Source organism: Coloeus monedula, assembly GCF_965178545.1.
Source record: "Coloeus monedula genome assembly, chromosome: 6".
In the NCBI taxonomy this organism is placed as follows: domain Eukaryota; kingdom Metazoa; phylum Chordata; class Aves; order Passeriformes; family Corvidae; genus Coloeus; species Coloeus monedula.
In genome coordinates, this window is record NC_138786.1 from 50,130,980 (window position 1) to 50,252,875 (window position 121,896).

Below are 121,896 nucleotides of genomic sequence, written 5' to 3' on the forward strand. Positions count from 1 at the left end.
AGCATACCATGCCTTAGCAGGGGTCGCTTGCAAAGTCAGCTGCCAAACCTGTCCTATTGAAGGCTGTTGGAGAATGCAAATTACCCCAATTATTTACTGAGAGCAGCCCATCTCTGGCCTCAGAAGTTCAATTAACCTGATAGACAGTTAATTAAAAGTTAAAATCAACTATTGTCTCAGGTAATCCTCAGATGCCCTTCACCAAGTCCTGTGACTCTGTTACCACATTTTAGCCTTTTCTCTTCCCCTATGCTCAGGGAACCCACAATGCCAGCCCTGAAGACAGTGCTGGAGGAATGTCCTGTCCAGGAGCTGTGTCACAGACCAGTTACAGAATCCATCAGTAGCTACGATTACTATTTGCTCCATTTCTGACATCCTCAAGAATTCACAGTATTCGTTCATTCATTCATTTTCCCACTTTCTTGTTTTACTTTGTGTATTATTCTATAGGCCAGATGCCATTTTAAAGAGTTAGGACCAAAATGACACAAAATTTGTTTTTATTTGAGAGTATGGATGAAACTTTTTAAAAAAGGAAGTAAGCTAGTGATGCTATTCACAGCAGCTCATGGACCCTTCTGCACCTATGGATTTTAAACTCAGAACATTAATTTGATTACACTTTTGTTAATCACATTGCAGCACTGGCTGGCTCACTGTTGCTTATTTTAAGGAGATTTTTTCTGATCAGAGAAAGTCAGAAAACGATTTATTCAGCAAACTTTTTATTTATCGTCTTTGTCTGAGGCAGCAGTCTAGCAAGGTTAGAATGACTGAAAATTAAAGTCAATGGAGAAACTGAAAGGTTTCACATGCATACCAGAAAGGAAAGTCATTTTCAGAATGAGATCTGGACAGTTATCTCACTCTGAACGTGACTTCGTTAATTTGGCAGCTTCCAGCCTTCAGCAGACTTTGAACTCTTTGGTGGATCGGTGGCCTAAACTTTGACTTTCTTCTCTGTGTAAGAGTGAGGGGGAACCCTCAATAATTTTGCAGGATTTTGCAAGAAACTGTCTAGTCACTCATTCATCAGACTTACAAAGAGACTAAAACTGTTGTTGTTTTTATCCAGTTAAGGTCTGTTCTCTGCCTAGTTTGTTTCTGATTCTTTTTCTCTTTGGGTTTTGTGGGTTTTTTTGTCTTTTTTGCTGTGAGTTGAGTGAGGAATTGCTCAGGATCCCCGTGAACACAAAGAGAATGACACTTTTACTCCAGAGACACACTCTTGCCATATTTCACTGCAGCTGAAATCCCCAGGGCCAACACTTTTAGTTGAATGATGTCCATTTGAAGCATCATTCCTGTCCCTGGCTTTAGAAGTGACAGATATGCTCTGGTTACAGCAGGGATGTGGGCCTCCACAGTTACTGCACACATTGTTCCCCCAGTGATGCTGGGCTTTTCTGCTGGTCCAAAGCTTTCAGACTTAATGAGAAGCAAGTGTGGGACACCCTGGCACAGCTTCAGACACACCTCACTTTTCCCATATAAAATCTGGCAAAGAGAAAAGCCTCGTGATGCTATCTTTCCACGTTTACACCACATAAGCAGCAGCTTAGAAAAACTGGTATTTTTCCATATGACAAATGGCAGCTTTCCAGACAATACCCTAAAATTTTGGTTGGTATTTCCTCTCACAGGCATGCCAGTTGGGAAAAAAAGGAAAGCTTCTTGTAGCTATTGTGTGATGTTATGGCAGTGGGATACCACTGTCCCTCCTGTGTGCCCCACAGCCAGCTCTACTATACCACATTGGTCACTCACACCTCTGCAGGTTTGCAGGGCGTTGTGGATAGAGGTCCTTACACCCCCAGCCACTAAGGGCCATCATTTTAACCAAGGGAGCAGGAGATTTGAGGGGAAGATGCTTCCACTGTAAACTGGATGTTCAAGAGTGTCTTGGGAAAGAGCCTGACATCAAATTACAGGCAGGGCCAGGGCAAGGGGGAGTTGAACACGGCCTGTTTTCCTCTGGAAGAGTTTGAGGACAGAAACAAAGGACTAAATGGGAGTCTGTCAGGGTGGAGAAAGCTCTTATTTTTATTTCCCATTATAGCTTTCATCTGAGAAAGAGGTTTGGCCAAACTCATTACTTTCTGAGCAGCAGCAGTCATAGTTAGGGAAAAAATACTGTGAAAACTGCAAAAATTGAAAAATATATTCTTTCATAATAAAGTCTGAACTAAGGACTTGCTTGGGTCTCAATAAAATTGACAGAAATTTGTAATAGACATGAAAAACAGTAAGAATGGGAGTTTGTTTTGATCAAGAAATCTTCTGACATTTGTATTTCTAAGTTACCCTAGACAGTTACAGCAGGTTTTGAAAGCCATTAAAGAAAGGCTCCTTTCACAAAAAGGGTTTGGATTGACATTTCATTCAAATAGCTTCCTTTCTCAACCAAATGAAATTTTAAAGAGTGCTTTTAATTATGACAGTTAGTGTTGTTATGGAGGCTGGATGTGTTTCATGTTAAAAATTGCAGGAAAGTATTTTATAGGTTTCAGTTTGGACTCCGTGAGTGTATCTGCAGAGTATCTTAAAAGTGGGTCAGAGCTGGCTAAGCCCAGTGACTGCCTGGAGCCAAGGCTGATGTGGGCCTGGTAGCAAAGGGATGTCCTGACACAACCCGTGCCTCGAGCTCCATGCTTGGCTCAGTGATATCCCACCTCTGGCCCCAGGCTGACCACAAAGCCCAGGGCCCTTTCTGCAAGGGCTCAAACAGCACCTGCTCCCAGAAATATCCATTTTGTAGACAACATGAGTTAAAGATGACTACCTTCATCGTTGTCCAGTCCTGGTTTTCCCTTGGGAAGGAAAGCAGTAGCTTTCACATCAATTTTGGGACTCTGACTAATAGTGTCTAACCCACATACTAGCTCCATTGAAGTGAACTGAAATTATTCACTTGTGCAGAGATTAAATCTCTTGAGAAGCTGTAGAAAAAACAGAGTCATGCTCTTAATAAATACTAGCAACATCCAGATGCCTTAAGCACAGCCATTTTTAGTAATTAATTCACTATAGATGTAGCTAGCTGATTTAAAGAGTCTGATTTATTCTGATTAAAGCATTTACTTCTATGTCAGCAGAAGGAAAATTTACTGCCTCAGGAAAACATAAATGTCAAATGTGTGCTTGAATATACAGAGTACCGTAGATAGAAAGAAGACGATGTTTTCACAGGTCATGTGCTTAAAGGTCAGTAGGGTTAAAGAGTACTTTTTTTGTTGTTTTAAAGCTGCCATACATGAAGAAGGAGCTGTGCAGCTGAAGGGAAAATGGCAAGATGGAATGTGTTCTAATGTCCATGGGAAGAGCACCAGGCACTCAAAAGGAGTACATGCATACAAACAATAGCTGAATTTGCCCCGAGACCCATAAAGAAGACTTTTGTATATTGTTCTGGTGCCAGAACTACTACTTTCCTGTTCTGATGCACATTGGCAGTTTTACTTTTTTAGACATCAGTAACCAAGGGTACTCTTCTATTCACAGGCTTTCAATGTCTAATGTTATTATACTTGCGTGAAAAATTGCTACGTCCAAACCAATTCTTACCAAGGGAGAATTCCAGTCTCCAGAAGACTAAGCCAGGAATATTTCACCTGCACAAATGCAGTGGGGACATTGGAGAGAAAATATTGAAATAAATTGAAACCAACCTCTTACAGCCAGAAATTCGTGTTGGAACTAAGGGAGCAGTACTGGTGCCTAGCTGTAAGCACTGAATGTCACCTGGGACCACTGAGGGTGCCTAGGACATTAGCATAAGACCAGCAGCAATGACAGAGGACTCCTGCAAGAGACCCCTGCCCTTATGGAGTGGTATCTGGAAGCCACCTATATTTAGGGACCTGAATGTCTCCCTACATAATTCTAAGAACAGGCATTTTCAAAGCAGAAATTAATACAGAGCCTATGAAATTCAGGCAGCTATAGACAGAAACACAAATGGGACAAGGACTTCCTGAATTTTGTGTGTTCTGGAGACCAGATTTCGTGTTCCCACCTCAAGTGCTGGCAGGGACTGAAATCCTGCTCTGAATATTCTCTGTAACTTCAGGTCTTATCCTGAAACAGTCTGGGCTGCTGCTGCTGGCTGTGATCCGTTTTGAGGCTGCTCACTCAGCACCTCACAAGAGGTGCTGCAGGATGAGGCCATTAGCCTGTATTTACATTGCCTGGTAATGCCATCAAACTTTCTACTTCTGGTCATTAGCAATCCATCCGTCCTGCCTCTCCTCTCCCTGAGGAAGTGCTCACAGAACCTGTCTCAAGGATTTCTGTTTTTTCATTATTGTTGTAGTCTCCCCAGTTTATCTTTCTCCTTCATTAAACAACAAACCACAGATACAGTTTCAACCTAACAGGCTGCTTGCAAGAAACTAACCATCCAGGAGCAGGAGCGCATCCTTCCCACATTCCTCAAAAATGCACTTAACGTGATTCATTGCTTTATTCTTTGCTTGAAGCATGTTTCACTTACATTAATAATATTTTACCTTTCACTTATAAATTCAAACACGAAAGTGGTGCCATTCTCCAAATGATCATATACATAAAATATTACTAGCCTATCACTTTCCAAAGGTCAAATTCTCTTTTTTCCCTTAATTAGGATTCAAGATTTCCAACAATAAGCTGTTGCAGCAGAAGTATAGCTCTTTTATGCTTACTAATTTGCATCTCTGCTTTCTCACTTTGCAAGAGGAAAAAGGAAATGGTTTTAAGTGGGATAAGTACACTTCTTTCTAAACAAAATGAGAAGAGGAAGTTCCAAATATGGAGGAAACAAGCAATTGGTGATCTGATTCAATAAGAATTTACACACAGAGTCCTTAGTTTTTGAAAAGTTTATCAAGTCAGTCCTTCACACTGAAGTGGTACAACCTCTGATGGGCTGTGTCTCATGTGCTTGAAAATGCAAGTTGGAGTTCCTTATTAATAAAGTTCCAGTCATGAAATGGATCTTCTCACACCTAAAATGGCAATATCAATATCTTAAGTCATTTTTTCATGTTCTTGCAGGAGCAGACTTCATTTTGAGTCTGATTAAAATAAAGGGTAATATTTCATTATGAAACAATACCCTGATTTTTTAGGTAATACCTGAAAGGAAGTAAGTTTTGTATAGAGTGAAAAAGGTGTGTTAAATCAACCACCCTGAGAGCACAAAGATAAACATAGTGAGCAGTGTGATTTCCTGTAACATGATTTTGCTACATCTAAATATAAAAATCTCACGTAATAGGAACCATGCCGTTTGTGTCCCACAAGAACCTTCCCAAGGGGCCAGAGAGAAAGTTTATAAATGTGTTCTTGCAAAAAAATGCCTGTTTTAAAAAAATAAAATTCAATAACGGGGAAAAGAACAAGCAGTACCCACACAATGGGTATACCCACACCATTAAGAAATTTTATTGATGAAATTCCTTTTTTTCTGATTTCATGTGTATATATGTCTCTGGAATTTCCTCTAACCTGGCTGTGCTACAAGTAAAGGGAGCTTTTTGGCTTTGGTTATATGCCTGGACTTCAGGATCTGGGCTGATGCCCGCCCTCTGTTGGAAATCATCTGTGTGTCCATGAGCAATGAGTCCACTCCTCCCATGTCTTAGTCAGTCATTTGCAGGATACTTGGATTTTCCTGCTACAGCTCCTGGTGTAACACCACTGCCACATCTGAGGAAAAAGTGTCTATAAAATGGGACTTGGACCTTGTCAGCAGTTCAAGGCACAGTAGCCCTTCAGGTTCCAACCTTGCAGATGCTGGTACCCTCAGAAAGCAAAGTTCTTGCTGATGAGGGGGTGGGTGCAGTTTCCCAACACAGATGCCAGCGCTTTGCTTGGGAGTTGCTGAGGGCCTTGTCATGGTGCAGGAGCCTTCCCTGGCATTCCAGCTCCCCGCTGGCACTTCCAGCCCCAGATTTTGAGGTTTCCAGTCCCGCTGAAGAGATGACTCAGCTGCCTGTAAAGCTGTACCAAAACCACGTCATTTTAGAGCCCAATGTAAACCAGCCCTGTCTTCAATTTACCTTCATATGCCAGCCAAAAATGGTGCCAGTTTTGATGCAAGTCAGAGTTCTGAGTCACTGCCTCATTAATTTCTAGATACAGGTTTCAGGTGCTTTAAAATTTTCCTCAAAATCCAATTCCGCCAGATTCCCAGTCACTTTAACATGTCTTCTTTGAAGTCCTTCCAGTTTTTCTAGATATTTTTGGTAATAGGGTGCCCAGCACTGAATGTAATTTTGCTTCCCTATATATTTTCTAAATCCTAGCTCTTAAAGCATTAGGGGTTTATGCGTGTGTGTATAGTCTATTATGTATTATAGTGTATCATATAATATATAATGTGAAGAATTTGCCTTCATATCAGTGATACCAATTTTATTGGGAGAGAAATATTAGCAGGATTTGATTTTGAGTCACCAGCTGTTTTTTCTTTAAGGTTATTTCTTTTTTACTGGTGTCCCAGTGAATGACTAAAATGTAAACTAAGTTAAGACTTAACACCAGGATGATTAATATAAGCATAAAATTATATTGGCCCAAATTTTTCTGAACTCACTCCAGAATGCTTTGAGTTTACTGGACAGATTTCAGGTTGCCATCACAAAAGTGCCAAACCAGACTGAAAATTCTCAGATATCAAAGCTGCCAGTGCCATTTCTCCAATAAGAGAAATGCCAAGCTTGGACAGAGGATGAACAACAGCAATGGTCACGGTACAACCTCCATTTTCAAATCTGAGCAAACCTTTACTCCAGGTCAGTGATATTAATAATGGACTTTCTACTGATTTCAGTGGGAATTAGCCCTTTTGTAGACATACAGGAAGTGTTTATATCAGCAGATATCTCCTTAACTGTGATAGCTAACATGCATTGACTCAGCAGATGTGAGTGGCTCTGTAAGAAAGCTGTGCCAACATGCATAATGTAGGTGGTGGAAAGTCTTGAGAAGAGCTATTTCAGAGAGTTAAAGAAATACAGAAAAGTTTTACATGAGGTATGAACCTCAACTTCAATTCTGAATACCACAGACTCCTGGATGATACTGGGCAACCTGCTTAGTCTGTCCCTGGATTCTCCATCCAAATGGAAGTCTTCCTCACATTTTCCTAAGAGGAGAGCCATAAGACCCAGCCTTTTCTCACTGTGACTTTCTTGATTGTTGTAAAAACAGAAACTGATTTCAGTGTCTTTGTTTCTGGAATAGCTTGTCAGCATTTTTTTTTCTTTTTTGGACACAAAACTTTCCAGGAAGTGGACTGCTTTTTTACCAAGTGAGATGACAGCAAATCCCCCTTGCTTGTAGCTCACTTCCAGCTGGAAGGAAGGGGAGCCACAACTCCTAAGGTGTGAAAAAGTAAGGAGAAAATGGCAGTGAAAGCATTTTTGGTGTGGAAAGGTGGCTGGAACGCAGACACCGCCTGTGAGTTCCATTCACAGACAGAACAGCCCTCATGTCCTCACACTCAAGTGAGCATGCTGCTGGTAGCCTGGAGCTGGTATCAGCTGTGCTTTGGGTGTACCATGCAGTGAACAGTGAATTGAAACCATTCACCACTGCACGGATCTGTAGAAGTTTTCCTGTGCTGCCCGACACACCCAAAATAAGAACAGGTTGCTATAAACTTGTTATATGAACCTGGAAAAGGGCTTAACAAACTTAACAATGTGTTTTAAGATAGTAGTATTTCATTTTCCAATTAGCTGAAAAACAATTCTTTTCTGTCCCACACCTTGTGAAATAGCCTACCTTAAAGGCCAATGCTAATTTTGCACTGGTGTAAATAACAGCCAGGAGTAATTAAAAAAAAAATAAAATCACTCTGTACCAGGCTAAAAACAGATAAAACTCCATCCTTCCATTAAACAGGCATGACTATTAGAGTGGATTCAAATAACTTCCCCAGCCCAATAAAGTGCTGCATGGAACAAGTACTGTTGTTTAGGCTGAAAGTCTGTCTCTACTGGAGATAACAGATGGTGCTGATAACATCCAGGAGATAAATTGCTGCTGAGTTAGCTATGTTTTTTGAATGCAGAATTTGAAGGATTTAAGCAATTACATCTTAAAAAATCCCACTTTCCTTTGTATGCTACACAGTTACATACTACTGCAACCCACTCTGAAACTATTAAGCCAAAGGCAAGAAATAGGAAAACACGAGGACTCTTGAATAGTGAGAATTTGCACAGGGAATCAAAGAGGTTTCAAGTTCACTTAGTGCAGATGTTTCTATAATTGAGACACACTAGAAAAATGCATTAATGCACAAATCAGTCTTGCCTACAGTTATCTGAACCATAAAAAAAGTCCATAGTCAGGATATAATTCCCTATTAAATCCTATAGGATACTTAAAAAAAAAAACATAGGTTCTTTTTTTCCTATTAAACTCTTCAGGACTTTTTCAGTAGGGGAGTCCACAGGGAGCACAAACAAACCTAAAAATCTGTTGACCAATTCACCCCATAACCCCTTTTCATACACTTGCCCATAGATACTAAGGACCTGAATTTTAATGAGGCCAGCTAAGTGCAGCTGCTGACCTGAAAGATTTATTACTCCCATTTAAACCAGTAAGACTTCCTTTGGAACTGGCTCAAGCTCCCTTTACTGTATGTGCTCAGCCATCCATCCAACCCAAGCACAGACTCATGCATGCAAAGGCAGGAACTTGCACCTACACTTTCACTCATGATGCAAAACACGCAACCTCACAGGTGGAGGAAGAACATGGAGTCTCACAGGCTTTTGACTTCTTAAAACTGTAATGCTTGAAGCATTCAAAGGAAAGAAAATGTCTAGGACAGCTCCAAAGCAACCTGAAAAGAATATTTTTTCTGATCTTTCTAAGCATGACATAATTGTCTACTTTTAGTGTCCAACACTTATAAACAGAGCTGGCCTGTTCTCCTCAGCAATAAACTGTAGCTCCCTATCCAAAATCGACAGGGACCATCTGCACCCTGCTGTACTATCCTTCAGGAAAGTTGTCTTTGATGGAAGTCTAAGCTCCCAGGAGTGACTCCTACCTGCAGGTTGCACATCTGTTTGCTCCTTGAGAACCCCTCGGGCACACAGCCTCCTGCTGTTATGCTAAATTTTAACAGGGATCTCCCAACCTCAAATCCAGAGGTCAATTAAGATTGTCAGGTGCTGGTTTCCAAACATACCTGTTTGCCCTGCAATGCTCCCCTAAAAGAACTGCAAACACTACCTTTTTTTTTTTCTTTCCATCCAGACTTGCCTTGATTGCCCTGATGGACTAAAATAATGATACAAACAAGAAGGAAACTGTGTATCTCTTTATCTCAGCCCAGCAGGACGCAGATGGAAAAGTATGAATAACAAATTACTTTGCAGTGGATTCCTCTAATCAGCCTCAGGGCTGGGCTGGTTTAGCGTGAAACAATTCTTAGCCTTTTTTGACAGTGCTGGTTCAGGCGTTGGGCGGAGGACCCTACCCCCTAATTAAGAACCTGAAACGAATTGAAAACAGCTGTGAATAATTAGACAATTTAAGTGCTGTTAAGAAGGAATAATTTTTGTAGCCATCGTAATAAATCTTATGCTGTCCGAACCCATACGTTTTACTTGAACTTTTTTCTGCTGGTGGGTTAGTGCATTACTCATAAAAGAAACAGTATCCCTTTTGTTTTGATTGGGCCTGCTTAATAACAAAGGAGCATATCACTATAAATGGAAGTGTGATGACAAAGAGAATAGCCTTTACTTTCCTTAATTTTCAATCGTTGTGGTTCAGATCCTATGTCAGATTCCTGGCATATGAGTTTGGTGAAAAAAAAAAGAATTCTTGATTTGCACTGTAAATAATACCTGAACCCAAGCTACTTAACATTTTTTAGATTTCTCTGGAAAAACACATGTCAGGAAAATATGTAAAAATTCAGCAACCGGCCTACTGGCTTTATATAGCAGATAAGTTCTTGAAGTATTAACTAAGACCTAGGGAAATCTATTTTTCTCTGAAATTTTCCACCTTTTTTTTTAATCTCCTGACTTGTCTGGAATTCGGTTAAAGTGTTTCACAGTAAGTAATTTACAGATGGGGAGCTTTCACCAGGCACTGCCAAACTATTCAGGGCCTGATTCAGCAACACGTAACAGGCTTTATTATATAATAGTTCTGTGAACACCTAAATTTATATTTAATATTATGTTGTGTATAGCTTTCCTGAAGGCAACGTATCTACTCACTCACTTAATGGTAAGGCCATTCATAAGTCTGTGGGATCCAGCCTTTGCTTGAATTATGGCATTGCTTGTAAACAGGATATGGACAGAACTTCATTATTTAGAAGCATGCTTTGGCTTTATTGCTATCTTAGAATAGCATACATTCCTCTGTCATTTTGATGGACTTATATCACATAATTCCAATCTGGACACAGGTTCTGAACACCCAGTTTTCTGAGGTGCTGTTTTGTTTTCCTTACGTTTCCAGAGAAAAGAAAACAGAGCTCACTGTGCCAGCCATATGTTCACAGTATTGCAAACCAGCCAGCAGAAATGATGCTGTGAGGAAATACCTGATGCAAAATACTTGGTTCTGCACTCCGATGGCCTAGATTTAAGTACAAAGAAAGGAAACAAAGCATTGTGCAAAGCCTCAGAAAATGAACCTTATGAAGGTGGTGGGAGTGAGGGTTGAGATCCATCTTCTTCCTAGCTCATAAGGTGGTAGGCAGCGCAACCCTTCTTGCTGCACACCTTCCTGCATTAGGTCCTTGGACACCTCTCGCTGTTCTGCATCTGCCTGCACATGAGATCTGTGGCAGTGGCTCCTGTATTTGAAGCTCTCCTCATCCTTGACACTATTTTGCCAAGGGCCTGGGGGGCATTTCCTCAACTCTGAATTACCCTTTTAATGGTTTATGCCCAAAGCAGTATGACTTCATCAGGATGCTGTTATAGGATGACTCCTTACCAAGATTTCCATGACCCTATTTCTGTTCTTACATTGGCATTTGGATATTGTGCATATGGAAACAGTGGCCCTGCTGGGTATGAGGAGCTGAGATTTAAATTTCAGAAGTTATATCACCTGACTACATGTAAGAATTATGAATCTGCTTTGTACTAAAATGCATTTCTGGAGGTTGTTTTGAAAAATCCAGGAAGCCACAAAAGCAGGGCAACTGTGCTGAACCAGGGCAAATATTTCCATCACTGAAGGTACTTACAATATTCAAATTCCTTTAGGAAAAAAAGAGAAATAATGATTTATGTCCTAAAGATACTTTAGAAATAGTAGCACTATAAATATACTATTCCTAATTTTCCACCCTTCACTTTTCATTCATCTACTTGCAAGCGCATGTATGAATTTCATTTTTCAAGAACGAAGACTGAATGTCTTCCCCAGAAAAGAGATGCAGCGCTGACGAGGAGGGAATTAATAGATTGCCTCTGCATCCAGTGGGAGCAGAGGAAATATCAGCAGAGACATACCTATCTATTCATAGGTGCTTCTCCTCTTTCCTCCCTGACTGCTGCTCTCTTTGGTGACTAATGAAGATCCCCAGAGGTTTCCTAATTTTGGCCTAGGGTGCAGCAGGAGTTCACAGTGGCCAAAAGAACAATTTGATGTTTCAACAATACAACCTTTGGCAACACTGAGTTCAAGAAGCATTTGAACAATGCCCTCAGGCTCATGGTGGGACTCTTGGGGAGTCCTGTGCAGGGCCAGGGGTTGGACTTGATGATCCTGATGTGTCCTCTCCAAGTCGGCATATTCTATGACTCTATGATAATCAGTTTAGGCAGGAGTCATCGGTCACAGCCATGCTTGGGGCTTGCTGTTAACCCCATGGGGGACTTCTGGATGGGTCAGTGCAAGTCTTTGGGGGAGAACAGTCACATATACAGGGAAGCAGATGCAAATTAAAACCAGCTCCTTTGGTTCCTGTTGGCCTTGATGGAGTCGCAGTAGGGAAGGAGCGGTTTTGGTCGCCAAAGGAAACTCGTGTGTGTCTCCCAGCAGCAGCACCTCCGTCCCACAGCTTCTCGTTCCATAAAATGGGGCCAATAGCTCCTTACCCTGTACATGGCTGCAAGGCTTAATCGGCTGAGGTTTATAAGGTGCTTTAGGAGCCTTGACTGCAAGTTGCTGCAGACTTGCTAACTACATTATTTCAAAATAAAATAAACACATTTTATACAATCAAAAGGAAAAAGGAAAAAAATTCACCACTCCTTTCTCCCCTCCAAGTCAGCTTCTCAGAACTCCTTCGGCACAAGTTACACTGCACTCCTCGCTCAAGGTTTCACAAATAGACATAGCTGGTTGGCCAAGAGATTTTTTTACCCTGGTGTTTATAATTCCAATTGGTGTAAAATTTCCTGATGGTTAACACATCCCGTTACAGACACTTTTGAATGAATGACTCATTCCCAAATAATTGACTAGCTTTGTAATTTGGGAAGTAAAAATCACATTTATGAGTCCCTGGGGGGAAGGCCTATAATGTTGTGCATAAAAAGTAGATAAATCATAAAACCTGATTTTTTTTTCATTTGTAAAAGCTTCCATTAGCCTTTGTGTGCACATTAAAGCATTGCCCTCTAAATGTGTGCAGCTGCTTTAAATCACTGGTGCACTTTAAAATCAAGTCTTTTTATATTGTGATGTTAAAATTACATGTTGGTTACTGTAATTCTGTCTTGTTTTTTGTGGGACATCCTTGGATCAGATCTGCTTCTGGGAAAACCTCTCCCTTTGCACTAAGTTTTCTAATCCCTGTAAGCAGAAGCCTAAGCATTTTGCAGCCAGTGGAAATGGTGTTTATCAGGTAAACAAGGGAGACTAACTGAAAGGACCAGCCACTGCCAGTGCAAATAGGGCCCCATCCTCACTTAGCAGATGCATGAATTTTAGACTAGGGTTTCAAATAAATGTGCAGTGTGATTCTAATGGGATTTGACAAGGGTATTTGATGGCTGCAAGGCAAATCTATTATTATCTACAGAATATCTAGTTACAAATGTAACCCCCCAAAGGTGGTACTGAGACTACGTGATATTTAAACTCCTGAATGAAATGGCCATGCCACTTGTCTTGCCTTTGCAGTCTAAAAGTCCCATAGTCCTTTATGCTAGCAAGGCCTTTTCCCATATTTTCAGAGTACTGTAAATTAGTTTAGTATGCTTGAAAGAACCTGTAATTGTAACTGCTCTTGTTGACACATCAGCTTGATGCCACACAGAGCATGACTGGGACCATATCCTTTGGTTTTGCAGCTACAGTGCATTTCAAGTACTTGACAGGTCCAGTGCTAAGATGTTCTGAATTAGATTTGAATTACAACCGCTAAATGCCCTTGTCAAAGCTTGTTATGCCTGAAACTAGCCATATACATTTAACTGACTATTCCTATGGAAGATATACTGCTTAAACAAAGACATACTCCAAAGTTTCATACAGAATTGTCAAAATATAATTGAGTTAAAAAAACAACTAAAGCATAAGAAGAGCAATCTTTACTGCCTTCTCCCCCCCACCCCCCTCTTTTCCTTCTTTGAAATAAATCCAAAGGACAATTTAGTGGAATCGCAGTACAAAATAAAAAGAGTATATGCAGTTCCCGTGGAGACATTGAAATTTATACAAACACCAGATTCATCCATACATTGATCCTAGTGTCGGGAAAGGCCATAACAGAACTTTAGGATCTCATCCTGTGAAAAACATTTCCCATCACGTTGCTGGCATCAGAGAGCATCTGGTGCTTCAGGAAGAAAATTAACTAAAGCTAGCACATTGATGAGAATCAGGATCAAGCCTTGAATTCTAGAGGACTCCAAATTCACGCTTCTTCAAATAAGGAAAGCACACATATAGACGTGTGGAAGCACACAATGCCCATATGCAGTATGAAATGCACGTATGCAGTGTTTATACAATTTAATAGAAACATAATAGAAACTTGTTTCTAACTTGCAGATGCATTCATGATCACATACTGGTTGTACCAGGCCATAATCATGGCCTTCTTAGGCTAGGAAATAGCAAGCAAAGAACACAAAGCTGATTTTGACAGTGTTTGAAACTCAGTCTGTGCCATGGAGATGTCAGTAGCTCGCAGGGCCTGCATTGTGCTGCTGCTTGTTAACCCCTGGGCTGCTGACACCAGCTGTGTGACTGCTGGAGTGGTCTGCTTAGGCTGACCTGGCTGGAAAAAAAGAGTGCTGGTTGTAAGCACCGCAGTGGGCAAAGGAGGTGGTCTAAACCTTAAGGCTGAGAGAAAAGAGTGAGGACCTCCTGCAGCCTAGCTAACTGTCTCAAACCCTTTCTGAGCACAAGAAGCGGGACAGATTTGCTTAACCTAAACCCACAAAAGCTCAGGCAGCACAGAAGAAGAGGAGCTGGCTATTGCATCTGTCGAAGACAAGACCACCGCAGGCCTGCTTGTGTATGTGAGTTAACATCATCAGCTTCTCTTCCAAATTCTCCTGCATGAATGAAACAAAACATCTTGGGAGAATATCTGTTGCTTCATCACAGATTTCCTGGTTGAATTTGAAAGTCACATAATTCTGGAAGTTTTCTAGGCTGGAGGGCAGGTCTCCACTATGATGTGCTCCCAGGTTTGCATTTGCTGACCTGGCTGCAGACACAGCCCGTAGTGCCCTCACTTACAGCTTCTCCCTTTCTTCAATGGGGTCTGTGAGCACAGAACATTTCAGACAGGGTTTGCTGGCATTCTGCAGCAGGGAGCCAGCACATGGCAGAGGCATATGTTCTGAAAGACCCCATGCTGGTCCAGGCACAGTAGATGTAGATGTAGACTCAGCATCAGTTCTTTGTTTCCAAAATAAGGATAAAGGTCCTTCCTCAGTGTGCCTTGGCCTGTAGATTGTAGCTTCTCTGGGAAAGAGACTCTCCATCCCTGGGAAGTGCAGGAAGCATCCAGCACAACGGCGTGCCATTTCACCCGGGGCCTCTAGAAGGTACTGTAAGACAAACAGAGAATAATCCTGCTTTACAATGGATAAGGGCTAGACAAAGACCAGGGCACTGCTGCAGGGCTGTGTTCCCATCTCTGGTGGAGCCGTGGTGCAAACAGATTGGGAACACACAACCAAGATTTCTCCCATCTGAAGCTGCCCTAGGCATTACCTCAAAAGTTGAATTCTCCAGCAGCATCAACTACAAAAAGATTTCTAACCCCATTCCAAGAGCAAAATGTGGCTTGAACTGGTCAAAACCTGCTGACAGCCTTAAGCAGCATGAGAAACCTGTTTCATGATGGCAGTTGGTTATTTTAAAACTGAGATGAAAGATTAATGGTGAGATTTTCAAAAAATGTAGGCTCTCAATGACAGGAACTGACAATTTGCTCATGCAATTTCCCATCGCTGTGTGTGCAGCAGGGAGAAACGGGTGGGCAAAATGACACATGGCCGTTCTGTGCCTATGCTTTTTCTGGAAACCCTAGCCCTGAAAAGGCAATAAGCAAAGCGTTTATATGAGAGGCAGAAGGACTTAAGCTGAGAGATACATTGATATTCTTTGTTAATTTTTTTATTCAATTAAAAGGCACATGCTGATTATTTTTAGCAGTGTCCCCCTGATACAATTCAGATGTAAATCACATTTCTGTAGTCAGCTGCTGCTGTTTAAGCAGAAATATTTTGACACTATAATTACAGGGTTAAAACTATGCTTTACATTAGTGTATAAAACACTCATTAAATTAAAATTCTTCCATGAAATCATGAAAATAAACAGTCTGTCTGAACTAGCATCAACAAATTCACAGGATGCTTCTGCGTTTTCTCAGGGCTGGCCTTCAAGTGACTGTGTTACAAGGCCCTTATTTAACCATGAAGTGTTAAAGGTTCACATTCTTTTGAAGGTCCCATTCTGCTTATTTTTAAAATTATTGCTTTAATTGTTTTTACAACTTGTAAGATTTTAAAGCTATTAAGCCTCAAAGTTGTGGGAAAAATTAGAATGGTGATTATTATAACTTGCATAAGTCTGTGAGATGACTGTGGCACTGCATTTTTTTTCAAGGTGGATTAAATAAAAGGTGTCCGTGGCACCATATGTGACATGTCACATTGGTCTATTATGGCTGAGAAGCAGGATACACAATGTATACACAGCACCTTGGGGGATGGAAAAGAAACCAAAAACTCAGGGTGGTGATGTGTTAGGGGATCCTTCTTGTCCTCTCCTTTGCTCCCCACCATCTCCTTGCCTTTCATTTCCCTCCCGTCCATCATGAAGCTGATAGTCCTGCAGACAGCAGGTTCTACTGTCCATGCCTTGAAGCAGGCAGAAGTTTCTGGCAGGAGATACCAGAACAAGAGCATCCCAGTGAGGTCCACCCACAATGCAGGAGTGGGAGTGAGGGAAAGAGTGCCTTAGCCCTGCCCTACTAACACAGGAATTCATTTATTAGGTCTGTTTCCACTTGCTTTGCTCCCCAAGGATAAGAAGTCACAAAGAGGGGTCGCTGACCATGGGAAGAGGCAGTGTCCCCTGGCCTGATGATCTTACTAGAGGGACCCACTGATGGGCACTTGCATCAGTCCAGGCTCCTCCACCACCCACCGTGGGCAAAGCTTCCTGGGTGGGACCACGGTCAAGACCCCTGAGCCTCACAGGCATTCCCCAGGAATGTTGGAAAATCTGCATATGTTGGCACACTAATCCCTATAAGCCCTGACTGGGTTTTGTTTGTTTCCTCTTCATCTGTACAGTATCACTGGTCTTTACAGTGCACCGAGCAAGCTGTGGCTGTGCTGGGTTTGGGAGTGAATGGCACGGGATTGTCAGGATGCAGATGATGTAATCACAGTGGTCTGAAACATTTTTGCTACATCCATATTCCACTGAAATCCACAATTATGGTTGACTTTTCTTTGATTGAAGATATTCCAGAAAGATGGACTGCAATGGTAATTGCACGATTTTATCTTAAGATACGAATCTGAGACTGATCCCTCTGGTCTAACGAAATTACAGTCAACATGTTATTTTCTCCATTTGTGCATGAAACGTATATGAAACAGTGGTTGCTGCAATGTATATTTAGCCTTAACTTGTCAGAGCCATCAGTTAGAAAATATTCAAACCCTTCAACCATTTTATTAATCGGGATTATGCACAAGAAAGTCTGTTTCAGAGTGTAAGTTTTAGTACACACTGTAATTCAATAGTAAAGATTTTTTTTTTTTTAATGCTACAGTTGTTTTCTTTCAGCAGCCACATGGATGGTTGTTTTTTCTGTCCAGTATTACTAGCATTATGGTTAGCCTTTCTCTACTACAGGATGACATTTTCCATGCCAGATAGGAATAACCGTCTTTTCTGAGCCTAGATACTATATCCAAGTGAATTAAATTAAAGAAAGTAAAACATTTTATCACTGGAAAACATTAATATTTTATTCTGACTCCACATTATCATGATACCTGTGGAGTATCTTCAGTAGGATTTTGAGAAGTCCTACTAATAACAGTTGAAGTTACCCTTTCATTTTTGTTCCAGATCATTCCACAAAATACATTGTTCTTAAGTTAGATAACTAACAAATGTAATTTTTTTACTTAATATGTTTATTCAGATGAATTATTGTAACGGTTGGTCACTGAATTTTCAGGTTCTAAACAGAATCTCATGAGGATTCCTTCAGATTTTTAAACACCTTATGCAGTTTAGTTGTTGAATGAGGAAAGAAAGCCCAGAATGAAAGCCCAAAGAACCATTTCTTGGTTAATACAGGCTTCTTCAAAGGAGAAAAAATTTTTAAAAATCTAAATTTTTTTCTCAAAAAACCAAAAAACAGGTCAAAAAGTATTTCTAGTAAGCTATTAAAAATATCCAACATTAAATTTCTTGAACACATTCTTTTTACTGCCTCTGTTTGGATTACCACAGGATAGGTGTTAATGAACTCTTCTACACAGTTATAGTTTGCTTTCTGTTGATATTTTCTAGGGTCTGCTCACCCCTCTTTTTTCCTAAAAGCATCACTGTTAGCAAAGTTCCTCTCTACAATAGTCACAGAAGACAAACACAGCTGAACTCAAAACTTGTTTTAAGAAAAATATTTTTCTAGAAATTCTTTGCTGGGGCTATCTCTTATTAAAGACATTACACACACAAAATTTAGTGAGAAGGAAACGATGACACATCGGTGTAAGGGTGAGTGTAAACTCTGAGGGCAGAGTGACTTAAAACGGTACCAAGTGATGGCAGCATAAAACAGACATTAGTAAACACTTGCCATGACCAATGCCCAAATAAATCAGATTACTCTGCAGTATAGATGTTTATAGAAATAGCCATTTTGGTGAATTTAAGGCACTTCAGATATTAACCTTACATTTCAGAGCTGTGTGACTGCCCACTGATGTCAGAGAACTTAAGTGCCTGGTCCTACCTCTTCTGGCACAACTTTTGGAATAACTCCATGAACACAACTCCATAGTCTTCATTTTCCAACAGCTATTCTACCTTCCCATTTCCCCTCTGTGACTGGAGCAGTTCTAGGGATACTCAGGAAACACAGAGCTACTTGTGGTTGAAGAAGACCTGTCACTGACCACCAGAACTAAATAAATATATAACTAAATAAATATCCAGCCCTACATGTTTCAAGAAAGGCAGTTTGACACCATTTTGCATTTGGTTTCATCTACTTCTTGTAGCTTCCTCTCCCTCAGGAGCAGCTCCACTTCTCCTACACTATGGTAGGGTGGTCCATTTGTGGCCCCTTACTTAACTGGTGATGATGGAGACATCTGAATCCCTCTGTGTCCAAGATAACAGCTGACACAAACATCACTACAGACTTAATCTTCTTGCCCATACCTACCCCACCTATGGAAGTCCAGGAGCTTGTGGCTTCCTCAGCTTCCCCATGGCCAGAAAACAGCAATATAATCCAAACCACTGGGAAATATTAGCTCTTCCCCTACCTTCTACACACCCGTCCACATTTTCTTACATTCTCCAGGAAGAAGTTGTCTCTCCTCTACCTTCTCACATGCAAGAGTTGAAAGAGTAAAGTAGGGACTAGATCCCTGTCTTTCTTAACTTCCCAAATGATGACCCCTGCTCTAGGGTGGCTAGACAGTCACTCCTGGGCATGAAGGATAAAACCTCCTGGGCAGCACCCACTAAAGGGCATCTGACTGCCATTCTGCCAGCAGGCTGTTGGCAACTGGGTGTTAATGGCCATCATCACCTCAGCTGACTGTGCAATGATGAGGTTAGGGCATTAACACTGACACAGAAAAAATCAGATGGAAACATTACTTGGCCTTGCAGGCAGCTAGAACTCCTCTCCACCACTTCCACCTCCCTCACCCTCTCACTCACATCCCCAGGCACACTTGCAGCCTCTGATTGCTTTATTGGTTCCAGGGGAAGAACATTGCTTGTTCTTTGCACAGATCTCTCTTCCTTCCCCTACCTCTTTTTTTCTTCCCATCCCCAGTTCCCAAATATGTTACTGGTGCTAAATAAGCAGCACATCAAATGGTTTTGAAGCTTCCTCTGGCAAAACCATAAAATCTGCACTGGTAAATACATATATATTTCTGCCTCAGATTCCCAATCTGTTTCCTTTAAATCCAATAAAATTTATATCATAGGGCTTAAGGGCAGAGAGCTTCATACAATTGAAACTGATTCAGTAAATGCAAAACATAAAAACAAAGTATTGGTGTTTGGTATTCCTATGTTTCAATATTGCTTTGATATTTCACTATGAAACTTAAACTGGGTTGGGGTTTTATGCATTCTTTTTCCCCCTCTTTTGTTCCCCTACTTTTTCCTTTGAATTTCATCTCTTTAATCACTGGACCATGGACCAGAAATTCTTGCAACTTGTTTGTGGATGGGCAGAGACTAAAGCAACAGCTTGTTTAGGAGTTGTTTCACCATCTGTTCTTGCTTTTTCCATTAGATGGCTGGTTTTACACAGAGATTCATTTTATCGTTCTCTCTGTAGTGCATCATCTTGTTTCATTCACATACTCACACAATTGCTCACTTATCTTCCTGTTTGTTCACAGTACCTATTTGTACAGGGAGTGCACATTCCTCAACAGGCAATATCCTCCACTGACTTCCACCAGGACCACATGTAACTCCTGGAGCCAGGGCTGGGATTTCCTTAAATTGTATAATAGATCCAAAGTTCTGGTGGCTGAAAGGGGCTGTTATGATTATCTAGTCTGACTTTCGATATAACAAAGGCCGTAAAACAACAAAGACCAAGAAGCAATTCCTGAACTGAACAAAACCCCTTTGGCTGAGCTGGAAAATGTTAACAGAGACCTCCAGTTTGGGTAATCCCCTACAGCTTTGGAGAAGTTGTTCCAGCAGTCAGAGGTAGCTGGCCTCTTTTTGTGAAGAAAACGTGGCTGCCTTCTAAAGTTTCCCTTTGCAGACACTGATTTGTATTCCCTTTGCACTGAAAAAAATCAAGACCTATCTGATAGCCAAAATCTTCTCCCCCTAATGGATTCTGAGTATGCAGCTGGCCCCCAGAGGAGAGGGCAGGCACCCGGGCTATTCTTCTGAGCAGCAGTGTGCTGTTGCTCCTCTTTCATCTGCAACCATGCCCAGTTTCTGTCTGACAAAATAAATAGGTTACACTGCTTTCCATTTTTGCTATAAAGCAGGTTTTGAAGACCTTATCAGCTCATACAATTTTGAATATTTCTCAGTCATAGTCCAGTAAAAGACCTGCAAGAAATGGAGTTGCAAAGTACTCTCAGTGCTGGGCTGAGGAAGCTTTTTCAGCATCAAGGTGAATCACTTGATTCCTGCCTGTATCACAGCAACACGTGAGATCTGCTGTCTGAAAGCGAGGACAGATGACCACGTGCATAGGTCACACACTTCTGATCACTTCAAACCCTTCACCTAGATAGGAAGATGCAGATTAGACTCCACACAACACAAGAAGTTGCTCCCACCTCAGCAGAAAAAGTTGGAATAACTAACTTTTTGAATTTGTTCCCAGCCCTGTTTCCCATGAGTCTAAAATACATTAATTCACAAGGCTGTGTAATTAATGTTTATTTTCCTGCCATCACCTGCATTCAGTGAGTTAAACATCTCCCTATGGCTTCCCCAGGCAATTTCAAATGGCCATTTTAATTACATATATAAATATACTAGAAAAATCTTTTCTTTCCTCCAAAACCTGGGATTCTATACCAAAATGATAATTTCTTGATGTCTTCTCCTTTCAACATTTAATGTGATATAGTGACACCATTTCCATAAGTAAAACTACCATAAGCTGAGGGGCTGACAACTCACAGCCTGAAAAGTGAGATATTGGAACCTTGCACTGCTGGGAGGGTGAATGGAGCTGGAGCATGGTAGGGTCAGCCAATACTTGCCCCAGTCCTGGACTAACCAAGGGACTAGACATAGAAATCTGAATGGTTTTAGCTTTAGAAAAACTATTTTTTATACCACTGTTTATTTATTACTTAGGAAAATTTTCCACCCAAAAAGCAGTATTTATCAGTGAGCTTTTTTCAGAGCTTTTTTTCTCTAGCTTCTCAAGAAGGTCTTTGTAAGGGGAAGATTTGTGCTGTTCAGTGAGGAAAGAGAAAAAAATCAGGAAACTTTATAATTTCTTTTTCTTTATAATCCCTTTACATTCCTGGCTTATTTAATCTTATGAACTATTCTTGAAGTTACCAAGAACAGCACCTGGACTATGATTTCCTCTCCTGTGAAGGTGAATGGATGTGTATCACCTTTCTTGTCATTCTTGGTGGCTGATGGAATTTTTCAGGGTTTTTTCTAATGTACAGTTAATCTCAGAAATACATTTTTTCATTTATATGCAGTCATTTTACAATGGGTGCCTGAATTCAACTGTATCACAAATTCTGAAGCATCCTTTTAATGGCCAAATAGCTGACATCTGATTATTGGGAAGGAACCCTGGATAATTCAGCCTGTTCTGTAGGGTGACTGCCATTTTAAGTTACACCATGTCTGTTTGCTAGTGAAAATTGCTTAACACATCCAGCTTATTTAAGACAGCAAGAAATCAGTTTGACAAGCACTCATTATTCTGAAATCACATATTAAAGAGAGTAACATTTGCAAAAGTACCACAGCTATTCAGGGAGAAGAACTTATGTGAGGTATAACCTTATTGTGCAGCGGGTAACAGAAGCATTAATACGAAAAACCTAAGTGGAAACACTTGACAAAATAAATTAAAGCACAGCTCTCCCCTGAAAAGTGACTAAAAATGGCATCCTAGGGTCCCATGTTTATTATGTGTTACCAAGTCCAGATCAGATTTGCTCAGTGTACAAATAAGGGGTGAAATTCTATCTGGGTTGAATTCAACTAGAGCTTTGCAGATTACTTCAATGAGGCCAGGATTTCATTTTAGGAAACTTTTTTTTCCTTTTTGAGCAGTCTGTGGAGACTTGACTTGGAAGATCACAAGACTGGTTGAAACATGAAACAGAAAAATCCTAAAAAATTTCAAAATTGTTTCCATTTAATAGGGCTGAAAACAGGCCAGTGTTTCGCTTCTGTGTTTTATAGCTGAAGATTTTGCATATGGGGTTATTAATCAATCTTCTTATCAAGGATATCACTGACATGTTTATTAGCATTCTTTTCTTCCAGAAACACGTAATTTGGAAAAATGAAAAATCTAAATGATCATGCTGGCATTGATCTTGATACGTTTGTCAGTAAAAATGTCAAGAAAAAAAAGAAGCCAAATCATGATGTGAAAAAGTCCACTTTTCTCCAATGATCTTTGTCTTGAGAAAAAGTCAGCTTTTGAAAGAGAGGAGGAGAGAATTACTTTCCCAAAACACAGACTTGCTGTCCCCGGTGGTTTGTGTATGTGGACTGGTTTTATGGGTGCCTTGGGTGATTTCTCAACCTGCAGCCCATGAAGGCAGATGGCTGCTTGCCCTGAGTGCTTTAAGACATTGGAGAAGCCTATGGAGAAGGACAGCCCACTGTGCTTCCCTCCTCTTTGGCACTGATGGGGTGTGGATCGGGCTGGGGAAGGAAGTTTGTTTTGCCATTTCCCATGCTATACTCCTGTGGTTAAAAAGAGGCTCCAGACTCCGGAGCTGTCAATCTGGCACTTTTCACTAGCACTTAAAAACAATTTCAAAATTGACTAGAAAAATGAGATCCCAAACCTGCTGTATGTGAACAGACAACAGCAAGAGCCATATCAAGGGCTTTGCTTGCAGGCGAGGCTGGCTGGAAAGAGGCAGTGCTGTGCGGATATTGCATTTTATTCTTGATAGCACAGGACCTCGCCGTGCTTCTGTCATGTTTAAGCTGTCTGTTTCCATCAGGGAAAGGTCTTAGAAGCACAAAACACATGGGCAGCCTTTCAGCCCTGTTTCAAATTTCTGCAACACAATAAATCCGTTTGTTTTTATTTCTTCTTTCTGTAAACATTTCTCCATCTAACATAGTAACTGCTGTTTATACAGTGCAGTAAAAGCACAGGTCAGAGCACAATAAGATTATAGTCTTACTTCAATATGTCCAATCCACAATAAAATAAAACCTTACAAAATATCCAGAGGAACAGTTTGGGGTTCTCTTCATATTAATGTGTGTCGTATGGGAGGGTTGTATTGGGGCATAATATTTTCCACAGCTGTCAGGACTTATTTAAAAGGCAATATCCTTTTTCTGGGATTTTATTTAGGTTCTGTTTATACCATATGTAGGATTGTTAATCCCATGATGTATGACTCAGTGGTGTATGATTACTTGAAGGTAATATGTACAAAATGAGCTAAATATTTTGGGATACATCCTTGGGATTAAACATACTGGGCTCACAACAGAGGGGTGGTATGGTAAGGAGGGGACAGAAAAGGTAACTGCAATCTGCTTTTGCGTCAAGTGCTTGACCCAAAGGCAGACGATATCACTCTATAATATAAGTTGTCGTCAGTCCTGCTCCAGTGCATTCCCCATTCTCTGTGGCCCCTGTGCTCCCTTCCACAGGGAGGCACGGGGTGGAGGCTCAGATGCTTTGAAGGTTTTGAATCCTTTTCCACAAAGGATTCAATTCCTTCCCCTCTGGGAAGGAAGGTGCATTTATTCCCCTGCCCTGGCTCTGTTCCTTTCACTGGGACATGCCTGAAGAGGCAGAAATCCTAAAAGGCCAGCTACCTCGACTTTCATGGGTGAGTTAACCGTGAGGGTTGATAGAGCATTCTGGGGGCTCTTTGACAAGAAATACAAAACATGTCTTCAGGTTTAAACAACATGAAACATGGGTTCATTTCATGGATGGTGTGAATGTATTGAGATGTGTTTTCTATCAGCTTTGACATGGAAAACAGAGGCATACCTAAATCCACTGAGCTAAACTTGTCCCGAGTGTAACTTCATTGGCCTTACATCAGGAATGTGTTTGGCCCAGTGACTCCACAGGTACTTATTTTTGCCATTTAGTCAGGTTCTTTCCAAATGAATGGAAATGAAAGGACACATTAAAAGGCCATAAAGGAGCTGTACTGTTAGATTGCTAATTTTCTCGTAGTTATTCAGTGTGTTTGGTAACCAGCCTGTTTGGTTAGAGAATTTGCAGAGACACCAAATTCAGTTCTCCCAAACTCTGTGTGCCCCTGGAAAGAGATGAAATATGAAGAGATACACCTTGTTAAGGTGCCAACAGGCCAGAGTCTCATAAGTGTTTAAGCGCCTGGAAAAGCAGACAGACTCCCAGGGGAATTGTTTTATAGTGCCCATATGCCTGACTCCTCCAGGTCATGCAAGGGTGGTTGAGAAGGGAAGGAAGAGTTCAAACATCTGAGTAAGATGCCAGGCCAAGAAGATTTAGCAGCTGAGATCCAGGTAAGTGTTTTTTCCATTTTAATGCAAAATGTAGTCAGCTTTTGAAGGGTATAAAGCAGTAAGAGTCTCTTAAAGGACAGTCCCTGAAAAGGACTACTTAGTTGCTGGGTGCATCACCAGGAAGTATCAATGAAATCTCTGAGACCTTGGCTCATCCCAGCCCTGAAGTTACCTCAAATGATGTTTTTGAGCTCTGGGCACTCCTCTAGCCTTACACAGCTCATAGCTGCATGAAACTACCAGGAACACCATGCACTGCTGTACATGGTCTCCCACCATAAACACACCAAGAGAGGTGCCCCACCAATGCAAGGCTGCTCAGGAGGCTGGCAGGAGGCTCCAGCCCCAGCCATGGGCAGACAAGGGACAAAGAGGCAACAGAAAAGTAGGAGGAGAGAAGATGACCCCCATCGCAGAAGGGTCCTGCTTTACTTGAGATTTAGGCAACCACCTGGAGAGATGCTGTGTGTGGGGCTGGAGGGTTCAGTCCCCTGCACTGCTGCTTGTCCTCACTGCTGGGTGATGCACAGAGCAACACAGAGGCAGAGGGAGAGAGTGCAGCTGGCAAGGGCTCATGAAATACTGGAAGAGCGCCTTCATGGGACAGCATGGGAGCTTCAGCACGAGGGAGTTGGGAAGAATATAGCCTGTTTCAGAGAAAATACATGGGTTTGAGGCACTTTCATCACTTAAAGCCAGAATCAGAAGTATTTACTTATCCCTAGGTAGAGATCTGAAACCTGATTAGAGGGAAAGGCTGCAAGGCATTCAGTGCAGCACAGCTGTGCTAGGCTGTATTTGTACACTCCTCAGGTGGAAACTCGTGTTCAAACTTTGCTCTTATCATGGAGTCATGTGTTAGTTTGGGTTGGAAGGGACCTTTGAGATCATCTAGTTCCAACCTCCCTGTCATGGGCAGGGAATGTTTCCACTATCCCAGGTTGCTCCAAGCCCTGTACAACCTGGCCTTGAACACTCCCAGGGATGGGGCATCCATAGCTTCTCTGGGTGACCTGTGCCAGTGTCTCACCACTCTCACAGTGAAGAATTTCTTCCTAATATCTGATTTAAGTCTACTCTCTTTCAGTTTTCTGCAACAATTAACTCTGTTCAAGATCAAAGTAGACATACAGGCAGCCTTGGCACCACAGTTGAGGGCAGGAACTGAGAGGAAATTGGGGAGAACTGTGGGGAGAAGTGGGGAGATGCCTAGGACAGCAGGAAGGGTGGTGAAAGTACTCCCCAGGCTGAACTAGGTGATCCAGTCAGTCATTTCACTGCCACCCCACTGCATACACTTACAGGCAGCATTCCACCAGCAGTGCAAACAGCAGCCTTGGTTACAGCTGAGCAATGACTGCTGTGATGGAAAACAGCTCTTAATGGGATGAATTAGGTAACTACAATTTTCCTCCAAACTGTCAGTACGAGACTTACTCAGCAGGGAAATGGCTCTTAAGGAGAGTGGCAGAGCTTTTCTCACATAGGATGGTGAACACAGCAAGATGCTACATGGGATGCTACTGAGGCATCTGTAGGTGAGATTCCAACCAGTATACACTGTGCTGGCCACTGGCAAACCGGGGGGCATCTGCTGGCTCCTGACACAACCCCTTCTCCCCTCTTATTCCCAGAAGCTAAACTGCATTAAAAAAAAAAAAGAAAAAAAAAAAAGATGAAGTGAAATGGGGAGCAAAATTACTTCCCCCATGTCACAGTGTTTGCTGGAAAATTACAGGGAAACAATGTGATTCCAGAGAGAGGGGAATAGGCAGGGGGATGCATCCTTCCTGTGCAGGAACAGCAATGAATCCTCACAAAATCAGGACAGTGACTTAAAAATAATCCATGTGTTTGATTTGCTTAAAAATGCAAGGAAAATGATGCCTGCTCTCCTGCTCTTCAACCCTGAATAATGAGCTTGCTTCCAGTTCTAAAGTTTTCTGTGTCACCATGACATCTAAAAATTTACATTTCTTCATTCAGAGGTTAAGGAATATTGATTGTTTAGGCTTTCTTCTTTTTTTGCCTACCAACAAAGTGGGGCATTATGCAATATACTGGATATCACGATATGGGGTAGTTTCTGACATCGTGTCTCCATTAAAGTACAGCCACAGTTAGAAAAAAAAAGAGAAATCTTATGTATACTTCATAATCTGACAGACCTATCCTATTTATCATTTCTATGGCCAAATCCTGAAGATATTTATTAGCTATGGGTAATATTCTTGTTTATTTTTCAGCGTAGATAAAAGACCTTGTCTCAGAGCAGTACCTTCTGCTGGATGCTGGACAAGCCTTCCTTTTAGTTTAGGGAAAAGAACATTTACACAGCTTTTTCCAGGCAAACATTGCCTTGCTTTGGTCATGCTCAGAGAAGCTAAAAGCAATGGGGTTGTGTTAGCACAGTGTGGTATCTGTACTAATCTACATTTCAAATAATTAATAGAGCTGCACTAACCATAGCTTCTGGTTAAGACAGGGCATAGCAGAGAAAGATTGTGTTTGTTCAGAGAGAGGTTAAACCACTTCAGGAAATGGACAGAGCAGGCTCAGATATAGACAAGCTCTACAGGTGGCTTGTAGAAGCTGTTAGTTTAAGTTGGTGAAAGATGCAGGATTTTGTGCTGCAATTTAATATTTTTTACACATAAAAGAGGATGGAGACCTTCTGAAGCCATAAATGTGTCTGGTGAAAACCTTGGAAATCAATGGAAGTTTTGTCTAACCTTCCCGTAAGCACTATTTGGTGATGAAGGCAAGGCTGGAGCAGTACCTGGTGTTGCTAACTCTTGTGGTCAGCTCTTTGGAGTTCTCTCACCACCCAAAACACATGGCTTCTACAAAAAAACCCAACACTTCCTCATGCTCCATATTGCCCTTCCCACTTTACTCTGGAGCTGACTGACCTCTGAAGAGGAACTTGCCTGGAGAGCTGATATTTGGAAGCTGACACTGTGACCATGTTTTAGGCCCAGTCAGAAGATGAAGTTTCCTGTTTTCTCTGTTGTGTAGCACAGAAAGAAAATTAAGCTTCTATGTTGGCATTCTTGAGGCAAAGAGGTTCCATGGCATACATGGCATCCAAGAGCAGGGACTTTCTTCTAATTCTCATTACTTGTGACAAGCTCTGGTTGCATGTAAATAACTCCTGCACACAATAATGCTATTATCCACTAGTGTCTTTTTCTTGCCTTTCAATATCATTGTAAAGTTTATTTACATGGCCCCTTGCTCTTCAGTTAACACCCTTCCAGATGTACAATTTTCTTGCTCTATAATTATCTAGCCATTGTAAAGCTGAATTGGCAGACACTATATTGTAATTCTGGCACTTTTAGCCTAATTGGGGATAACCACATCAAGAGAAGATGGTCACTGACAAATGAGCACTTTTTTCCCCTGAAAAATAATAGTTAGCTGCTGCTTCAATCACTTTTTTTGACAGCTCAACATTTTTATATTTTTTGAATATACATTTTTACAAGGAGAAAGCTATTACCAATGCACCAGACAAGCATGTCCTGTCCATAAATTTTTTATTATGGTAGAGCTTCACAGCTCAAAACAGTGTGGGTGACTTTCTGCATTAATGTCAGTAGGCATGTCCAGCAAGACCTACAGCCTCTCCACCCGGTGAAGCAGGACCAAGAACTGCTAGACAGGTTGTGGGTCACTAAGGGGGTCATGGAACGGCTTAATGGATAAACCAGAGAAATCATAGACTTTTTTGGGCTCAAGAGAAACATATGATAGCAGCAATGTGAAAATCCAGGGCTGCTGTCCCTGGGATTAAAGGGGTTTCTTAAAACTTTGAAAAGTATTTCATCTCACTCATGACATATGGACCTTGGAAGTCATACAAATCTTGTGAGATATTAAATATGCGATGCTTTGCAGTGACAAATGTACACTGCTGAACAGAGGGTAACAGGGGCCATGTCCCCTGCCAGATCTCTCCAGGCACACGTGCGGCACCCCAGGGGTGAGCTGTCACCATGCAGCCTGCCCACACCACACTGGACATTTGACCTTCCTTCTCTGTGTCTTTCTTATTAATTCCCTTAGCCAAAGAGCAAAGCTTTGGTGAGAAGCAGCTTGTTTTGTCATCTCTTTGTGGGGGTTGATGTGAGCACAGAGCTCAGTGCTGGGACATGCCAGTGCGAACATTCTCCATGACCTATCCAGAATCCCAGCCAACACAGATCCCCACGGGCTGTCAGAAGAGACTGCAGATCCTCCAGAAGCTCCTCATGACACCACAAGGCTCACGGGGATGCGAGGGACCTCCTGCCCCTCCAAAGTCTCCCTTCTCACCTCAGGTCAGCTTCAAAATCCCTTTGGTCTCTGGGAAACCAAAGTGCTCTCAATGAAACACTCTTTCATTTCACTCTTGTGTTGGTATCGAGGACAGGACAGAAATAAAATTACTCAAATCTTTCATAGGCCTTTAATCTAAGTGTTTCAGCCTACACATTTGTACCTCTCTTAAATACATCGTTTATTCCACCTCCAAATTTCTGCACAATCCATCCATCCAATACACCCTATACCAAATATTTTGCCTTGTCATCTCCTTGTAAATAGAGGGTGTCAAATACATGGCCAGCTCACTGGACACAGCTAGGGAAATAGTTTAGTCTTCCCAGTGGAGTAATTAAAGAAATCATCCCAGCTAGCTGGTCGGCTCTAGCCACACACCTAATCAGCCAGGCTGCAAGCAGGAGACTTGTGATACACATGCACCGGGAGGGGAAGGACATGCAGCACATGCAGTCATACATGGAGAATTCATGTTTCTGACGCCTGTGTTCCCAAGGATCCAAGAGTGGGACTCAGTCTGAGAAAAGTGGCTCTAAACACTGGAGAGCTGTTAAAAGGCCTGTGATGGACTCTCCTGGTAACTCCTCCAGGGAAGGCAAATCTGTGAGCTCAGCTGTGATTGAGTACATTGTGTCCCCAGTTGATAAAATTGCTATCATACTTTGGGCAGTAACACTCCAGCTGGAGTCACAAACAAGGAGTCTTGCCCACCCAAACAAGAAGAAAGTTATCCACAAAACTTCTTTTGGGCCAATATTTGTATTGCATTGTTCAAAAATGTACTGCACTGCATTGCATCCCACCACATGCCTGCTACAAACTCTGAGCAAAAAGGATCTGATAACCCAAAGACTGAAGATTCCTCCTTTTCTCATTTTCTTGACGTTTCTTTTTGCCCTACTTAGATTTGTGCTGTATGTTAAAAAACCCAAATTCTCCAAAACAAAATAGTTTGTTGTGACAATACTCTAACTCAATAACAAGTCTGGAATTTAATTAAAATTTCTTATTTCAGTCCTTCTATGTACAAGCTACTAATCCTTGAAAATTTGTGAATTAAAAGTCTTTTTCAAAGAGCCAAGCTGTTTGGCAGAGAAAAGAATGGAGATGAGTAAATTTGAGAAGTAAATTGGCATCAGCTACCCAGTCTCTAGGAGGATGCATCAATTGCTGTGTCTTCAGTTCCTGAAGGGGAGACAAGAAAAGGAACTTGACCAACATTGGCTGACAACACTCATTTTTGCTGTGTCCCGTGGTGGCAGTGCAGGGATTGTTTCTTGTCTTTTTTATTTAGTACTAGGATTCTAATGGGCTTATTTTTCTTCTTCATCTCCACAGGGAAGAATATTTCTTTTCCTTTCCATTTTATTTCCATTTGCCTCACCAAAGGAACTCTTCATAGAAAAAAGAGGAAACTACAGCAGAACTGTTCATCTTAATGTGTTTCTAGCATGGTTCCACGTTTACAGATGAGACTTAGCTGTGCTTCTGTTATGTGCTTTAATTAAGTCAAAGTGCAAAATCCCACCATGCCCGATAGAAACCTTTGGCTTGGAAGTGTGACTGAAGCCATCGAGGGAAACAAGGAATTCAGTGGAACAAGGTAGTCAGTGCACTAATTAGTGTCCAACATCTGCATCAGAAGTCTGAAAAATGTGATTTTGAGACTGCATCTGAAAGGGCATGAACTGTTCTTTCCTTTGTGCTCAGCCACATGTACCTGTCTGTCTCTGTGTTCACAGCAGGACTCCAGGGGGTGAGGCCATTGGATGAGGGAACTGATCTGACTAACCTAAGGAAACGCTAAGGAAAAGGACAGGAAAATCCAATACAACCAGTATGTCTCTAGGATGATGAGGAGGTGACAGCTGGCTGTAACACTACACCCAGGTATATGGAAAATAACATTTAAAACATATGATCTATGATTTTTTAATTCTGTGCATCAGCAGAATATCTTGTTAGCATAGAATAAATTCACTCCAGAGTTCCCCTGCCTCAGCTCACCAGAATTTTTGTATGTTTAAGTTCTCAAACTGAAACACAAACATGTTTCTTTGAAGAGTGAAGTCTGCTTGGAATTCATTAAAAAAGTTCTTGTATTATGGGTTTTAATATTTATTTGAACTTTCTGAAGAATCAGAAGAAAAGGTTCATTTTTCAAATGATTTCGTGCATTTCAGCAGGAGAAAGCTGCTTCTGTAGGGGTGTCTGTCTGCTGCTGTTAGTAGGAGAAAGGCAGCAGGTTTCCAAAACTTTGCCTCTGTACCAGAGGTCTCAATCATGTCAGTGTACCTTTTTTGCCAAAACAGGCTGCAGTGAGATTTCCTGGCTGACATTACTAAAATGCTGTAACAGAAAGAGAAACTATCTGACTTGTGAACTGAAATGAGGCTTTTGATAACTTCAGAACTAAAATACATCCTATTCATCAGTGATGTTCAGATGGGTCACAGTGTAAAATACATTTCAGCATCACTGATTAGACACCTGCCAGAGAAAGGCAAGCAAACCTCATAGGAGAAGACATTTTTCAATCAGTAGGGCTCGTAACACTTGCCATGGAAGCTGTTCCATTACAAACAGCTCTGCTTCCTCTGCTGAAGGTGTAGTGGAAACATCTCATTTTTATTTAGCTGATCAGACAACCATTTCTTTGCAAAGTGGAGTGTGGCATAAAACATGCAAAATGAGGTCTTTAAGAAGTTATACATTTTCTTGGGTAGTTTTTAATTTTAGATCTCTGAGTCTTATTACTGTCCAGTCATAGCTTGCTAGCACTTTGGGAGTGCCAGCTTCCTCAGTGTTTGAAGTGACAATTACATGAACTGTGACATTTTAAAAGCATGATGTCTGCTAGGCATGTCTCAAAAGTTGTATGTGTTTGTTAAGTCCATAAATCTTCAAGCCCACTTGTTGCATTAGAGTTTTAAATTCAGATTTCAACTTTTGCTTCTTTTTGCCAAAAAAAATGTATATGCCAGTGTTTAATATTTCACTGCAAATTTATTAAAACTGGAAGAACTCATGTAGTGTAACACTCTCAGACAGAGGGGGTGTCTATACTGCAGTCTAGAGGTGTGACTGTGATTTGAGCAGACAGCAGAAGTAGCTTTTGTCTGGCTTGCTGGGTACTGATAACAGTCCAGCCATGGCAGCAGAAGGCTAACCCAGGGAGATCTGTGCACCTTCCCATCATTTCCAAGTGCTCTGAGGCTGCTAGTTTCAGGCTGGGTTGGAGAGTTTTCATGAGCTGCAATCCCCTTTGGGTTTCTACACATGGACAGACAAAAGGAAAAGGAGACTATATTAGAAAAAGATACGTTTCAAAGTCCATGAAAAGATAATTTTTATAATAGCCAATGGCTATTATGGCTATCAGATGAACAAGTTTGGAGTTAGGAAAAAAGGTCAAAACCCAAGAATACTTACCTGCTTTTCCTTACACCAAGGGTCTTCAAGGATAAGGATGAGTTCCTCTTGCAGATGAAAAAATGGCTGGAATAAAAGGTATTAAAAAATCCATGTGCATGTGAACAAAGGAAAGGTCTCCCAAGGGCTGTGAGAACAAAAACAAATGCAACCTCCTGGCCAAGAAGTTCCCCAGCCACAGACATGGAAAATATGTACAGAAAATATCACAGTATAACACCTGGTTCTCTCTCTAAGCCCCCGCAAGCCACTATCAGAGAGACAGGGCTGTGGCCAAGATGCATTTCTGGTCTGACTCAAAATGGCCATAGTTTCATTCTTATGAAAAATTTAGAATAACTGCTTTTCATTTGGGCACTGGAGAGAAAATACCCACAAGGAGTTGTCTCAAGGAGTTGTTCCTGGAGTTGTGCTCCTTAAGCAGGCTCAAAAATTGCTTAGGAAATAGAACTGGGACTCATTGTGGTTTGTCCTCTGAAAGTATCAGCTCTGGGTTTCACAGTGGTCTAAAGAGCAAACGTGAACTTGGGGTCATGAGAACACAACCACAGTGCTCGCTGTCCCACTGCACAGTGTCCCTATTCACAGTGTTGTGAATCCCTGATGCTGTTTCAGCTACCCAGTCTCTAGGAGGATGCATCAGAATTCAAAAGGGAAAGGCAAAAAAATATTGGAGAAAAGTGCATGGAGGGCAGGGAAAGACAAGGATATTTGGAACTTTCATACATGGAAGCAGTCAGCGGAAATGGGACTTTGAAAAGAAATTACTTAAGTTTATTGGGGTGGCAAAGATGAGCAGATACAATAGAAGTGTGTAAAGTCACAAATGCTACAGAGAAAGTAGATAGCAAAAACTCAGATTTCTTGCAAAGTCAAGGAGAAAAGGAAGCCAAACCTATTGCCTATTTGCAGGATGCAAAACAACAATTTGCAAGCTTTCCACCTTTACTCAGCCCTGGTGAGGTGCATCTGGAGTGCTGCGTCCAATTCTGGGCTCCTCAGTAAAAGAGGGACATGGAGCTCCTGGAACAGGTCCAGCAGAGACCACAAAGATGATGAGGGGACAGGAGCACCTCTCAGAGGAAAGGCTGAGAGACTTGGGCCTGCTCAGCCTTGAGACAGCTGAGAGAGGACCTTATCAGTGTATATAAATATCTGAAGAGGCCCTGTTGAGAGGATGGATCCAGGCTCTGCTCAGTGGTGCTGAGAAATGGGACAAGGGGCAATGGGCAGAAACTGATGCACATGAAAGCTGCAAGGAGGCAGGAAGAAGAAGGTACAAGAGATGGTAACTTGTGGGAATGACTGCTCCCTCTTGCCCATCCTATGGGACTGGGCCCAGCAAGATCAGAGCAACCAAGAGGAGGCACCTTCTCACCCAGAAGGTGAGACAACATGGGATGATACTGCCTACAGCATGTAGTGAAGGCCAAAATATTAAAAGGATTCAAGAAGCAATAAAAATTTAAGTGTCTATTAAGCCCTGTGGTGAAGCTCCACAGGGAATCCACAAGTGAAGCTCCACAAGGAATCCACAAGATATGAAGCGGCACAATTAAATGGTTTACCATGAAGGATGATTCTTCACTTTCTCCATTGATTGCATTCTTTCTTCAGACACCTACAGACCACTGCAAAGGTCCATCCTGGGCAGGTCAGCCTTCCAGTCTGATCTGTTTTGACAGTGCTATGTAGTTCACAGTAAACACTGTCCTCCTCCATATATATGTTTTCATGTTTAATGAACAACTTTCCAGTGAGATGAAGTGACAATGAACCAGTCAAATAATGGCAATCTACAAGAGTGACAGGTCTGGGATACAATAAGATATGGTTTTTCACATTGTTTGAACAAGCAGTTATTTTCCAGAGCACAATAAGAACCAGGGTGAGTGCTGCTCTAGTAGCTCTAGAGTACATCTGCAATACTGTATTTTAATAGGAAAGGTGCTTGACAGAGTGGATCAGACCAGTGTTCTACTGTCTTCATCATTAGTTATTCCCAGAGGGTTCACAGGAATGTGAGAGACATCCCACAATAGACCACTAGAAAATAATTTATTCATAAGAAAACCATCTCCTTAACTCACTTTGGTTATTGATGTCCGCCCTACTTTGAAGGCTGAAACCTTTTCCACTTTGGACCTCTTATAATTCATATAAATTCCTAACCCTGCAGAGCGGTTGGCCTCAGTAATACTTCCTGGCAGAAAGTTCCACAGGTTAATTATGTGTTAATTATTTCCCATGTTCCCTTTAAAATACCTGCATCCAAGTCAAAGAAAATGCTCACCTCCCTTTGGTTTCAGTAGACTCAGGGGCTCTCAGGCCTTGGCAGTTGGGGGTGGCACTGACAAGGTGGTAAGGAATCCAGCTATATGTGCAGTTTACATTAAATGGAGCGTACGCCAGCCGCCCTCATTTTTGATAGAGATCTGAGCGCTGCAGAGATTTAAGCTTCCCCACAGTGATCCATCACGGCTCTAGACGCAAACAGAGCTGCATTCTGGGGTGTGCAGCTCCCCGTGGAGCATTTTTCCACACCAACAAAGAAGTCATTGTGTGTGTGTGTTTGTGTGCACGTGTGTGCGTAGCGGATGGGGAGCAGGGAGCCAGCCACAGCACACAGATTGATATCTGCAGAAGTATTAAGTAAATTGTTTCTGTCCCATCCTCAAGCTAAATCATTAAATGCTTGCTTGTGTCTGACATGAGGACCCTGAGCTGGTACTTTGATTCATACCTTCCTGCAGGTCCAGTTTCACACCACACCTGTTGTGACCCACTGTCAACCTGAGAGAAATGGCCCAGCTCTCCCTCGCCTGTCCACTGTCAGTCATTTCCAATGAGTTCCTTGTGCTGGACCACAGGGCTCTGTACAGACACATCAGCTCAGCTGAGTAACCTGAGCACCAGGTCAGCAGCTGGTCCTGGTGACACTACCATGGCTGGTGTGATGGGAGACACAGGCTGGGAGTACATGGACAGAGGTCTCACAGAAGCCCACAACCAAGGACAGGGGAGATTGGTGTCGGCTCATGCTTCCCTTGCCTCCAGCAGCCCTGCCTTCTCCCTCTTGTTGATGCTGGTGCTTCTGAAACTATGCAGTAGGTCAGATGAGGAACCTGATCCAGCTTAAAGCTAACATGACCTTAAAACAGAAAAATACCTAAAGACAGGCTATGATGAGAATTGTTCCCTTGCCCAGTGTGCAGGCTGCAGACTCTGCTGCTGGGGCAGCAGGGACATGAACACAGTGCTGGGAGGGCATGGAAGTAAGGTTGGATGTCAATCTACACAGTGATTAAATTACAGGGATTGAAAAATGATAATGTTTTTCCCCTTTTAGTCCTTACATTTGGGAAACTCTAAACATGCTACCAACACAGCCAGCAGCCTTGGGTTTGCACAGCATGCTGTGCACAGATGCTGGCCCGTCAGTGAGGCTGAGTGCTCCCAGCAGACTGCTCTGATCCCATGTTCCCTCCTCAGCACAGGGGCAGGATGTGAGCGGGAACATGAGATCCAGCAGGAGTCCAGATAAGGGCAGCCTTGCAAAGAAAATGAAAACAAGCAGCACAAGAGAGTCCAGGGACATGAAATCAGAAGAGAATGAGGCGAGTGAGAAGCATATTTGCTTTCCAGGGTACTCAAGCTTTATCACAAGAGCTCTGAAACATCATACGTTCACTTGTTCTCTCCCTCTGGGGACAGTAGCTGCTCGGACATGGTGGGAGGTGACATCTGATAGACTGGAACCTCTTACCCAGGTCTGAGAGACCATACCAACACAATGGCCCTGCTAGACAGGATAGGCATTTTTTTGCAGACCAGAACACCAAAGCTGTTATAGCTGTGCTTAATGTCACCAGAGTTTCAGTCTTATCTTAATGGATAGGAAGGCCCTATTTTTACAATCAGTCAAGAGTCTAAGATCAGCTCAAATAACATTTTCCTCCAGCACCCAGGTTACATTGCTCTGACTCTGAGGAAATGGAATAAACACAGAGACCAAAATTTCAAAATAGAAACACATGAACAGGGATATTTGTAGGATATAATTTTCACAGGTCATGGAGTGCTTGATGGATGCGCCTGAATGTGCGCTAGCATCAGAACTGCTGGCTCCTGATCCAGTAGCCATTTCCTTCCGTATTTCCAGATGCAGAATATTTTTTTCCATAGTCTTAATGGTCCATTAACGATGGCAGCAAAGGGACAAGGACCGTTGGCTCTGCACCTACTGGAGCTTTCCTAGGGAAAGACACAATGACAAATTTACGTATTCCAGCCTTAAAGACAAAATCTGAAAACCTGGCCTTCCTTCCTTTCCTCTGTAAATGTTGGGCTTTCCTAGCAAGTCAAAAATTATGGCATCTAAATACTTGGGAGAGAACAGTCATCAAAAACAGTATAAGCACTTCTGCTACACCTTGGCATTAGCAGTGACTGCAGTTTTCTTTAGAAGCTTCTGAGTGACGGGAAAGTGGATATAAAAAAGAAGAAATAGTTAGAAATTGTACAATATTCAAGAAGACTGTAATAATGTTAAATACCATTTTAAAGCCCCTAAACTACTTTAAAAACAACAAAAAAGGGACTGATTTACAACCTGCTTCACAGCTGAAGGGTGGAGTCCAGTAGGAATATTTGCCTTTGGATATGCTAGTAAAATAACAAACCTATATTAATCCAGTCTTGAACATAACTGCCAACATTTTGAGTGTATCCATCTGTTAACAGTATAGCAAAACAGTCAAAACAGACTTTATTTTAAAAAGGAATAAAAAGATGAAGGCACCGCTAAGACAGAAGTCAGTTATTCATTATAATACTTTTTGCAGCAGCGCTTCACTTCAGAAGCTGGAGAGCTAGTGGTTTTCTTTGCTTTGTCATGAGATGTTTGACATGCAGGTCACGGATGAATAAGTCACGTACACACCCACTTACGGTGTGTATGTATATGTATGTGTACATACATATACATATATATGTACTCAAGATTGAATTAGTAAACTTTTTTACTTGGGAAAGAAGTATGAGGTATAGACACAAGTTCCAATGCACAGAAAAAAATCATATTTTGATTGTGGTTCATGGGTACCCTGGTAGAATAAGGTCACTAATCATGCACCCTCTTGTTGACCAGCTTATCTCAATGTCAACAGCTAATGGGCATGAAGCACGCGAGCAATTACCTTTGAAGCCATTGAACTGGAGTGTTAGAATTGAAATATTACATGGTGGGGCACAGTCATGACTGGCAAGCAAAAGGGGGAAGAGTTACCTAATACCAGCAGCTCCCCCATTACACTGCCCTGGAGGAAGAGGTGAACTGCCAGAGGAAGGTGACTGTGAGAGACAGAACAGCTCAGTGATGTCTCTGCAAAGCTCAGCTGATCAGCTCATGGTGCTAACAGGCTTGCTCATAATTGCTAACAGATTGATGATTACTCACACCACACAGACTATTACAGGGAATGAGCTGAGATGTCTCTTATGGAAACCATTACAGAGAAAACCATTGGGCCCTATCTTCTCTGCATAAATGAACAGAGCTTGACTGAGTCAGCAGAGGTTCCCCTTTTAACATGAACAAAGAATGTGGCCCCCCTGCTTCAAGCCCTCAAACCATGCCAAAACTGTCACCTTTAAGGTCTGAGTGATCAAGGTTTGCTCTGTCTCCCAAACAATTCTTTGACCAAGTCCCTCAACATAGGTAAAGCAAAGTAAATTGAAATATTCCAACCCATACTTGAACAGAAATTAAATAACAAAAAAGACAGACTTACAGTACGAGAACAGGTTGTGCTTGACTCTTGGTACCAAACTCTTCCTCAGTGAGAAGTTTGACTTTTGTATATTTGGCAGGTAGTTGCAGACAACATGGTGGAGACACAGGCCTGCCCCAGCACCAGTACCTGGCAGGTGACACAAGACACGTGACAGGAGGAAAACACCTTTCTGTGATGTGCTGGGATCTTGAAGAACCACACCGCTTATTGCCCTCACCATTGCCAGTAGTTTGTGACTAAATAATAGCACCCAAAGATGTCAATAATAGCTTTTCACTGTGGAGGTTACTCCAAACATGAGTGAAGAAACGCCCTCCCTTCACCACGTAACTTCAAACATAAAAAGCAGAAGTCTAAGAGCAAAAGCACAGGCAGCTCTAAAATAAAACAATTGTTTATAACAAACAGCTGACCTACGCACCTGTTCCAAAAAGTACTTGTTGGGCATCCCTCATTGTCCATGGCAGAATAGGACCATTTCGGGTTGAAGACAAGTGCTACCACCATGCTTTTTTTTTGTTTCATTGTTCAGAAAAGCAGACCTCCACCTCAGCACCATTCTCCAGCTAGTTTTCTTCTGGTAGGTACACGTTAAATTCAGGATGACACTGACACCCCAGCCATATTGGTCAGTCAGCTCCAAAATGACAGCTCTCATTTTAATGACGGAAGTTTATAATTATGTGATAATTAACTGTGCCTTGGGCTTCTGGGTACTATCCTCATGGAAAGCAAAAGAAAATGCTGGTGAGCTCCTGAGTACACTGAAGCCAGTGGGTCTGATGGATCAGTGGACTGAAGCTAACAGTATGAAGTTCAAGGCCAATTGCTGCATTTGGTCACAACAACCCCAAATAACACTACAGGCCAGGGGCAGAGTGGCTGGAAAGGTGCCCAGCAAAAAGGACCTGGGGTTGCTGGCCAAAAGTGGTTGAACATGAGCCAGTGTGTGCCCAGGTGGCCAGAAAGGCCAAGGGCATCCTGGCCTGGATCAGGAATAGTGTGGCCAGCAGGACCAGGGCAGGGATTGTACTCCTGTACCCAGCACTGGTGAGGCCACACCTTGAGCTCTGTGTTCAGTTCTGGGGCTGATGCCTGAAGAGGCCACCTAAAAACAGAGACTAGACAGGACTAAGGGAATAAGGTAGGTATTTATTTGAAGGGCCTTCAAAGGTACCCCCTGGGAAGCCAGAGGCTATTGCCAAGATAGACCCCAAGATGGATGACAGGTCACGAGTTCTTCACACTTTTATAGGTTTGATTCGTTTGCATATCAGAGTTAATTCTCCAATTAAAGCTTCAGTTTAATGATGTAATTCCCCTCAGCTTGCCCTCCTCTCAAAGGCTTTTGGTTTATACTTTTTGGGCCTAGGATGGTCTGGATGTCCTTGAAGAGCAGGCCCAGAGAGACTTTGTTATGTCTACCTAGTGCGAGAGAGCAGAAATTAACAGGCTACAAGAATCTTCAGAGTTACACACTAGGCAGTACAGAATTTGAAAAAATATAGAAGTTAAAACCTAAGGCATCAGGGCCTTCATGACAAGAAAGACATTGAGGGGCTGGAGGGTGTCCAGAGAAGGGCAATGGAGCTGGGGAAGGCTCTGGAGCACAAGTCCTGTGAGGAGCAGCTGAGGGAGCTGGGGGTGTTTAGTCTGAAGAAAAGGAGGCTCAGGAAGGACCTTATCACTTCCTACTACTTGAAAAGAGCTTCTTGCCAGGTGGAGATTGGTGTCTTCTCCCAGGCAACAAGTGATAGGACAAGAGTACATGGTCTCAAGCTGTGCCATGGGAGGTTTAGATATCAGGAAGAACTTGGTCTCTGAAGGAGTTGTTTATTAGGCTGCCCAGGGAAGTGGTGGAATCACCATCCCTGGAGGTGTTCAAGAAATGACTGGACATGGCACTTAGCGCTGTGGTCTAGTTGACAAGGAAGTGATCAGTCCAAGATTGAACTTGATGATCTTGGAGGTCTTTTCCAACCTAAATCATTTTGAGATTCTGCGATTCTGTGACTTTTACCACCAGTATCAAAGGATCAGGATATCATTCCATACTCTATATCAGTCTATAAACTGAGTTTGAGTCTTGGCTGGGCAAATTACTTAACAAACCATTTAACAATTTATTGCTTTTGGGAGACTTGCTTATTTTCCTATGCCTTTGTTTTCTTCTCTGACAGAACATTCAGAGCTTTATAAACCATAATTAGCAGATTTGGAAAGCACTTAGAGGTCTTGAGATAACAGCATGCTACAGGTGCACAGTGTATTTATTCTTAAATAAGGACACTTCAGGCCAGTGGTCCTCAACCTAGAAGCTGCAAAGCCATAGCTTACAGAGTTGGGTTGCAAGTTCATTGGAAGTAAAACCAGCTCACAAGTAGAAACTGTGACATGAACCTCGAAGTGGTACTGGGAGTGAGGTCACGAACCTGGTGGTGAAGCCAGAAGAAAACGTCTGTCAGTTTTGCTAGCTCCAGAAGAGCTTAAAATAGCAGGCGTCGTGCTGATAAATATGTTTCCACTCAAGGCTACAATGCAAAGTCCCACAGACGTGCTTTTCTGTTGAGCTCTCCCTCAAGAACAACAACAGAAAGTTCTGCCTATGCCAGTGATCTACTCAATTAGATTTTACTTCAATACGTGTTAAGAGATTGGAACAAGATTTTAAACAAACTTTTACCCCCAAAAAGAGCCTTAACAGACTCAAACCTATATTTCCCATGTGTATACATCATCTGAATAATAATAATAAAAAGTCTCTGGGACATACTGTGAATATCAGTTTGGCTACCAGCTTTACTGCATGGAAAACTTCCCAGCAGGTGGTTGTAATCCTTCTAGAAAGGAACAGGGCTGGATCAGCAGCGCCTTGGGGTGTTAGGTGCCCGTCTCTTATTGGATTTACACTGTGATAATCTAAGCACAAACCATTGCTTCTTGGGTTACTTCATTAAAAAGCTGACATTTTGGTTCATGAAGCCATGTCTAATCTAAGCACTTGGCTTGCATTTGGTTTATCAAAGGTAAACAACTGTTGTCTTCAGCTTTTACAAAGCTTACTGGTTTTTCCTGGGCATTGGACTCTCTCTTTGTCCTAAAAGTATATTTCATTTCTCAGGAACATTATGTCCTGGAAAACATTTTTCATACAGAAATAATAAATAAATAAAGAAATCCCCCTCCAACAGGTTTTCATTTGTCACATATAATTTATGCCCATGTAAGATTCATTCCTTAAAATAAATACTGAAACCTCAGAGAAAGCCCTTGTTCAGGTCTGCAAGGAGAAAAAGTGCCGTGTAAATGGGAGTGGTGGTTCAGCGCAGCCTGAGCCCCACTGGTACCCTCAAAGAGCAGAGCAGCAGACCGGAGTTTTTACTGGCCTCTGTTGTGTCTGTTGAACTGTTGCTCCGTCTTTAGTGAAATCTCAAGCAACAGAAATCCTCTATTAAAACCACCTGCACAGCTTTGTCAGCCGAGCTCCGTGCTGTCAAATGGCTTAGCTTCTTAAGCCAATACAAGTCATTAAGAAGAAGGTGAATTAGAGATTTAGACATTGCCGATAGTAACTATCTCTGATCAATTGATATCTTCCTCTGATAGAGCGGCGCTCCCCGGCCGACCCCCTTCTCTGCCTCATCTGTGCAGACCCCGACCACTGGATCTAATTATGGGTGAGGAACACCAGGCCCTCGTCAGCGCTGAAAGGCCATCAGTAGGCCTATCCATTAATAACTCTCCTGTGCGCTGTACATTGTAATTGTCAGACTGCAATTTACAGTAATCCTCCAATGCAAAAACTTAAATAGCTGCAGCTGATTTGAAATTCATACAACCAGTTGAAAGAGAGAAAAACAAGATGCACGGGTTAAAAGGCCAAATTGTGCAAGTGTGTGCGCTGAGTGACAGACATTTTAGTACTAGCCTGGGACCATATTTTAAAAGGTCACTGAAAACTTTTGGCTTAGGCCCTCTGACAAACAATGAACTTTCCATATATTTATTTGCCATCTCTTTGTTTTTACAGCAAGCAGAATAAATGAGTTAAATGACGTTGTGCGGGTCTGCACATTGTCAGCACAGGTTATAAGTCATTATTAAACTCCATCAAATCAGACCAAACCTGGTCTAGGCAATGAGACTAAAAGTTATTTGCATTCCTTCTGTCATAAAAAATCATATCCCCTTACCCAAGACTTTCGTTTCTTTATTAAATGCAGCCACAAGAGTATTTCAGGTCTGGCAATGTGAGCTCAGGAAAACCTACTCTGTATAACTCAGTGTAACAGCTTAGAACCGATTCCACTAAAATGTCCCAGTTGAGTGTATCTGGGCACTCAATCAAGACACACATATTACTTTTAAATAAGATTAGCCTTTATATTTTGCTGCTTAAGTTAAAACTTTTCATGTCATTCTCTCATTTTATGTAAACTCCAACATAATTCTGTTTTAGAGAATACTTCAAACAAATTAAAATCCTCAACTTGAATGTGTCTAGCAAAACTCGCCTAATGGCATAGCAAGCTGTTTGGTGACACTAAAACACTTTTAAATAAGATGAATTTTCCCTGCGTTGCCCTGGCTTTGTAATTACTGCTGCTGAACAGCAGACGCCTTTGGTTACAATGGCAAAAGCAGCGGCTTGTGCTCTGAAACTTATTTGACAAATAACTTACAAGTGACCTGCAACATCTGTTTAAAAAATCGTCCTTTCGTATCTGCCTCAAGTCGAGTTCAGCATCAATTTTGAAATGCAAACATATCATCTGGGGCCAAGGGCAGCTCTTACACATACACAAGGCATGGTGCAGGGAGGGGGCGGGCTGCAGGCGCCTTCCTTATGCCAGTCAAGGGGAAAGAAAATGTTTAAGTAAGCCTCCATCCGAGCTACCAGCTTGTAGTGTCACAGTAGTGAGATCCAGTGACACTCAGCAATGGGCCTGATACCAGTGGTGCTCAGATCCTGGGTGCTCAGGAAGGCATGAGCCATGGTGGGATGGGACTCGGAGAGGTGGAGAGAGATGACCAGGGCTTTCAACCACCCTGGACATCAGCTGGAGCAGTGGGACCACAGAACCTCCAAAACCCAGCCATGAGCTTCGCTCATCTGGGAGGTGCCAGCAATGCCTATGGAGGTGTGTAAGTCACGCCAACCCCTCTGGAGCTGAAAACACCTATTTAGCAAGTAAAGGACTCCGTACTCCAAAGAAAACCAGAAAAAGGATTTCATAAAACTAATGACAGCCTAGTTTACACTCACAGAATGCTATAGTGATGGACATGATGCTCTTCAGCCTCTAAACCTCTCCTCAACCCTACCTCTCAATAGTTTACTACCATGCTGCTTGGCGTAACATTGGCTCAGGCTGAGATGGTACAAAAGCAGATGGAAGAGTGAAATAGAGCACTTCTCTCTTCTTCAGAGATGGGAAAATTTTTTTCAAGGTTTTATATGTCTTTTTATGTGAAAGTCGGTAAAAAATAAAAATAAGAAATTCTGACTGTATGTAATCCTGAATTACATTATTTTGGATCTGATTTAAAAGTAATACAACAAGGTTTGATTCAAATAACATGTGCAGTACAGATACCCCTTCACATCAATAAATATAAGTAGTTTAACTATTGAATATAAACTTTTAGAGAACTATTTCATTATTGCAATCAAAATAGTCTGCTTCTAACTTATGTGGAAGCTCATGTAAAATACAGGTTGAACAATACTGAAAATATTGATTTTTGTAGCTTTAAAAGATATTTGCTTGTAAGAGATCAAAGGCAGATCTAAAAGTTTACTTGTGCAGGTCTCTTTTTCTCTCTGCTGCTTTTTTCATTTACTTTCTTATACATGAATTTAATCAGCAACCAAGCTCAACCATCAAGTGATAACATTTCTGCAGCTAATTGTAGCATATTGGAATCTAGTAAGGAATATTATTAAACTGTCCTATAATTCACGTTTTGTGTGAAAAACTGGGACTTGAAAAACACCTGCCCAAACAATTCATAAACACACAGCACAGCAAATACCTATGGTAATTCACTGGATTTACAACCGTCATATTATATTAAACATACAGTATCAAAATTTATCACCTATTACACAGATTCCTGTTTTAATAATATCTTGTTCTTGTACAATTGCACCTTCTTTCCCAAAGGGTCCCAAAGCACTTTAAAATCATACATACAGGAATTGCTTCATTCACTGTGGAAATACAGCTGCCTCTGGGGTGGGGTGGGGTTCGGGGAGCAGAGGAATTGTGCACAGCCCTTATAAACACTGACACTCGAGAGGGATGTCTGGGGACGGGGAGCAGAGAAAATTATACCCAAGCCTCGGGAGCATTGTATAAAAAGCATAATCACAGTTGCAGGTGAGGGAGGTGCACAGGCAGCTGTGGCAGAAGTTAGCACAATTCAGGGCATTCTTGCCCTAACCATCACTGGTAAGCTGTCCTACCATCACCGTAGGGCCAGCCTGCAGCCTTCAGCTCCAACCCTCCGGCAGTGGGTCATGCAAAGGGATGAGCCTCCCCGTGGTGCAGCTCTGGCTGGTGAGGGAGTTGAGCTGCAGGCTCTTTGCACTGCCCGGATTCCCCAGAGATAACCCCAGCTGTGTTTCCAGGAAACCACAGGAAAATGGAGCCCACTGATAGATACCTCTATGGTGGGCAACTGGGTGAAATTGGACAAAAATAATGCAATATTAGAACAGATCAGGAAATGCATGGATTTTTGCTAGGCCGTTGACCTAGTTAGAACTTGGCTGTTGAAGACTGCTGTTACCTACACCACTGAAAAATGTTTGTGCTCCTTAGCTGGCTCCAACTGCAGCTTCATCTCCTTCATACTTGCCATAATTGCCAAAGCAGTCTCCTTTGCCTTCATGTCAGCCCCAAATCTCTTCAGCCTGGTCTCGTTCAGGACTTTCTCTGACCCTCTTTGATCAAGGCAAGGAATCAACTTCCGAATTATTAGATTTTGCTTTACAAGGAAATCAAATGAGAAGCTTAAAACTGGCTCCTGAAAATCACTACCAATGGATTTACTCCTGCCTACCAGACTACTCTGGTTCTGCCTGTTTCCACCACTGCTCAGCTCTTCCCCACAATGCTCACCCCTTTCTGGGGGTGTTATTTATGTGCTGGGTTGCCCGGGTCTGTTTCCTTTCCTCTGTATATTTGAAGTGTCTCTGAAACTTGGCATTTCTTCCAACATATTTTCAGTCTATGGCTTTCTCTATTTGTTGATGTGCTTCAGGTAGTTTATGCAGGTCCCCCATCACTCCTTGCCTCAGTCACTGTAGTTTCTGGGATTTCCTGACACACATCAACACACCATATCCTATCGAAAAAGCAGCTGCTATATATCTACCATAGACTACATACTCTCGTCTAGTTTAGTTCCTACAGCCTATGTGCCATAAGGCTCTGCTGCGATTTATTTAGCTGCTGCATTAAGTAACCCTTCACATTAGCTAATCTGCCAATAAACCACCATCACTTTACAAGAAACCTTCCACAGAGGTTGCTGTACGGTTGTTTTACACCATAATAAATGGTGTAAACAATAATTTAAATTCAACAGCTTGCAATTAAATATTAAGTAAAATAAGGATTTCCCTCTCAATGTGAATGCACAAGGATGTGTGTTTGATTCAGCCCTGCAAAGTGGATGGGGAAGGTCTCACTTGCCTTGCTGTACCTGCTGAGAAGAGTGGCATTCTTTGGGAATTCAGCTCTCCGTGGCAGGCAGTACTCAGTGCTCCATGAAGGAACCCTTCTAGCTGACAGATTCCACAGAAAGAGCAACTTTTTTAAAGCCAAACAAAGCCATTTGGTCCAACAAAAAATGGTTAGTAAATCTTTCATAGATCCCTTCCCATCTCCACCACCAGCAATTTCAACACCGTTGTTGAGGCAGAGTCGCAGGAACTTTTGCCCTTGTCCTATGTGAGGCTTTTGCTGGCACAGCCCTGCACAGCAGCCAGTTGGCCAGACAGGGAGTACAGCTGCCTATGCCATGCTTGTTTGTATAATGAGATCTCTTTTGCCTAGAGCACATGTACTATGTAAAGCTGGGAAAAAGGTGATGAGTGCTGCTGGCAGGAATATAATGCCCTGCTATTCCAGCTAGAATCACCCTGAAAGCAATATTTTCTTAACTTGAAATTGGTGCTGCAAAATAGCATTAATTGCTATAGTTGTGTGAGAATAGGGCAGATCTTGTAATAGGCAGAGAAGTTGCGGATGTCCAATCCCCGGAAATGTTGAAGGCCAGCCTGGATGGGGCTTTGAGCAATCTGGTCTAGTGGAGGTGCCCCTGACCATTGTGGGGCAGGGTGAAACTACACTTTAAGATCCCTTTCATTCCAAACCATTCTATGACTCTCTAATCTTAACTATCAAGCTCCTGAGGCTCTGCTGAATTCAGGGAGGGCTTCATTCAGACACCTGGGTCTTGTCTAAAGTCAGGCAGTGACTGGAGAATGAATACAGGAAAGTAAAAATAACTGATTTAAGTGGCTGTAACATAAGAACATGGAAGCAGATGTCTGTGCTTAACAAGATGTGTTTTCTGCTTTTTTACTAATGATAGTGAGACAGGCAACACTTACAAACATAATGCTGTTCTTCTCTCTGTGTTGCTGTACAGATGAGAAACTAAGTAAAGTTAAAAGCCTTACCCTAAAAGTAATGTGAAAGTGCCACTCAAGTACTTCTGTGACAACTGCTTTTCCAAAGGAATATATAGTTGAGGACTGGACGGGTATACTGCCGTCTCCTCATGGAACTCAGTGCTTCAGTTACATAAGTGATGTTTGCAGCTTAGCACCAGTTTATTACAAATGCTGGAACAGCTGCAGCAATTCATCTTCCCCACTTCAGGCCAAGTGGCAGTAAAGAAGAGAGGATCATCCTCACCCTGGCAAGAGATGAGTGTGACCCTGGAATAATGAGTGATTCCCTGGCCACGCTGCAGTCTGATGAAATCTTCTTTTCCCCTTGTTCCATCACTTTCCCTGGAAGAACATTTCCAGCTTCAGACTACTGTGTGAGACCCATGTCATCAGCTCAGTGCCATCCCAAGGTTAGGGAGGAAGGGGCCTCTTTCTCATTCAACTCACCTCATTTTCAAAGGGTGATCTCAGGGCAGGACAACCAAATGGTGGCCTGCAGCTCCGCTGACAGCAGAGAAATGGGTGGGAGTTAGCCCCAATGCATTCTGCAGAGGGCACCTGTCTGCCTGAAGCAGAATCGTCATAGAATCATTGAGTTGTTTAGGGTAGAAAAGATCTCTAAGATCTCAAAGATCATCGAGTCCAACCATTAACCCAGCACCACAGTGTTCATCACAAAACCATGCCCCCAAGTGCTACATTCACATGCCTTTTGAACACTTCCAGGGATGGTAATTCTACCACTTCCCTGAGCAGCCTGTTCCAGTGCCTGACCACTCTTTCAGTAAAGAAATTTTTCCTAATATCCAACAACTTACCCAACTCAAGGCCATATCCTCTAGTCCTGTCACATGTTACTTGGGAGAAGGTTATCTCAGAAATCGGCAGCTAGTGAACGTGCCACGTTTTATTAAAAAGCCTGAAAAAATAGAAGCAGAACCGCTGAGGCTGCCTTTGCACATCACTATGTTTCTCACCTTCTGCTTGACATCTGGAATTTATACTTCTCATATCTGAAGAACTTGAGCTCAAATGCACTCAAGTTACAGAGCCCAAGTCGATGTCTTCCCAGTGACTTCAGTGAGAGCCAGACAGGAACTCAGAACTACATGAAATTTTCAAGCTAACGGAAGAAAATTACTTCAATTTAAAAGCTAGCATGAGACTTCAAATAAAATACACATAAAAGGTAACGTTAAAAATATAGTATAAGCCAGGTAAGTGGAGATGGTTAAGCAGCAAAGTACATGATACCGTTTCCATAAAACTGGGAAGGTTCTTGGTTATTGTGCTCACCAAAATGAAATTATTGTTCACATTCTACAATAAGGAAAGACCTAACCACAGCTATTAGGAAAATAAAACCTGCTTACATGTCAGTACTTACACAGTACACAATGCCGGTGTCCACTGACATGGAGATTTCCTCTAAGGAACAGATTCTGCACCTGGACTCTAGAAGCAGTGTTAAGGGAAGCCCATACGAGCACCAAACCTTCTCCTCTGTGTTTCTGGATGTGAAGTTATGATTAGCTTTTTTACTACTTCTTTTCAGAACAAGCATTACCCAAAACTTATTCCCCTCAGTTTTCCAGCTCCTTTTATTGTATGATTTTACTTGAGAGTAGTAACAGCTAAGCACATACATCTTAGTTCAACTGATGCAATTATGAAACACATTTTTTCTTGTAATAAGGAAATAAGAAACCAGTACCTGTAGAGTCTTCCTCAGATGTATTCTCTCTTCAATTCCTTTAGGGTGAGCACTGAGGACTGTCAGAAGGACAAACAGCAGAGCTTTAAACTAGCATCTAAGGGGGGAAGGGGCAAAACCAGGCTCACTAGTGATGAGTGATGGGATGGTGTGCCAGAACTTGACAAAATGTGCACTGATGGGATCCCTCAATCTGCTTCACCAGGCATTGGCTAAAATGTACCACACCTGAAATGTTTCTACACTAATGCACACATCAGGAGGAGCAAACAAGAGGAGCTCCAGGCTTTGGCCCAGTCCCAGAGATTTGACATCACTGGCATAAGTGAAAACTGGTGCAACAAGTCCTGTGACTGGAGTGCCCTGTTGGAGGGTTCCAGGCTCTTCAGGAGGGACACGCAGGTCAGAAGAGGCAGGGGGTGGCAATGTAGGTAATAGAAGGGGTAGAATGTATGGAGATCACACTTGGCAACGGCACAGTTGAGAGCCTCTGGGTAAGAATCAAGAAGCAAACAAATAATGTGGATGTCATTGTGCAAGTCTGCCATGGACCTCCCAGCCAGGACGATGGCAATGACTAATTATTATTTGAGGAATGAAGGATCACTTCCATGTTAATTGCCCTTGTCCTTATGGGGCCTCAACTTGCCAGAAATCAATTGGGAGCATCACACAGCTGGTACAACCCAGGCCAGAAGATTCCTAAAAAGCCTGGATGACAACTTTATGAAACAATTCCTAAGGGAGCTGACTCAGAAAGACGCCCTCCTTGATTTGCTCCTTGTCAGCAGAGCGGATCCCGTAAGCCAAGTGCAGATTGGCAACCACAAAGTGATCAAGTTTAAAATCTCTGGTGACAGGAGGAAAAGTGCCAGCAAAATCTCAGCTATGCACACAAGGAGAGCAGACTTCAGGATGCTCATGGAATTAGTAAGTAAAGTCCCCTGAGCTGGCAGACCATGACTGTGAGAATGATCAAACCCCAGTCAACCCTGAACTTGTGGGATCTGCTGCTCCAGCTGTCTCCCTATAAATCTATGGGGCCTGATGAGATTCACCTAAAAGTCCTTGAAGAGCTGGCTGATGTCATCACAAAACCTCTCTTTGATAATTTTTGAGCAGTCTTGGAAATCTGGAGAACTCCCAGCTGACTGAAAGCTGGTAAACCTTGTCCTGATTTTCAAGAGGGGCAAAGAGGACCCTGGAAACTACAGGCCTGTCAGTCTCACTTCATTGCCTGGTAAAGTTACGGAGATACTCAGGGAGGTACTGAAAAACACCTGAAAGACAATGCAGTCATTGGTCACGGCTTCATGAGAGGAAAGTTCTGCTTATCAAACCTGACCTCCTCTTACGGCAAGGTAACTCACCTAGCTGATACAGGAAAGGCAGTAGATGTAATTGGTTTGGATTTCATAAAGCTTTCAATATCGTCTCTCACAGCATCCTCCTGGACAAAATGTCCAGCCCCCACCTGGATAAACACATCATGGGATGGGTGAGCAACTGGCTCACGGGTCAGGCACAAAGGGTTACAGTGAATGGGGTGACATCAGACTGAGGACCTGTCACTAGTGGGGTTCCACAGGGCTCCATCATCAGCCCTCTGCTCTTCAACGTCTTCATTAATGACTTGGATGCAGGACTGGAACGGATACAAAGCAAGTTCACAGACAAAATACGTGGCCACCTGCCTTTGAAGCAGAACCTCTACTGATTTTATACCTTGACTTTCTGGAAAACTGAGTTTGTTTCACAGTGCTACCCAGCAATGGATGGACCACTTTTTAATGAAGCTGAGGCAGCCATACCTCACCTCATTTTGCCACAATTAACAGGATATAATGGCATCTTCAACTAATTTTTATTACTATTATTTTCAGACCAATTTTCCTGCAGAAAATTTTGGGAAAGAAAGCTTTCTTATTTGACTCCCTTGCTAGAACTGGGGAGGTGGGGGCTGTGTTACCCTTACTAGACTACACACTGGAGCTTAAAGGGCCTTACCCTTAAAGGCCACTCCTCCAAATCCCAGAAAAAGCTATCACCGTGCCTAACAGCAGCCCAGCAGGCTCTTCTCTATAACTTAAGGCAAAACATGTAGTAAAAGTTGCCCACTGCAGATGCCAAACAAGCGACTGCTGCATTGTGAAGTCTTCAGAAAGGAATACTCCTGATCTTTGTCTGACAGGTCTGACTTGTCTCCATGAAAGATACATGACACTACTGCGCCAGTCAGAACTGTACAAGCACACTTTCAATATTCAGGATATGCAAAATACTAACAGAAAACAAACAGAAAAATAATGAAATTCCTGTTATTAATGCCGAGACTATTAGCTTATATTAACAATATTGTTCTTAAAACATCTGCCAGTCATACAAACTTGTGTTACAGAACCCTTGTGCTCTGGGGCCTCCCACACCAACAGACATTTTGCAGGTATAATGGTCAACACAGAGATCAAATTGTACCACATACACCATCATTTTTAACTGAGTGTCCCTCAAGAGTCTTCACATAGCTATGAAGACAGTTCATTCATCAGAGGAAGGAGACAAGCAGACTTATCTTTAAACAAGGTCAAGAAATATTGTTTTCACAAATGTTTTCACAATTTTTTTTAAATTTAGACTGAACAGCAACTTTCTGGTAAACTCTAGAAGATTTATGGAGAGATAAACAGGAATTTTAAAAATATCAAAACAACAATACAAGGTGAACAGACCATAACTTTATTGGAGATATACTCAGCTACAATTATTACAAAAAACTATTAAAGGTAATTGTGATCCATAAGGTGCAGATTGCAAACTTCTGCAGCATGATTACAGTATGAATGAATTACATTTTATGTCCCTTAAAGACAGCTGCAGCATGTGATGGTAAATATTTTATTGTCCATCAAATTATATTTGTTATTCTTTCTACTTGATTTTAACCATCTTTTCAGTCACACTATTTACAATAAAAAAGCCTGCAATTTCCAATTATTGTTCACAAACATTTTTCTCCCTAACTTGCTGCTGCAGTAAATTCTGAGTGCATCTACAAAGCAATTAAAGTAGTCTGTGGTTGCCATTCAAATAAAAGAGGGAAAACCCCAAGGACTTTATTGGATGAAATTTATTTTTAAGAAATGTAGTTAGCTTTGATAGAAGTTAATTTTAACTGCTAGTGGAGTATACTACAATGACCTCTAGATATTTGCTAACATAATTCATATTGAGTTACAGCTGATATTTAGATTACATTTGATGGTCATGAACTGTAGTGTTTAAAGCTTAAAATCTAATATGAAAGAAAAGAAATTGACTTCTTGAATATTAGAGCAACTGAAAAAGGATCAATGTCAGTAATTACGTACCAAAAATCAAAATGCTTCTTGCTTCACTCATGTAAAAAATACAGATTTCCATAAGAATGTGTTCACGGGGAACCCCATCCAAAACAAACTCAGAATACTGTCAGAGTCAAGTGCAGTATCACAGCAGACCACGATGCTATTTGTCATTTTCGGATTGCATATGCTACTGTGACTGAGATACTAAGAATTCATTTTCTGTACAGATAAATGCATAGAATATGTAGCATATGTTATGTCATATGCAGTAACATAAACCTCCCGCATTTTCCAGTTGATGGTTCTGTATTTGCTCACAAGGAGGAAAAACGAAACTCTGCAACATACATGCAAGCACAAGATCTTCAGGTATGTAAATGAATGCAGTTCCATTACTAAAATGATACTACATCAATTTGCACTAGCTGAGGATCCAGCACCTCATCCCTGGGCCACCACTGTATTCCTCCCCAGCACCGAAACTGGTTCTTGTTCAAGGTCAGTATTTGGCAGTTGCAACATAACTACTGTGTAATGAGACTTAAAAATAGTAGGCTTTTTTTTGTATGGACTTTAGCAGCATCAAGCTGAACAAACACTTCAGAAGTCACTACTGGGCACTCAATATTCAGACTGAACAGAGATTTAGTTAAGGTTGACAAATTACTAGGGGCTGTCTTCTCCCAAAAACTACATTATATGCGTTAAATGTTGGTTTGTTCAGAGATAATTACTGGAGTGTCAGTCAGAGGTCATTCTAATGTTAATTACTTCACATAACAGTAAAATGATGTAGTAGAAAAATAATAGCTTTAAAATACAATCAAGAGGTGTTACACATCTTTGTTGTATTTTTCCACATACAGTAAAAATGCCACAGACGTTACAAATGACCTATTTAAGTTGTGCAAGTAAATGACACATTGCAGGCATTAAAAACTATCTTTTTCAAAGTCATTAAATCAGAACAGCAGCAAGGCCAAACCACATTTTTCCTCTCTGTTAAGCATTTTTTCCTTGAAATGAGGTAAAGCATGGTACCAAGTGCAATGCTTATTTGTGCTACATGAACAGAACAGCGCAAAAAAAAAAGCCATAAAAATTAAAACACAGCATAGTTAGGAGGACTGTTTAAAAGTACAGTATAACAGGACTTAGATAAAAAACCCCAAGGTTCATGCCAATTAACCCCCACACTACTTATGATGAGCCTGTGTGGCTGCTTTTGAAGATGGGCTGCAACAGTCCGCTTACACTTGTGCTTACAGCATGTCAAGTGATTTCTATCCCAACCTTCAAATGCTCAGATTTAGGTCTTTAATAGCATACACTGTCCAGTATCAAAATCATATCAACTGTAGGGTAAAACACACAGATGTATAACATGGAAACTAATAAGGATTTTCTGTCTCAAAGGATAAAAAGTATTTCAATGAGGTCACACTGGAAAAAATCGTGGCATTTAAAATGCATTTAAAAATGCATCAGCAGCAGAAACTACTTTATAGTCAGCCACTACACATTTCGGATGTCCAATTCATACGCTTTATCTAGTAACAAAGTGATCATTAAACTGTTCTGAAACACAGAGTAAGTTCAGCTGATTTTCTCTGCACCCAAACACTCCATAACCACTTCACTGCTAACAATTACCTGAAACCCCTGAGAATCTATAACCTTATAACAATCAGTATAATTAGGCATTCAAAGAATAACTGAAATTTTAGTTTTTCATAATGCAATTAAACTACTTAAGACTTTCTAGATGATCTGATTTAATCTGCTGATTGATGTCTGGCCAGAATTGTTGCCATCAGTAATCATGCATTTTCACTAAGAAACTTCAGTCCTACCACAAAGAGCGAGCTATAGCTTAAATCAGTGACTTTTTTTTTTAGTTTTGTAAGCAGCTAATGCAAAGCAATTTACATTTAAGAATTTGGACTGCATGTTTTTATTGTTCCGTATCACCATATCATTTACACTTGCAGTTCTTATACCTCCTTGTTATATTTTCATGACTGAAGTACCAAACAAATACTAGACTTTTTTATAAGCTAGTATTTTAATTCTTGGTCTGACTCCTGTAACAAGCAGCTTTCAAATTCAAGAATGGTCCTTTTCACAGACTGAAAAGTGACTGAGATAGCAAATATACGAACTTTTGAAAACTGTATTTCAGAAAAGCTTAATATCTGTCCCTTGTCACTAAGGCATTTACTTAATTTTTTTGTTAAGAAAGCAAGAGCTGACAGTTTTTGTTTTGTTTTAGTGTGCATTTGTGAGGAAAGGAATAGGGTTTAAAAGCAGGAAATACAGTATTTGTTTGTAATTTAATTCATAAGACACAGCATCAAGTTCAAACTATTGTGCTGGAAAACATTAAAACACCTTGCTCTGCTTTCTCAAACTTCAAGCATAATTAACAGGGCAAAATTGCAGCAAACCTCTACTGATACTGGTGGGAATACAAGACCCACAGCTTTTTTTAAAAGGTAAATTAAGAGGTATTATAGTTACAGTGCAAAAAATTAAAATTTCAAGCATAATACATAAACATAGCACCAAAACAGAAAAAAACCCAATGCATGCAAAAATAAAAAAGGAAAAGAAGAGAAAAAAAGAACTGAGGTATTTAAGTGAAGAGTGCCTACAAAAACCTAATTAAAGAAGTATAGGCAAAGCCTAAAAAATAAAAGTATGATTTCCCCCCACGCTCCCAGTAGACCAATGAGCTAGTTTCTCTAAATTAAGGACCTAAATCACAGATGTATCAAAAGTACGGCAGTTATATCTCAAACATCAACTTTCATGTTATTTAACAGCACAGCTTTGGTAGATGAAATATGCATGCAACTCTGAAAAACAGTAAGAAATTTACGTGGAAATATCTCTAAGTGTAAAGGTGCTTTGTTTGTTAAATACGTAACCAATTGACTATAAAATCTGCAGCATATCTTAGGTGTGATATGTCTAAGGTTATTTTGTTAGTGACAGTTTGCACTGTGCAATTATTTGTTGCTGTTTCCAGTATTGGAACTATCTAGCTTGCAGGTTTGTGTAAAATTGGAATTTTAGCCAAAGACCATATTTCATTTATGGTATAAAAAAAACTGTAGACCAACCACCTCCTCAGAATTGTTAAAAATAACCTAATTACATATATATGAATATAATTTCTATTATAATCCTGTAATAAGTCACAGCTATAGTAATGAGTTGTACTGTAAATATAGAGCTGTATCATTGTAAAATGCATAACAAAATGAAGGGAATGTAAAACAGTTTGTTCCAAAAAAGATCAGAAATTAAAGATTATTAATGAGGGTTTATTTATTTTTAAGGCAAGAACCTTTTTTTATGCAAGACTGTGTGGCAAAAGGAAACCGAAGTTTCACTCTACCAGTATGCCAGCCATTTCAATTAATATCTGTCCCTAACAAATAAGTGCAATAATGATTGGGAATGCCATCTTAATGTAAGAAGATGACATGGAGAGAAAAAAAAGGAAAATAAAAAGGAGAATACTGGCACACTTAATCTTTCTTATACCCAATCATCCAGTACAGTTTATCAACTGCTTTATGACTGGCACTAGTGCACAGATTGAAGAATTTCAAGATTACTATATATAAATCTAGCAACTGCATTAGGCATAAGCTCCCTGGCCTTCTAATACTAAGCAAAGCTGTACTGACAAGAAAAGTAAACCAAAAAGACCTGACAACAATTATTCTGAACACTTGCTAAATGTCATCATTAAAGCACTCTCGTGATTAAACAAAGCAGAAGTGAGGAAAGAAGACAAGATTGTGTTTGCGCAAAAAACTATAACTACAATTAGTTCCAAAATTTTATACATGTTAAATGTTTTGTTACCTATTCCGTTATCAAACAAACTTTAAATTCTGTCTTCCAATTTGTTCCTCTCAACATCAACTTTTTTTTTTTAATTTGCTTTATTTGTATGTTTTTTTTTTCCCCATTTCATTTATTTTTAAGAGGAGTCTCAGCTGTTTGGGACCTGAGGTTGATTTGCTTTGAGGCTTCGTAGTGCTCTTCTTGCAGCTGCAGATTTGGCAATCCTGTAGCTTCTGCCAACACCTTTAAACTTTCCCTTTCCTACAACTTCCACTGTAACTCTGACCTTTCCATCGTAAGTTCTTTCTGCAGGACTGCAAAAATATACACAAGAATTACTTACTGCCTAGGCAAGTTAATGTGAAATAAGAGACCTACATTCTTTTTTCTACAGAAGTTAAAGCAGTAACATTAAACAGAAATCATTACATTTCTCAGAAAGCTGTGCAAGCAAAAATAATAAAGAACAGTGGATGATGTTAGCTGCTTAGTGCAAAAGAAATTACAAGTACTTTGTGACATTTAAAAATTCTCAGTAGTTCATGAAGCACAGCTTAGAAACATTTTCTGTCAGTGTGTATGGAAGAAAGCACATCCTTACCTAAATTTGGCTGTCTCTGGCTCCATCTCCAGCAGCTCTCGCACTGGGGAACGGGGCACATTAGCAGAAAATTTTTCTATTTGGAAAAAAAAGTGAAAAACAAAAATTAGCTTTGTTCTTTTTATAGCAGATGGCACTTAATTATTAATAGTTTTCTGAAAGCTGGCAATACCTATTAGTGGCCTCATCATTGGATAGTACACTTGCCAAACCATTTCCAAAGACATTCCACTATCCATATAAATGGCACCAGCAAGGGACTCAAATATATCCCCCATGGCCTTTGGTACTTCAATGTCTTCCTCTTTTTCTTCATCTTCTTCAGATCTTCTGAGCTGTTTGCAATTAAAAAAAAAGGAGAAGGGTGGGAGGGAGAAACAAGGGGATGGGGAAAGAGAGAAACGATTGCTTCACTTACAGTAAAACAAAGATCTTCAGAAATGTAAGCTCTTTTATATCCTATATCCTGTGCTGCTTCCTCTAAGTTTTTAATTGACAGCCTTCCACAGCAAAATTGTTGTTTTATTCCCCAGTGAAACCAAGCTGCTGGTTACATCATTTTTCAAATATGGAAAAAAAATCCCAAACACCACTGTGTACAAGGAACTTTTATGCTTTGTGAATTCTTTCTGTGATAATTCTGTAGGATTTCACCATGGGTCTGTTTTTTCCAGTCAGAACCAGGCTTCTATCAGTTAATACTAAAAAGCTACCCATAACAAAGGAAGAGTTCACACATGATGTATCTCCCAAAAAGAGACACCTAAAATCTTTAAGTCCAGTCGCTGGATGAAAGTTGCATGTACCTCTCCTTACCTTATTTACCCCTGAAGACAAGCACAAAACAAGCACTAGTAACATAAGACATTAATAACTGAAAAATGGTACCACCAGACTGAGCTAACAGGCACATTTAGGTATTTAGGTGCAGCAGGCAGTGTTTTCTTCTATGCTACCAATTTAAGACAATAGTCTATTTTCATTATCAAAAATGAACTTTCAGTGTATGTCTTAAAGGTCTTGAGCTAATCTAATCCTTTTACTAAAATACTTTAAACACATGTAATATACATTGCCCTAACTACAAACAAAGTAACTTGGAAACCAAGTTTTTGACCGTTATGCTACTCTGCCTAAAGAGAAATAAGTTTCTGTCAGTCTTCTCCCCCAGCAGCTACTCTCTCACTCTATCTGGGGTTTAAAATCCAATTCAGTCCTCTTAAGAGTGACCATAATACTTCATAAACGTGTTCCACCCAATATTTCTACCTGAAATAAATCAAACAAATAGTCAGACCTGATGTATACAGCAATCCAAATGGGAATTTTGACGTTAAAAACCAAGTTCAACTGTTTTGAATAGTGTACTTCATACCAAGTGTAAACTGAAGCACTTTTGCATTATACTGAAAATAACAGAAGAGGAGAGAAACTACGAGCTATAAGGTAAGGGACAGATGTTTCATGAGTGAGATTTGAAAAAACAGAAGAGCAGATGACGTGGAGACACACATGGAAACCAGTCCAGCTGGCATGAACTGCAGAAACAAAGACTCTCACATTAAGTGATGAAATAAGAGTTTCAGTAATTCAGTGCCAGACCAAGATAGGGAGCAGGCGTAGGGAGAGTGAAACAAGGATTTTATTTGAAACAGCTATCACACAATTTGGTTTCAACTTTGGTAAAAGTTTCTTTTTGCATACTAGGAAAAACTGAACAAAGTAAAAAATACCACTAAAAGCTCTTAAAGTAAGTTCCTAGTCTTTTCACTCATATTGTAGAGAAAACAAGAGAGATAAGAGCTTGATCCTCTAATGTAAAGTAATTTATATTATCTCAACTTCAGTGACAAATTTCTTTTTCAATCTTTATGGAATTTTTCCCATAAAACATGGTTTTCACTCTGCAACAGAGTGCAAGGGCTGTAAGCACATATATATGACTGAAGTATTTTGATTCCTAAAGTTTTAAATTGTCTACTGGAAAGAAAAATTACTAAATACAAAAATAACATGCTTATTTAGTGCTGGCATATTGTCAGACAGAATATTTTTTAAGAGACTGGTCAGTTTTTCAGAAGACAAATTATTATGGACATCTGCTGGGTAACACTTTTAAAGAAGGAAAATGAGAAGTCTATCTCTTCCAGATCCTGACTAGAATTTAACTCACAAGGCCCTTGGTCCCAGAGATGTCCTAACCAGCTTATGTAAATGAATTACTTTTACCACATTCTCCAGAAAACAGAGGTTCATTATCATCAGCTTTCCTGCACAGCACAAGAGATGACCTGTGTTTGCAGGTCTTCAGTGAAACTATTTTTCAAGTGGCTTACTTGAAAGATGCATACAATGTTTCCGTGGCTAGCAGATATAAGGCCTTTAGGAGCATGTCAGACATACTTGATTAAAGAGCAGTAACATCTCCTCCAGTAAAAATCGTAAGAAAGCAAGCAGAAATCTCTTGTCAGTGTACTACATTTAATCGTCCCAGCATTGTGCCAAGGTAGCTTTGTTCACGGTGTTGTATGGATACCTTACCCTGAGTCAGCACCATGTGATTTGGCAACTTTTCATCACAATTTTATGTTGCAGTAGTGCTTCCTATCAGCTGGTGAAAGCAGCAAGCTAAATGTGTATGTCTGTGTCCCACATTGTTCTAACATCACAAGAGCAAGACAACTACTAAAATCAAGGGCCACAGAGAAACCTAGAGGCAAACTGCTTTCAAATTAATTAATTTCTGTAAGTTCTAATTGATTTTATACTTCCTGAAGGCTGTATTTTACTTTGCATATTGCATCCTTCATTACTGGGAGCTGCTTCTTTGGCTGCTGTGTGCATAAAACATTACAAAAATGCTAAGAAATCCAGTGACATGCTTCAAATCATATACTGAACACATTTCTTCTACTTCCACTAACCTCAGAATCCATTCCTTGCATTTCATTCTTTTCCATTTGAAACTGCACAAAGTCATCAATAACATGAAACAGTTCAGGAGAGACAGCTTTGAAGTACTTGTGGTAGTCATACTTTACAGCTAATGATGCAAAAATGGTATTATTGACTAGAGCAGATCGTAGGTCAGTAAGAACTCCTGGAGAGTGTTGCCGTGGGTCTTCGTAAAGGTGCTTGGTTATGAGGTAGTCCAAAATTGCATCTCCCAGGAATTCTAAGCGCTGGTAACAATCTTAAAGCATTGGAAATAAAAGAATGTACAACAACACAATTAAGTTTAACACACACATTCTTTCCAGGCTTTCTGGATAAGAAGTTTGGTAGACTGCCATGTAAATTCCACAAACTAACCAATGCTCAGGGAAGACAATCTGTTTTTTAAAAGAAGTATCCTTGTGTTTAAAGAAACTGCTGATGAATTACTAAAAAAAAAAAGAAATCAAGAAAAACAGGACCTGTATCTAGTAATAAAGCCAATATTGAACAAAATGTTAATTTGCCAGGCTAGAAAAACAGCTGTGTTTATAATCAATTAATACTTTTACTCAAGATCTTCACGTGCTGAGAAACATCAAAAAGTAAAATTAAGAGATTCTGCCAGCAGGCTGATCTGAGAACTGTAACAATTAAAACTAAAAAGTAAAAACAATACAAAAATCAATGTATTAAGATCAGGGGAACACAAAATCTGAGTTTTTTGTCTGATTTGCCACATGTTAAGACACCTTTAACAAAGATCCCTATTTAGAATATGTCTTTTAAACTGGAAATTAAAATTGTCAAGCCTTTGCTTTTTTGACAATTGACAGGGGCCACAGGAAGAGAGAGCTAAGAACATCTATTTTTAGAATACAAACAAAAGCAAAAACTCTCCTGAATGCAAATAGGGGTAGGTAGGTTGAGAAGGAAGAAGACAAACTACTACAGAAGTTACCATGAGAGTGAAATGACTAGCACTAAGTTGCTTTTATAGCAGCCGAACCTAAGATACTGCCAGATCTCAACTGCTAGCTACTCCTTAAAGAGAAAAAGTTACAGGTAACAGCTGTTCACAGTTGTCTCACTTGGTAAAAAAAAATGAAATCAAAAGTTTTCCTACAGTTTCAACAATGTAATTTCAACCAGACACTATGCCTCAAGGTTTTTGGTAGTGTATACAGATATTTATGTATGTATCAAAATGAAGGAATCATCTACCTTCAATACATTTTGTGAAATATTTGTAAAAAGTAAATACACATGTGGGTAATATCACCTACAATGAAAAACCAAAGGAGTGCTTCTGTGTTTTGTCAGAACTGTTTCCCAGTGTAGCAGCATTTCAGAATTACTTATTTCTTTAATGAAAGCAGAGCTTTCTCACTCCTTGGAATAAGGGACCAATTCACTATGGGGAAAAATTCAGACTGCTGACTGCAAAGAAATTTGCCAATCACTACAAATAGGGTTGAAATTTTACCATGGCTTGCTTCTGATTGCATATTATTGTAGGAAAATATGCAAAGTTTTAGAATGAACAAATATTACATTAATTAGTATAAGCAAGAGCAATTTAAAGATCACAGAAACACAAATGTCTACTGCTGTAAAATCTTTTATGAGATCATGTACAGAAACATTAAACGTTAATCTGAAACTAATATTTAGTCTGATTTAGTCAATTACTTCAAACTCTGACTCCAAATATTTACTCAATAAAATGCCTAGACTTAAATTAAGACTTTGAATTCACAGCTTCAAAGGGAAGTCTCCCCATTCTGCAATCCTATAGATTATTCAACTAATAAAAGCTGTAGTCTACAGTTCATCCTGAGAAGTACAAAGTGTAACATTCTTGGGATTCAATTACAGAACAGATTTGCTAAATATATTTGCAAAATACGACTGCTATTTCCTGAAGTATATGGCAATTTTCCAAAGTTCTACAAGAACTCATTTCCATTAAATGAGGATCTGATGTCAGTCATATACAGCTGGTGATAGGACATTTATCATAGATGCTGTTTCTTGAAACTTGGTGAGGCCTCAGTAAATATATTCTATCTGCATGAAGTCAAAATATGAATAACCACCGAGATACAAATTGAACAAGTATCCCCCTCTAAATAGCAAGCAAAATACTGTTTTTTAAGATATTGTATGCCAAGACTATTCTAACATGCAATGTCTAAAAAGTCTATATATATATGGGAACACAAGATACTACTACTCTTGCTTTTGCAATATGGGGAAAAAACTATAGAGCTTTTTGAAAACAACTTACCAGTAATGGTATTATAATGGTAAGAGGCATGAGTAAATGCCTGAAGAAGATAAGCCTTGTTCTTAAAACTGTAATTTATTTTCTTCTCAAAGTTTTCAAAACCAGAAATAAGGTGATTTAGGGTTTTTTCAGCATCTGGGTGATCAAACATACACCTTGGTGGAATCTTCAAACAGCCATACTCCAGGTCTTTACACAGAGAAGGCTCTGAATTAGCTACAGAAGCAGAAACAGAATTTGGTGAAAGGTTTTTCTGCTCACTGTTAGAGTTCTCTCCGGTAGCACACGAAGTGCCTTCCCAATCAGTCTTTTTAATTACAGGGAGCACCTTCAGCCCCAATGAACACAGGAAAAGCTGAGCAGCTCTTTCACCACAGCTGGTCAGATAGCAGCCCAACAGGGCTTCCACACAGTCTGCAATGCTCTTGTCAGCAATACACTGCTCCGTATGCAAGTCATAGGAGATTGACTGTTTTCCTGCATCAACACCACAGTTTTCTTCTGATGGATTCCAGAAGCCCACTACAAAATCATCTTCTTCAACAGCCTTGCTAGGATCCAGATAGCACATAGCATCCCAAGAGCTATAGTCAAAATCATCAAAATCTGATGAACACTGAACATTACCCATGGATGACTTTTTGGGTGCTTTCCATTCATAGCTTGAATCAGTGGTTGAAAAGTGTGAGAGTGAAATTTTCTTCACAAAAGCCCCTGATCCCATTAACATATTATCAATGAATTTGATATGCTCCTGATCATACTCCAGAAAATCATCTTCAAAGTCTGTTTCTTCCTTGGGCAACCTCCACATTAGGTCTTCATTCTCTTCATCATCATTATAATCATCAAGTTTACCATTAGCCAACATGTTTTCCTTTGTCTATGAAAGAACACAAAAAAATGGTGCTGAAGAGGGAAATGAGACACTTTTACTTCAGAAAGATTAGAAAAGCAGGATTTGAGAAGTGTCTGCTAATAATAAGACTGATTTTTTTATGTTCCTAAATAATTACATTGTCCGATCAGATGCACAGTACAACCTCAACTTACACTAGCGTTCCAAGACTAGAATAATTGTCCTGGAATACAAACTCTCTGTTACTAAGCTACAATAGCATGTGTTCTACACATAACACATGCTGCATTTCATAGGAACCTGTGCTTGTGCTTGAATGTGATGCACACACAATGAACTTTATATCCACTGAACATTATATACCTGCACACCAAAGCAAACAATAGAAAATTCTAAATTAACGAATTTTAGAGAAGTACAAGAAAGTTCCGGGTCCATCCTTCTCTCTAGCTGCTAAATAAGACTATTACAAATGTTGAATCAATGCAATTTTGAAGATTCTTTCTACACGGAAAACTCATTAGGTGGGGGTTTTTTTCAGTCTTTTTTTTTTTTTTTAACAGGCTATGCTTCTAGCCCTAACTAATAAAAGGCAAAATTGTCACCAATTTTCTAATACTTACATACACATCCACAACAGCAAAATTAACGATGTCTCATGTCTTTTCCCTGCTCATATTGAACAAATTGGTATGGACTGACATAAATTACAAAGTGAACACAAATATTCCCAAATTATATAATGCTTTACAATTTGCCATGGCTCCTATCCAGGAAAGCACTTAAACATATTAGCTAAATGCACTAGTAGTCTTCCTAACATCAAAAGGACTATTAACAGGCTCAACACAGCAACACTGATGTCAGCGGGAATTCTGCCACTGAATTTGATAGGAGCAAGATCAGATTCAAAGCACTTTCCTGGACTAGGTCCTGAAAGCCAACAACATTTTGAATCAAGTGAAATAGCCTTTATCTGCCCTGAACCTATGTATGTCATATTGTAGGGCTCAGTCACTAAATCTTGCAAATCTGTGAACCAGATGCTACCATGGGGGACTCTTCCCTTTTGGCAAAATGCACACCCATCCAGAGGTGTGGATGGGGGCAGCCATAAGGGGCTCTAGGCAGCACTTAAAAACTCTCTAAGGATCAAACAGATCTCAATGTTCCTCATCGGGATGGACCAGGCTTAGTCAAGTTTAGTAAAGAGAGGAGAGGAAAAAAAAGTGGCTATGGAAGTTCTTAGTTTAGACAATCTGCTGAAAGACTTTCTACTGCTGTAATTACCCATCTCACTCACACACAGAAGGGACTTCTGTAACTTAAATTGATCAGAGAGAGAAATCAAAACTGGATTTAAGGCAGTTATTTTGTATACCTGTAGTAATATAATACTCAAGATTAATTTAATCAGTCCCAACAAAGGCAAGTACTGCTTTTTTTCTTGATACACACCACCTGTCACATTTACAACTGAAAAAAAACTGTCTGAATGAGGCATGTCTATACGAATGCTCCAAAACAGATTTTGGCATCTGCTTTTACAAAGATGTAACAAAATATAAATTTTTACTGTAATTTCATTCACAAGTTTCTTAAAAAAAATTTTAAGTAGCAGGACAGCTACATGAACTGTTCTAATATTGTCTGTACATTACTTCTTGTACATTAGAAAAAAACCTCGAAGGGATACGGATGAGCAGTGGCTAAAGAAGACAGCCATTCTGACAATTGATTTTTTTGTCATTAGAATTTAAAAAATTAATCAACGATGAACCCCAGAAGAAAGAATTTTTCTTAAATAATACCCGACTAATTTTCAGGAAGTTATTGCAAAGAAATAATAAAAGGTGAAGAAAAATACACGTTAAGTGCTTTTTTTCATGCTTTCTTGAAGATTAGCCATTTGATAAAATGAACGAAGAAAGATTCTTCCCTTAACAAAGCTTAATAAGTAATAACATTTGACTACAATCTTTTAGCAATTATTTGTCATAATGAGATTTCCATTTTCAGTTATAGACCATCAGCCCATGGATGGAGAATGAAATTTACATCCAAGGAAACAAAATATCTACTTGGCATAACCTCCCCCCCACTACTATTTAGTTGCATTACTCTCAGCATTTTGGTCTGAAACTGTGTGTTTTATTTACAAATTAACAGTGACTATCAAAGAGGAAGAGGCCACTGAAAAGTTGTGGAAAACTGTAACATTTTAAAAACCAACAATTAGCTCCAGTCCCAAACATACTATCTCATTTGCCAGAAAGGTATAGCAGGAGTCTTTTTTAAATGAAATCTTGGCACAAAACAGAACCACAATAATCAGGTTGTTTTATTCTGCAATAAACATTTATTTGCACAGTACATCCACCTAAGAGTCCTCTCATGTGCCCTCTGGTGGTTCTACAGTCTGAGTGTGGTCTCCAGAATGGAAAAAAGAAAGATGTCCCTCCACCTCCTTCCCCTGAACTCCAAACCAGTCTGAAACACTTCAAGGTCATGTTACTGACTGCTGTGATCACTGGTATTTCTGAACATGCCCTTCTACTCCCAGCATGTCAGAAAATAGTGTGAATCTTTCCTCACTAAGATATGTCATTGTGAAGCATTTGGTGGTAAGACTGAGGGTGTCAGACAGTGAGAGCGCGCCTAAGCCAGCACTGTATTTTACATGAGGAGCAGCTCTCAGTCATACCCATGGTGTAGCTACCAGCCATCAATATCAAACATTTTCTCAAGCCAGTTCTACTCTTCAATCTGCCTCAGCACTATGAAAAACAAACTCTTTTTCATATATTCCATAAAGGCGAACTCGTTCTTTATTACAAAGCAGAGAGTGTTCTGCCTGAACATATTACAGCTAAAGCAGTGATGATAATACCATTTAAAACTTCCAACAGAAACTTCTGAAAAACTCCTGGGAGCAGGCTAACTGTCAGCAGAAAAGCTTTTCTTCTCTGCTTCTCCATTAATATTTACGCTCATTACTGGATGATGTGCAAAGAATTTCCTTACTTCAGGTTCTGGTTAGAATCAGTCTTCTTCTCATTTTCTTACAGAGAAGTTTTAGAAAGAAAAAAATTATACAGATTTACCTTTTTTTTCCTGAAAACAGTAAAATAACTGGGGGTAGTGGGATGAGGTAGGGGTGAAAGAATACAGACACACAAGTAACTACTTGTCAACACAGTTAAATAAATTCATACCATTTCATCTTTCTCCCACTTGTCAGTGTTGCTCTTGTCCTGATTTACTACGTAACCAGGAGGAAGCCAATTGACTGGGGGATCAAAAATCGACACCACCATGCGACTCGGCAGTCCTTTCTTTTTTCCAAGGCGATACAAGTTACAGTTGCTGACCTTGAAGAAGAATATTCTGATAAACCTCTGGACATACATTTACACAAATAGGCTAAAATGCAAAAGGAGCAAAAAATGTTATGTGTCAAGCTGGATCTTGTTCTATTATGCATTTTCTCCAGTTCTCAAAAGGGAGTTCAGCTTTTGTAATACAGTAGAAACAACTCAAAGCAAGATACACATCTTCCCTTTTTTTATTTTGAGGCCAAGCATATTAGGTGTGACTGTTTCAGTTAAAGAAATCTAATATATTACATTCCCCTCGCAAAACAAATGGATTGCTACTTTTAAAATAATAGTAAATAGAACCTGTACAAGTGTCATTTATTACCAGTATAAATAATCATCATTTAGACTACATTTGGAATGAAAAGTTCTTATTTATAGGTAGACTGACCTAAACCTCAGCAGTAGACAGTGTTAAAACAGTTCCGTATAACACCTACTAAGTCATAATCCAGATGTTATTTTGATAGCCTCTAAAATCACTTTAAGTATTTTAAAGGGAAGGGAAAAAAGCATTCTCAGATACAAATGTATTTCCTTTTCCTTTTTAACTATCAACTACTGATCTTTTTCTCCTTTTAAACGCATTTTGCATGTTTTAAAGTCTTGAAATTTGAACTTGAATATTCAATCACTTCTTTTATTTGAACAGTGCAACTTATTTAGCCCTCCTTGTTTTCCAAGATTACACTATACAATCATTTCATTTTCAGAGTGATGCATTTTATTAGAGGTAGACAATGAATGCCTTGGCACTTAATTGAAGTTATCACATCATGTGGAAGAAAAAAACAAAACAAACAAAAGTTTTCACATGACTGATTATTCCAGCAGCAGCAGAACTGAAGACTCTGCTCCCTACTGTTAACATTTACTGTAAAATACTTTCACAAGTTTTGTTGCAACAGTTCTGTAAGATTTTTTTGTTGTTTCATTTTTAAGTAAGATGCTAAAAATTGCAAGGGAAGTATCTTCTTGAGGAAACAAAGGAAAGATCAAGTAAAGGTGCAACCTAAAGCTCTGTGCTGAGAACTCAATCTGTCCTTCATTCAAGCATTCCCATTAAAGAGCTTCTACTCAATACAGCTCTAGAGTTCAGTGCACCAAATATTCTCACCAACCCAGAACTTTTAGTTCTATTCAATCTCATCTTTTCTTAGGTTCGTAATCAACTGGTTTAGATGTCAAATTGAACTGCAGAGAACAGTTTTAATCAATCACAGTTATGGCAACATTAAGCCCACAGTCCCGTATTTTTATTACTAATATGCATGATACTCAATGTATAATGAACAAAGCTGTGGAATTAAATCAACCTGTTTCCATTCAACCTTCCAGCAAAAAATTCATATATATGGCTTGTTACAGCATGCTTTTTACACAGTATGACTAGATTGTTAGTACTCACTTTTTTACTTCTCATGTATGATAGGCGTCCCTCGTGAGCATCAGGGTAAGTGCAAAACAAGTATGTAGTGATGGCATGCTTTAAAAATGAATCGCCAAGCATTTCTAGCCGCTCCAGGTTAAACCCATCACTAGCATTTGAAAGAGTCAAAGCTTGAAGAATGAGACCAGGATTAGGACCGAGAGTTTTTGAGGAGTACCCACTGCAAGGGCTCTTTTCAGAATCTGCTCTGTCTTTTGAAAGATTAATAGCTTTTGAAGTACTGGTGGTCACTGCCATCTTGGGGCATCCATCTGAGGTAGATCTGTTAGCATTTCCATCAAGGTATTTATTACTCGGTAGAGTACATTCATTGCTGGGCTTGGGCTGGTTCTCACTGTTGTATAAATTCTGAATGGGATATGAGGTAGTTGGTTGTACAGGTATTTCCTGCCTGCAGTAATTCAGCTGATTTCCTTGGCAAAAGTCTCTGTTAACTAAATCACAATTGCCATTGGCAAGATTTTTATTATAGGAAACACCATTAATTGCTGCAAGTTCTACCGAGACATCAATTTGGAGTTTACTGGGTGACTCATTGAGCAATGTTCTGTAACTCACAGACATTTGGTCATGGTTTTCTGCAGAAGAGGTTCTATTAGCACCTTGATGTGCAGCATTTTCAGGGACTACAATTGTGCTGTGCTTACAGTAATTTTCATTCTCTACTACAGAGGAGTTGGGAAGAGAGATGAAGGACTTGCTGTCAATAGACTTCTTCCATCCAAAGTCCAAGTTAGGATATCTGTCAAGACACACATGAGGTTTGTTACCAAAAAATATTAGCACAGAACGAGAAGACTCTATGTGAACATACACGTTTAAAAAGAGCCACAGCTTTCTGAAAAGTACAGTGACTGCAACATGTAAGTTCACCACTCAATCAAGTATTTTTAAACTGTGTTTCCCTGAGAAGTGACACGAGTTAAACAAGAGTTACCAGTTTTGTAATTCATGCAGTAATAGTTAAGTTTCCACCTTATAAGTCAGATATCATATTGAAAAATACCTATTGAAAAAATACATGCCTGAAATCTGCAGGAAGTGATTTAACCCCTACACCAGCATCAGTGGCTGTTTGAGCTCTTAGTTCCTCTGCTGTCAAAAGGCAGTGCAGGCGGTAAAGTATGCTGGGAAGGCAAACTGCTTTTCTCCACAATGATGCTGGAATAGGATGTATAGCACAGAGCTCAGGAACCAGTATCTGGGAGAGGAGGGGGAAAGAAAAGAATTTTCCTTGTAAAGGTAGCCACCAAATCACTATTAAGAGAGTCCACTTGAACTAGATGCTTCTGTTTTTACCTGTTTATTCTGCAAACTTTCCCACTTTGCTTTCCTCTTCTCAGCACTGCTTAGTGGAAGTGCTTTTCCCTTCTGATTCAAATGGCGAGGAGTCAAAAGATTAAGTCTAAAAACCATGTGAAAATACTGTGATGTAAGTACATAATTAATGAATAGAACTTGCTACCCTCAGCTTTCTAAAGTTTCTTAGTACTCAATGCACTGTGAAGTGGCAGCACCATTACCTCTAGGAAAAAATGGACACAATTTATAGTTCTTGTTACACAAGCACCTCTCAAGAAAAAAAACAGTAATTATTTTTGGAAGACACAAGCCCTCAGCTTTACCCCATATTTTAAAGGAAAAAAAGGCACTTTACTGTCAAACTACAAACATCAGACACAACTATGACTGTTGTTACCTTGAAGATGTGTGGTCCACATCCAGCAGTGGCTGGTTAAGATTGGTAAGGTCAAGATTGTACTTTGTTTTATAATATTCTGCAAAAGTTTCATATTCAGGGGAAGGGAATTTACTGAGTGGAGTAAGATCAGTGTATACATCAGCTACGTAGAATCGATGAGGCTGATCAAAATTTCGATATCTAAAAAAAAATAATATTTTGGCATTACAGTAAAGCTTTTGTTAAGTTCTTCATGTTCTAACATGGTCAGGAGATAAACAGTTAAATAGTGCACTTGAGATTTTTGGTTTAGGAGGGTTTTTTTTGTTGTAGAAATCATTTATCTAGCTAACTCAAATGCTGAATGAGAAACGTGCTTTAAGACAAAGATGAATAAAGTCAATCTACAATCTGTGAAATTCCCTCTACAAGATAAACATTTAAATTAAATGGAGGACTTAGGGTCTTCCGTATGTAATAGAAAATAAAGCTCTGTACAACAGTAGTGCTACAAATGACAATTTCTTAATTCAAAACACCTAACAATTAAGTTTGATAATTTGGCTTTTTAGCATCTAGTCTCCTATGTGGTATTCTACATCAGCAGAAACTGAGTTCCTCTGTATACAAAGATTGTACTACCTTATGTCTAGACTGGCATTTTAACCAAGTCATCCTCCAGATCAAGTTAAAATACAAAACCTCAAATATACAGCAAGATGAATTCACAAGCCTTTCAAGGACAGTGACATTCTTGTATTACAGGCAGAATATTAAATTTGAAACCAGACTGCTACAACATCTTTATTGTGGCTACCGAGGCTCATTGGAAACTACGGTGATAAAGATGCCCAGAAGATAATAATGATAAAAAAAATCATGAAATCAATATTCAACAATTAGATTTGCATATTATTTCATATTTGGATATGCTGCATCATTTTAGTTTCTACTGAAATATCTAAATAGAAACTCTAAACAAGTAGTATCTCTAAACAAAATTTAAACATAATTAATGAGACTTTTCAGCTTCTTTAAAAAAAAAATAAAGTCTGAGGCCAAAAAACAAAGTTTAAACCTACACTTATTCTCACTATATATTCAGCAAGTACCATTGTTTACAATATACTAGGTATAACACAAGCCAGTTAATCCATAGGGAATAATTAAGCCTCCACAAAGCCCAACAGTTCTGGAGAACTTTTGCATATCCAGTACCTAAAATGCATACCACTCAATATAAAGATTCTATTAAATGGTCTTTATCACTTGTAATTTTCCCATCTACCAACATGATACCTTCCTTTAGAGGCCCTTGGTGTGCATAAGCAGTAACCGGAGAACAGGACTCCTGTGCAATCTTCCAAACTAAAACTGGTTTTAGTAGGCCACTTCTTGATGAAGTTGCAGTGTTTAATCAGAATACTATGTAAGTTTTCTGGTGAGCTCTACTATTCTTTATAAAAAGGTAATGAATCTTGGGATACCTAAATACTTAAATCCTATTAATATAAGATTACCTATTGATTAAAAAAAATCCTTGAATTATTTGAAACACAACCAGATACCTTCAGACTAACAGCATACAGTTCTTAAAAAGCAATTCTGCTGCAGATACTAACATGCCCTTATTCAAGTTTGTATAAATACAATAGGTACATACCTAAACTATGTAGACTACTCACCGTGGAATGATAACTGCATCCTGGTAATCTTCTAACTTGAAAATAAAAGGCATTTCTTTTGTATACTGTGTACTGGGAATGCCTGTACGTGCCTCAGATTTCTCAATGTCTTCCATAAACTTAAAGTCAATGTCCAAAGTGCTGGAGTCATCAACTTAAAAAGGAAAATGCATAACTCAGTTTTCTAGGCTGAACTTTTCTGAGAAGTTGTAAATTACAGAAGTTTTGTTCTTACCAACATTAAGAGGTAGAACACAATAGGCTGAATCAGCTTCTGTAGGCTTGAACTCTAGTGCAGGTTTCTCAAGACGAAGAATATGTGAAAAAATGTACTGGTGGAGTCGTGTTATCAGCTCAAGCATTTGCAGAGACAGAGTAAAACCAGATTTCTTAAGCTCAATAGATATTGTAACCTCTCCAGAGCGAGTATACACAGGAAAGTGAGGAATCTAAACAAGAACAAAACCAAAAGAAATCACAAAAGAAAATCCAAAGTGGGATTCCTCTACAGAGTACTGTCTGTTTAGTTCAGGTGTTGAGGTAATGCTTGCCTGGCCCTACAGCAAATTGGATCAAATAGGACCAGAATTTTGAACTGTGATGACATTCAATTACAAATGAGACTCTGAAAGTTAAAGAATGACTGATCTGGCTTTTTTAAGAGTTCTCCTCGTGTTTTACAGCTCTTGTCTTTATAAAAGCTAAGTAGAAAATGAAGTGTTTTCTCTTATGAAGGAAGAAATGTGAAAACCAGCAATATTCCTGAAATGTTTTCTTATGTGGACAACAGAAAATACAATTTGAAAAAAATCTTCCTCAGCTGAGTCTCACCAACAGAAAATGCCTATTAAAAATTTTCCGAGGCAAGAGGTGCCAATTTCAATTAACATGGCCTACTTTTCCTGCTGCTGCTGCAGACTAGGAATGCTGAGAGGACTTGTTACCATAGCTTTTGTATAGATAAGGTAGTGCAGTGCAGGCCACCTCTGTAGCTGGTATGTCTACTCCTATCATACCTCATACAAAGAGGAAGGACATCTTGAATTTGCCAGCGCAAAATACTAAATTTCTAAACCAAAAGTTTGGCAATAATAGAATAGATTGTCCCATCCCTGAAGACAGAAAATGAAGTGGTGACTTGACTGGATGGATAGTGTTGCTTATTTTCTGGAGGTTACTTGATATAAGTATCATTTACAGTCACTTCCAACTGTTCAGTCTGGGGGTGGGGAGTAAGAGGAAAATAACAGGTTGTAAGGCATGCAGAATAAGGAAAGGAAATAGATTCCTTACTTGAGGTATAGGTTTGGCTGTCAATATGCCAAAACATCTTGTTGTATCCTCAGGAGGATATAGCTTTCGTCTTCTGAAGTTGAGCTCGTCAGGTAGAGGAGTCGTTAATACCATTCCTATTACATACAAGTAACAGGGCTGATCAGGTTTGGGATAACTATCCCTCAAACACTCTGGAATCTGAAAAAAATCAAAAAAAGAAAAAACATTTACATGATAAACATCAGCAAAATTCACCTAATTATTATTCTTTGAACAAGTCCTCTTACGTTTATTTGGAAACACATTGCTAAAAACAAGGAACAAAAAAAAAAATTAATTCAGGCTCACGTAGTGTTTTCTTTATCAAGCAAAAATATTTGACCAGTAGCCTGGCATGAGATTTCCTTCATCTTCAGTAGGTGAGCTGGGGGACGGAGGGTGGCTTTTCATAAGAAGATTTACCAAAATTCTAAAGTAGACTTACTAATAATCTGTCCTATGGGTCCACATAAAGTTCCTGTAACTTTTCCAGTACATTCTGGATCTCAAATGTCTGCCCTCAAAGTTGAAGATGCCTCTTCACGCAGAATCATTCCCTCAAATAAAGGCGTATTTGTGGTGGGTGCTTTTGGATATGCCCAGCCTCAAAAGATTGCTAAGGTAAGGTGCTGGTTGCTGGGGAAGGAGAAAGCAATTGGAACTCTAATAGTTTTGGGACACTTCTCTACAAATCTATTAGGACTGGACCTCCCAAAGGGAAAGGTGTGGACTGATGAAGAAGGCAAAATACGGACTTTTGGGAAAGAAACTCACCATCTATGCCTACTAGGTGCTGCCTCAAATCTTCCTCCCTCCCCTCCCTTCTAAGCAATATCAAGCCTTATCCCTTACCCTTGGGACCAAGTACAGATCACCCCAGTTACTGACTACTTGAAGAAGAAAAGGGTAGTGATTCCAGCACATTCTCCCTATAACACTCCAGGCGTGGCCAGTTCACCAAACAAATGGCAACTGGAGACTGACTGTGGACTACTGAGGCCTTAATGCAAACATAGGAGCCCCGAGTGTCGCAGTCCTAAACACAGCTGAACTGACAGCCATCATAAAAGAACATGCACACAAAATTGTGGCTACCACTGGTATCAAAGACGTGGTTTTCATGGTTCCCCTACAGGAATCAGACTAGGAACGTTTTGTATTTACATGGGAAGGCCAGCAGTATACTTGTACCTGCCTCCCACAAGGACTCAAACACCCACCCACAATGGCACACCATGCTTTGGCACAAGAATGGTCACTTATTCCTCCCACAGCAGGGGGACATAAATAGTATATAAATATATAGTATATAGAAGTATATAAACACATTGACAATATACTGGTGGCAAGAGATGAAACTGAACCAGTTCAAATGACACAAAAGGGCATTACTGAACACCTAAAATCTCAATAATTGCAAGACCTCGGTACACTTTTCTATGGAAAAGAGTGAAATGAAATTTGACCTCCTTTCACAATGAGGCCTTACAATTCTTAATTTTTGAAGCCAACACCCATCAGTCACTAGGCCTTATAAATCCTACTGATCCCCTACAGACTAGGGACTTGCCATTCCAGGACTGTCCATACATTAATGGCAGCAAGGGCCAGATGATCGTCCCTGGCCCATTGGATTTTACTCCCAAAGCTTTAAGGGACTTGTGTATTTGTTGGGGACATCCCTCCATAAGACTGGAAAAATCAAGATGAGCACTGTAATACTACCAGATCATGCCTTGCTAGCTGATGTGGGATCCTCATTACCATTTCCCAGTTCAAGGTATCCCATTAGATACTAAGCCAAAAATCCCTGTTCTGATTTTAGAGAGAAAACCAATTGGAAAAACACCAAGTATTTAGCTCCCTGAGGAATGGCCTGGGGCTGATCCAACGGGAAATTTTTATTCACACTTGTCACTGCAATAGCATGCTGGACTAAGGTATGGAGTCAGAATCCCTTCCCTTTGCCCCAAGCGCATCTTCAGTTTTACTAAAATGTCCAAAACGCACCAATACCGTAGCATCCCCATCTCCGAAGCAACACAAAGACCGGAATGGCAAATTAGTGGGATTAAAGTTCCAAATTATTATACCACCAGACACACAGTATCACTGATGCCCAAAAACGTCTTCACCCTTTATGTTACTTTAAAAACGCATCAGTTTGTACTTGAAAATATCACTTGGCAATTGAATTTATTGAGTAATTGGACACAACATGCATTTGGAGAACTTAACACACAAGTCCAGCAGGCTTGCAAAATGACTTTACAAAACAGATCAGCCCTAGACATGCTATTGTTGAAATAAAAAGGAGTATGCAGAACATTGAATTTATCTGAAACTCAGCGTTGCATTACAATCTGTGATGCCTCATTCTCCATTGAGGACGCATCAGCCAAGATGAAAGAAATAAGTGATCAAGCTGGAGAACTATTTCAATCTATGCAAACATGAAACTGGTTTGATGGATCAGAATCTAGGTCATGGGTTACTACCCTCCTAAAACCTTTAGAGCTTACAGGATGGGGAAAATGGTTAGCACAAATTAAGAGCTGCAATTGTCACTGGATTTGTATTTTTAATTGTTGGCATTAGCCTGGTTAAGTGCATGATAACACACTTAGGCATCTCGCGTTCCCCTTCTGTTCACTATACTTCTATCACCACCATGAGAGAAGAACACTACGTCCACGTTCCTCAAGGCAATCTAGAACCATGGGGTGGAATGTTGTGAACGAGTAAAAACTAAAGAATGTTTTTCCACTGCCTCTTCGAAGATCAAGGTTTGAAAATTCAAGTTTTAAATTGCTCCTAACAAAAGCTTTAGAAACTGCTTTGTTTTAGAAAATGAGGCACCCTGTTTGATAATTATTAAAATAGCTTGTAGTTGATACATCTAGCGAGCAAGCAGCAGACTTTTGATACATCATGAGAGCCAGCCAATGAACTTTATGAGGTGGGCGTGTTGTTGCCACTCTCAAAACCCTCTATAAGCAAGTGCCCAACCTGCCACAGGTGCAGCCAAATCTACATAGAGCTAGAATCTTTGCTGTCTGTGCTGTCCTACACTGTCCTGTGAGGCTGCTAGTGCCCCCCATTACCCCCTGCTGCCATGGCTCTTCTCCCTCACTGGCAAGCTTGACTGTTCTGGGAGAGACTTCACCAGACAAAGACACATCTCACCCGATGCAGATCTCCCCCAGTGCACTCTATAAGCCAGCGCTGGACCTGTGGTTGTGGTAGCCTCTTTTCTGTGCTTCCCATAATTTTATTCTGGGCAGTTGCCTACTTTCCGATTTTCTCTCTTTCCTTCCTCTTTTATAAAATACAAAGTTGTATTATCGCTTTGGATCACACCATTTAACCTCATTTGTGTTTTAATCTTGCTTTTGGGTATGCTTAGAACCTTCCTTTCCGCAGTAGTGGATGGAGGCAAAACATGTCTCTCCTCACTTCAAGTGGATCGAAACTAGCTTTGATGCAAATTTCTGCATTTATCCAGTAAGTCTGGAGCATGTGTTATGTCCAACCTCTTTGGAACTTAACAGGAGAACAGGGAAAAAAAAAAAAGGTAAAAAGGAAAATGTGCGTACTCAGAAAAAAAAAGCTCGACTGAACTTACGGCTTCATTAACACAGATTCTTTTTCCAGCAGAATTGTTTAAAAGTATCAAAAATGTTTTTATACACTTGGGACAAACACATAAACAATATTCAGTACACTGCCCCTTTGCCCAGGCACTACACTATATGAGTTTTCTCATTACAATTCTAGCTCGCAGATGTGAATACTCACAACAGCCACAAGCACTTTTAATTCTGATGCTCATATTTGTCACAGATGTTAAGAAACCATGCTTTATGTTTGGTAGAAGTTCTTTGCAGGTCTCAAAAATAATCCTCCTGTTTATCTAAAACTAAATGGCAATACATGTAGTCCTGGATTTTAAAGTTACACTGTAGTAAAACTATGGCCTTGGCTTAATGGAAAATTACTCTTAAATTTAATAACTACATTAAACCCAAGAGGATCTTGCAGACCTTAAACATTTGCCAAAGCTTATTTTCCAGATGTGAAAAGTTGGGACAAAGGCAAGGGAAAGTATACTTAAGATTCCCTATTAAGAAAAAAAATAACTGAGAAAGAATGATGCATCACTTGACAAATCAACTCCTCTGAATGAGATACCATAATCTTGCATTTTATGAATCACCCCTTTCCAACAACCGTTAGTGAGGTAAGAGGACAGAGAAAAGCACTTGTAGCAAGAAACATTGTGCAAAGATGCAAACTGTGCATCTTTGTGAAACGCAAAGATTATCAGATTCTGAATGAGTTACCTGTCCCAAAGGCCCTTAGACAGAACCTGTAACAACTGCAGAGGAAAAAGGAAGGTTCCAGAATAGTTGCAAAATACTCTGACAAAGCCTCTTTGCTCCATTTGCTCTTAAAGTATTTGCAATTCCCCCACAAATACCATTCAAGAAGTCCAATTTTACAAGCTGGTGCAGTTGAAACCTGTTGTAGCAGACTGTGAATACATTGCTTAACACAGAGCTATAGCTTCTTGTGTGATCCTTTTAATAGATCAAGTATAATATTAAGTATAATATTTAGAACAACTTTAAAAGTAAAAAAACCATAGAAGCACACTATTTGATATTGGAAAATTTAAACCAGGAATTATGAAATTCTGTATTCAATCAGTAAACTAAACCAAGCATCCAAAAAAAACTCCCAAACATATTTCTGTGTTTAGGCTGGGGTACACCCTTCAGTGTTCAATTATTTGTCAAGAAAGTCAATTGGGTAAAGATTTTACAGATTATTAATGCAGGACTATTTTCCTCAGTTATCTTCATACTAGGCAAATACAGCCAACAAGCCCTACAGAAAGAGTATGCTCTCTGAGCTTACAGGCATGCTTCCGAAGCACGTGGTACCATAAACTCAGGTAGCACTGCAGGCTTCCACAGAATTAGAACAGCAAAGTATTTCCACTGTAAATACAAGACTTCTAAAAAATTCTTAGCTGCTAATATTAAGAGTTGGCAATTCTGTCTTATCAGGACATAAAGCATTAGATAGAGATCCAGACAGCAGTAAGTGATACTAACAGCTTTAGGATAGCACTGTCTTCGTTTTGTAGAGCCTGGCCTTCCTGGAACACTGGTTTCTTCTTCATCGTGTAAATCAAGTTCCTCCTCATATTTAACCGTTTCTTTACCAACTGGCATCAAATGATCATCCAGTTCACCTGAATGAAAAAGTACAAAGAAATAGCATTACAAACAATCAAATCTTGGTTCCTTCATATCCTACACAGTAGATGAGATTCCTTGTGAAAACACCTCACATGTAAGGTTTTAAAATACATGGACTACTGCAAGGCTCCAAAAGTGCAACTTTGGGGAATGAGTGATAAAGACTGAATTTTGGGCAAAAATGCTAACTTCTAGTAAAAAATCTCTTAAATTTAATTTAAAAATTCAATTCTATAATGAAAATATCCAAGACTTCTTTTTGCCCATAAAAAACAATCTTTGACTGAAACACTTATTTTAAAATCACTCACATGGAGTTATACCAAGGAAGAAGGAACATTTATATTTCTCTATCATTCTAAAAAAGCAAATTACTGCTGTTGAATGTGCACTTTCAACACTGACTTGAGCCACCATCAGGGTGCCATTCTTGGATACATTTGTTGATACGAATTCAGTGTTCAAAAGGTTTAGCTCAAAAAAAAATACAAACCCCAGACCTACAATTTTTTTTTGCTTAAAAAATACATAAATACTTCTGTACTTCATCAAAAAACCTGTAACACGGAATTATCTTTAAAATGTTCCTCAGTGAAGAACATGCTCCATTATACTTACTACAAACAAGAGCTGAAGTAGTCTCGCAATATCCTATTTTTGGAACACGACTTATGATACAGTAGAGAAAGGAATAAATTTAGGGTTGCGTATTTTATATTTTGTCACAATTCACTTTAAAAACCATGTTCTTTTGGCTGTAGGATGTAGTCCCTGACCTATAATCAGTATCTTCTAGAGAACAAGACTCTTTTCCTCTATTAAGTATATTCAATGCCAAAATCTTTGTCTCTTGTACTAATGTTGCTTTTGCTGCTTAATACAAAATATGTTAAATAACAAGATTTCCCTGTAAAATTTAACTTCAGCTTACAAGGTGTAAGCTAAATTATTAAGTCCATGACCACATCACAAAACAAGGCAAGCGAAAGAAAGCTGCAATAGATGGCTACAACAGAAGGGCATGTACATCCATACCATATGCAATTTCTCAACTATAAAATATACTTTAAAAAAGAGGTTGTTTTTCCAGTTCTTACCAATTTTGTGCAGTTTTTCACAGCAAATAAGAGCTACAACTCTCTCAGCCAGTCTTGCACAACTCATTGGAGGGCCCTATAAACATTTAAATACCTCGTAAAAACTTTGGGTGATTAGCAAGTTACTTACTATATATGTTTAATTCAACACAACAAAGAATTTGAAGCTAGGAAAATTTTTGTAAAAAACACACTGATGACAGTTTTGTGAAGATATTCAGGCTTGCTTTTCTATGAAAACCAAAATTACAAGAACTCAACTATACTATTAATCAAAACCAATAAAGGACAAGTGCATGAAATAACATACAGGGAAGAATATCTAAATATTTTTGCCTTTGGCATAAACAGTAACTGATGGAAAATGGATTATAACAAAATCAGAGAGTAATCTAAAAACAGAGTACAAAAAACCCCTCTGATTTTCATTAACAACAATGAAACTAATTCTAAAAACAGCACAGACCAATTCTTAGCTCAACGTACTAATGTATTTCCATGCTTTTCCTTCCCCAAATACCTACAACAATTGAAGCTCGAAGAGGTGAGTTGATTGGCAGGTAGAGAGTAGAGTAAAATGTATGGTCAGGCAGTTCCCGGGTTTTACACTTGGGAGCCAGGTGTGTAAATGGATCACTTGGTAATCTAGCGCAGTACCTAAGTTGACAAAACATTTTATACATCATCAAAACCTGCAAATTGAAACCTAAACACTTTCCAGTGCAACCTTGCCCTACTGGTATGACTGCTACAGAAGATGGTTTCAGGCATACTGAGCACTGTAAAGGTATACTGCTGACTCATATTCAACTAACTTCTGAGCAGAAGACCTCCAAGTCCTTTCTTTATTATAAACCTGGTCTCCAGCAAGGTCACTCCAGGTTGTAATGATGCGTAAGACTATTTCCTGCCAGGTCCCAGGGTTCACATTTTGTCTCCTGAGTTTACTGCTCTCTTATTCCTCCTGTTTATCGTTCCCCCTCCTGCCTTTCCTCCCTTGTACTGACCTTCCTCTCTCCCAACTTAGTATTAAATGCAAACATGCTGATGTTAAACCGTGCTGGACCTCCTAACAGTCCAGAAATAATGCTACATATAACCAGTTGCCAAATAGCCATTTACCGTCTATCATTCATCCTTCAGATCTGACTGCTTTGAGAGGCTTTATTTACCACTCCATCAAAATGCTTTGCATCTCAAGAATTTAGCTACTAAAGTAGTACTTTGGCAATTGCATCTAAATCTTTTCTTAAGTAAATGACATTCACTGCTTTTCACAGTCAACCACTTCATGATACTGGAGATAAACAGCCCTCAGTAAAACTTGGTTGGTTTCTGCCAACCCCCTTTTCTTTATGGGCCTAAAACCTGCTGCCATGAGGACTTGGTCCATAGGATTCCATATGACTATAGTTAAATTGACTGGTCCACAGCTCCCTGGATCCTCTTCCTTGTCTTTTTTGTCCTCCTATCTCAGAGAACCTCCTCTAACTGCCATCGCTTCACAGAGCTGATATTTGACTGGTTCCCTTGGAAGCATACCATCCCATCTTGTGGACTTTTATTACTGTGGTTTTGTTTTTAAAGATGACAACAGATTGCTATTACAAACATGAATACTAGAATTGGAAGATTTAACTACAGTTTTAACAGTTCTTTATTTATTTTTAAGATTAGATTGACAAGAGCAAAAATGCAAACCTACTACATATTTTGAAGCTGAACGCTTTTACGGAAGGAATCAACATAACTACAGTTATTACCAGAGCTAGAACCTCTGGTAGGATAAATATGAAGAAAACAAATAATCCCTTCAAACCTTTGTGACCACTTTCTTTAGGAGAGAAAATTCTGTCACAATGCCTAAGAGGAAATGTGTAAAATGCCCCAGCCCATGCTTCCATGTTGTGAGACTGACTAAGAAACATTTTATTCAATTACAGGAAATAAGAAGGGAATATGCCTCTTACCTGTTTATGTGCCCAATAGCAGTGTTAATAGTAACCCTTGGACTGTTCTCATCTGGCCTCAATACATAGGGTGGAAAGACATCGTCATCATCAACAATGGGTTCAGTTTCAGTTTCATTGGCATCAACAGATTTTGAGCATTTGTTTCGGAGGATCTTAACATTTCAAGAACAGAACATGATGAGAGATTTTTCCCTTAAAACATACTACGATACACTTAAAAAAACCAGGCCCATTCCTTTGACCTCGTACCTTCTCAATTGCTTTGTATGTCTTAAGATCCTCTTCAAAACTTTTGATTTTGTCTGTATCTGCTAACATAATGTAGTTGGAAATTGGTGCTCTAGCTCTTCCTTTTGACTGCACATAGGAACGGTACTCTGTGGGCAAATCAAAACGCACCACCAAGTTGCATTTTGGTATGTCAACACCCTCTTCTACAATACTAGTAGCAATAAGTAGGTTGGTCTCATGTGCTCGAAATTTTCTAAGAACCTGCAAGAGTAATGAAGACAAATTTGACATATTAGTCCAAGATCTGTTTCCATCATGAGATTCAACAAAAGGCAGTAAAAACCAAGATGACTTGCTCAGACGCACCCAAATCTTTTCAGAAACATAACAAGACTATTTACCAGAACCAGCAGATTTCTAGGAATAACATCTGATATATGGAATCACATGTGTCTAAGAAACTACTATAACCCCTAGAAATGGAGAGGATCCCCCCAATCTACTTACAAGTTTTCAGTTGTGGTATTAAAGAAAAAAAAAAATGCTGCTTTCAGGACACCATCTTTTCCCAAACATTTCTGAGGCTGAAGCATCCTCAGGGTAGAGCACATTCTAGAGCTGGCACTTCTGGTATTTATACTATATAAGAAACAATACTAAGGAAAGGTGTGGTGTCAGGACCACAACCCAGACAGGATGAACTTTAAACGATGTAAAATCAGGTGGGTTTTTTTAATATTTATAACATTTAATGATTAACCAAACTCACATTTAGAAAAGATAAATATTAAAATCAGCTTAACTACTGAAAATGTCAGTAAGCCTGACATTCTTTACAGCAGTATTATATTACCACTAACACAATGCAGAAAAATTAGATCATGATCTGACTAAATATAAACATGATTTTACATGAAATTTTAATTTCTATTTGTGTAATGTAACATAGCAGTATCTCCAAACATGCTTTTACTGTTTTACAAACAACATCTGAATCTCCAATAAGTATGTGTATTTGTTAAAACAAAGCTGTTCCCTGGACTTCTAATGACTGTGCCCCAGACTCTGCCTGTTGGTTTGTTTTGTTTTCAAAGACACACACACACAAAAGGTTCTGAAGGTACCACCAGTTTAAATTTTTTTTTCTTGAAGTTACCTCTTCCTGTTTTCTAAATTCTACTTCCATCTGCTTGTTACGAGGCTGGTTCTTGCCAATGCCATGTCCAGTTATAAAATTGCTACTGATATAAGCCAGTTCTGGATCTTGCTTGCCAGCTTCTTTTATCAACCTAAAAATATTACACGTGTTTTAGAAGTTACACAACCCACAAAATGGAAGAAAATCTTTTGTTTGTAAGACCTATATTAAAAGGAAAAGTGGAAGCATGACAATTAAGTCATGCTAACACATAAATTGACTGCAGTCTTCTCGAAAACCTCTGTAAGGTTACCACAAGACAGACTGCATACAGAAACACAAGGAGTGCTCATGCATCAGACACATTTCAGACCTATCATGGTAAAACTAGGTATTCTGAAACCAATCTATTACTCTAAGGCTCTCTGTTGTTAAAGCACCCTACTCAAAATTACTTTGTTAATCTCTTTTTCTGTAAGCTATAGCTGATCTTAGAAGAAAGACCTGTAACTGCTTCCTCAACAAAAGTATATTTCCTCAGTATAAAATGTTAACTTTTAGGTTAAAATTTAAGATTGTAATTCTACTTAATATTAGAACATACATTCTGTTCAAGTACACTGGTGACAAAATATTGACCTGTTCTCAAGAGTCATGCTCAGCCTACCCAATGAGATGTTCACTACTTGTGAAATTAACCCAAATAGAGGACAAAATACAATTCTTTAAAAGGAATACTCAACAGGGATGTGAGGAGCATTCATGCTCTCACTTCATTTCCACTCAGTTTATTCTTTATGTTACAGACGCAGAAAAGGCTGGCTTCTGCAGTGTTCTGATTTCACAGATAAGGTAGAAGATTGCTCACCTATATAATGCCCTAAATCTAAGAATGAGGCATGTGTGGATTTAAAACCACAATTACAGTGTGCAATCAAAGGAAGTATCAGTTTCCAGGATGAACAGAATTTGGAACTTCTCAGCTGTAACAGGCTAATTTTAAGCAGCAGAGCCAATAAAAACCAAGGGATTATATACAACAAATAATCCCTTGCATTTGTCACTACAGCCATCCCAGCACTACTCTGCTCAAAGCATATCCATCCTGTCCATTGCCAGGTGCTCCTCACAGCCAAAGAACAGCCTGCCTCTCTACACCTCCAGCAGCAACTCCAACCTTTCCCAAAAAAACCTCTAGCATTTCTGCCTATCATATAAGTAGATGGGTGTGGTGCCAGTCCCCGGCTACAAGCCTACCATCTGCCCAGCAAGCTGCTGCCAAACCAGACGGAAAATGACAAAGTTCTCCCTACTCCTTCTAACCTCAGAAAACTACTGAAGTCTTGCCCCCTTTCCTAGTCCCTGTTTTAAACAAAATTTATGGGAACATAAAACACCTTGAAGGCTTTCCTCCTTATAGATCTGTTAAAACTGGAATGAACAGGGAGATATGCAAGAGGACAGAAGAGGCATACAACTTGCCACCCTTAGGGGAATAGACTAGAAGGATCCTCCTGTGCCAAAATGCAAATGTGGTTTGTTAGTTCAAGGCCAAATGGAGTTACGTTTCTGTATGCAGTCTAGGCTCTCAAGACAGACACTCTAAGAAAGTATGAGTTAATAACTGGACAGAAATATTTTTTTAATATTTCTTTTTCAACATGGCATTTCTGTGAGGTCATACAGATTGAGTACCTACTAAATATCTTGAACACTCTTACTTTAGTTCACTTGTATAGAAACGGACAATTAAAATCATCTGAATAAATACTTCATTGCAAATCTTCAGCAAGTTCCTGAGAAATATTCACTACTTCAACCTTGTAACTAAAAAAAAGTATTTGTGGTAGGTAACAGGTGGTGTTTTTCAAACAGATACAGGAACTTCTGCTTTCAAACCCTTCTCTTAAGAGAGCTGAGAGGCACTGCAACACAAATGGAAGGAAACTGGGCTTCGGAAAATCTCTTCTGTTCTGAAAAAGAGTTTATAGGCACCAGAACTCAACTGTATACACCAAATTAAACAGTGAGCGAGCCTCTCCATCAACTGAGTGTAATAATAATTAAAGACCCAGAAAATACAACTCATGCCATGAATTTTGCCCTTCTTCCGTCATACTGGATTTCATAAAATAGTATTCCAAATACTACCGTAATAAATATATTTTAAGAAAAATTATACTTCTGTTTTAACTCAGTTCCTTTTAATGATCCATACTGGATTACTGGAAGCACAAGTAGCTGTGATATACTAATTCAATCACTCATGACTCTCCCATTCAGGAGAAAGTCCTCCCCCTGTATATAGCCTAATTATAGTTATCATCAGGAGAGGCCCTTGAACTAAATCCACTCTGCTGAAGAGGGCCTACAATGAGCTTCTCCACTAAAGGCTTCCGGCCTTAATTCCAACAGCTCAAGTCTGATGGTCAACACAACATCGGGTATTCTGAAATCAGGTGCTACATGAGGTAAAGGAGCATTTTGAGAGTCTGGCAGCTAGCTTTCAGAAGGGGATAAAAAGTTACATACAGTTTTATATTTTGCCACCAATAACCTCTGCTCAAGGTGCCTAAAGCTCAAAGATGGCAGAATTTGATCACCTATTTCATCTAGAGACTGTATTCTGTCAGGTTCAACAGCAGATAGGACATTGTATAGTGCATAAATCACAGAATACAAGAATGCACAGTGGAAAACCAGTATTATTTAAATCACATTCATAATGGAACAGAGAAGAAAAAAGTTTTCAGAATTCTGTGCGTTCCCTGCTGGGTAATGAAATACTCATTTCAGCTCAGCAAAAGACTGTTAATGTTATTTCTTCAGGACTTGTTAACAGAATATGTTCATTTTGCTGAACAGCCTGGTTTGCCTCATACTGCAGATTTATGTAAACATATTTAAAATGCAAAAAAGAAAAGAGAAAAGACAAAAGTTGACAAAAAACACATAGGCAAGTCTGCAGATCAAAGGATATGTTATGCACTTATTGACTCAAGCAAAAATGTACCAACAGAGGGGTCAGATTTAGAGGTATCCAGGATGCAATGAACACCTTGCATAAGACGCTTGCTACACTATCAGAGAAACCTATCAAAAAACCAAAACCAGGATAGGTGAATCAATCATGTCATTCACAGTTTGTGGAAAACAGCTTTTAACAATTAAGTGTTATACATAACTAACATGTATCACATTCAAGAATACAAACTGATAAGGAACTACAATACTGCAAGCTGGCAAACACTCCCAGGGTTCATATTTTTCTTGGTGGAGACTTTAAGAAAGCACTTAAGTGTTTGCCTAAATAGGTGCTTTATAAACATCAACTGTGAAAGTAGTACTGGTAAATACTGAGAAATATTTGTGCAAGAGTAAGTTTGATTTTCTCTAGACTTGGATCATATAATATTGTCATTTAGTAGGGTAATGGTGAGATTTCCAGAAGTATTGCACTCAGTAGGCTAGAGAAGTTTCCAACATCCATTGCAAATATAAATTTAAAGACTGATTAAAATAAATCAGTATATGCTTATTTTATAGGTTTAGTACAGTATTTCACATTTTGCCTTCTAAAGGAATCAAATTAAAAAACTCAGGACCGAAACAAGTCCTCCAGTACAACTTTCAAAGATATATGCTCTTCCCTATGCTTTAGAATATTCCATATCATCTCCTACACCAACTTTATAAATAGAGTTCTGAAAATACAAGGCAATCCCCTATATATTCATGATATTAACATCCTGGCAGCTGAGTCTGCCTTTTTTCTTCAGAATATTTATTTTAAATAAAATGCTTTACCTATTTAGAACAACTGCTGTGTATCTTCTTTCCACAAAAATAATTCCACATAAAATATTAGTAAAGGGAGATGGGAAATTAGTCTCTGGCTTCTCTTTCTCCTCAATTTCTTCATCCTCATCATCATCTTCAGAATCACTCCAAGATACGTAATTATCCTGATTCCTATTGTTATACCATTCAACACTTTCAAACTGCTGCCGTTCATATGGTTTGTATTTGCGCAAGATTTCAAGCAGCTTTATTACTTTTGGGGTCACAAATTTCAGGTCAAGTGAGGCAGGCGAGAAGTGCTCTTCACAGAGTGCATGTATTTTCCTTAGGAAAGTGTCTGTAAACAATAAAAATTTCCTGTGCAGCTCCTCTTGTTCATGTTTGATATACTTCTGCAGCTCTCTCACCATCATCCCAGCTACCTTATCTGCACACCACGGTCCCAGAACAACCAACACAGCTCGACAGTCTGACAATATCTACAACAAATGAATTCAAGTATCAGTTCAAAGAGTACATTCATGAACTATTCATTTAAGACTAGGGGCTTTTTTCTCTTACAGCACAGTCTATGTAAGGATTATGACAATTTTTCTATTAAAAAAAATGCAGAAGTCTGCTTTTCTCATTTAGATGACCTTGGGAAATTTGGTGTTTCTAATGGAGCAAGTTCCCCCCTCCCCCTTAAATTACTACCAATCAACTTCAAACTGTACATTTGTAAATCTCCAAAATACCCCAAGCTCAATCAAAATTTTGTTATTTTGTAGAACTGTAATTTGAAAATTATACTAAAAAGAAGAGTATTTTTTGAAGCAGCAAGATAAACAAAGCAAAAATTCTTATCTTTATTATATAACATAGAACTAATAGAATAAACACTTTACTGGGCATTTTTACTTTATTTACTACTGACAGCTGGCAGGGTTTCAAAAGCATATAACCAGAAAGTTGCACAGTGGCCTTAAGGTAGCCTTAGGAAGTCTATCCTTTCAAAGGAAAAACAGAACACAGTGCTTTGTATGTGTGGGTGGAATACTAAAACGAGAGAACTATATCCTATTCAGAGAAAACAGAATAGGCATTAGAGTACCATCATAATCTTATCTGATGAGAAGTTGTTTCCTCCTGAAGAGTGAAGTTGTCAGACAATAAACTAGCAATTCAGAAATGGGGTACACTGGTAAAAGGACTTATCATTTGGATGCCCTTTATTGCACCAGAACTACAACTGAACTGTAACAGTCAGGATGCTGGTTTTCAGCTGCTACTTTAATTTCTCTTCCTTCTTCCCTTCTGTGAGGAAATAAAGAACAGGCTATCATCCTCTTGATGCTATCCTCTGAGAAATTTATTAGTTCTAACACTTAAGGGCAAAATTATCTAGAGTAATTGTAACTTCATACAGAGGCTTGATACTCCTACATTGCCAAGACATAAAACACCTCAGTCTGAAACTCATTTACTTTCTTAATTTGAGTGCCTCCATCTTCTCTCAGATGCTTTAGATATATAGCAGTTAATCCACTCTTCTGGACTCTGCAAGTCATGAAGATTGCCTCCAACCAGCATTCCTTATGTATTTTAGCCTATTATTGTTTAAGTTTAGCACAAAAGTAACCAGGACTTCCAATTCCCATGCACTATGATAGGCTGCCTTATGTACCATCTTTCCCTCTGGCACAAACAGTATTTTACGGACAGAGTCAGAGTCCTCAGTTTCTAAGAATGCTAAAGGAAACCAAAATATTTTGGGCTGAAGAAAGAAATACATTCTCCAAATTTCTCATAGACTATCACAGGAATAGTCACAGTAGTGACTCACTACTGACTTCTTGTTCAAAGACTTACATCTATGTAAGTTCAAAGACTTACAACTACATTAGGAGGTAATTCCAAACCGGGAAGCCCAAGCAGGGTTAAAAAAGGTGTCTGGACCCTCTGTGTGAGAGGTCCCTGCTAAACACTCCACACCTTCTGGGCCAAAAGTCAGGACAACACAGGGGCAAACACAGAGAAAGTCAGGGGCAAGCTTGAGATTCAAATTCCATTCCAGCAAGGTGTGGCACTAGTCCAATACTGTTCTAAGATAAACTGCAGACACCGTACATCTCTGGCTGGAATTTTTGCCTATATTCTTCCTTTATCAACTTTTAATGCAACTGGGTACAGTCCAAATTCTTCCTGAAGCATTATTTCCTCTTCTGTACTGAATTTATTCAAAGGTCATAGGAGATTGTGAAAATGTAGTATTCTTGACTTCAGAGATAAGGACCAACTACATCAGGGTGCAGAACTGTTTTAGTGTTTTAAGCAAGTCTGAATCTCAAACTAAATGAAATTCTAATCAATGCCTGCCATTGAAGCCCCACTCATTTACGAACACAACTGCATGTTAATGAACACAAAAATCAGAAGTCTTTTTGCTTCAGATAATCAAGGATGGCTAGCTTAGGAAGTTTCAGTTATGTAACATACGTGGCAAAGAGAAACGGTAACAAGATTTCTGCTCCCCAGGTTTCTCACATTTCTTGATATCCTTACCTGCTTAGAAATTAAGGTAGAATCTCTTTCTTTTGAATGCACAGATATGTTGCAGTCATTTAGAAAAGCCAGTGCTTCATCCAATTCCTTTAATAATCTTCCATACAGCCCACTTTTGTCAATATATGGTCCACAGTCTACAACAATCTCACATGGCTGAGAAGTATATCTTAATGAGGGCAAAGATCAAATTAAACACAGTTCTGAAAGCCAGGGCTATTTCAGCTCTAAATGTTATACAGCAAACACAACAGCAACATGATGTGTATTCAAGAACATTTCTTTCCCCACCATCAATTAAGAATTATTAAAAGTTATACAGTTAAACACTTTAGAAAAACCTCCACCACCCCAAATACTGAACTACTTAATTCTAGATACTGTTCTAATACACTTCTAAAAAGGAGGTTAATATATTGCTATCTTCATTTTAAATATTGGAAAATCTAAGGAAATTCAATTTACTTCACCAACAGCTTCACTCGTTTTTCCATAGTGCACTCTCTTGATATACAAAAGAAAACCAATCCACATAATGCAAATTTATGTCTATATATCCATTTACACAAGTAAAATAATTACTATTCTTGAATGGCAGTAGGAAATTCTTAAAAGCAAATTGTTCAGATGAGTTCAAAAAAATGCATTTAAAACATTTACACACAGACGAAACACCTGTTCCATAACATGAAAAAAACCCACTTTTAACTTTGTCTGAAACACAACAGTACAGTAGAGGTGGAAGAAGAAAACATTCTACGTGGCAATAATTTCACCGTAATTATCCCCTACACCAAGTCATCGCATTATCACCACCTTTAGTTTAACAACATTAATAGGATTCTAGATTCTGTAACTCACTTGCCCTGCTATTTAAATATTTACTACCTCGTCTCATCTCCCTCTATCTTTCATCAGCCTTTAAGACCCAGGCTATGCATTTGGGGGAAAAAAAAAGGCAACTTCTCTGGCATTAAGAACACATTGTACTGTGGACGTTGCAACATATTCCTAAATAGTGACATTATGGCATCCACTGGACATGAGATAGTTACACTTCAAACAAAAGAGTTCATTTTAAAAGTTCAGGAATATTTTGTGAAATGTCAATTTTTTAGCTTGGTGGTGTGTTGAGGGTTTTTTGGTTGTTTTGGGTTGGGTTTGTTTGTTTGAGGATCTTTTGTTGTGTCTTTGCTGTTTTGTTTTTTAACTACAGAAAATCTCTCCATACCAAGGCCAATCAGCCTTTGTATTCATAAGCCATCTAACATTCCATCTCTGCCCGAATGGAATAGCAGCATCATATACACACAATTCTAAAATTTAGAAGATGAAATATTGCTACTGGTTTATTCCTCTATCCAAAAAGGAAATGCAGGCATAATTTACCAACAATCATTATAAAACACACCTGTCTAAGACCACCAAATCAGTTGCAGTTTCAGCATTGCTCTTTAAAATTTTCTCCAGTTTCTGGATCTTCTCCTCTAACTCAGCAGGATCACATTTCCCATTTAAAATGGAAGCTGTTAATCCCAAAATTCGAGGACATGATGGATAATCCTCACAGATCTGTGAAATCAAATCAAATTATATTATTTGCAAAAGGGATCCTGTTAATTTACCTGCAAACTTACGATGCTTAGGCTGGAAACTTTTATTTCAATATCAGGTGTTGCAAAAGGAACCAAACACTGAATTAATATTTTCTGTTCTACTGACAGGAAGCTAAACAGCCATCATATTTAAAGGTAAATACTTACAACATGGAAAACCAGAAACAGTTAGCATTAAACAGAATATCCTTGTCACACTTACATGTCATAATACTTCCACACCATATAAAAAGGCACATGCACTTGAGAAGAAATTTGGAAAGAGATTTATTATGCAGGTATCTCTCACTTATAAGCCAAATATGACATGGAGCCAATAATATTCTGGAAGGAGCCCTAAACACACCTTTAGAAATCAGCATTTTTAAAATTAACAAAATTCCCCTAATGCAATAAATTTAGCTTCCCTGTTAATGACAGATTTTTCTTGAATCCCCACTGTAAAATACAGTAAATACATTATTCTTCTACCTCATAGTATCACTGAAGTCTTAACTCAATCCAGTAATTTCACAGTCCCAGGAACATGCTAACATTGGTTCCACTAATATTTTTTTCTTGGTAGTAAAAGTTGCCTGAAATGGTTCCCAATTCTCCAGCCCTCCCACTGAATTCTTCTCCTCAGCCAAGCATATTGAACATTCATGCAATAAATGCACCTTCATAATTTCACGGTATGGATGATCCTGGATGGCGAGATGGCACTCATCAAACACCAGAAGATTAATATCTGACAGGGATAAATACTCATGTCTCAAAACAGTCAAAGCAACATGACATGTCATAACCAGAACCTAGGTTGAAAGGAAAGAAACAAATGTCAGTACAAGAGAAGTACAAGCTGTCTGAGGTCAAGGTGAAGGAGGAAAAGCCTTCAGCACATCTTGTGAGACAGCATTAGCAAATATCAACCCCTATTCATCTACCTACACCAGGTAAGGACGAAAGAGAATAAAACACTCTCTACTGGAGAAAGTTATCTATCTGAAGGGGGGTGTACATATATATATGTATATATATTTGTGTGCATTTGTATATCTCCAGTCACATGCCTAGTTAAAAAATGAATACAACAATCTCAACACCAATCAGACTACACAGAACAAGCATCATTAAATCCTAATAAGTTAAGTTAGTGTCCTTATGTGTCCCAGCATCATGTCTCTGGCAAGAAGGATAGTTTTTTCATAAGCTCTTAACTATTTGCAGCTATAACATAAGCCAAGATGTTATCAGAATTCTTTTTAAAGAAAAACTTACTTCTCGTACACATAAAAATGGAGCTCTTTAACAAAATTATGTACTATTTTTACACTCACTTTGAACTTCACTAAGTATAGTAACACTTTCTGTTGTCGGAGTTCCTCAGATGTGCTCCATAGACCATTACTAATCACTAGAAAGAAAACCCCAAAACCCTAACATTTAATAAGATTTTAATAGCATTTAAAGTATAGTATGCACACTCAAAATTTCTTCTGCAATCAACATCATGAACAAATCAGGGAGATTTAAAACAAAGGACTTAGAGGATGGCTTTTTAAAAACAACCTGACAATGCCTATATATATTTGCCTCAAAATTAACACATAAATATTACCAATATGCTGGATTTCTTTTTTAAAAAGACTGAATGTATATTCGGAAGAAACCACTTCTGATCCAACCTCTCTGTCTGTATGCTTTGCTTATAGTTTTTACTTAATACATTACCTGATGCTTAGAGAATTCCTGACTCCACTTCTCTTTTGTCCATGATTCAGTTATCTCTAAACTTGAATATTCTCCCACTTTAAGGTCTGAATGTGTCCTGACAGCTGACACTTGTTGAGCAACTTGATTTGCTTAAGAAAAAAAAAACCTCATTACATAAAGGTCTTCTCATACTTTAATTTGTGTGTCATATGACCTAGCACCATATTTTATAACATTATCTCTAGTGTAGGCTAAGGTTAAACCACGTGTACCTGGCAACTGTCTTTACTCAAAACCACATCAAGGAAACAGATTGGTAACTAAATTGCACTTCACATTCAGTGTCTTAACTTCAAACTAGAAAACAGAACACGTTGTATATATAAACAGGTTACATTAAACGCACGATGAAACAACAGATGAAAGGCATTGCACCCTTGCTGTTGAAGACTTTATGCAAAAGTTTCTCCCAGCTTTACTTTCAGAGAACTACTGTTACAGAATATTCCATGGAAATATTAGCAGTGTGTTTAGGAACATTTCCTCTTACCCGAGTTGACCAAGAACACAGTTCTTTTTCCGTTTTTGTTGAAATCTCCCCTGATCTGATAGGACAGCTCTTTAGTGAGTAGTACTGCAATAAAAGTCTTCCCTGAGCCAGTGTTTAAGCAGACTATTGTATTATGATCCAAAGCTGCTTCAAGCAGTTCAACCTAGGTTTAAAAAATAATAATGCCCTTACTTGCAGCAATGCATGAAAAAGCTGACAAAAAAATAACAAAAGTGATAAATAAACTATAGACAAGTCAGTAGTATCGCTTGAGATCTTTCCAGTGCCATATAATTAACAGATCTTTTTCATAACAATGTATTCTCACAATCTCTCAAAAACATTAACACACTATGTATAGTCCAGCTTTAAAATCCTTCAGTACCACAGTTTGCTCTCAGGTAGCTTTCTAAATATATCATTTTAACAGATCATTCTGTTGCTAGATACATTGTGAAAAGAAAGAAGCTACAGCTTTTACATCTAACTGCACACATCAATTCAACCAAACAAGCAAGAAGGCTAGCGCAAGGTGATCCAAGTTTCTCAGTAATACTAACAAAACACTTCTGGGCACCTCTGCAGTGCAAAGAGAACTGATATTCTAGAACTCAGAAACAGTTTTCCATAACAAAGTGAAAATCAGAGTACCCTGATTGGGTTTCTGACTTTAGAGGGCTGCTTTGACCAGTGTGTGAACCAAAAATCAGAACTAGTATACAATGTGGAAGACAAAGTGAGAGGTGGAAGGAGACATGATGTCTGCATACAATTGAGAGGCACAGTTCATTTGTCCCTTGAAGCATTCTGCAGAGAGTGGCAGGAGAAACACCCAGCTTAAAAGCTGTTCTGACTGTTAGAGCAAACTGAGAAGAGGGAATGGGGATATAACAAATGTAAAAAACCAGCCAAACTACTGAATCAGCTCCCAACAGGTGGTGCTGAGAGAGACATGTCTTGACAGTGTGCATCACTGCATGTTCTCCACCTGCTCTTGTTCTTTTTCCATTAATTAATGGATTTTATTGTACTTTTTTTGATGTTACTGTATTAGTACTATCACTAGTACCTGATATTTTCTTGGCGTGTAAATGTTATCATGAATTGCTTCTTGTTGCCATGGTAGTCCAAAAAATGGACCCATTGGGGAGGAAGCAGGGGTCATGAGCTGCAGTCCCGCCATGCTGAGGGATTGCAAAGCAGGGCTTTTCATTCATTCATCCAGTGTTTCTTTCATTGCATTTTTGTTCCAGCACAGCCTACTATGAGAAGAAAATGAACAGTGTTAGATATATAGCTGCAATCTCAAGCAAGAAGAGAAAATTTATATTAAGAAAAGGACATTACTTCATTTTACTTACAGAAGTGTTCTTCTTATACTATTTTCAGCAGAAATTGTTAATTTTAAATTTACAGGCGCTTCTCCACTTGAAGATATGTGCTAACCAAAGTACCCCCGAAATTCAAAAGGAGCTGCACTTTACAGGACAATGCTCATTCTATGCATTTGGATTTACACACATACATTTTAATATGAAGTTCCATTTATGGTCTGACAGAATCTCACTTTATATCTTTACAACAAACTTTAAAAAGTAAAGCTGTTTAACCTTTACTACAGGAAAGAAAAACACTGATTTTCTACAGCATAGGCAAAAGTATCATTTTCCATTTTTCCTTCCAACCAAAAAGGCCTTTGACCAGTTAAAGCTCTAAATACATGCAAACAGGAATTTTATTCTAATAGCTAGGAGAAGAACAGGAACTACACAAGAACTTCAGTATTTTCAAATCATCAGATTCTGATAAGATTATCTTTTTAAGAACTGTTAGAAGCATTATAAATAATTGCTGATGACTCTGGTAAGGACTAATACAGAATGGGACCCTTATCAGGTTAACCACCAATTTCCATAAAGACACTATAATTCATAAACAAACAAGGCATTCAGAACTTCATGACAATTATGCATTGGAGAATACTTTCCCACTGAGGCTATGAAGTTCTCACCACAGGGTGGGGAGAGGGTCCTGTGTGTGTCTGAGTGAGTTAAAAACATTTGCTATTTGTCAGGAATGATCAAAATGAAAACAAACAAACAAAAACTAAACAAAATAACTTATAAACTAAAAAACCAAACAAACCCCACAACAAAAAACCTTTAGCCTGGGAAAGTGATCATGGCCTGATAATATAGAAGAATATTGCTGATGTATACAGCAACATGCTACATGAAATCTAAGGAATTTTGAATACTCCCCTCTTTAAACTGGATACATACCCTATCCAAAACCCAGTATTTTCAAAAGTTAGTTTTCCTCAAAATTCCTACAAGCTCTATATTAATTTTAGCATCAATATGGGTTGAGAAATGCGTAAAATTGACGATGCATTCATATTTAATCATTCTTTAAAAAGACATGAGGAAAAGCTAATTAACATTTTATTGCACTGAAATGTTCCTGCTTTTCTACACAACAGGAAAGCAACAAAACTTGCTTAAGTTTTGCAAATGTGCAGTAAAGAATTAAAAAAAAAAAAGAGAAAAGTATAATATGCTAAGAGAAAACCAGTAATGGTTATCAGAAATAACTGAAGAGAGAGATTAAAAATAAAGCAGTACAAATAAATCATCAAAAATGGGGCATCGACTAGATTTCCAGAGGTCCCTTCCAACCCTAGTAATTATGTGATTCTGTAATTAAATAAAAATATTAATTTAGATATGTTCCATAGTCTCCAACTAATAACACTGTTGCTCTCTGTTATATATTAATATTTTTAAATGAAATATTATAATCTGGACCACGTCTAGACACTGATATTGAACTAGTATTAAATAATTATCAGCAGCTGTGAAAAAAGAGATGAAACCAATTATCTCACTTTCCATCTCAGGCATATATTGTAAAATAAAGGGAAGGCAATATATTGAAGTACATGATCACCCCTCTTACAAAGTCAGAAGTAATTTCACTTTACAGTAAGTGGTCAGATAAAGCTTTGTCTCAATTCATTTCAAAGTGGCAGGGGAAGCCCTGAAGGACAGGGTGGTTAAGCTGAAGTAGCATTACACATGCAGTTCCTTTGTAAAGAATTATTTATCTTTTGTAGACAAACGTTCAGTAGTAAATGCTACTTAGTGAACAAGGCCAAATGTAACGTCTTGGGTCTAGGCTCAGCAATAAACATACTTCTCCCTCCATCAAAAAAGTTCCTCTTTAATAGAAGTGTTGATACCGCTGGAATACTGTCTGATATTTTCATTTGAGCATCACAAAAACTGTCATAGTGAGAAGATTCCAAAAAGAAAAGATGTATTAAAATCTTAAAAAAACTCAAAAGGAACGGATGTGCATTTTCACTGGACATAGTAAAGAACATGTTTGACATTATGTTTTTTCAGTTGCTTTAGGACAATCTCCAAACTCATGCAAACCTTCTCATTTATTTTTCACTCCTCTAATGTAAGCTAGTATTTGAGCCCAAGTATTTCAGATTAACTGAATAGATAAAATGGATCAATATTGCTTTATTTAGCTGTAAATAAAGAACAACACAGTCTACACAAATCAAAAAATCATGCTATGTTATTATTCGTTTCAGTAGTAATACAAAAAAAGACTCCTGTAGACTCTTAAATTGTTTCTATACATTTCAAAGAATGCATACAAGCAAATGCAGGTTCTAACAATGCACCTATAACAATTTTATAGTGTGTTCTAATCTGGCACAACCAAAGATGTTTTGGTTCATTTCGTCCTCAGAACTAGTTGTTTCATGGCTGTTCCTCCACTGGCAGTCCAGAGCTTTGGGTCATAGGAGACAGCTGGCAGGAAAGATACAATCATCATAGAATGGTTTAGGTGTTACACAGCTGCATGTAGCAATCTGATCATTCTTGACATTCTAAACTACTGAGCATTCGCACATCAGATGTACTTGATGTTTATCAGTATGTGACTGATACATTAAATCAGTCTCCTGGCAAGGACAGTACCATGACACAAAATCCCCAGCCACCAGCAGAAAGCATCAGGAAACTTAGGGCACTATTAACCTTAGTGAAGCTTTTCTGACAGCTTCTAACTGACAGCTTAGGTGCAGGAGAACAAGAAGGGAGAAAAAGTAGGGAAAAGTGTCATCCCCAACACCTGCTTCTCCAAACTTATAGATGAAGCTCTCCTTTAATATATCTAGCTTCTCTTTTTGTATTCCAGTGAGGGGAAGCACTAGTTGGTAACATATAGAAAAAATCCTTAGAATCATAGAATGGTTTGGGCTGGAACGAACCTTAAAGACTGTATAGTTCAAACCCCCAGCAGTGTCTGAAGAACACAAAGGTCTTTTGCCTGATTACATTATTTCATTGAAATGGTTTCAATCATGCTTCTCTACTGACATAGAGCAACTGGTGAAATAACAACTAATGTTTGCTTTGTTTAAAATGAGACTTCATTGTCATAACAGAAAAACCCCATTTTCCATAGTAAAAGCTGAAGCTGATTCCTCAATCATTCTTGTACATAAGCCCAGACACTTCAGTTTTATAAATCACTTTAGATGAGCAGCGCCTCCTCTTTGTTTACTGTTCCGTCTGTGTTGTGTTTTTTTTTTCAAATGATAAATACAACTTTGGGAACATATATAAAATAGCTATATTGCATCACCAGGAGGGAATTAAGGAGAGAAAACCAACCTTATTTTAAAAGGCTGCTAATAAAAAACAAGTACAGGATCAAATATTACAAGTAATTAATCTCTTCTGCTACGCACCTAATAACAGTGATACCAGTTTAGTTACCCTGCTGTTAAGAAGCAAGAGGATTTATGCTTATGTATGGCTCCAGGCTGTGAAACAACATATACTCTAAACTATAGCTTTGGTTTCTGTGTACCTTCATGAAAGACCTGCTCTTAAGTACAATCATGTCACTGAGATCAAAAAGCATTCTCAAAAAAAACCCCTTTGAAGTGCAAAGGAAGAAATATATGCACATTTGTAACTTGAAAAGCACACACAACCAAAACAGCATTGTGTGCCACTTCAATCATACCTGGGTTGAGCTGGCATGGGACATAACACATTTGAAAGAACATACGGGGGAGGGAATTTAAGCTAAGTCAGTAAAAAGAAAAAGTTATCCTCCCAAATCAATGTTACTTTCTGCTATACTAAGGTTTCGTAGTACTGGTCTTCATTTCTATGATTTGTATTGGAAGTATGTAAGATCTGACAAGATCAATGTCAACATTATTATGGAGTAAGCCAGATAATGCAGTAATTGTATCATTCTAGAGTCTCTATTTCAATAGCAAGGAAAAATATCAAGTTCTTCAATAAAAGAAAAGCAGTACAGGATCATCTAGGAATAAAAAGGGAAAGAACACATCTACTTGAAGAACAGACTTTAAATTGAAAACATTTGAGATGTAAGCACATATGTTCAGAATCTGTGGACAGAAAACTGAACATGAGCTAACTGAAACTAGCTAACAGTATAGCAAAAAAAAAAAGCCAAACTAGTCCTGCTCAGCCAGTGTTGAGTAATAAAGATACTTGCTAAAATGTTCCATCTTTGTTCACTACATTATTTTGAAAACTGATAGAAAAGAAACTGTAAGAACTTGATGAACCTGAATTTGGAGCAAGAAACACCTGAAACAAATCCTGCCTCCTGTGACTTTAGACTAGTTTTGGAAGCTGGATAAGGCAGCACAGTGCTCAAGCTTATTTGTTCTACTAAAATAATAGTGAAAGTTCCAGTTTCATGGCCATCAATCTTGAGAGTTTTAAGAGAAGAATTTACAACCTAGTGTCCTTATTTCACATTTATGTGAACAGATAGCGAACTGCAGAGCTAAAATTAACCCCTTATTCCATCATTTAAAGAACTGTTTTTCAGAAGAACATACAATGTTGGAAATGAAGTCAACAACATGCAATAGCAATTTTTTCTAGTCTGCAATAATTCTGGAACTGTGGTGTAGGTTTTTCAGTCACATGACTATATCCAGTTTGAAGCCATCCCTTGGCGTACAAAAAATTCAATGTTTACTGCACTAAGGAATACAAGCCAAACTGACCAGAGCATTCACCTGGAATGAGACATCCTGGACCTAGTCCTGCTTGGAGGACAGTTTAAAACATTTATGGACTGGCACTGAGGTACACGGAGAAGAGACTTGCACGCTGGGGATGCAACTTTCAAGTTCTTACCACCATTTGTGAGCACAGTTTATGTTATATTCACAAGTTTATGAAAACTATAACCATCTCCCATTAAAACCAAAAATTTCTTACTGCCATTTGCAATGCATTTAATTTGCTTTCTGTACCGATTTTTAAAATTGTACCTAATATAATCCTTGTGATACAAACATTATTTCTAATGCTTTAGGATTTCATCTTTGCCCAGGAATGTGAACAGATAGTGTTCTAATTTATCCTCTAAAAACACTCTCAGCACCAGCCAAAACAAATTAGCCTCAAGAGGTAAAAATAATCCACTTACTCTAAAGGAAATAAACCACAGTCTATAAAAAAACATTAATAGAACCTTGCTGCTTGAATATTCTCTTACATGAACACTTAAAGAGTCTGAATGCAGTTTCTTTATAGCAATTTCTATGTTCAATTGCTATATGAAACATTAACTTGCTGAGTGATCTAACACAGAGAATTCTTACTTGGGTAAAGGAGGTCCAAATAAAAAGAAAAAATGTAAAATATTACAAATATGAAATACAGAGTAGAAAATTAATGTAAATGTTAATATACAAAATGTAAAATGTCACTGAGAATGTTCCATACCAACTTACACTGCATGCATTCAGTGGCAAGAATTGGTTTTGCCCCAGTGAAGGGGAATTTGCAAGAATTCTACTTTGTCTGGTTTCTAAACCTCCTTTTAGAAGAAGTCTACTTTTTAAAAGGATTTTACTTTTTCTGTGATAGTCCAAAAGAATATACTACTTCTTCCAGAAAAAGAAGCATATTTTGTTAATATTACTCCTTCAACTTCAGTTCTCTTAAAAGAACTTAAAAATCCCAAATCAAAACCCCCCAGTTTTAGCTGGAAAAAGAAAAGCCCAAAATTTAACCATCAAACAACTGTCAAACAGTATTATTGAGCAAGATGAATCAGAAATCTCTTTTATATTGTGCTCTCTTTAACACAGAACACAGCTTATGAGACATTCTTTCTCTCCCATCTTTCAAAGATCTTTATCACATGCATTGCCTAACAGCAATTTTTACATTTGGTCTTAAAATGTTCTCAAATATAAGCATTTCTGTAAAGACCATATTCCTTGGTTTCCCTAGCACAATCATCAATATTGATTGTGAATGTCATTTTAAACAAGAATTTTATTAGTTCTATTTTTCTGATACAGAACCAGTGTAACAGCACAAGCAGAACACTGGTCTTTAATAGCCTACTAAGGCATACCAGAACAACAAAGGCTGCTTTCTGTTGTTCAGGAAAAGTTTCATTAAAGTGCTTATCAAATCAAAGTTAAATTGATGCTCTGTATTTGGATGAGCTGATTTTGAAACACTTCTACAAGCAGTACAACAGTTAACAGCTGAAATTCCTGGCAGATTCCTTCTAAATGTCTGTTTGTAGGAGAGAAATGGAATACAACATGACACTTAGCAGACTCAGAAAAACCCTGAAGTCCTTCATGCAGTGTTCAGTATGACCAAACCTGGACATGGGGCAAAAGCCTAATAAACACCTCATGTTGCAATCAGTCCAGCTTGACCAACAGAGCCAGCGAGACACTGCTCCCACAGGAGTTGTGCTGCTGCACACTGCAACAGTCGAATGCAAAAGGATTATACCACTATTTATCAGTGTAACACACACAGGCTGTAGGGCATTTACAAGTAAAGTAATACAACCTGAAAACAAAAATCAGTTTTGTAGCACATCTCTAGTGATACCACTGCATGAGGCATTCAGAATAAACGTGCAGAAAGGGGCTGTTTCACCTTTAAGGAATACAGACAAGCAGCCAGATTCTGAAACAAACATTCATTTTTTTCAAATGATATGTATAAGGCCTGTGGAACAACCCAAACTACGTAGTTGCTTAATCAGCAGTGTAGAACTGGTGCTATGCAGACTCCTTTTACCTCCTAAACACAAAGGACAAAAGACAAAGCATGAAGTATATGGATCTAAGATGCAAGGCAAGGTGATCAACAGCAGAACTAAACACATTTTTCTCTTCCCTACATTATCAACCCACATTTTTCTGCTATGTAGTTTTAATCAGATAGCCTCTTTCCCTATTTTTGCAGAACTCGTATTTCAGACTGAAGCATAGTCTTGAAACTAAGACCTTAATTTACCTGTCATTTCTTTTCTTTACCATTTACTTTGTATCTCCTATCTGGAACAACATATGAATTCAATTCTAATTCTAACCCCTTGTGTCAACTCTTTTTTTTTTTTTTTTAAACTGATTGTATTTCACCAACACAACTACATTTGAATATAAAATCCACAAGAAAAATACACACATTCTTTTAAAAAACTGAATAGATTTCTAATCATATTCAGCTTCGTAAGAAATAGCAGGGCATGTGTTTAATGATAAACATTTAAACTTCTATGAATAAAATGAAGTCGCTACTTTCATTTTTCTTTCCAAAGAAATTCACAGTCAATTTCTATAAATTCACATGTGGAAGTTACTTTATAGTTCTGAAGCAGCTTTAAATATAAAATAGAAGAACACGGTGCAGTGATACATCAAAACCTGTTTCTCCCATACTACAAAGCACAGCCTTACCGTTTTAATTTCCACAATCTCTGTGTTTATGCTTCCCAAACTGCATTTTGACATCATGATATCAGCTTGTAGATTAATCACATAATTTGCAAGCCTTGGCTCTTAAAAAAAAACAAGAACAAAAACCTATGAACTACAATAGCAAGATAAATTGTGGTAATTCAGTTGCTTATAAACACTTATATGTGTTGAGCCTACACCACAACTTGCTGACAGAAATGAACTACCTAAGTTCACTCTGAACACAAATTATTTTAATTTACTATTAGAAACTAAAATTTAAAAGAGTTATTTAAAATATAATTTAGTTTAAATGTGCACATACTTCCCTAGTCCTATTTCCAGGTTACTATCATTAATTACTGGTTCACGTGAGAAATACAGGAGTAGAGTGTTTGATACAATTTTACTATGGTTCGTATAATTGTATTGCTTTTTCCATGCACATATATTTTCAATTTGAGTCTGCAAGTAATACAGTCAACTCATGAAAAAGCAAAAACCATTTCTCTCAAAGTACACATCAGTCTTTTTAGTAAAAGAGAAAATCCTGTGCATTTAAGATGGTAATTCAACCACAAAAGTAAAATTTGGAAAAATAATAATTCATGACAGTGAATTTCTAGATATATTAGCCAAATATATGTATTATATATGTATAAAAAACTACAACTCAAAGCAAAAATACCGTATTTAAGCAGATCTAGTATTCTTAAAGCTATAAAATAAAATATTTGCACAATATATACACCTAAAAGTGTGAGGTTTTCCAGACCTAAAAAGACAGATTGTGAAGTCCAATTTTTTAAAATCAATACTGAAAACTTAAACACAAAATGAATCTTGATGAAAATTTCTCCTCCAATCAATTCCATAAAGTTAACAAAGAGGACACCCCCAAGATTAGTTCAGTATGTTCATTTTTACCTCAAATGCTGATGCTGAGCTTTTCCAGAGTCTCCAAGCCTGTAATTTTGTTTCACCCTAGGTAACCTAAAAGGCAACATAAAGAGAGAGCATTTTAACATGAACTGCCATTAAAATCAACTGTGCCATGTGGTAGTCTGCTTTCTTGCATTTTAATATTTAGCTCTGTAGCGAGAGCACATGGTCTTTCAAAATCTAATTATCATATGCCCCTTTTTGGCTAGGGATACAGAGAGTCAGTGTCTGGAAGATCAGCCTTAAGTGCTCAGGAGATATTTGCATATTTTGTTTTATCTGCTAAAGTAATTGCTAGCTGAGGCCAATTAGATTTACAGCTTTTCTCCCCTGTGCTCTCTCCACGTATGTTTCACCTAACACAGTAAAGAAATGTGGAAGAAAATTATTATTCAACACATTTAAGAGAGAGATCTGAAAGAATGTATGTTTTCCAGAAAACAAAGTAAACAGTTACTGTTCAATTTTACAAGAATACAAAAGGAATGCAGCACAGAAAATCTAATGAATACTGCATTCATGTACAAAATAGACCCACAAAAAATTTACTCCCTAGGCTACATTTTAAATTTGTGTTTGCAGCATACATAAATACATCTTTTATTTTCAGAACAAAATACAGCAAATTGCTTCTAAGATGTAGTAAGTAGGACTTAGATTTATTATAGCATGTTCCTACTATGTCTAGGTTATTCATTTATTCACTGCCTCTAAACATGAACCAGAATATATATTCCATTGAACTAGAAAATAACCTACCCACAGAAAACTGCCGCACCCACGGCAAAAATATAGAAATATACTCCACTCTATAAATTTACAAGAAAAGCTGAAGAGAACAACACAGCATTTGGATACCCTGGCATAAAGCAAGCATGAACAGAAAGAAACGTTCAACCCTTGTCAATAAAGCTAATGCCATGTGTGTCTTAACAGAGCAAATTTACTTTACTGCCTAATCGCAGATGGCAAACACAAAGCACAGAGACCAGTAGGTAAGAACCAAAAAAGTATGTAATTCTAATTCTCCACCAGCACAACCGCTTCCTTTGGCACATCGAAGTCAGAAGACCGAGGCTTTAATCAATCGATTGGAAGGCAGGAATTACAGTAGGCCCTTAGAATGCCAACCTAAAACCAGACAGGCCACATTCCGGAGATGCAGTCAAGGTCTAGTACAAAACAGCAGCGTGTAACACATTAGCATCTAAATGGTGCTGGTGCACCCACTCAGACAAAGCCGGGTTCGATCCTTCTCCGGCGGCCAGGGGCACCTGCTGCTGGCGACGGCCCTCGGGACAGCGGCACCGCCCGGGCTGCCCAGCACAGAACATCCCCCATGCTGCAGTTGCAGCTGGCAAAATATTTTCTACCACACCAAAAATAAAGAAAAAAAAAATATAGATGTTTAATTTTGCTCTATAGTGTCAGAGGACCTCGTAAACAAGCAAAAGAAACAAAAAGGAAAAATTATTGACACTTTAGAAACCTAATTTTTAGGAATGCCAATGTCTTCTATCAAACAGCAAGGTTTCCCCGATTCTTAAATGTCACCTTTTCTTTTAAGAGCTCAACATTCACATATTTTATCAACAGACAGAAGGCAAGAGTTCTAAGATAATCAATCACTTAAAACGTCTAACTCCAAAACATACCACAAACACACTAAATACTCAAAGCACTAACATGAAAAAATCCCCAGTTCCTATAAAGACATCAAGAGAAGCATCCAAGAAGTGTCACAGCAGGCACTTCTGCATATCTCCAGCGCTCTAGAAATCTGCAAGCAACCACAAGTTACTTCTGCAAATATCAGCCAAGATCTTGAAGTATCTTGGCTATTTGCTACTGAAACACTACTAATGCAAAACCCAAGTATTCAAATATATCAGAGAATACAGACTATAGAAACAGGTTTTATTTTTATTTCATGGGTTTATAATTCAGTCCTTGAAAATAATCACATTCATACGATACCTAACCTGCTATTAAAAAAGGATGGTCAGAAAAATGGTAACTGAAATTTACAGTAAAAGACCTGCTGTCACACTATAAACAACAGGCTGAATCTGAAAGGCTATCAACGTTCTCGCTCTTCAGCATCTTCAATTTAAAATTATACAACTATTCCTTCCAGCAATTAAACCACTACTCAAATTGTTAACAACATGAAAATGAAGTTATCTTGCAGCAAGTTCTATGCAACTGAACTCTTAAACTCACATGAAAGCTGTGATGAAGTGAATTATCTTTATGCAAATACAACGGGATTCCAGCATGAACAAAAGTCCTGCATGATCTTTAGGGGATAAGGTAAAAACTGCCATTATGATTGGGAAGAAAAAGTACACCTGGGCTGGCATCCTGTCTCTATAATTACAGCTGGTCACATATGCTGAGGGCTGGGGGGAAGGGGTGACTAAAAAACAGGATTTATCCTTTTCTTCCATTTGTTATTCCAGGAACTTCATATTTCAACTATTTTTCTTCGGTTTATTATGGTACAAACAATAAAGTTATGTCAGAAACCATAGTACAAACTCCCTACCGCCTCAGGTTAATTTGAAAGCAATATACTCTTGGACACCCAAGGACCTAAGCCTTCTTCAGGGAAGTCAGGAAAGAATTACACTCAGGACACACACCTCTCTAAATATACAAACACTCTGAAACACATTTATTAGTTTTAACAGCAATTAGAATTAAATTATGCCACTTATTTAAGGGGGTTTTTTGCTGCACAGAAAAACTGTAGCTCAATGTGTAGATTCTAATTTATGGGTAACTATACTATCATATCAGTATCATAAGTAGGGATAACTGACCATATCTGTGAATTTATTTATCATTTGGTTGTTTACTTGGGTACCAAATTATTTACTTGTGATGATTTAGTTAATTTAAAGGTTATGTTCAAGCTTTTCAGGTACTTATGTCTTTCTACAGGAAGGCAATTAAGCAGACATTAGAGCAGGGATTTCTCTCCTCCTCAATTTGGGGGCAAGCTGTGAGGCAAGTACAGTTCCAAAGGATTAATTATTCTTGCTTTGGATAAGTAAAAGCAGCAGCTGCCCCCTGAATATAACCCCATGTGGAGACTTCAATCCCATTATTTGCATAAACATAAACCCTTTCTCTGCATGTGGCTAGAAGTCAAGCTCCTCAAAACATGGGTACTCAACAGTTCACTGTTAACACTGTGCCGCAACATCCAAAATTACTAAGTGCCCCACACTACCAAATACTTTCTCTGAAGTCAGTAATTGTATGATGCAAGGCCAGCAGACATTTAGAGTGTAAATCAAGCTCTAAAACTTCTACCAATTCTAAAATGAGAGTTCAAATCTACTGCAGTTGGCCATATCAATTTATGTACCACTCAAGAACCACTGTTTAAATTCTAGCCTTAGATCCAAAAAAACCCCCAACAAAACAAAACAAAAAAAACCCAAATCAACCAAACAAAAAGTATTCATCATTAACGGTGCATCAAACTAACTCTTCCTAGTGCAACCTTAAAATGCATAAGTATTACATGGTGGTTAGCATATTATTTAGTCCACATTTTACGCTTTGTTGTTTTAAATGTCATCCCAAAAAAGAAAGACTTATCACCAGTTACACTACTTGTCTTCACATGGCCTTTCCCTGCAATGAACTTGTGGGCACACTACTGGAATTTTCTTTTATGTGAAACTGGGATGAAGTCAGTATTAAATTCATAAAAATATGTAGTACAAAGAAACTTATTTCTCCCAAATTCTGAGGACATTCAAAGCTCCTCAGCTGACATAGAATTCAATCTCCAGAGAAAGAACACCAGAGAGGAGAAAAAAAAAAAACCCACAACAAACAAAAACCATACTTGATTATTTTATTTTATTGAAGGAAAATATGTGAATAACTTCCAAGACATTTCCATAGGTCCACACGGTTGTTATTTTTTGGTTTTTTGCTTGCTTGTTGCTGGGTTTGTCTTTGTTTTTCTTTTGGAACATGTAAGAATATCTAAAGGTGAAGATGTTGCTCAGGTTGAGTCAACACCCCTGAAGGTATTTAACAAAATGTGTAGACATGGCACTTAGGGACATGGTTTTGTTTGGGCTGGGCAGTCTTACATTGATAGTTGGATTTTAGGCATCTTTTCCCTAAATCATATGGAATTCTGCAATAGTGTTGCAAGGGCTCTCACACAAGATGCAGAGCAGAATAAATGTGCATGATTGTAAAATGATCTGAATTAATTCCAAAGTGGAAAAGATGTAATTATTTCCCTCTATGTAAATAGATGCACTTAGACTAGAACATCGGCATTCCTTTACATTCTTTACAGTTAAACTAACAATAAGACTTCAGCAGCTCATCTCAATTAACTTCTATTTTTTTTAATGCATCGATCTTTATTTTCAATATTGTCCAAAAAAGCAAATATTTGCATGGTGTCTGGGGTTCAAAAGTGGTGAGAAGCCATAAATATTACACTTCACCAGTATAATGCTTCAAGCCTCATGTAGCATTTCCTTATCACAGGTTATCTGTAGCACTGTTGACCTTCCAGAACAACTGACATAATACCGCAACTGAATCGAAAATATTCAACAATTTACTTGGCAAAAATGATCAACCATGAAAGCTGGAACAGGGTCAAACAAACCACCTCCTCTGTTAGCAGTGAGGTAAGTGGCTCATAAAGGTCCCTTAGCTCCAATACTGTTGCAAGTTAGCACCACTAAACCTTGCAGTGCAGAGATCCAAACCAGAAAACAGACCCATTCCTGATTCATCCATCAATCTTCCCACAGTAGCAGAACAAATGCAAGATGAAAAAGAATAAATTGAGATAAAATACATATCCTTGAGAGAGTTCTCTGCATGTATATTAATAGGTATCTTTCCCTAATGCCAAGTGTAGATTGCAGTTAAGAATCCTTTCAGTCCAGCGCAGCATTAGTCCAATTTTCCACATTAGATCTGCTCATAATATATACAGTGATAGATACTCTTAACCATGTGGGTTAAAAAAAAGTATCCAAGTTGTTACTCCTCCTTGAATGACAGCAGAAGCTTCAAAAACTGAAACAAGCTGTTTTGCTACAACCATCATTAACAAATAGGGGGCAAGGCATGAATGGGGAGAACTTTTTACCCTTCATTTTTCACAATGGAGTGAGAGCTATTCCTGCATATATGCAAAAGCATTCCCAGATATGCAAACGACAGGATTGTTCCAGACATTAAAGCAGTTGTGGTTTACTGGATACAGCATTCACTGAATACTCATTTAATTATTAAAGAGGCAAGTTAGAAGAGAAATGAAATTATTGTTAAACAATTCCACTGTTTTATGTTATTATCTAAAACTACTCAGGCCTGAGAAATAATGTTTTAAAGGAGTTAAATCCCTGTAAATGGTGCAACTGAGGGTTTCTGACACTACGTTGGGTTCTGCAAGCAATATAGCTAAGTTAATATAGTACTAAATGTGTCAATTAACTCTTCTGCTAAGCACAACTCAGAATTAATATATTCCTATATTTGTTTCAATTCCAGACCCTGTTTGCATTATGGACACAATACTGCATTAAAAATGACACACATATGTACACAACCCTAGTCTACAGCCATCAGTTGAAAAGAGTTCCTTTCTTCTGTAACATTAAAATAGATAGTCCTGTAATTCAGTCAGTTGTGAACTGCATTTTCAGAGCAGAACACACACATACAAGTTTGAGTAGAGACTCTCGTCTAAAAATAACACAGCAGATTTTGCTTTATCAGAGATTACCAGCTCCACTAATCTTGGTTATTAAAAGATAAAAAATACAAAGCAAAAGAAAGAATTGTCATGTTCTTACCACGTTAGTTGTAGTTTGCATCAACATTGCCAAACCACCAATTATTATGTCTGTTATCATCTAATTACAAAAAGTATAGTAGCTTGATTGCAGCAACATTAAGTAGCCAACATCAAGCAACTATGAGCAAAAACTCTGAGGTGTTTTCTTAATTCAATAGTTCTCAATTTTCAGAAAAAAAATGCAGCCAAATTCTGTGAGGCTGACTGGCAGCTGCATTGGCAGAGTCTGGACTACCTCCCCTTTCTGCTGTGCTCAGCTTCCACTTGGATACATTAAGACTTACCAAAAGAAAACAGTAACAGCCTGGCAGGTACATTCCTGGTGACTGACAAGGGACGACTTGGCAATAACAGGAGAATGAGAGAAGCAGCAGAACACACCTCCACCATTCTGAATGTGGGAAACAAACCTCGAACTCACATACAATCTCTCGCAGTTATTACTGTATCATTCCTCCAGAGTCTGGGCAGCTCTGAAGTGTGCGCAGAGTCTGGGCAGCTCTACACACACTTCAATTCTTTCACTTAATGATGAGCACTGGATTTAGAGTACTTTCTTACCCTCATTTATTCTCACAGTACCCTGCAGATGACCAATGCCAGTAGGTCAGACAATGTTTCTCCAGAGGTCAATCAAACCCAGACTCTCTGAAGACATCCTTGAAGCAGCACAGAAGTGAAGGGCAGCTGTAATGAACACCCAGTCAGACAGGCTGAATCAGATGAGGCACCGGTAGCATCACTGGGAACTCAATCTAGTTATGAGACAATTAAAGGGAAGAAGCAAGTTTCTAGCAGCAAACCAGAAAAGACATGAATGCAATCAAAGATTTGGAAAAGCAGAGATATTTCAGATTAAAAAAAAAAAAATACAAAAATACAAAAATAACCCCAAACCTTACTAAAAGTCTTTAGATACCAAATAATTTTGTTTATGAACAGGGTAATAATCAAGCATTTTAAAGTAAATTATTCCACCATTAACATGCCACTACAGCAAGTCAAATTAAACCAGAGGCATTAACATCCCTAATTTTGATTTCTACTGGTAAACATCCCAGATTTATACTGGGAAGGCTTACATCTAAGGTTCCTACATAACTACCCTATTAGTTAGGAAGTTACATTGTTTTTATAGTTTTCCTTAGAAACTAGTGCATCCATATTGATATCATTTAGGTTGATTCACAACCTAGGCATCTGACTAATTAGGAGAATAGCATCACAGCCATTAACATTCAAGTAATCACACTATTTACCTTATTAATTATTGTACTGAATTATGTAGAACAACTTCCCCCCTGCATACTATGGTGTATTTGAAAAGAATGCATAACTCAATTAATGCAAACATATATTACATTTATAGTAATAAATAAAACTTTAAATTACTCAGAATAAATATTTAAATACAACTGACTTTGAATTTCATTGACTAATCATTTGCTTTCATCAGCTAATGAGCAGCTTATTTGAGTAGGCATACACAGACGCATTAAGATGCCTAAAGAGGCAAATAATTGATGACTTCCAGAATGATTTAAGCAGATTAGATGCCTAACTTTCAATAGAGATTTCCCTCTTCTTCCTCAGCACTGCTTTCTCAACCCTGAACAGAAAATCTCGTACTTCTCTTCAGCTAATGATTTTAAGAAAATTACCATTTTCATAATTTCTTAATTTGCAATTCAAGCTACTTCAAATACATACTAAAACTGGTAAAAAAAACCCAAAGCACTAAACAACAAAAAAAAAAACCCTCTAGGTCTCTAAGACTTGTAATAGAAAAGTAGTTTTGAAATGAAATTTTAAAGGTATATAATTTTTAAGTTAATAAGTTTGACCTTGTTGCACACACAAGACGTTAGAGAAACTGAGACTAATCAACTAAAGCAATGAAGTACATTGAAAAGGGAAAGTGCCTTAAACCCTTGTGAGCAAGCTGTCACTGAGAAGAGTGACCTTATTACTCCTCTTTTAGTAGGATTAAGCACATGGCATATGCAGAGGTTTTACATCCCATCATTTTACCAGATCAGTATTTCACTTCAGCTTTCTAAAACACGTTTATAAAAATCTGTAGCTGGTTGTACAGTCAAATTTTTCTAAAACAATCAGAGAAGAAATACATTTCTGATGTAAACAAAGCACAGTAGAGATTCTTTTCATTTTATCACTTTTCTTTCATTTTCACTCAGCAGCAAGACAAAACACTGTACAATAAAGGCTTCCTGATCACAGCTTACCACGCATTTAATATGGCACAGCTGTACACCCAAGAATTAATGGTTATATTGTCCTGAACTATTTTTCTCCCAGAGTCAGACAAGTGTCAAAGCTGTTAGAGAACGGAAGGAGCAGTGACAGTGGGGTTGCTTCACTGAACACTAGGTTGTCATCAGATTGGATCTATAGTCTCATGAAAACTAATCCCAAAATACTACTTCTCACCTGTTAATTGAAATAACTGTATCATGTTTTTCTCGATTTTGTACTTGCTTGCTTTTTGTTAATAGCTGCTGTTATAAACAGGCGTGTTGTGACAGTAGTTTTGTGGGTTTGTGTACAAAAATCATCTGTGGTAAACCCAGGATAGGAACCAAAGTCAGGGCAACATCATGCTACAAAAATTAAATTAAAAAACAGTTGGATTTACCAACACTTCTTCAGTGAGTATTTCTGAGATGTGAACAACTTTTTAATAAAAGTAACTGCAGTCAGTGCAGTAATCACGATGGAACACTTAGACTAGCTTAGCTTGGAAAATTCAGATCTGAAGTTACGCCTAGTTTAAAACCTCTCATTTTTACCCAGTGGTAATTTGTAGTTGTGACCCCATAATTAGGAATCTGTACAAGAAACTGCTTAAAATTCTGGGACTTATTTTCCATTTTGCCTCAAATGTAGTGATTATATGTTCCAAGACACTAATACAATTAGATACAAATCAATGACTTAATAACTTTAAGCTATTAAATTTTATTAAAAGAGTGTTTTCCTCTATCCAGCTTTCCATTCTTATGAAAATGGTGGGATAAGGTTTTTTTGTAATGATATGTTCAAGTTCTTGGGTATAATTTCATTAGCTTTAAAAGCTCTTCAAAGCTCAGTGTTTCCATTTTAGTGAAGGAAGGGGGAATCATTGTCCTGATTTAAAAAACCAAACAAAACCCCTAAAACCAACCACCATTGCCCCCAAACAAAACTAAACAACTCGCTAGTTTGTTTACCATGAAGCTGGTAGAGATTTGTAATCACTCATTTGAAATCACGGCTTCAGGACTCCACACTATCCAGAGCAGAATTTGCTATATAATTATGTGGGAAGTTCAAAAGTAACAAGCTGGAGTAGTTGACAAAGGTAGGTTACCCTTGCAGATCAGGAGAACTTTCTGGTTTGGTTTTTTTCCCCCCCAACTTGAGTAAGAAGTTTCTCTCCACCCCAAAAATTTCCTTGAGAGAAGAACTAGGGGTAGGCTTAGGCTATGCAAGTTTTCCAACTTGGTTGGTTTTGTTGGTTTTTTTTTTTTTTTTTTCATAGACTAAACTCAATTTTATGGTTAAAATTGACTGCGGTTTTTGTAAAAATATATAATTGAATGGTGATTCCATGCAACTATGGTACATGTATCATACATGCATATATTGGATTTTTAAGCAAAAATATCCAAAACTTAAACAATGTTCTTTTCAATGTTACGAGTTGAGCAGGTCCCAGTGTGAGCTGAACTGTTGTATCCTGTTGGACTTAAAGGGTAAACAGTGTTTACAAATCTCAGTTTACAGACATACTTTAGGAACATTGTGTAATATTGAGGGTATGCGTAATTTTCATATGAAGTAGTAGCCAATACTTAAGGCCAGGAGTATTTTTAATTAACATTATGATACTGTCAAAAGAGTTAATTAAAAAGACAAAAATCAGAAAACTTTATTTAAAATTTTGCATTCTAATTAGGGGGCACATGATCATAGAGGTGCTACTCGAAACAGTAAAACTTTTTTCCTGTTTGGCAGCTGAGGAGCTTAGGCTGTATCTTGGGCTCTAGTTTGACAGGCATTTTAGATGGCATTCAAGCGGCTGTCAAAGTGGAGGACAACCATCTCCTCATGGCAGCTCTAATACTCCCCTGATCCACATGAACTACTTTGCTGAACCAATAGAAAACTTGCCTAGGTCAAGGAAATTGGATTCAACAGGTTTTTGACTGTGACATTTAAAATCAGACACCAGCTTCTCTTCTCTATTGCCAACTGTTGCTGAACTGTGTTACACTAAGAACAATAAATCTAAAAATTCCAAACCCAAAACTTCTTGCTGTGTAGCACAAAACTATTTGAATGGCGCCAGAGGAAACACCTAGAGGTATCAGACAGCAGTAACCAGATGAAGCGATATAAGGTTTTAACAACTCTTAATCGCTGACAATGTATACAATTAGTAGCATTACTGGCATACTACTCACAATGCCTGCCAGAAATCAGCACCTGCTTCATCATTATGCCAGTCACTAAATGCCCTAAAATCATCCAATAATTCCTTGCAGACCCTCATCAGATGCAATTATAACTGGTCAGTAGAGAGTTTTAACAAATCATGAATTTTATCACTAAAAACTCATCCTGTGTTCAGTTTAGGCAACACATAATCTTTAGAAGACCATTTTCCAGACAATTTACTATTAATCAAGGGAGGTTTAACTTCTCGACTTCAACACAGCAAAGCATTAACTATGCAAGGATTACAATAGGGAAAATTGCTCATCTCCTGGAAGTTGATCATGTCTTTCAAAAACCCAGGGAGCTCATAGATGTTTTTGGCATTCTTCCAATCCTTTTTTCAATTAAATACTTGAAGATAAAAATGCATTACCTTCCTAAAACCTACACACTTCCTCCTCCAGAGCTTCGTCACCCATCATGCCTCAAACTCATTGCTCTCAAATCACTCAGTAGGTGGTATAGCCACACTTCTGTAGTTGAAGATTTCATTAACTCATAGCCCTTGTGATTACACAGTAAACAAATCAACTGATCTATTCAGCATATAAACCTATGGATATACTGGGTATACATTTCCAGAAATACTTGGATATATGTTTCTTTATTTTTTGATTTATAATCTCTGAAAGTATATAGACAGCTTCTTGTTTCCGTATCATTTACAGCTTGCTATCTTTCTTTAGCATCAGTGAACTCTTGAGGCCAATGCTGATAGAGTTCAATATTCTTTAGAAATAACAAAGAAAGGAAAAACTTTCCCCACACATTTTTTACAAGTTGTAAAAAATTGTAAGGCACTCCATGAGACCTTGCTGACAGTAACTGTAAAAATAATGAAAAAGATACAAGGATAATCCCATGGCTCTCAATAACATGCTTCTGTCATTTCCCCTTACAGTCTCTGCCATTCATGCTGACTCTGTTCATTACACTGGTAGAAAATATTAATATTCCAATTTTCCTCTTATTTTGTCTCACAGAAACAGGAAAGCATAAGTAGCAAGAATAAATGACAAAAACACACACATCTTCCTGGGGACTCAAAGAACATGCAGCAGAGTTATAAATGTGTGTTTGTTTGCTTTTTTTGTTTGTTTTAAGAAGGAGTGTACTTTTAATGCTCATTATCCATCTCCAACAGTAATTTGGTTTCTGCAGTCTTGGAGGTCATTGAGATAGGACTATGTTAGACAGCAAAACCATGAAAAATTATCTTCAGTAGCTGGGGGAGAAGGGAGGAGCACTGATTCTTTTTTCCCCCCAAAAGAATTTTAACAGAGCTCATATCCCTTCTTAACAACTTTACATAGCAAGCTGACAATATAGGCATTTAACTTAAGTTGAAAGATGGCCAAAGGTTGCAGGTCACTAAAAAAAACTGACTGACCAGAGCTTTTGCTTGTATTGTAAGCACTCTCATTTTATGTCTTCTTCCAAAAACAAAAAGCCTAGTAGCCATTGATCATGAAGGTACAGCAAAGCACAGGTTTGCCTGCTCAGAAATACACGGCTTCAGTGAGGAATTAAAAGCCTTTCTTGAGATTGATCCCAGACACTAATATCCTGAATAAAGAAGAAATACTATCAATTAATATTATGAATTCATAAAATCCCAGTTAATAAATCAGATTAAATACATTTAAATGTTTTAAGGTATGAAGAATACAAACATCAAAAAAATTTCTTTTATTTATGCACTTGACAGTTAAACTCAAAAGAGGGGGTGAAAACGAAAATACCTAAATGTATGCCAAAACTCAGTGAGAGAAGTTAGGTCTTCTATGGTTTGAATGTTGTCTACAATTCAGATCACCGCTAGAAGTTTTTACTACGAACTACAAGGCAACTTCACCTTTAGATAGCTAAGCCTTTTTCATTTCTGCTTGAACAAAAATTATAGAGCAAAAACATCGAAAAAGGCCAGTAACAGTTCAAGGAAAGCTATAAGAAACTTGATCTAGATCAGAAACAAAGCAGACTTCACAAACAAAAGAGAAACATGAATTGCAAAGGTAGCCAGCCCAGACATGCTTGCATAGCCAAATCACCTCAATGGAGTCAAACAAATTAACTTTAAAAAGCAAAATGTATCTACCTCACTTCCTAAGGAAAGGAGATTTATGCAATCAGTAGGCAGGTCTAAAACTCCAATTCAGTTTTCAAAAATAAAAGATTAAAAAAATAATTCCTAAATTCCTATTTTCAAGACCAATTTCTTCACTACTACCCAGCTACTTATTAACATCTCAGCTGAGGAAAAGGCTGCTACACGGCTTGACAAATTATCAAGAATCAGAGTCCAAAAGAGGAGACACACACTGGAAACCAGATTTTAATAACTAGCAATAAGGGTCTGGTTCAAACATGGGTTTGGGGCCAGGGGTTTTTTTGTGTGTATGTATATTTGCACAAATGAAAAAACACAAGGATATTGATATTTAAAACAAACAAAAAAATGCCAAGGCCAGATAAAACAGTCTGAAACCGACCACCTCTGTGTTTCCAGGTCAACCTCTCCTTCAAGTCAGTAGCCACCCTGCTGCTTCTCAGATCTCTCATGCTCATTCAATGAACCCAAAGGAACTGATCCTTTATGAAGAATAACAGACTATTTAAAACATGGCCGGAAACTGATCATGCCAGCTTACATCACAGAAGTACTGAGCCACTGAGTGACATAAAGAGAAGAAAGCACAGTAAACCAAGGTTTTCTACTATCATTAGTAAAGATCAAGAGAGAATACTTTTGATTTTTTTGCCTTGGTAAGAAGAGGCACAGTAGTAACAGCCGTGCCAACCACAACACAGATCTCAGACTGGCAAGTGTACTGCACTTAAAGGAAGGGCCACAACAAGCAGTACTGAAGTCTCCTGGATCTAGGTGTATTTATGACAGAAGGTGGACAATATTGCTCTTTCTTCTCTTTCCCACCAGAGAAGGACCTTTCAACACCTGCAGCTATGCAACCCTGCACGTAAATTCCTTGACATAAGTTTCAGTTCTCCGCTTCTTGACTGTAGGATTTTGAAGGCGACAAATATAATGGAAACCTGATTTAACTAATGTAGACCACAAAACAGAGCAGAAATAACAAGGGAATTCCAGATATATTGCTCAGCACGCAAACTTGTAAAATTATGATGTCACTAAATAAGGCATACAAGAACTATCAAAACCAAGAGTTGACCTAATATAATATCATGGCGCATACTAAAGTGGGCTCTGCTTTGTTCTCTAGATTAAGTCTTCTATAATGTTTATTTTAGTAACAGTCCTAAAGCCACCATACCCCAATTAACACAGTTTGAACACCAAAACTTGAAATGCCAACGAAGACTAACTTCAGCTAAAAAATTAACTTTTAGTTTTTACTATATATCAGGTTTCTTCTCTTCTGGTTTATCACAATACATATGGTAGTCACAAAAGGCTAAAGGATCAAAAAAAGATGTCCGGAAAGTATAAAGCAAAATCATGCTTTCTGATCTACTCCAGCTATTCTTAGCCTTCAGGATACAGCATTCTAAAAGCACACTGCACACATTTTATAGAAGCTCCTGTTATACACAACACTATAATTATGTTTTTACTTTCTTTAAAAGTAGCACTTCCTAAAAAAATATATAAATGAAATCAAAATTCTGCTATCAGTCTGAAGAAATTACTTGAACACATGAAGGTGATGGGATAGAGATAGCCAGTGGTTACACAGTCAGGCATTAGGACTGTTCCATCAATGATCTATCAGGCTCAGTATACTCCCTAGTTTGTATTACCCACGTGAGAGGGGAAAAAAGGTCAGAGAGAATTATGGAACAACAGAACAACCCATCTCAGAATGTTCTGAAGTTCTACCTGCTGCCTGATAGTGATGCCTTTTCACTGGCCCTAAAATCACAAGCCAGACACAGTAAGTTGATAAAAAGGGGTTACCTTTACAAGGATCCTTATGGTGCACAACATGCTGAAAAGAGATGAAGATGCACATGTAACATGAAACAGATACAATTTTTATATATTTAGCAAATTAGTATAACTGACAAGAATCCCCAATTAGATACATAGGGGATAAGGTAATTCCCCCTGGTACTACTCTTTTCTGGAAACCCTCCCTTAGACAGGAACTAAGCTTTGCCTATGAAAATGTGTCTCACGAAGTCATTTTAACCTCAGTTCCTGGAGAACCTAATCTTGGACCCCAAGACCTTAGAGCTGCTGGGGAATTTATTTTGTCTTTCTGTCTAATAGAGTAGGTAAAATGCTAGCTACAAATACAATAATAGGCTACAGTGCTACAAATATAGATGTAAAGAATATAGAGAATATATAAAAGCAAAAAGGCAAAAACCAATTCAGTATCAACAGACTAATCTACACCCCAAAATAAAAATCCTGTCTGTAGTCTTAGCACTTACTGTAACGCTCATCATCCCTAAAGCCCTAGAATCCTTTTCAAAATCTTCCTGAACTCTTGCTCTCACTTACATTCTCGACCTTATCTAACGAGAAATCAGACTATTTCAGCTCCTTTATCCATTTTAATAAGTAACTCCTTGCTCTTTTAAGAATGTATGTGTTTTCGTTTAGTTTTGCCAGTAGTTTGCATTCAGTACAGATCAATGCACATTTAGTCAGCTCATACTGAAAGCCAACATGGGTCAAGCAGTGATACTCAGACTCTGAGCACCTGCACTGAAGCAATTCCATACACTTTGCTGAAAAGGTGGCAAAGTACTTAACACATTTTTGAGGTGGGAAAGGAGAAACATCTGTGGACTACATAAAAAGCCCCATGAAAATACACTATTTTTTTGAACTGCAGGTTTTGCTTTTTTTTTTCTTGTATGCTACAGATGATCAAGGTATTTCTAAAGAAAAAGTAAAAAAAAGTGTATCTTCTAGAAAAACATTAGTGTAATATAACAGACAAAATAGCTTGGTTGGATTCCCCCTACCAGCAACCAGTGGAGAACATGTATGGAGCTGTGAAATTGCAGGGCAGGCAGGAGCACCTTCCACGGACCAGCCACCTTGATGTTTGCCAAGACTGAAAAGACACTCTTGTTTTTATAGCCTCGGACGATTTTCACTACAAATTAATTGTTTCAACCTTTCTGCAAACTTCTGGCATTGCCAATAGGCTGATACACCATGTCTTTCAGTTATACACAGTGTAAAGGAGTACTGCATTTGTTTTCAGTCTGTAAGATACAGAAATCTTTCAAAAACATGAGAACCAAGCAAACAATCAACACTTCCCTCTTCTACTTTCTTCATGACTCTCTTTGTGATGTTTGTTATCCCTTCACTGGCATGTCCTTCCGCATGTGAAAAGCCCCAGCCAGTTTTCAATCTACATCTCCCTTAGCCTAATACAACCTTTCAAAAATAGAAGAGAGATAAAGGGAAAATACCCAAACTGCATTTAGTATTAAACATATAGACTGAGAACGGATTTATACAATGACATATTGACGCCATTTCCTTCTCAAGTAATTATTAATTCTTGTATTAATCATTTTGTGTCTGCCAAGTACTGACCTGCCACTTTCACAGAACTGTATCATCAGGATGCTTTGAAGAACAGCAGTAGCTAATTCAGGGTCAACGTTTCTGATAACTATTTTTTAATCCTATCAATTAAGAAAGTAACAATCCAATTGTTAAACACAAAAAAAGCACTTCCAGCTGAAAACTTCTAGTAGCATCTTCAAAGCTCACAGACCACAATGTGGAGATAGACAATAGGAAAAACTCTCTTAACAGAGGCACTTAGGAGAATAACTATCAAATTAATTTCAGTTAGTGTCTGTATGAACTTGCTAGAACAAGCACCACCCCACCTACGGAACATATATGTGCAGTCAGCATTTCAACAGAGCACCCAGAGTGGCTTATTTAAAGAAAACACATAAAACACAGTAAAACAGGGCAAACTAAGTGTCTACAAAGTTAACTGTTTTGATTACCACGTTCACAGAAAGAAAATGAAAAACAATCTTCTAGCCTACACTTTCACCACCTGAGCCCACCACATAACCTGAAGACCAAAATCTTAACATCAAAAATACTCAAAGCTGATCTGAAGTGCCAAACATCCTCCGGACTGTTAGCAGTTAACTGAGATTCACAACTCACTTTGAGAGTCACTTTTTTTAAACACTAAATTTCTGGTTAAGCAGAATACACCCCAAAATAACCCACCCTTTTTTTTTTTGGTCAGATGTCAGTATCATTCCCCATTTTCTACTCATGCGGGCTTTTTCTATATTACCTAACACAGCAACAAAGTCCTGTGCAAAAACATATGTCTTTTTCGTTTTTCAACGCACATTCACACAGCACAAGGTCTGCCTTAATCACACTGCCTTCATTTACCCTGGGAAAGGATGGAAAGGAAGCAAAGAGGAGAGCCAACACATTCTTATATCGCCTTTAACATCAGCACAGCTATGTATAAACTCCTTTACTACCCGCCACTGCTTTCCCCGGGCCCCTGAGGACACAGCGGGAGGGCCCCAGAGCTCCCGGGAGGCTCCGGCGCGGCTGCCCGGGGGGCGCCGCTCACAGACAAAGCCGAGCGGGCCCGCAGCGCGGCCCAGCCGTGCGGGCCCCGCCGGCGCCGGGAGAGCTGCTCAGGCCGATCCCAGGGCCCGGGCGTCGGTGCTGGGAGCCGCTGGGGTGGAGGCGGGGCAGCGCTGCCCGGGCCCCGAGAGGGAGGAACGGACCGCCGCCATCCCACCCCGCTGGCGGCGGCGCCGGGGCCGCGGGAGCTGCGGCCGGCGGGCGCGACACACCCGCGCTCGGCCGCTATGCAGCTCCCGGGGCGCCATCTCCTACCTGCTCGGACCGGACCCAGCCCGGCGCTTCCCCCCACTACAGGCCGCGTCTCATTGTGCTCCCGCCGCCGCCGCCGCCATTTCCCCGCCGCCGCCGCCTCAGTCCCCGCAGCTGTCAGGACCCTCCATTCACCTGGGCCCGGGACGGCCTCCCCCTCCCTCCCTTGCCCCTGCGCTACGGCCGGCGCTACGCAAACAGAGCGCCGCCCCCGCCCCTCCCGCCCGTACCAACGGGGGCCGCCCAGCGCCCACGGCGCAACCAGGCTCCGAGAATTCCGCCCTGCGCAGTCCGCACGCTTCGCATCCCCCACGCTATGAGAGGAAGCAGGCGATTGGCGGCCGGAGCCGGGTAAAAGGTGAAAGGTCGCGAGGCAGCCAATGGGACGGCGGGATACAGCGACAGCCGGCGAGCCGCCGGGCGCTCCGGGCGCTCACGTGCGTGCGCGCTCCCCTCCCCCGCCAGAGCGCTGCTGAGCGCTCGGCCGTGCCCCGCGGGCGGGTCTCGCGCGCTGAGGCGGGGGGCGCGCGGCGGCGCTGAGGCGGGGGCGGCGGCCGCCATCTTGGGACGGGGGCCGAGGCCCGGGCGTTCGCTTCTTGTGCCACTGAGGCAGGGCTGGTCGTGGAGAGACGGATCTGAGGGAATGCGGTTATTCTATCGCACGGCGTGTCCTCGGGGAAAAAGGTGATCCCTTTTGGCAATGTCTGGATAGAGCAGCAGTGAGCTGTCTCATGACTGTGTAACAAAATCCCACCTTTTCACACACACAGGTGGCCATTTCCATCAGAAGTCACCTTCCTGACACAGGCAAAGTGGTCCTTTTCCACTGGGGAGCCTCCAGCCCTTGCTGGTGCAGGGCCCAGAAAGTGGAAGAAGAAAGGAGAGCTGCAGGTGCTTGGGTTATGTAGGCTCCCAAAGCAGCATCTCTTTCTGTCATTGCATGAGGCAGATTGTTGACTGGCTGGACCACTGGTCTCACTCCAGTATCTTGGCAACACTCCATTGATTGAGTAGATGTTACTAGTTGAGGGTTTTTTACCAGCTGAGAGAAAGCTGAAGGGGGTTTACCCCTCACGTGCCGACAAAAGGAAGCCTGGACGTCACAGCTACAATGCTTCTAGAAGGCGGCAATCCCCACTGCAACACACAAAATGAAGGGGTAGAGCTCCTCACCCAAAGGAGCTTTCTTCTTGTTGCTGGAATGAAGGCACAAAAGCAAAGAAGAAAGGAGACTCTCCATATGTGTTCCACACAAGAACATCCCAGAGCAAGAGAAGGACAAAGTGCTAAATTCTTAAGAGAGTCCAGGGGTTTTATAGTGGGTACAGAATAGGCGGGGAAAGGGATCTCAGCCAATGGGATAGGGACAAGCAGGTGGGGTTGACAGCAAGGGAACCAAAGGGAACAACATATAGGAGTGACTTAGGGAAGGATCCAATGGGGCGTCAAGGAACAAAGAACTTTCTAGAACTGATACATATTAAACAAGGAATATGAATATATATAACTTCATACATAAACAGGGTGGGGAAAACATTACCCAATCAGGGGAAAACATGCAAACATCAGAACAAAGGACTCATGGGTTATGTACTAAACTTGGGTTGCTGACCACCACAGCTGGTTTTCTGAATTCTCCTCATGAGACAGAGTGGTTGGAACTACCTGCAGCACCAGAACTAAGAAGGACCGAGTCTTTTCAAAAGTGCTCTGAAATGTCTGGGATTAAGCAGCTGGTATAGGGTAAGGTTTTGCCACTGCCAAAACTCTTAAACGAGAAGTGAACAATGAGTTATGTTTGTGTTAAGTCAGGGGACCCAGTGAGAGTCTCCTATGAGCACATGTGGTTGCAACAAGGACTGGATGGTAACTGGCCTTGTTGCCTAATAAAGATGACCATGAATGCAATGCCACTTCTGGCCACCCACTGCCATTGCAAGTTGTGCTGAAGGCAGTGTGTTTTCAATGGAAGATCCTGTCACTGGAGGTGCAACCTCCCTCATTCCATCTGCTCTCTACCAGGGACTTGCCATGGTAACACAACTGTGCCTACAAAACCAGTATGAAAAGATAAAGCTCACTGGAGCACTCCTAAGGTTCATTTAAAACAACCTGAGTAAAATTACTTCAGATTCAAAGTGATACAGAGGCCTGGGGTATTACCAAATTAAGTATTTTCTTGGCACAAACCACTGTTGCTGTTTAGAGCACATCTTCTGTAATGACTGCCATTATGCTGTTAAATGTTACAGTACTAGGTATTTTTATAGGATTGAAAGGGCATCCTTCTGGGGTTTTTTTGTTTTGTTTTGGGTTTTTTTTGTTTGTTTTTTTTGTTTGTTTTTTGTTTTTTTTATGGATAGAAGAATAATTATATCCCATGACAAAAGCTGAGGAAGAGGAGCAGCTGTTCAGTCTTATCCAGTGGGGACTGTCAGAGCATATGGGTCTATTTTTCCAATTTTAGCTGAAGTACTGAAGGAAATTGGCATTCTTGATTCCTTCTAACATAAAATAGAGCAGAAAGAAACCCTCCCTAATGCAGGCCATGATTAAATAATGAATTTTATTCATTTCAAGTAGGTTCAAAGAGAACGCAACCAGAATACTTAGAAAACAAAACAGACAAATGCCAGGAGAATTCTGGAAGTTATTTTCTTGTATAAACGGGTGTCTTTCTCCACAGCTACTTCCTCCTTGAGCCTGCCTGCTGACAGGAGTTTTTGATATAAAAGTACAGGATAAAATCTGTGCTGTTCCTTACAATCCTATTCCTAGTACCCTCTCTC

The 121,896-nt window shown here is 39.2% G+C and overlaps 1 protein-coding gene across 4 annotated transcripts; it reads right to left on the minus strand.

Moving 5' to 3' along the window:
* Positions 1 to 51,600: 51,600 nt before the first annotated feature.
* On the minus strand, positions 51,601 to 119,212 carry DICER1 (dicer 1, ribonuclease III). Of its 4 annotated transcripts, none has more exons than XM_082283970.1 (29): positions 119,111 to 119,212; positions 101,895 to 101,960; positions 100,968 to 101,068; positions 93,231 to 93,420; positions 92,162 to 92,324; positions 91,630 to 91,760; positions 90,576 to 90,710; positions 89,712 to 89,872; positions 88,301 to 88,469; positions 85,763 to 86,235; positions 81,974 to 82,106; positions 80,836 to 81,078; positions 80,584 to 80,738; positions 79,138 to 79,270; positions 78,614 to 78,689; positions 77,370 to 77,509; positions 72,229 to 72,408; positions 71,171 to 71,384; positions 70,936 to 71,089; positions 69,269 to 69,451; positions 68,869 to 68,974; positions 68,595 to 68,770; positions 67,528 to 68,311; positions 65,958 to 66,113; positions 61,884 to 62,766; positions 59,584 to 59,852; positions 56,832 to 56,994; positions 56,660 to 56,735; positions 51,601 to 56,372 (listed from the first exon to the last, which is right to left on the minus strand). In XM_082283970.1, the coding sequence occupies exons 4-29, from the start codon at positions 93,372 to 93,374 to the stop codon at positions 56,207 to 56,209; spliced, it is 5,766 nt and encodes a 1,921-aa protein (XP_082140096.1). In that variant the 5' UTR covers positions 93,375 to 93,420; positions 100,968 to 101,068; positions 101,895 to 101,960; positions 119,111 to 119,212; the 3' UTR covers positions 51,601 to 56,206. The 4 variants fall into 4 exon arrangements, with proteins under 4 accessions (XP_082140096.1, XP_082140095.1, XP_082140097.1 ...); XM_082283969.1 differs by having other exon boundaries at positions 93,231 to 93,423; XM_082283971.1 differs by lacking the exons at positions 51,601 to 56,372; positions 56,660 to 56,735; positions 56,832 to 56,994; ... (10 more) ...; positions 78,614 to 78,689; positions 79,138 to 79,270 and having other exon boundaries at positions 77,425 to 77,509; positions 93,231 to 93,423.
* Between the last annotated feature and the right edge of the window lie 2,684 nt (positions 119,213 to 121,896).

Excerpts from the sequence above, each read along its gene's own strand:
- DICER1 (XM_082283970.1), bottom strand. The coding sequence starts at position 93,374 with ATGAAAAGCCCTGCTTTGCAATCCCTCAGCATGGCGGGACTGCAGCTC. Across the intron at positions 78,690-79,137 it reads CTCTTCGAGCTTCAATTGTT|GGCCCTCCAATGAGTTGTGC; the intron begins GTAGGTATTTGG and ends AAATGTTTATAG. Across the intron at positions 77,510-78,613 it reads TGAAAAACTGCACAAAATTG|GTGAACTGGATGATCATTTG; the intron begins GTAAGAACTGGA and ends TTTTTCATTCAG.